At 40.1% G+C, this 144,179-nt stretch overlaps 2 protein-coding genes across 4 annotated transcripts; both read left to right on the top strand.

Moving 5' to 3' along the window:
- Positions 1 to 1,874: 1,874 nt before the first annotated feature.
- On the top strand, positions 1,875 to 4,215 carry TACSTD2 (tumor associated calcium signal transducer 2). Its single transcript, XM_010365740.2, has one exon. It carries the CDS (start codon positions 2,481 to 2,483, stop codon positions 3,453 to 3,455), a length of 975 nt encoding a protein of 324 aa, XP_010364042.1. The 5' UTR covers positions 1,875 to 2,480; the 3' UTR covers positions 3,456 to 4,215.
- A 28,717-nt stretch (positions 4,216 to 32,932) lies between these two features.
- OMA1 (OMA1 zinc metallopeptidase) lies at positions 32,933 to 101,518 on the top strand. Of its 3 annotated transcripts, none has more exons than XM_010365739.2 (9): positions 32,933 to 33,022; positions 40,721 to 41,237; positions 43,290 to 43,518; positions 46,595 to 46,768; positions 46,866 to 46,973; positions 50,180 to 50,308; positions 53,268 to 53,342; positions 81,933 to 82,082; positions 101,064 to 101,518. In XM_010365739.2, the coding sequence occupies exons 2-9, from the start codon at positions 40,738 to 40,740 to the stop codon at positions 101,271 to 101,273; spliced, it is 1,575 nt and encodes a 524-aa protein (XP_010364041.2). In that variant the 5' UTR covers positions 32,933 to 33,022; positions 40,721 to 40,737; the 3' UTR covers positions 101,274 to 101,518. The 3 variants fall into 3 exon arrangements, with proteins under 3 accessions (XP_010364041.2, XP_010364039.2, XP_030769173.1); XM_010365737.2 differs by having other exon boundaries at positions 32,980 to 33,061; XM_030913313.1 differs by having other exon boundaries at positions 32,980 to 33,061; positions 40,721 to 41,093.
- Positions 101,519 to 144,179: the final 42,661 nt, after the last annotated feature.

Consider the following 144,179-nt stretch of genomic DNA (forward strand, 5'->3'; position numbering starts at 1 on the left):
AATACCTGGAAAAGCGAGAAGAGGGTATATATATTTTAGAAATAAAAGTGAAATCTAACATTTTTTACAGAGTCTGAGATTTTACAAAGCTTTGGCATCTACCATCTCATCTCTTTGTATTTGATTCTCAGCATAATCTATGAAACAGGCTGTATTTTGCCCATTTGACAGATGGGAGGACAAAAGCCCAGAAAAGTTAATGTTGCCATCTCAGTATGTCTGAGATTAGGAAACAATAGAGGAGAGGCACATCCCTGAGTTTAACAAGGAGGGCCTTATTAGGGAAGGTGTCTTGGAGGTGACTCAAGAGCTGAGTAGAAAAACACAATTATGCACTAAATAAAGAAAGGGAGACTCCAGGTAGCTGACTTTGCAAAGGCTTGAAAACATATGGAGAGCTAGAGAGGTTGGCAGGAGCACGATGATGATGATAAATGACAGCAGCTAACATCTATCTGTTGCTAACTATGTGCAGATACTGTTAGAACAGATACTCTTCAAAGCAGTTTATTTACATTAATTATAACACCTACCTTTTAAGGTAGGTACTTTTATTATCCCCATTTTACAGATGACAAAATTAAGGCACAGAGATGTAGCTTGCCCATAACATCATATAGGAATGACCTTAAGGGCTAGTATAAGAAGGATGAATTTTATCTGGAGAGCCCAGAGCACCCCCTCACTCTGAACTTAGCAGAGAGGAGGTGGGCACAGACTTGTGATTTAGGAAGTCTTGGATGCAGGGTGGACCGAGGTCAGAGAGGGGAAGAGAAACTGGAGCCTGACTCAGATATTTGTCCAAGGAAGACCTGAAGAGACAGTGGGGATAGACAGCAGAGGACTATCGCACAATTCCTCATGTTTGTGGGTAAGAAATTGTTCCTCATGCAGATCACGAGGTCAGGTGATCGAGACCATCCTGGCTAACACAGTGAAACCCCATCTCTACCAAAAATACAAAAAAATTAGCCGGGCATGGTGGCGGGTGCCTGTAGTCCCAGCAACTCAGAAGGCTGAGGCAGGAGAATGGCGTGAACCCGGGAGAAAAAAAAAGAAAAAGAAATTGTCCCTCACACATCTCTGCTTCCTCTGTCAAGGCAGAATATATTTTAATCTTCCTGCCTCAGGAATTGCGTGAAAATTAATGGGACAGAGGTCCAGCTGGCTTTCATCTGCTAAACGACACCCTCGCACGACTAGTGGTGCACATTAAATGCTGAACAAATAAAATGTGCTTTGATGGAGGACCTGGGAATAATTACAGCTTGCTAATTATTATTAATTTTACCACAGCTTTGAAACTCGGGACTTTCTCAATGACTCAAAAAGAGATTGCAACCTCTTTATGCCATGAAAGTAGCCACACAGTGGCAGACAAGCAATTTCTCACAGGCTCCATTCTTTCATTATTTACATGGTTCAGCTACTTACGTGGGATACAGGAAAAGAAAAGCAATGATTTGCTGTGTTAGAATCAAATTGTACAAAAAACTCTTTACAGTCTTGCTGGCTCTTTAAGAATTTGTTCCTGTTTGTCTCTTTATAGCTAGCGCACACATAAATATTATGTGCGTGTGCGCCTGTGTGTGCGCGCTTCTGTGAAGGACAGAAAATTAGTGTTTAACAGAACTTTTAACCCTTTGGACGCCAGGATACCTGTGTTTAGCCCTTGATATGGTGAGTAATAGAACTGCTTCCCTAACTTCAACATCTGACCTTCGGAGTCTGCATCACTTCGTGTCCACAAACATTTTATTTAAGGTCTCATCACTCTTACGGTGACAAAGACCCCTCTCAGGAATATGAGGAAGTTGATAGCAGTGTGACTTCAGGTCTTTAACCCCCATCAGCATCACCTATAAAATGGGTCTGATAGTCCCTACCTGTCAGGACTGGTGTGAGGATGAGATAATGCTTGTGAACTGTAAACTATGTAAATGTGTGCTACTGTGAGAACCGGACAGAGAAGAGAGGGAGTGAGACAAATTAAGGGCGGGCTAGGAGCCGGGAAAGAACGAAAAGGGAGTCGGGGATAGGGGAGAGTGCGACAGTCGCGAGCCACACTTTGCAATGAAACTCTTTACACTTTCTGCCGGGAGAGCGGCCCGGACGCGCCAGGAGCAGGAGGCCGCGCCGAGGGCGGGTCCCCAGAAGCCTGCAGGTGAGTATCGGTTCTCCCCTTCCCGGCTTTCGGTCCGGAGGAGGCGGGAGCAGCTTCCCTGCTCTGATCCTATCGCGGGCGGCGCAGGGCCGGCTGGGCCTTCCGTGGGACGGGGAGGGGGGCGGGATGTGTCACCCAAATACCAGTAGGGACCGTCGGTGGCGGAACCAGCCGGGCAGGTCGGGCAGAGTATAAGAGCCGGAGGGAGCGGCCGGGCGGCAGACGTCCGCAGACCATCCCAGACGCCGGAGCCCGAGCCCCGCCGAGTCCCCGCGCCTCATCAGCCCGTGTCCGGTCCGCCCTCCTCCGCCCCACCATGGCTTGGGGCCCCAGCCTCGCGCCGCCACCGCTGCGGCTCCCGCTGCTGCTGCTGCTGCTGCTGGCGGCGGTGACTGGCCACACTGCCGCGCAGGACAACTGCACGTGTCCCACCAACAAGATGACCGTGTGCAGCCCCGACGGCCCCGGTGGCCGCTGCCAGTGCCGCGCGCTGGGCTCAGGCGTAGCGGTCGACTGCTCCACACTGACCTCCAAGTGTCTGCTGCTCAAGGCGCGCATGAGCGCCCCCAAGAACGCCCGCACGCTGGTGCGGCCGAATGAGCACGCGCTCGTGGACAATGATGGCCTCTACGACCCCGACTGCGACCCAGAGGGCCGCTTCAAGGCGCGCCAGTGCAACCAGACGTCGGTATGCTGGTGCGTGAACTCGGTGGGCGTGCGGCGCACCGACAAGGGCGACCTGAGCCTGCGCTGCGATGAGCTGGTGCGCACCCACCACATCCTCATTGACTTGCGTCACCGCCCCACCGCCGGCGCCTTCAACCACTCCGACCTGGACGCCGAGCTGAGGCGGCTCTTCCGCGAGCGCTATCGGCTGCACCCCAAGTTTGTGGCTGCCGTGCACTACGAGCAGCCCACCATCCAGATTGAGCTGCGGCAGAACACGTCGCAGAAGGCCGCAGGTGACGTGGACATCGGTGATGCAGCCTACTACTTCGAGAGGGACGTCAAGGGCGAGTCTCTATTCCAGGGCCGCGGCGGCCTGGACTTGCGCGTGCGCGGAGAGCCCCTGCAGGTGGAGCGCACGCTCATCTATTACCTGGACGAGATTCCCCCGAAGTTCTCCATGAAGCGCCTCACCGCCGGCCTCATCGCCGTCATCGTGGTGGTGGTGGTGGCCTTCGTCGCCGGCATGGCCGTCCTGGTGATCACTAACCGGAAAAAGTCGGGGAAGTACAAGAAGGTGGAGATCAAGGAACTGGGGGAGTTGAGAAAGGAACCGAGTTTGTAGGTACCCGGCGGGGCAGGGGATTGGGTGGGGTACCGGATTTCGGTATCTTCACAGACCCAAGTGAGTCACGCTTCCTGATTCTCGGCGCAAAGGAGCCGTTTATCCTTTCAAATTCCTGCCTTCCCCCTCCCTTTTGCGCACACACCAGGTCTGATATATCCTGGCCTCAGGGTCGCCTTTCTTTCTCACTTCTGTCTTGAAGGAAGCATTTCTAAAATGTATCCCCTTTCGGTCCAACAACAAGAAACCTGACTGGGGCAGTGAAGGAAGGGATGGCGCTGCGTTATGTGTAAAAAACGAGTATCTGTATGACAACCCGGGATCGTTTGCAGGTAACTGAATCCATTGTGACATTGTGAAGGCTTAAATGAGTTTAGATGGGAAATAGCGTTGTTATCGCCTTGAGTTTAAATTATTTGATGAGTTCCACTTGTATCATGGCCTACTCGAAGAGAAGAGGAGTTTGTTAATTGGTCCTACGTAGTAGTCTCATTAACCATCGTTTGTATTACTGACCACATATGCCTGTCACCGGGAAAGAAGCCTGTTTCGGCTGCCTGAACGCAGTTTAGATGTCTTTGAGGACAGACACTGCCCGGAAACTCAGTCTATTTATTCTTCAGCTTGCCCTTACTACCACTGATATTGGTAATGTTCTTTTTTGTAAAATGTTTGTACATATGTTGTCTTTGATAATGTTGCTGTGATTTTTTTTTAAAAAAAACATGAATTTAATAAAATGTGGGAAAGGCACAAACCAAAAGTTGGCATTTGTGAAAAGTCCCTCCAGAATTCTATCACTCTGGTCTCCTCTAATTTCCCAAGACTTGTATTTTTTTTTATTTCAAATTATAACACTTTTTTTTCCCCTCAAAAATGGGTGTTTCATGTTGCTACTCTAATGTGTCCTAAGATATCCTAACTGGTCAGTGTAAATGCTATTCTTTCTAAATAAGATTATTGGGAAACTTCCTTCAAACTTCAGGAGGGTGAGCATGAGGGAGGAAGCTAAAACTAGCTGGTTTTATGAGAAAGAGTGCCAGTCTTTGGTCATCTCTAAACAAGGCTTATCACCAATGGAGACGGAAAACTCTAGTTCAAGAGTGGTATCTCCTTTGAATCCCAACCCTACTTTGAAATAGGTGGTACTATTTCCATTCAGCGTTTGAGCAAATTACTTAATCTCAAAGTGTTGTGGCTCTAAGATTAAATGACTTTCCCACATAATTGGAACCAGCCTGCAGTGGGCCCTATGCTTTTGCTGGGTGTGCACAGGTTGTTTTCCTAAGACTTTTGCTTATTTATTTATTTATTTTGAGATGGGGTCTTGCTCTGTTGTCCAGGCTGCAGGGCAGTGGAGTGAGCTTAGGTCACTGCAACCTCCACCTCCTGGGTTCAAGTGATTCTCCTACCTCAGCCTCCTGAGTAGCTGGGATTACAGGTGCCCACCACTACACCCTAGTAATTTTTGTATTTTTAGTAGAGATGGGGTTTTACCATGTTGTCCAGGCTGGTCTCGAACTCCTGACCGCAGGTGATCCCCCTGCCTCGGCCTCCCAAAGTGCTGGTATCACAGGTGTGAGCCACCGCACCCAGCGATTTTTACTATTAATGTGCTTTAAAGATGTGTTTTACCTATTAGCTGTAAAAACTAGCCACTTGTCCCTCTTACATTTATCTCTTCCTTTTCACTCATTCTCAGTCATTTATGTGTGTGGTTGTGGTGTACCCCACAAGTAAACAAGTTACTGCAATAACTGAGAAACTGATACACTACTGGGTGTGTACAAAGGAGGGAGTGGTTGGTATATCGCATATTCAGCAACAGCTAACCTAGATCCAGGACTGCAGTTTCTTCCCCTGGAATCCATCTCATGCCCCTCCTCCCATGCTGTTTCTACAGTCTGTGATGACCTCTCAAGACTGAAACACCAGTAAGAACTAGGGGAGAGAGAGCTCTTAGCCACTGGCTTCTCAGCTTAGGGCTGTGGCTGCTATGTGCTGGTGGAGTGGATACTGTAGGATTGCCAGAGATCTCAAAGTCTGTGGCCACTCACCAAGGGAGAAACTCCGTTCAGGCTCCAGACTTCCTTCCAGGATCAAATGAGACTTCCCAAGGGGAGAGGGTGGATGTAAGCAGGCTCTCCCACAATAGGAAGGATGGCCAAAGTACCTGATGTTAGAACTGGCTCTCTAACAATGAGAGTGAGACAGCCCACTCCAGGTCTCGCTGGGTGCTTTCCACTTCTGAGTCACTGAATGCTTTGACGGAATTGACCTTGGTGATCACCTGTGACCTAACCCCACATTTCATACATGAGAAGAGCAAGTGACTTCTCAAGATAAATGTTTCTGTAGCACAGCTGGAACTAGAGAATCTCATTGTTTCAAGAGTCACTTTTGAAAACTAACTTGTCTGCCTGGAAAATAAATAAAGGATCCAGTGGGCAACTGAACAAAGAAGGCTCCCTGAAAAAGCCCCTTCCTCCATCAGAATGTTGATTCTGGATGATATTTAGGTTTCTGCATTAATTCAGGACTACAACTTCTTATACTTTATAGCATTTATAATTTGCAAAGCATTTTCACACATATAATCTTCTTTGAGCCATTGACTTACTGGAAGTAACCCAAATGTTGACAAACCTGAGGTCAAATCTTACTCCTCTGGGCCAAGAAGTCACTTACCTCCCCTGTTTCCTCATTAGTTAAATGAAACTTTAAATCCCTCTCTCACAATTGTGAAGATTAAATGAAGTAATTGATATGAGTGTCTGAAACAATCTGGTACTTAGTGAAAGTTTCATATATTTTAGATTTTCTCTTGTTTAGATTACATCCATGTCACATGTCAGCAAACTGAGATTTGAAAGACATTGAGTAAACTCATGAACACACACCAGGCATATACCAAATCTGGGACTTGGGACTTTTGCCTTGTGTAGCTAAGATTTTTACTATTAATGTGCTTTAAAGACGTGTTTTACCTGTTAGCTGTAAAAACTAGGCACATGTCTCCATTACACTTATTTCTTCATTTTCCTGCTGGGTTCCCAGCAGGTTAAGATGCCCTTTTTGCTCACTTCTTCCAAGGAAGAGCCCCCTCATGCTTCTGTTTTGAAATTCAGCTTTCCTCTGCTGGGGTCAGGTCTTAAGAACCAGCTATCCTCAGGGACTGAGCAGCTGCCTCCAAGATTCCGCCCACCTCCCCACCAAAACAAACAAACAAACAAACAAAATACCTTACTGGTTCACTGGTTCACTGCCTAGAGCTCAGACCTGGGGCTGCCCTTGGAAGGAATGTGAGGAGCAGGTGTGGCTTGCCCAGCAAGTTGCAGCCTGCCTTCTGAGCCTCCTGAGGACACTCGACTGATTTCCTTGTGTAGGTCACCAGGGCTTTATCCATTCTTGCTGTTTCTTTTATTGAAGCATTTTTTTAAAGATCACCCATTCCTCTCTCTGCTTACATATTTTTTGCTTCATTATTTTTCAAGTGGAATCACAGAATGTAATGTCAGAGCTGGAAAAAGCTTAGAGGGTCATTTAGTTCAACATTCTGATTCTATAGATGAAGACACTGAAGCTCACAGAGAATGGATTTACCCAAGTAAGAGAGGGGCGGAGACACTCTAGAGCTCTAACACCCTGGCTTTATCCTATCTAATGTTCCACTTGCCTCCCTGGTTAGTCTCCTGATGATGTATTTAGTAAATAGTCACTCTTGTTAGAACTAGGGGAAGGTCCCCCAAGAACTTGGGGGAAAAATACTAGTAATGGGTGAGTTCTTTCTAATGTAATGTGAACAGAACTTCCACTCCACTTTCTGAAACAGACATCTCTCCATAGACTTCTGCTATTAGAGGGGGCTAGAGCAACCTTGGAAGCCTCCTGTTTATATTAAACAAAGGACCCTTTGAGAACTGAGTAGATTTCCTTTACAATTACTAGCAGGTCCTGGTGGATATCTTCCAGTTGTAATTTCCCTCTTGGAACCATTCCCTGTCATTGCTAAATATCATTAGAGGTTGCATTATAGCCTTTTCTAGTGAGCTCAAAGGAGGAATTGTTGGGAGGGGTGGGGATGGATAGAGGGGCTGGGCCCATTCACTGTTAGAGAATTATACTGTAAACAGGGGGTTGTGTCCCCGGGCACTGCAGCAAGCCATATGTCATCAATTTCAGTGGAAATTCTCAGGTTCATGATGTACAAGGAGGCCAAATCAATCTGGGTAAGAAGGGAAAGATAAATGATCCAGAGTGATAGCCTGAACATGTTAACCAGTAGTTTATCAGCAGGCAGCTCAGCTTACCAAAGCATCTTGTCTCCTTACAAGGAAAGGGATCTGGACTAGATAAGCATTAACTCCTTGGAATCCTTGTGCCCACCCTTCTCCCATGCTGGATGTAGCTGAGTCTCTTCGGTGGCCTCAGCACTCTCAACTCCCTTGTTATCTGATACTGTTGGAGGAAATGTCCTGGCCACCCAAATATTTTTATGTGAAGCACATTGTCATATGCAATTGAAACAACATAATAGAGAAGGTGGGAAAAGGTACTAAACTATGCCAGCAGATGAGGCTTCAAGTCCTTGTTCTTGCTTTCCAGCTGTATTAACTTGAATATGGCACTTCACCTCCCTGAACCTCACATTTGCATTATAAAATGGGTCTAGTGATATCCACTCACTCTAGCTCATAGAGCTCCTGGCTCCTCATCTGATCTCAATGGGACTGGGGTGAACTCGACTAAGCAGCCAGTTTGACCAGTGTTGGCTCTAGCTGGAGTACAAAGGCCCCAGTGATTGTCAGCGGTTACCCTAAAGCAGGCACAAGTTGGACAGTCTGTGCCCTCAGAGATGCCCAGCATTGGTCATTTATTTGTTCCCTCAAATTTTTTTTGTCTTATTTGATGTCAGATATCATACTAGTTTGGGGAACCTATAACGAACTGAACAGATGTGGTTTCTCTGGTGCTCTTATTTTTTTTCTTACCTGGCATCCCCACAATGTTTTCAATGGGGGAAACGCCCACATTGTGTGAAACTTGATGGGAAGCCTGATGGTCCTGTTCCCTGGCAGGTGGGATATGGGCATGTAACATGGCTCAGCCAATTGAACTCTCCTGCCTGGGCAGAGATCTAGAGGATATGAAACCATAAATCAGGACAATTGAGAAATTTTCTCAGAACAGTACTGGCTTTGTCAAGAGCACAGCTGTTCCATGAGTGCCAGTGTCCAGTGGCAGCAGCGTTGGTAGAATATCCCAATTGGATTGCCCCACAGCTTGATGTTGGCCACATCCCCTGCTGCCTAGGCAACCTTAGGTCCTGGTCATCTTCTGTATCTGATTCACCAGCCTTCCCACTGATTCTGTGAACTTAATCCAAATCCTCCAATAAATTCCTTTTATACTTAAGTTTAGCCAGAATCCTTTTCTGTTGCTTACAGCCAAGAATCCTGACTGGTAGAGTCTCTGCCTTTAATGAACTTAAAGGCTACAGCATAGACAGTCATTAACAACACCATCATGTAAATAAGGGTGCAATTTAAAAATGAGATACGTGCTCTAAAGAAAAAAAGTAAATACGAATGTTCTGACCTAGTCTTGGGGGAAGTCGTATCCTTAAGGAACTGATGCTTGATTTGAGATGTAAGGCATGAGCAGATGTTATTTATGCATAAAGAGAAGCATTTCAGTAAGGGAGAACAGCATGTGCAAAGGTCCTGAAGCAGGAGCAAGTGTGGATTATCTGAGGACCTGAGAGTAGACCAGCATGGGTGGATTGTGGGTACAAGAAGACTGGTGCTGCATGTGACTGAGGAAGTGGGCTGGGAATAGACAATGGAAGGCCTTTCAAGCCTACTAAGTATTTTGACCTTGTGCAAATGACAAAGGGCATACCCCTTGTGCAGACAAATTAGAAGAAGGCTTCCTATCTAGTTGGACTTAACCCTGAAGTGCCAAATTTGGCAAATGGGCTGGTAGGTGCCTTTGTGTGAAGAAATAAGGGTCCCCTACTTTCCTATTGACATAGTTTCACCCCCTCCCCTGTCAAGAGCATAAAGAAATCCTTGAAAAAAAAATATTTGTTTTAAGGCAGGGGTGACATAATCAGATTCATGTTCTGAAAAGATCACTCTGGCTGGAGTATGGAGAATAGACTGAAAAGGAACAAGAATAGAGGCAAGGAAACTATAAAAGATCAGTAATAGGAGTATTTCAGGTGAAAGATAAAGGTAGCTTGGGAATGCCAAGCGCAGTGGCTCACACCTGTAATCCCAGCACTTTGGGAGGCCAGGACAGGTGGATCACCTGAGGTTGGGAGTTCAAGACCAGCCTGACCAACATGGTGAAACCCTGTTGCTACTAAAATTACAAAATTAGCCAGGTGTGGTGGCGCATGCTTGCAATCTCAGCTACTCGGGAGGCTGAGGCAAGAGAATTGCTTGAACCTGGGAGGCAGGAGGTTGCAGTGAGCTGAGATCCTGCCATTGTACTCCAGCCTGGGCAACAAGAGAGAAACCCCGACTAAAAAAAATAAAAATAAAAATAAAATGTAACTTGGATGAGGGTCAGTAATAGAAAATAGTGATGATGATGGGGAGAAGTGGATGTACTAGAGGAATATTTCAGATATAAAATAGTACTCGGGAATAGATTTTACATGGGGGTGGTGAGGACAAGGGAAGTGTTAAGAATAGTTGTAGTGTTTCGCTTTCATAACTGGTTGGTGGCACTATTTTCTGAGAAAGGGAACACAGGGATGGGAACATGTTTGGTATGACGGAAATGATGAGGATGGTTTTGGACAGTTGAGTTCAGACTTGCATCCAGAAGCTGACTACAGCAGTCTGGTGTTTTATGGACTGGAGATGGGAATTTGGGAGGCACTGGTTCATAGGTAGTACTTAAAAGCCAGGGTTAGAAATTCAATTGTCTAGGGAAAGGTGATAGACTGAAAAGGGAAGAAAACTAGCACCATGCTTTAAAAGACTGTAGCACATCAGGACCAGAAAGATGAGAATGAGTTGGCAAAGGAAACCAAGAAAGGTCAAAACCAGGGGTGGAGACTAAAAGACAAGCCCAGACTGCTACTAGGGGATAAAGGCCAAGTCAGAAGTCACGGGTGGCAGAGCAGTTTCTTCATGGGGCATGGAAGCATTGGTGGAAGGAAAGCCCCAGACCAAGAGGAAGAAAGAGAGGATTGAAGTAGACAGTTAAAGTGACAAATCTGTGACAGTGACATGGGAAATGGAAGTGATGAAGATTTGCTAGGTACAACTTTACGAGTAACCAAGCTATTTGCCTGTCTGTGATCTTGGATCAAGTTACTTAACCTCCTGTGCATTTTCCTCACTTGTAAAATGGGAACAATAATATACCTACTTCCTCATAGGGTTGCTAAAAGAAGTAAATACATTAATGTAGGTAAAGCACTTAGACTGGTGCCTGCACACAGTAAGCACTCCTAAATGTTAGCTATTGTTATGGTTATATGAAACTTGAACACATGGTGTCCATTGCAAGCTCCATAAAGGAAGGAATTCCGGTTTCTGTTATGCACGTCTGTATCCCCAATGTCTCACACAGTGCCCGGAGCATACTGGATGCTCAATAATTAGTGCTGGTTGAATGGATGGATAGGTGATATGGGTGTAGATGTCTTGCAGAATGACTATCTCCGGTCTGGGCATTTAAACAGGGCCAAGTAGGTCCCTTTGACAGCTGGGATTAACTGTTCAAGGATTAGATTTCATACGTTTCTACCCATATTGCACCACTTAAAATAATATTCAGAAGCAAAAGGAAGAAAAACAAAGCTACTTAGAGCTCCACAAACATTTCTTAAGAAAAAGCAAAATGGAAGACGTTTAGATAACTTATGAGTCAAACAAATACAAAGCAATAAGCAAGAAAAACACAGTCGCATAATAAAACACTCAAAAATTTAATATAATAGCTTTACTATATAAAGAACCTTTTTTGTGTTTTTTGAAACCAGGTCTCACTCTGCCCCCAGGCTGGAATGCAGTGGCATGATCACTGCTCACTGCAGCCTCCGCCTCCTGGGTTCCAGCGATTCTCCTGCCTCAGCCTCCTGAGTAGTCGGGACTACAGGCATGCACCACCATGCCTGGGTAATTTTTGTATTTTTCTGTGGAGATGGGTTTCACCGTGTTGCCCAGACTGGTCTCAAACTCTTCTGCTCAAGTGATTCACCTGCCTCAGCCTCCCAAAGTGCTGGGTTTATAGGTGTGAACCACCACACCCAGCCTATATAAATAATTTAAACTCAAATTAATTAGAAACACAATTCATCTAGTTAAGATCTCAGCTTGTACAAATTAGAAAGGGCATCCTGCTTGCTCTGGGCAGACAAATTAGAAAAAGACAGTCCATCTAGTTGGACTCACCCTTGCAGTGCAGGGCTTGACAAGTGTACCAGGTGGGGAGACACCTTTCAAAGAAGAAAAAGTGATCCTTTCTCTGTGGAGGGTACACAGGTAGGTGATCAGAGTCAGGCTTGATTTTGGCCCCCACCCCCTTGGCCTTTGTGCAGCACATACACAAAGCAAGCTTATGAGATGAACTTCAGTAGAAAAGGAACAAAGGTCATAAATAGACAATTCCAGGAGAGGAATTCAAAATACGAATAAACCTCTTTTTAAAAATATATCTAACATCACCGGTAACCAAATGAGTTAAAAGCACAATGGTATGACAATTTTCCTTTGTGAAATTAATAAAACTGATGTTTTCCAGTGCTGGTGAGGGGTATGTTAATTGGTATAACCTTTCTGGAAAACAAGTAGACAATATCTACCAAGAAAGTGTTCAGTTTTTCTGACTTTCTATTTCTATATCAAGCAATTTATTTTGAGGACATGAATAGTGATGCAAACAAGATTCACATGTATAACATGTTGCATGCAGCACTTCTTATAATAGTAAAAAGGTGAAAGTAAATATCTAACTACAGGGGGATAATTATATAGGTTCACAACTCCTTGAGACCCAGTGTGTTTCAGAATTCAAAAGTGTTCAGATGTTAGAAGGATAATTTGGTGCATGTTTTTTAATCCCTTCAGCAGGGTCTGTGACAGCATCTCTAATCAATATGTTTAGATTTCTGTCATGAAACATTAACAGTCACACTAAGTGGTATAAATAGACCATAAGTAGGCTTAGGTCACTTCAGGTCAGTTTTGCTGCCAAACTTTTAAAACAACTCTTGGGTTTTCAGTTTTTGGGATTTGTGGTGTCGGGGCTCAGAAATCGATATCCCAAAATGTAGTGCTTCGTACGTGCTAAACTGAAAAAGGAGCCTCAAGGTCTCTCGGACTTCTCTCTCCAGATCTGCCCCCACCTCCATCTCTCTCAAAGCACGCGACAAAGTTGCTCTCCAAAGCTTCCTTATCTGCCTAAAGTCCAGACCTACAAAAGAAGAAAACAATGACCTCCAATCCCTTCCTTAAGTTTTCATTAACTGAACCCATATTACAGGAAGGAAGACCGAAGTCTGACACCAAACCTGGACAGATTTTGTCACAAATCATTGTTCACTCTGTGGGCCCAACAGACATTATATGTTCTTCAAGCCCATTGACTTCTCCTCCCATAACTGTTTTGCCAGGATCCAAGCCCCAAATTCTTTCTGTAACCTAAAGATGGTATACAGACTTCTGCACCCCACTAGGGATTTGGGTCCTCATTCTGAAGGTTTCCATTGTATACATGTTAAATACATTTGTATGCCTTTTGTCCAACTAATCAGCCTTTGTAAGCTGATTTTCCAGGGAAACTTCAGAGAGTGAAAAGGAGCTTCCTTTGTCCCGAACAGTGGACAAGGGACTGTGGATCTGTGTACATTATGGTATAATCCTTGAGGACTTTCTAATATGGGAAAACGCTCACAATATACTGTTGAGTTAAGTGAGGGGGGAAAAGTAACAAAATTATAAAATGACTCCATTTTTAAAAAACGGGAACAAACTTATTTTAAATGCAAAATTTGTTGTTTTAAATCCAAATCAATTGTAACTGCTTTCATTTTCTCTTTTATTTTTGTCTTTCTTTTTTTTAAACTTCAAGGAAGTGGTATAATTTTAACCAGTGGAGAAATCAATTGTTCTACTACACTCCCGTTTTACTGAACTCTTCACCCTTTGAAGAGCCTGCTAGGGTGGAGGAAAGGAAAACCTGCTTCATCTAGGTGCCTCCCATTTGGTGAGGCAGAGTCTGAGCCTTCCTATATGCAAAGGGAAGGCCTTTGCTTGGGTGAGGGGCTAAAGATCCTGAACTGCTTTGCATAAAGACTTGGGCTTGGTGGCTGGAGCCTGGAGTCCCAGTTCTTGGGGAGGCTGAGGCAGGAGGGTCACTTGAGCTCAGGAGTTCTGGGTTGCTGTGTGCTATGTTGATTGGATGACCGTACCAAATTCGACATCAATCTGGGGACCTCCTGGGATCAGGGAACCATTAGGTTGCCTAAGGAGGGGTGAACTGGCCCAGGTCAGAAACGGTGCAAATCAAAACTCTTGTGCTGATCAGTAGAGGGATCGAGCGTTTGAACAGACACTACATTCCAGCCTAGGCAACATGGCAAAACCCAACTCCTTTAAAAGGAAACAACAAAAAGACATGAGAGAAAATGTTTTGGAATTGGATGGAGGCTGGGTGGGGGGGGGGGGGGGGGGGGGCGGAGGAAGGGTCACTTAGCAGAAGATTGGACCAAGAATTAGTACCCTGGGGCTTCCATAGCAAACTACTACAAACTCGGAGGCTTAAAATAACAGAAATTAATTTCTTCCAGTCCTGGAGGCTAGAAGTTTGAAATTAAGGCTCTAGGGAAGAATCCTTCCTCGCATCCTCTAGCTTCTGCGGTTGTGGGCAGTCCCCGGCCTCTGGCAGCATAACTCCAATCTCTGCTTTCTTCATATCGCTGTCTTCCCTCTGTGTGTATCTCTGTGTCCAAATTTTCGGCTTCTCATAAGGACACTACTTGCCGGATGAGGGCCCACCCTAATCCAGTATGAACTGATCTTAACTTGATTATAGCTGCAAAGACCCTATTTCCAATAAGATCACATATACAAGTTCCAGGTGAACATGAATTAGGGGAGGATACTATTCAACTGAGATCATGAAGTGGCTACATTACCTGGGGCATATTCCCCTGGGGTTCATTGTTGCGTGCCAGAAAAATTTAGGACATGGACACACATGAGGCATTTAGGAGTAAAGGTTTAACAGGTAGAAAAGAAGAGAAAGAGAAACAGCTTCCTGTATGGAGGAAGGGGTCTCCCAGAGGAAAGGACCAGTTGGTGGTGAATCCCCCAAGTTTTATAGTCCAGTTTGAAGAGGCGGTGTCTGATTTACATAGGGCTCATAGATTGGTTCGATCAGGTATGAGGTTTACACAGTGCATGGGGAAGGCTGGTCACCCCACCCTAATCTTCTTATGCAAAGGAGATTTCCACTTAACCAGAACCATCTTTTCTCCTCCTTTATAGTACATGTGGCTGGCAGACAAGGGAAGATAGAGCTGCCATCTTAAAAATGTCTAGTTCTTAGTTCCTGCCAGCATTCATCCATGCAAGTTCCCGGCTTGCTCTTTGTTAGAAAACGATTTGGGACTGCTTTTCATTAAAAAGAAAAGCCTCGCCGTGGACTCCCATGCCCTTACTATCTGACTAAGTGATTTCTTCTTAACTCCCGTATCAATCAGACCCCTAGTTTGTGACTTGACTAAGAAAAAGGAATTCTAATACTCCATTTATTTTAAAGATTATGACTGCTGAATGAATAAATGAATGAGTGATGTATATGGAACTGTGATATAAACACCTCCTTGGTTTTTCCCCTAAATTTTCAGTTTAAGCTGGCTAAGCAAATGTACCATATGGGTATTGTTTACACCAAAATTAAACAAAAGGAATATTTTTGTGTGAGTGTGGTTTTTATTTTATTTGATATACTTTAAGTTCTGGGATACATGTGCAGAACGTTACATAGGTATACACGTGCCATGGTGGTTTGCTGCATCCATCGACCCGTCATCTACATTAGGTATTTCTCCTAATGCTATCCCTCCCCTAGTCTCCCAACCCCTGAGAGACCCCAATGTGTGATGTTCCCTTCCCTGTGTCCATGTGTTCTCATTGTTCAACTCCCACTTATGAGTGAGAACATGCAGTGTTTGGTTTTCTGTTCCTGTGTTAGTTTGCTGAGAATGATGGTCTCCAACTTCATCCATGTCCCTGCAAAGGACATAAACTCATCCTTTTTTATGGCTGCATAGTATTTTGTGGCATATATGTGCTACATTCTCTTTATCTAGTCTATCACTGATGAGCATTTGGGTTGGTTTCAAGTCTTTGCTATTGTGAATAGTGCTGCAATAAACATACATGTGCATATGTCTTTATAGTGGAATGATTTATAATCCTTTTTGTAATTACCCAATAATGGGATTGCTGGGTCAAATAGTATTTCTGGTTCTAGATCCTTGAGGAATTGCCACATTGTGTTTCACAATGGTTGAACTAATTTACACTCCCACCAACAATGTAAAAGCATTCCTATTTCTCCATATCCTCTCCAGCATCTGTTCTTTCCTACTTTTTAATGATTGCCATTCTAACTGGCATGAGATGGTATCTCATTGTGGTTTGGATTTGCATTTCTCTAATGACCAGTGATGATGAGCTTTTTTCCATATGTCTGTTGGCCACATAATTGTCTTCTTTTGAGAAGTGTCTGTTCATATCCTTTGCCCACTTTTTGATGGGGTTGTTTTTCATCTTTTAAATTTGTTTAAGTTCCTTGTAGATTCTGTATATTAGCCCTTTGTCAGATGGATAGATTGCAAAATTTTTCTCCCATCTGTCAGTTGCCTGTTCACTCTGATGATAGTTTACTTTGCTGTGCAGAAGCTCTTTAGTTTAATTAGACCCCATTTGTCAATTTTGGCTTTTGTTGCCATTGCTTTTGGTGTTTTAGTCATGAAGTCTTTGCCCATGCCTATTGGGTATTGCCTAGGTTTTCTTCTACGGTTTTTAGGGTTTTAGGTCTTACATTTAAGTCTTTAATCCATAATGAGTTAATTTTTGTACAAGGTATAAGAAAGGGGTCTAGTTTCAGTTTTCCACATATGGCTAGCCAGTTTTCCCAACACCATTTATTAAATAGGGAATCCTTTCCCCATTGCTTGTTTTTGTCAGGTTTGTCAAAGATCAGATGGTTGTAGACGTGTAGCATTATTTCTGAGGCCTCTGCTCTGTTCCATTGGTCTATATCTCTGTTTTGGTACCAGTACCATGCTGTTTTGGTTACTGTAGCTTTCTAGTATAGTTTGAAGTCAGGGAGTGTGATGCCTCCAGCTTTGTTCTTTTTGCTTAGTGGGCTATGCGGGCTCTTTTTTGGTTCCATATGAAATTTAAAGTATGTTTTTCTAACTTTGTGAAGAAAGTCAATGGTAGCTTGATGGGGATGGCATTGAATCTATAAATTACTTTGAGCAGTATGGCTATTTTTCACAATATTGATTCTTCCTATCCATAAGCATGTAATGTTCGTCCATTTGTTTGTGTCCTCTCTTATTTCCTTGAGCAGTGGTTTGTAGTTCTCATCGAAGAGGTCCTTCACATTCCTTGTAAGTTGAATTCCTAGGTATTTTATTTTCTTTGTAACAATTGTGAATGGTAGTTCACTCATGATTTGTCTATTATTGGTGTATGGAAATGCTTGTGATTTTTATGCATGGATTGGGAATCTCTTTAGATTTCAATCCAGATCTTCAGAAAATGCTCAAAGAACTGGCAGACTGGGTTCTCTCTTTCTTTAATCAGACTGTTAAATACTATTGAAGTAATAATCTTCATCCTCCATGTGCATAATTATCTTCTTCAAATTTTTTCCCTTTGATCAGCCTGGGGAGTTTTTAAAAAAATTATTACAGTTTCCTTTAGAACTCCCTAAGTAAAAGCAATTACTAGCTTTTATGCTAAAAATTAATCAGAACATATTACAATTGTCTAGTAACTATACAAAAGCACTTATACTCGCTCATAATTTATTTTACTATAATTTTGAAAATCAAATGAAGATTTAACTCTATGAATGAACAGACACTGGCTACCCACTTCATTCCATCACAATAGAAATGGGAATATAGCAATGAACAGAATATTTTGTTTCTGCTCTCAAAGATCTTAATAGTTCAGTGTGGTAGTGGTGGTGGAACAGGGAGAATAAATGGAACAAGTAATTACAATAGTCTGGGATGAGTGTTATGAGGAAATACAGGGCCTTAATGAGAACATCCACCAAGGAGAACTGATGTAAGCTGGAGTGGAAATAGGAATCAGTTTAGGGAAGATGTGCTAGAGAAAGTTCTGCTTAAGCTGAGACCTGAGGACAAACAGGAGCTTGTCATGTATAAGAAGAGGAAAGGAAAATGTATTGCAGAGGAAACTAGATGTGCAATAACTGACTATATTAGCAAGGACTATTCAGCTATGAATGTTAGCAATTCAACTCAAGTAAGTTTACACAAAAAGAAAATATAGTGATCTGTGTAACTGAAAAGTGAAGGGGCGGTGTTAGCTTTAGTCATGGCTGGATCCAAGGGTTCAATTAACGTTGTCAGGACTGTCTTTCCTTCTTAATATCTTTATATTTTTTAAACAGATGTATTAGTTAGGCTTCTTCAGAGAAACAGAAGCAATAGGATAGTGAGTGAGTAAGTGAGAGAAAGAGAGAGAGAGAGAAGAGAGAGAGAGAGAGAGAGAGAGAGAGAGAGAGAGAGAGAGAGAGAGAAATTTATTCTGAGGGATTGGCTCACGTGATTATGAAGGCTAAGAAGTCCCACCACCTGTCATCTGCAAGTTGGAGGCCCAGGAAAGCCAACGGTGAGTTTTAGATCAAGCCTGAGAACCGGAAGAACCAGGGGTGTAAATCCTAGTCCAAGTCTGAAGGCCCAAGAAGCAGGAGTGCCAATGAGTGAGGGCAGGAGAAGATGGATGTCACAGCTGAAATAGGGAGAGTGAATTCATCCTTCTTCCACTTTCTTGTTTATTGGGTCCCTCGACAGACTGAATAAGGCTCACCCACACTGGTGAGGATTATTTCTTTACTGTCTACCAATTCAAATGCTAATCTCTTCCAGACACACCCCAGAGGCACACTCAGAAACAATGTTTTACCAGCTATCTGGACATCCCTTAGCCCAGTCAAATCAACCATCATATTAACCATAAAATTAACCATCACAATAAACTATATTTTAGAGCAGTTATAGGTTCGCAACAAAGTTTCGCAAAAGGTACAGAGATTTCCCATATATCCTCTGCCCCTCCACGCACAGCCTCCCCTGTTATCAACAGCCTTCACCAGAGTGGTAGACTTTTTATAATTGATAAACCTAAAATGACACATTATTATCATCTAGAGTACATAGTTTACATTAGGGCTCAATCTTGGTGGTGTACATTTAATGGGTTTGGACAATGTATGACATGTATCTACCACTGCAGTATCATACAGAGTGGTTTCCCAGCCCTAAAATAATTCCTCTGGGCTCTGCCTATTCATTCCTCACTTTCCCCTAACTTGTGGCAATAATTGATCTTTTTATTATCTCTATAATTTTGCCTTTTCTGGAATGTTATATAGTTGGAATTATACAGTATATCACCTTTTCAGATTGGCTCCTTGATTTTAGTAATATGCATTTATGTTTCTCCCATGCCTTTTTCTTTCAAAACTTTATTTCTTTATTATTTTATTTAGTGATGAGGTCTCATTATGTTTCCCAGGCTGGACTTGAACTCATGGGCTCAAGTCATCCTCCCACCTCAGCCTCTGAAGCAGCTGGGACTACAGGCATGTGCCACCACATCCAGCCTTTCACATCTTTTCATGGCTTAATAGCTTATTTCTTTTTATTGCTGCATAATATTCCATTGTCTTGATGTAGTGCAGCTCTTTTTATCCACTTACCTACTGAAGGACATCTTTATTGCTTCCAAATTTTGGCATTATGAATAAAACTGCTATAAACACCTGTGTGTAGGTTTTTGTGTGGGCATAAGTTTTGAACTTCTTTGGGTAACTATCAGGGAGTGCAATTGCTGGATCATTGATAAAAGTAGTATGTTTAGTTTGGTAAGAAGCTGTTCTTTCAAAGTGGCTATACCATGTTTACATTCTTACCAGCAGTGAATGAGAATTCCAGTTGCTTCACAGCCTCACCAGCATTTGATGTTATCAGTGTGCTGCATTTTGGCCATTCTAATAGGTGTGTAGTGGTATTTCTTCTTTGGTGAGATATTTTTTAAGGTCTTTGATCCATTTTTAATCATTTTTGTGTGTGTTTATATTGTTGAGTTTTAAGAATTCTTTGTATATTTTGAATGACATTTTAAAAATAGGTATATCTTTTGCAAATACTTTCCCCAGTCTGTCACTTTTCTTTTAACTCTCCTGACAGTATCTTTTTCAGGGCAGAAAATTTTAATTTCAATAAGGTCCATTTTATTAATTGTTTTTTACATGGATCATGCCTTTGGTGTTGCACTTAAAAAGTCATTGCCTGCTGGGTGCAGTGGCTCAGGCCTATAATCCCAGCACTTTGGGAGGCTGAGGCAGGTGGATCATGAGGTCAGGAGATTGAGACCATCCTAGCTAACATGGTGAAACCCCATCTCTACTAAAAATACAAAAAATTAGCCGGGCGTGGTGGCGGGTGACTGTAGTCCCAGTTACTCGGGAGGCTGAGGCAGGAGAATGGTGTGAACCCGGGAGGCGGAGTTTGCAGTGAGCTGAGATCGTGCCACTGCACTCCAGCCTGGGTGACAGAGTGAGACTCCGTCTAAAAAAAAAAAAAAAAAATCATTGCCAAATGCAAGATCATCTAGATTTTCTCCGAGGCTGGAGCAACACAGTGAGAAAATCTATTTTTATACTTTTGCATTTTACAATGCAAAATGGAGTTTTATGGTTTTGCATTTTACATTCACATCTGTAATCCATTTTTAGTTATTTTTTGTGAAGAGTGCAAGGTCTGTGTCTAGATTCATTTTTTAAAAAAATTTTACTTTAAGTTCTAGGGTACTTGTGCACAATGTGCAGGTTTGTTACATACGTATACATGTGCCATGTTGGTGTGCTGCACCCATTAACTCGTCATTTAAATAGCTATATCTCCTAATGCTATCCCTTTTTTTTTTTGGTATGTGGATATCTAGTTGTTCCAGTATGTAGATATCTAGTTGTTCCAACAGCATTTTTTGAAAAGACTATCTTTTCTCCATTGTATTACCTTTGCTTCTTTGTCGAAGATCAGTTGACTATATGTGGGTCTAATTCTGGACTCCCTTTTCTTTCCCTTTGGTCTATTTGTCTATTCTTTTGCCAATACACGACTGTCTTGATTACTATAGTTTCATAGTAAGTCTGGAAGTCTGGTAGTGTCAGTTCTCTAATTTTGTTCACTTTTAATATTGTCTTGGCTACTCTGGCATTTTGCCTTTAGAATCAGTTTGGCAATATCTACAGAAGAACTTGATGGAGTTTCATTGAAATTACATTGAATCTGTAGGTCAAGTTGGGAAGAACTGACTGACAATATTAAGTCTTCCCATCCATGAATACGGAATCTCTCTTATTTAGTTCTCCTTGATTTCTTTCATTAAAATTGTGTACTTTTTCTCATATAAATCTTATACTTAAAAAGAAAAATTTGGCCGGGCGCGGTGGCTCAAGCCTGTAATCCCAGCACTTTGGGAGGCCGAGACGGGCGGATCACGAGGTCAGGAGATCAAGACCATCCTGGCTAACACGGTGAAACCCCGTCTCTACTAAAAAATACAAAAATCTAGCCGGGCGAGGTGGCGGGCGCCTGTAGTCCCAGCTACTCCGGAGGCTGAGGCAGGAGAATGGCGTAATGGCGTAAACCCGGGAGGTGGAGCTTGCAGTGAGCTGAGATCCGGCCACTGCACTCCAGCCCGGGCGACAGAGCAAGACTCCGTCTCAAAAAAAAAAAAAAAAAAAAGAAAAATTTATACGTAAGTATTTCATTTTGAGTGGTGCTAATGTAAATGGCATTGTGTTTTTAATTTCGAATTTCACTTGTTTATTGCTGGCACGTAGGAAAGTAGTTGACTTGCATATTAATCTCGTATCCTGCAACCTTGCTTTAATTGCTTATTAGTTTTGGGAGGGTTGTTTCTTTGTTTTTCTTTTTTTGGTTAATTCTTTTGGATTCTGTCTTTAGATGAACATGTCATCCACAACAAAGACAGTTTTATTTCTTCCTTCCCAATCTATATACCTTACCTCTCTTGTTCTCATTGTATTGCATTAGTTTTGTCTTCGAGTACAATGTTGAAAAGCAGTGGTGATAGGGGACATCCTTGTCTTGTTCCTGATTTTAGTGGGAAAGCATCTAGTTTTTCACCATTAAGTATGATGTTAGCTGTAGACTTTTTGTAGAGATTCTTTGTCAAGTTCAGGAGTTTCCCTCTGCTCCTGGTTTACTGAGAGGTTTTTATTTTAATGAATAGATATAGGATTTAGTCAAATGCTTTTTCTGCATGTATTAATATGATCATGTGACTTTCCTTCTTTAGCCTGCTGATGTGATAAATTACATTAATTGATTTTTACGTGTTGACCCATTAATATCTAGAATAATTCCTATTTGATTGTGCTATAAGATTCCTTTTATACATTGTTGTATTAAATGTGGTGGCATTTTATTGAGGAATTTTGCATTCATATCTTTTATTTTCTTATGTCTTTGTCTGGTTTTGGTATTAAGGTAATGCTGGCTTTATAGAATGAGTTTGGAAGTATTCCTTTGTTTCTATCTTCTGAAGTAGATTGTAGAGAATTAGTATAATTTCTTTCTTAAATGTTTGGTAGAAGTCACCATTAAATTCACCTGGGCCTGGGGTTTTCTGTTATGGAAGATTATTAATTATTGGATCAGTTTCCTTAATAGATATAAGCTTATTCTGATTATCTGTTTCTTAATATCTTCATCTGCTCTTGGCTTCATTTTATTTTCTAAGCCAGCTTTTTCCTCATCCCGGCCAAAATGCACATCAGTAGTACTAGTATCATATTCGCCTAATTTAAGAGTCACACAGTAGAATTTTTATCTCCTTCAATGATAAAAATATGATATTAGTCTAATCGGTCTGTTTTGTCCATGTGGTGGTTTGAAGAGAGTCCCAAAATTTATGTGCATCTGGAAAATCAGAATGGTGATCTTACTTATTGGGAGGCAGAGGCAGAAGAATCGCTTGACCGCGGGAGGCGGAGGCTGCAGTGGGCTGAGATTGTGCCATTGCATTCCAGCCTAAGAGATAAAGAGAGACTTCGTCTCAATAACAATAATAATAATAAAAAAATGGTGATCTTATTTGGAAATAGAGTCTTTGCAGATGTTAATTAAGTTAATGATCTTGTGGGCCAAAATCCAATGACTACTGTCTTTATAAGAGGAAGAGAGTAAGAAACACAGAGAATAGGGCAATGTGAAGATGGAGGCAGAGATCAGAGTAATGCATCTATGGGCTAAGGGGGCTCACTTATATTGTTTTAGCGGTTTCAGCTTGGGATGTGGAGTCAGGCCAACCTGGACTCAGCGCAACCACTTACAACTTTTTAGTAGGAGTGACATAAGCACAAAGTGCCCCAGGTATACAGAAGTAGGATAGCTCCCCAGGCCTGGTGCAGATACATGCAAGACTTGCCAGAGTGGACGATCTTGCCCTGTGTTTTGAAGAGTGAATTAGCCAGGTGTTGATAGAAAAAGGCATTTGTAGCAGATGCCACCAGTGTCCACTCACATTTCCCTTTATGTTGGTGCCTGGCCTATACTTCTGCACATACTGGTTCAATTTGCCACTGTCAGAACCTGAAGCTCCTTGCTTGAGTCTTTCTCTGGCCTGTAGGAGCCCACTCTGTGTGCACATGCAGGCCAGAAATGTCACAGAATTAATTATTACTAGGACAGTCCTCAACAAATGCTACTGGCAGGAATGGTGGGTAAATAGCCCAGCTTCCTCATCCTCACTTGGTAAAACTCTGTGGCCTGTTTTACACGTTCTCCTAGCATTCCTCAGAGGGAAGACACTTCATTGGCCCCTTTTGTAACTAGTTTGTTAATGTATTCTTTATTAGCTTCCTTTCCTTCCCTGTCTCACTTCTCTACTCACCAATGGGTGCTTCCTAGGATCACCTCCCAAATAAGTTACTCGTATTGGAACCTTTGTGCTTGTCACATTTGTATCCATGTCTTATACATGCTTCTCTTTTTGTATGGGATGCTGTCTAATAGGGAGGTCTCCTTGGGAGACACACAGAAAGAGTAGCATGTACAAGAACATGGAAATTTAAGCATGGACAAATTCCAGAGGTTATCCAAATTATTTGGAAATCTGCTACCTGATCTAGTGATCTGACAGATGAAGAGTTACCTGTGCTTATAAATAAATAGATACCATGATGTGATGATCCATGTTTCATTTTGGGAATTGTTTAGGTTGAGAGGAGGAGTAGGGGATTGCCTATTCTCCCTGGAGCACTAGGTTCTGTAGAGTATCTGGCATATAGTATAGCCTCCATAGTATTATTGAACTTATGGATTTGTTTATTGTATCAAAATTAGGGAGTTCAAAATGCCTATAATATAAACTATGGACTTAGGGTGATAATGTTGTGTTAATTTTAACAAATGTACCTCTCTTCGTGGTGGGGGAGGCTGTGCCCACGTAGGGACAGGGAGTAGATGAAAACCCTCTTTCTGCTCAATTTTGCTGTGATCCTAAAATTTCCCTAAAAAATAAATCTTAGTGATTTTGAAACAAAAAGCCCAGTACTTACTAAATAATTCATGCTCAATAGACGTTTGTTGAACAGAATTGAGACTCCATGGAAAGGTAAAGGAATGCCTTTCTTTAACAGGCATTGAGTCACCTGATAGTGCTATATGAGGAGGGGGACTGTGCCCCAGTGGTGTGTGCTTTAGGAATTTGGAGACTTACTTTAGTTAGAGCTCAAGGTTGTGAGCTGAGTTGTTTGTGAGAGCAAAACGATAGAAATGGTTTAAATGTCCATCAACAGTAATAAATGATGCAAAATCTTTTCCAGAGGACATCTTGTGGTGCCTAAAATGGATTAAATTGATCTACAAGTATTGATAAAGACATTTCTCCAAGGCATGTTGTGCAAGTGATAACCTGGAAGTTACAGAAAATATTCATAGTGTGATACCATTATGTTAAAAAAAAAAAGCACTAAAAATACGCTGCATATCTTTCGCTGAGATGAGGACTCAGCAGTAGATGGGGTGAGGTGATTTTTGTTTGTTTGTTTGTTTGTTTGTTTGAGACGGAGTCTCGCTCTGTCGCCCAGACTCCTGAAGTGCAGTGGCGTGATCTCGGCTCACTGCAAGCTCTGCCTCCCAGGTTCACGCCATTCTCCTGCCTCAGCCTCCCAAGTAGCTGGGGCTACAGGCACCCGCCACCATGCCTGGCTACATGTTTTGTATTTTTAGTAGAGACAGGGTTTCACCATGTTAGGCAGGATGGTCTTGATCTCCTGACCTCATGATCCGCCCGCCTCAGCCTCCCAAAGTGCTGGGATTACAGGCGTGAGCCATTGCACCCGGCTGGTAGGGTGATTTTTAAGTCCTTTCCAGCTCTGAGATTCCGTAATCCTAAGAAGTAAAGTTTATAGTTCCATTTAAAAATATACTGCTTTGACCCATATAAGAAAACTGTAAGACTTTATGAAGAGACATAAAAGAAGACCTGGATAAATGGTGATGCACATATTTCCTTGATTGATAGTCAACATTGCAAAGATATACATCTCACACAAATTAATCCAAGATTAAAAACAACAACAATAACAGAATTAAAAATCCCAATTCCTTTTCTTTTTTAGGAAGGGAGCCAAAAAAAATTGTTCAAAAATTCATCTTGGAGGTCAAATGTGTAAGAGCCAGACAATATTCGAAAATAAAAATGTATATTACAAAGTTACAATAAATAGAAAGAATCATGCACTAGCTCCAGAACAGTCAGACCAAGGGAAAAAAAGGAAACTGCAGAAACATATGTAGATATTTACAGGAATTTAGCATATTGTAACAGTGATGCTTTAAGTCAGTCAGGACACATTAAATTAATGGTTGGGATAGCAGTTACTTTGGTGGTCCTATCCATGGGGAGGGCACATGCATGCATCCTTTGTAAAAGCTCCACTGGCCTAATTATTCCAAAAATATTTTAGGTTATTTTTTTTTCCTCCTATTTTATGCTGAAATAAATTCCTGGTAGATTAAATATTTTAAAAGATTTAAGAAAGAACAAAGTCATTAAAGTACTAGAAGAAAATAATGATAAATATTTAATCTTAATTTTGAGACAGACAGTAGATACGATCTTGAAGGCAGAAGCCATGATGAAAAGATGAATATTTTTGACTGTATCAAAATTTTAGCAATTAAGTATATTTTTCCCCTGAATCAATAAAGTTGAAAGACAAACTTCAAATGGGGAAAATGTTTGCTACATAAACGACAGACAATTCTTAAATGTATAAAAAAAATTTTAAGTTTATATAATACAAATGAATATATAACAGAAAAATGGGTTAAGGGCATGAACAGGCATTTGCTAAAGAAGAAATCCAAACAGCATATAAGCATGAAAAGGCATTTACATTATTATAAATCAAAGGAATGCACATCAAAACAACAAGGAAGCTTTGATCTCATCAATGTTTTAAATATTTAAAGTAATTTAAATCTTGCTTTTCAAGTGGGTTACATATCCAAATGTCAACAGTGGTTATTTTGGGATAGTGAGATAAAGGGTGATTTTTCTCTTTTTTGTTTTGCTTTTCTATGGTATTAGTATTTCACTTGTGCAATAAAGAAATAATAGTTTGCACTGACACTAAGGAAAGTGCTCACCTGGCATCTTTGAATAATTGATCTCTGGGGAGTGAGCAAGGGCGTGTCCATGGTGAGACCTTCCCCCATGGCCCTGCATGGAGCTTACTGAGCCATATTGAATTGTCCCACACCCAATTTCAGGAGCTGGGTCCTGGTGGCTGCAGTATAGACAAGAGGGATGAGGCTGGAGACAGGGAGACCAGTCAGGATACTAGATGATAATTTGTAAAAATAACACACTGGAACTTGGTGTGACCATTCTCTTCAAGCAAAAATTAACTTTAAAATAGCAGATTTATTCATGTTACGTGGGAAGAAGGGCTGGGATGACAAGAAGAAAAAGAAGTGCGGTTGAAGAAAGCGCTGAGCTGATTTTCGTTGGAGTAGAACGTTTCAATGAAGATGCTGAAATTCTCTGTGTTGGAGTGATTTCAAATTCACAGTCGGTCATTTCAACCCTTTTGGACAGTCATGCCTGGCACATATTCAAGAAAAATGAAGGGCCACTTCAGTCAAGGTGCCACCCATAAATTGCAGCCTTCCAAGTACGTGACCCTCATCAAATCCTGTGGCTCTTTCACCAGGTTCTCATCCTGAATCTAGATCATCAGAGGCCTGATTGTTGTCTGTTGAACTTCTGTTTAAACCTGTTGTAAGACAAGCTATGCTTCATAATTCTTCAGAGTCATTCTCTTCTTTAACTCGGTATTCGGCATCCAGCACTTTCTATAGGAGGTGTGAATGAATGTCTTTCTGTGTCACGGCATTTAATATAGTTTTCCACTGGAGAAGACTGAATTGTTTTAGGCTGGGTTCCCTGGAAACAGATTCTGAGATAAATCTTTGTGTGCAGGCTTATAGGGGAGAGATCTCAGGAACAATACTTATTTATTTATTTATTTAGAGACAGAGTCTTGCTCTGTCACCCAGGCTGGAGTGCAGTGGTGTGATCTCGGCTCACTGCAACCTTAGCCTCTCAGCTTCAAACAATTTTCCTGCTTCAGCTTCCTGAGTAGCTGGGACTATAGGCACAAGCCAGCACACCCATCTAATTGTGTGTGTGTGTGTGTGTGTGTATGTGTGTGTATTTTTAGTAGAGAAGGGGGCTTCACCATGTTGGCCAGGCTGATCTCGAACTCCTGACCTCAAGTGATCTGCATGCTTCGGCGTCCCAGGTTGCTGGGATTACAGGTGTGAGCCACTGTGCCTGGCCAAGGAACAATACTTAAAGCGAGTGAGGGAAAGAGGACTGGGTAGAGGGAGAAGCGGAGCTTCCAGTCCCATGGAGGTCTCTGCAGCTTGGATGGCCTTGCCGTGTTATCCTCAATCGAAGCATAGGAGTCAGGACTGTATCCTCCCAAAGTTTGTGGGGTAAGTGCTGTCGCTGGGCAGAGGGCCAATCCTTGGATGAAGCAGGTGTCTCCAGCCAAGGGAAATCTCTAGGGAGGCAGGCAGCTTCCAGAATGAGAACCTCAGTGAATGGCGATCTGCTGGTGCGGCACAGCACCTACTTTCAGTGTTCTATCCAAAGTCGAACTTCAGTGATGCTGTCACAGGACACAGTCTTCAGTGTAACACTTCAAGCAACCCTCTTACCATGAATGCTCAGTAAAGAACACCTTCAAAAGCTTCTCACACCTCATTAAGCTGTGCTTAAAATGAAGCCCTTTTCCCAAGGGCATATCCAAAGGAAATTATTCATGTCAATTATTTATCTCAATTATTCATCTCAATTCAGATGGGGTAAATAGCTTGGGAAATTTGACAAAAGCAAAACTTTAAAGCATAGCAAATCAATATTGCTTGGTTGGAAGTTTGGTTCTGAGAATGCAATCTGATCATGTGTCTCAGTCAGTCAGGTTGCTACAACAAAGTACTATAGACTGACTGGCTTCAGCAACAAACTATTTTTTCTTACAGTTTGGGAGGCTGGAAGTCTGAAATGAAGATGCCAGCATGGTTGGATTTGGTGAGGACCCTCTTCCTGGTGTATGGACAGCTGTCTTGTTATATCCTCACGTAGCAGAGACGGAGCTCTCTGATCTCTTTATCTCCTTATAGACTCTAATCTCATTCATGAGAGCTCCACCCCCATGACCTAATTACCTCCTAAAGGCCCCCATTTCCAAATACCGTAATACTGGGAATTTAGGGGTCAACATAAGAATTTCAGAGGGATACAAACATTCAGTCCATAACATGTTGATTAAAAAATTGCTTAAAGGGCAGCAGTAAGAAGACTTACAGCCAGATCAGAAGACTTATTCAAACTCTAAATCCTCCAGCAGCCGTGATTGTGAAAATGTGCTGCTCAGATCTGCTCTGAGGAGCATGGTTGACTGCCAGGCCCTGCCCCTGACCTTCTGGCTCCCCAACTCCATTTGTAACAAGCGCAAGCTCCCCCTATACTGCTCTTAGCCAATGATCACGCACGGTGTGAACACTAGTGGATGCCCATCTCTGTGAAATATGGAACTCCTCTAGCAGGCAATTTTGGCCCAAGGATTCCTCATTTTCAAAACCTTCTTAGAACTGTGCTACAACCTGAGGTGCTTCTTATCCAATCTTTCTTTCCCTTTCTCCTTTAACCAGTGTCATGATCTGAGGGCCCTTCATGTCTATTCCTGCTCCTGCTCCATTATCCTTCCCAGGATTTTCCACCCAGTAAATAAGTCTTGCACATCTGATTCCACCTTGGCATCTGCTTTTTAGAGGGCCCGTTGATACAGGTGGACTGGAAGTGGGGTGATGTGAGAAGATGGTAAGATTGGCTTTGAGAGTAGCTCACTAATTGTCCAACTGGCTACAAGAACTCCATCTTGCGTGGACTGTGGGGTCATGGATAGTGTCTGGCACGAGATAGTGGCCCACATGTGGATTTCAGTGATGGCGACTTGGAAAACTGACCTAGTGGAAGGCAATGCCATTTACGTGGGATAGTTAAGGCACTTGAAAGATGGAGGGAGCAATGTCTGAAAGAACAGTGCAGTGGGCTTGTTATTGCTATGTTGTGTTGATGGCCTGCATGAGATAATGAGAAAGAGAGGGTCATTAGTAAACATGAGTGGGAGTCAGAGGTCTCCTTGGTAGGTAACAGACAGGCTCTTATCTCCTGCAGTGGAGGAGTGTGGACAGCAGAGAAACAAAAGAGATTTTCATGATAAGAGTTGCAGAGCCCCAGAGATGTTTCAATGCTTAGCCAAGGCAGGTCTGGGCCCTGGTTGGGAAAATCTGGAACCTTGAAGCACAAAATGGGACATCCTGACAGAATCCCTGAGGATACTGACTCTGCAGACCCTGACAGCTTGCAGAGGTGGCTGATCCTTCCCTAGTCAAAGCTAACACTTTCCTCATGTGTGAAGGCAGTGTTGGAGCCTCTAGCATAAGGAATAAACAGGTGCCCACTCAGGAGCTGCCCCATCTCCTCTTAGATATCTGCCAGGGTGATAACTCAGGTTAAATTCCAGCATCACCCAGCTGGGGATGTGTTGGGCCTGGTAAGGTGGGAGGAGGAAGATCGCATAATGTAGGAGCCAAAAGAACTACTTAGCATGTACCAGCAGGAGCCAGGAGAGGACCCCTGGAATTGGATTTCTGAAGGTGCTTGATCAAAGTGGGCAGGAACTGTGGTGGGATTGATAAGGAATCAGAGAGACCGAGGGGTTGAGGAGGATTTATTATTTAGGTGCACTGGCCCAGTTGAATTAACATCCAAAGAACTGAGCCCTGAACAAAGAGTCAAGTTACCTTTTAAGCATTTCATGGGGCTAGGGGAGATCTGTGTGGGGAGAAGCATGTTACAGAAGCGAGAAACAAAGACAGTTATTTAATTAATTGAGACATGCATTTCATCATTTCTAACTTTTCAAGGAAAAACATGTTTTACGGCTTGAGTTTATCTGTCTAGTGACCTTGCAGCTGCACAGCTAGAGAAACAGGGTCTTCACAATGCCTGGGAAAGGGAGAGATAAGGCTCACTAGCCACGGAAAAACAGGCAGTTAATTTTTAAAGGACTCCAGCTCTTTTTCTTTCTCAGGGTGAACTGGGTTTTCTTACACAGAACTGAGTTTCTGCTTACACATTCTTTAATTTCTTTTAATTCCTGTTCCACAACAAGCCTGGCTAAATACAAATTCATTGTCTTGGGGGCACTTTCTCGGGACTTGGGACTCTAGAAGATGGTGTAAACTCACTGCTAGGTGACTATTAGAAGCTGAGAGAAAGCCATGGTCCATGCAGAGTAAAGCAGGAATGCCCGAATTGCCCTTGGAAATGGTAGAGGAAGGACAGAGGAGCTGAGGGAAGTGGACCTGCCTGAATGAATTTTTTTTGTGTAGAGCCCGAAGGCAGACAGAGGGGAATGCTTCATGGGAGGCCCAGAGGACGCATCATCTACTATGGCCATGGGGAATGCACTGGCGTGAGGGGCACTAGAATCACTAAGAAGTTCAGAGAGGCTCTCCTCTGAAGGGAAGGGATGACAGTAGGAGAGGCAATCACAAGGCTGGGCTTGATAATATCCACTGGGATAACAGGATCTTGAAGTAGTAGAAGCCAGGTGGTGGTTTTAACCATGAGGACCCCAGAGGATGAGATTACTGCAACAACTGGCAAGGGCAGAGGTGCAGCCAAGAGGGCTTGATCCACAGGAGGTTGTGGAGGGCTTTAATAGCATAAGGTCTCCCTAGGGGAAAAACAGATGGGCAGCCAACAATAGTGTTGCTTAACATCTACAACTGGAGGAAGACAAGAAGCTATGTACCCTATGAAGGGAGCAGTTGTTTAATAAAAAGCACTGCTCATTGCTCAAGTCTCAGACCTGAGCCTATCTTCACACTGAGACCCCAGAATCTGTTGACTTAAGAGGTTGTTGGGTCCCTAAAAAGAAGAATCCTGCAATACTGAAACAAATATTTACTGTAATTAATGATTACTCTTTGGTCTGTGTCCCATGGCCATTTTCTTGACTGAATATATGTTGAAGAAAGAGGAATACCCAGACATTTCACAGGTGTTACCCAGACACCCAAAGTGTATATCACACATGGCTCCTCTCTAAGTGTGGGGGCTTATGGGGATCAGGTAATAAGCAGAGTCCTGGATAATGTCCAGCTTACAGTGGGTCCAGAGATACATGGACCCATCCAGTAGTCATTTCCTTAGTTCCTGAGTGCATAATTGGGAGTACATATTGGGCAGCTGGAGCAATCTCCACACTGATAAGAAGCTCAAGGTCCTTAGTCTTGAGTTATCATGGTGCGGAAAGCCAATGGGAAGTCTCTGAAGCTGACCTTCTTTCCAAGTCAAGATAACAAATCAAAACCGATATTTCATCAGAGGGGATAGTGAGATGATGGTGGAGATTAATGCCATAATTAAAGACCTAAAGTATACAAGGGTGGTTAGTCATTCCTGCCATATCTCTATTTAACTTGCCAGTCTCGCCCCTTTGGAAATCAGGTGGATCCAGGAGAATGACATAATGGCTCTGCACAGTCCAAAAGGAGCTGGATTACCTGGAAATTCCACAGCACATCACATCCATCTATTTCACCAATGACGTTATGCGAATCAGGCAGGATGAGCAAGAGGTGGCTAGCACGCTGGAAACTTTGGTAAGACACATGCACTCCAGAGGTTGGGAGATAAACTGTACGAAGACTGAAGAACCTCCTACTTCGGTTTTTAGGGATCCAGTGGTCAGGGGTTTTCCAGGATATCCCTTTCAAAGTAAAAAGGCAAATCATAAAGTACACATAAGATAAAAGAAACAGTAACTTACAAAATTTCCAAAAGAGATACCTAGAATTGTTCACAGTGTTTATGTCCTTTGAGATGTTTTCATTGTGCACAGAGTATAAACATAATAAACTAATATGGGATCTCACTACTCATCCATCACAATCCAGTATTTTGCTTGTTTATTTGTACACTTCTTAAAAATAGCCTGTCTTTCCTCACTGTGATATAAACTTCACGAAAGACAGGTCTGTCTTGTTCACTGCTACATCCCTGGCACTTAAAATGTTGTTGATGCTCAATAAATATGTCTTGGTGAAATGAATGAAACATACTATACACATAATTTTGGAGCCAGCTACTTTAACTTCCAGACATTTAAGATTATATTTCATCATTCTTAAAATGCGTCCCTCCAAAAATCATATGAAAGCACTGTTCCCACACTCCAAAGACTATTTCCATGAAGGCAGATTCAGAACCAGGAAGCCTTCGTCTTTTGGCAGCCTTCGAGTCTCTTCCCTTCTGGCAGGTACTGCCGTAGAGACTACAACGGACACATTCTTGGGTGGATCATTCTTTAGAGGACCCAACTCACCAAGGACAGGAGAAAGTTGTCCCCAGGCAAGCAGCCCAGCCCAGGGCCATGTCCCTCCTTAGGCCACACGGGGACGCCAGAGCGCCACAGTCCGCGCGGGGCCCGGCGCCGCTGGGAGAAAGACGCTGGGCTGCTGTATTGACTGCTCGGTGTGGGCGGAGCGAAGGGCGCCCAGGCCGGTGTGGCGGGCAGGAAATGCGGGTGCGCGCCTGCGCATAGCTCGGGTCGGAGGAGTCACAGCTTTCGTTTCTGCTTGAGTCAGTCCTCACGGTGACGCCTTTCCCCAGCTTTTCCGAGTAGGCTCGTGTCCAGGGCAGGAGGCAGAGTGCGGGAGTGGGGAGGGGGCGGAGCGCAGAGCGCCTGCGGGGGCGCCAGGGCAAGGAGTGGGGATCCGTGGGGAAGGGGATACGGGAGGAGGCGTGGGTGGGCGACAAGGCTGCGTGGAGGGGAGGGGCGCGGGGACGGGAGACGGAGGGGATCTGTCCTGGGAGAGCCTGGTTTTCCCTTCGCCTGCCCCGGGGCACGCCGGCGACCGCGTGTGTCTGCCCCGTGGCAGTACTTTCGGGGGCCGCCTGCTCTCCCCCTCAGCCTGCCCTCATTGGCGGCCCCGCTTTCAGAGCGGCGTTTCTCACCCGCGTGGCTTCGGGCGCCTCTCACCCGGCGCCTCCGCCAGAGGTGACCGCCTCCCGCCGCGTCGGGCATCCGTCTCTTTCACCCCTTAACTCTCCAAGGAGAAACTGAACACGTTTTCCAGCCTAACTCGGCAGAGTAAACCAGAACATTCCCCGTCTAAGCAGTTCCGGGGAGTTTTAACAACTTCCTGGTAAACTCGTCTACAGAACTCACTGTATACTGTGTAAATGGTCGTCTGTGTGTGGAGCAACAGTTTTATTGTGCCGTGCAATCATCAACAAGAGATTGTAGTCCAGGGAGATGAAAATCCCTTATTTGGCATTCAGGCGTTGATCAAGGCCGTGCAACCCTCGCTGAAAGGATTTAGCTTCATCTCCGTCATTCTCAGCCGGGGTGAAGGGGTGTAGTCTGACATTTGGAAGCTTAAGAACCAAGTCTCCTGCCGTCCAATTCTTTTTTAAAGCCTTCCATCATGTGTGTACTTTGCTTGAATGATTATTTTAAAGTACATGTCCTATTTTTGCCAATCTGACAGCTGTTTCCATAGAAACTAGAGAAGAAATAGTCATTTTCAGCAGGAGTTGTTAAAACTGTCTTCCAGGCTTCAGCAATGAGTGCCAGTGAGTGCTGCACTTGCTCATTCTGAGATGGTACTTAAAGAATTAAGGATCTGAAATGTCCTTAGAGGCTAACAATCCAAATTGTTTAATTTTCTCACATCATTAATTTTGTAATCCTAGAAGTCTGCCAGCTATGTTTGTTGACCCGCCACAGCTCTTTGAAGAGAATGTGTCAGCCCTGATTTTTTTTTTCTTATGTGCTCCGTAGTCTAGTGATTGGCTCGTTGAAAATGCATGAATAGATTTCTTCCCTCATTCTTTACCCTTTCTTCAGGATAACCCGGGGATTACAAAATATCAGGCACTGCTTCTATTCAAAATGACACTTGCTTGTCAGTGATAGAAATGATAATGGTTTTAATTATATACGTGTAGTGTTGGGGCTTTTGCTTATACCTTCTGTGTCAGTAGGATTCTTTTTTAAAATTTTTACACAAGTCATGAGAAATGAGAAGGAGTTTGTCATGAGCAGAGCTAAGCAGTGTGAGTAGATGTGCATAGACATAGAGATGAGAGCTTTGTTTTTCTGGGGGGTGTAAGTAAATCAGGGAGGTTGGAATTTAGGAATGGGTGAAGGAGGATTGGGGAAGGTGCCTGGAGAAGTAGTAGGAGGGCCTGGTTCACCATATGAAGGAGTTTATGAAAGCCATGGAAAACCAATGGAAGTCCAGGCTTGGTGGCTCATGACTGTAATCCCAGAACTTCGCAATGCAGTAGGATCAGTTGAGCCCAGGAGTTAAAAATCAGCCTGGGCAACATAGTGACACGCCGTGTCTACCGAAAAAATTTTGAAAATTAACTGGGTTGGCTGAGTGCGGTGGCTCAGGCCTATAATCCCAACACCTTGGGAGACTGAGGTGAGCAGATCACTTGAGGCCAGGAGTTCGAGACCAGCCTGGGCAACTTGGCAAAACCCCATCTCTACTAAAAATACAAAAATTAGCCAGGTGTGGTGGCGCATGCTTGTAATCCTAGCTCCTGAGGAGACTGAGGCACGAGAATTGCTTGAACCCAAGAGGCGAGGTTGCAGTGAGCCGAGGTGGCACTGCTACACTCCAGCCTGGGCGACGACAAAGTGAGACCCTCTCACACAACGGAAAGAAAAGAAAAACAATGGAAATTACAGAAATAGTTGCCTGAGTGGAGCCTTAAAAAAGTAATAATACATTCTGTAGAAATTTGAACTGCACAGAAATATATAAGGTGAAAATACTAATAGTTCCTCTTCACCACCATCCTGCCATTCAAAGTAATTGTGAATAGTTTGGTGTATCTTTTTTCAGATTTATTTTTGCATATACTAGCATATATTCTCATTACTATTTTTGCAAACTGGGGAGGGATTTTTAAATCTATTTTGTTCTCTGCAGTGTCTCTAGCATTCATAATGGTGCCTAGCATTTAGTGGGCACTCATTAAACATTTTCAGAATGAATAATAATACAGTTCAGAGGTCAAAAATACAAAATCTGAATGTTTGGTTAAGGTCATTAAAATTTTTTAAGTTCATTGCCAACATTTAAAAATTGATAAATTTCACATAAAATCTGAAATTCTGGCTTTACTTGAAAGTTTTGAATCATTTGGCCACAGCAAGTTCAAATTCCATCATACTGTTTGCACTTCCTTTAGATGGGCATGACTCTGCATTCACATCAATATTGCTTTACTGATACTCACTTGCCTCGACCCTCCAAACCTGTGCTGTGCGATACAGTAGACACTAGCCACGTATGGCCATTTAACTTAGTTAAAAATTTCATTCCTCAGGTGCACCAGTCACATTTCAAATGCTCAGTAGCCACATGTAGGGGCTACCTTATTGGACAGTGCAGACATGAACATTTTTATCATTGCAGAAAGGTCTGTTTTATGGTGCTTCTTTAAACGTTTGAGTTTGCCACCTCTGCTATACAGAAGTTTTTAGGTAGCATTTATTATTGTTTTGAAACTTGTGTAACCCTTTGCCAGAGATTGCTATCTTTTAAATATTTACAGATCACCATGTTATCTTTTAAATGATTACATGGTATTTACCAGGATAGGACTGTATGTAAATTGTGGGGGTAGGATTCTGTTGCCGGGGTTTGCATTTTAGAAATAGTACTTTAGCTGCAGTTTGGGGTCAAACTGGAGTGGGAGGGGTTGGTGGTGAAATAAGGCAGGGAGATTAGGTGTGTAGTGATCAACACCGTAAGACCACAGAGCCCAGGAAAGGCTAGAATGAGATAAGAAGGAGGTGGAATTGACATGGCTGATTTAATGTGGGCTGAGATATTTTGGATGCTAAAGTTGCTGTAGAGATAATCCAGTATTTCTGGAACTGATTAAATGTTGAAAATTGGTAAATTTGGCTTTGCAAAGTGTAGGAGGAACCCTCAGCTAGTTCCAGTAAACAACATGTATAATATTAAAATGCTGTCGATTTACAAAAACAAATGTGCAACTGTTTTATACCATGTAAATGTCTTAGAGATCATTTATTTATAGAATACAGGAACTCATTGAAGAAAGGGAATTATTTTGGGGATAAAGTAAAAGCTCACGAAGCTCAATTAAGTGTAGGAAGTACAATGGTTTCATGGGAAACAGGGAGGTCTTATTCTCTCGTGTTCACTCTGACTTCGTGGTCTCTCACTTATCTTCTGTCTGCACTTGTATTCCATTGTCTCTTCTGTGGATCCATTTTTTTTTCTTTTTTAAAGCGTTTTGTTTGTAGTTCTTGCTTACATACTGCTTTTGGCCATAGCACCTGCTGTAGACCCAACTTACACATGCCCTTATATTCCTGTGCGGGATACTGTTTTATGTAAAATCTTTTTTTTTTTTTTTTTTTTTTTTTTTTTTTTTTTTTTTTTTTGAGACAGAGTCTCGCTCTGTCGCCCAGGCTGGAGTGCAGTGGCCGGATCTCAGCTCACTGCAAGCTCCGCCTCCCGGGTTCACGCCATTCTCCTGCCTCAGCCTCCCGAGTAGCTGGGACTACAGGCGCCCGCCAGGTCGCCCGGCTAGTTTTTTTTTGTATTTTTAGTAGAGACGGGGTTTCACCGTGTTAGCCAGGATGGTCTTGATCTCCTGACCTCGTGATCCGCCCGTCTCGGCCTCCCAAAGTGCTGGGATTACAGGCTTGAGCCACCGCGCCCGGCCGCTATGTAAAATCTTTTTAGTGTCAAATGCCTACTCCGAGTTCTGTAGCTAATGGTAGGGGTTGCTAGGGATGAATGTGGCCAACTAGGCCCATCCCCTAAACTGAGGCTGTGAGAGCACATTTGGAAAAGAAGTTGTGCTTGGGCAAGTGTCTGAAGCTTATCTACTACAGTAAATCATCAGATTTGAGGTCAAGGAAAGAAAGTGGGCTTGTGTTGTTTTTGCAGTTTGACTTCTAGAAGACTTTACATTTAAACCTTAATACACTTTCCCATTGAAAACAGTTCTTTCCATTGTTTTTTCTCTTTCTGATCTGTCTAAATGGCGTGGAAAATAATTGCTGCCTTCCCGAGCTCTTCAGCTACTCATGGATGTCTTTTTAAAAATGCATACAGTATGTATTTTTAATAACTGAATTTTATTATCCCCTAATAGTCTTACTTAGGTTCAATTTTGTCTCCTCAACTAGATTATAACCTCCGTGAGAGCAGGACTATATTCTGTGCTGCATAACTCACATGCCCCCTAGCCACTGAAAACCTTACTAGCTACTCCAATATGAATTTTGAAACGATTTCTAGGCTTAAATTATTTTACCACTTTTCAGCTTGGTTCAAAAAAGAACAACAAAGTATCTTGTTAATAATGTCAAACTATTATATATCAGCCTAGACTTTACTAATTTAAAATTGGTAGTATTTCAAAAAGGGTTAACTCAAAGTTAATGTTTTACTTAGCATGCCCTTTATTAACATTATACATTAACAGTGCAAGGGCAGGGTGTATGAATTACATAAAAAATAAATTTGAGTAATTTTCAAATAGTTTGATATAGATATAATACTATTTATTAAAACTGGTAGTCCTGAAGCATCTTTCTAGATAGTATCGTATTAGCTTAGGTTGAGTTTTACGTTTTTTCCCCCCAACTTTTATATGAAGGTGTTGAAACATGGAGAAAAATTGAGGAAAAATTTAAGGAACACGTATGTAACTATCACTGAGATACAATGATTGCTGATATTTTATGTATTGACTTTATGTCCTTTGTGTGTGTACATTTGCTGTACAATGTGAAAGTGAGTTTTATTTATCATGAACAGATCCTTCCGCAAGTATCTCAGGAATAAAATAGCCACATAACCACAATATTATCACCTAAGAAAATAATAATTACCTAAAACAACTTGAAATTCAATTCATATTTAGATTCCCTCAATCTGGGTTTTTTGTTTGTTTTTGGTTGTTGATTTTTTGTTTTAAAGACAGGTTCTCACTGTGTTGCCCAGGCTGGAGTGTAGTGGCACAATTTTGGCTCACGGCAGTCTCCACCTCCCAGGTTCAAGTGATTCTCCTTCTTCAGCCTCCCAATTATAGCTGGGTTTACAGGCAAGCGCTACTCTTTGTAATCCCTTCCCCTGGCCCTTTTTCCTACCACTCTTCAATTGGTCACTGATCTCTCTGTCACTATGGATTAGTTTGCATTTTTTGCAGTTTATGTTGTAGAGATGGAATCAGAGTATGTACTTTTTTGTGTGTTTTTCATTTTTTTTTTTTTTTTTTTGAGACAGAGTCTCTCACTCTGTTGCCCAGGCTGGAGTGCAGTGGCGACATCTCAGCTCACTGCAACCTCCGCCTTCCAGGTTCAAGCAGTTCTCCTGCTTCAGCCTCCCAAGTAGCTGGGATTATAGGCAAGTGCCACTACACCTGGCTAATTTTTGTATTTTTATTAGATAGGGGTTTCACATTTTTGGCCACGCAGGTCTCGAACTCCTGACCTCAAGTGATCCGCCTGCCTCGGCCTCCCTAAGTGCCGGGATTACACGTCGTGAGCCACCATGCCCGGCCTTTTTTGTGTTTTTTAATGAATTTATACAGTTCATCTAAGATGTCCAGTTTAAGATTTTATCTTTCATTGATTTTAAGAAGTTGTGTGCCTTGCAGTTTTTTTCCTTTGTGTAGGGTTTGTTAAACTTTTTGAATTTGTGGTTTTATAGTTTTCATCAAGTTTGGAAAACTTTTGGCCATTATTTCAAGTATTCTTTTTTCTGTCTGCACCTCCCCCGCCACTTTCTGGGGACTTCAGTTAGATGAATATTAGGTCGTTTGAAGTTATTACATACCTCATTGATGCCCTTTCCTTTTTTTTATTATTGTATTTTCTCTCTGCGTTTCATTTTAGATGGTTTCTATTGATACATCTTCAAAGTCACAAATCTTTATTTCTATAATGTTAATCTGCTATTGTCTCATTTAGTATGTTTTTCATCTTTTATAGTTTTCCTATCTAAAAATTTAGTGTAAGTCTTTTAAAGAAATATATATCTCTATGTAACATGCTCATATTTTCCTTTAGCTTCTTAAACTTGTGCATTATAGTTACAATAACTAATATCCTTGTTTATTAATGCTGTTATTTGTTTATTTAGGAGTTAGTTTCCACTGATTGATATTTCTTCTAATTATGGATCACATGTCTTGCTTCTTGCATGCTTGGTGATTTTTAATTGTAAATTGCACCTTGTTAAGTGCTAAATAGTTTTGTGTCCTAATACCTGTTCTTGAGATTTTTGTTTTGTTTTTTGTTTTTGCTGGGATGCAGTTGTTGCTTGGAAGCATTTAATCTTTTTGGGTGTTGCTTTTAATATTTGTTAGGTGGGGTCACAGCGGCTTTCAGCCTAGGACTAATCTTTCTCTAATGTTGAGGCAAAACCCTTCTGAGTGCTTGACGAATGATAAGATTTTCCACTTTGGTCGGGGGGTGGGGACAGGCACTTTACCATGCCATGTATGAGCCCAGTATATTGTTCTCTCCAGTCTTTTCAGGTGGTCCTTTCCCAGCTCCAGAGGATTTTCTTACACATATGCCCAGGCAGGACTCAGCTGAATATGGGAGGGGGATTCTCTGCAGAACTCTAGAGTTCTCTGTGCAGCTCTTTTCTTCTCTTGTCCTCTGTCCTGTGAGCTCTAGCAACCTTGGTTTGCTTGACCTCGCAGCCTTATCTCTTTGATTTAGGGGAACCACTGGGCTCCACCTAGGTTTACCCTGTCTGCATTGTGACCTGGAAGCACTCTCCAGACAATAAGCTAGGACAGTTGCAGGGCTCTGTTTCCCATTTCTCAGGGATCACTGTTCTTCATTGCCTAATATCCAGTGCATTTTATATAAGTTAGATTTTACTCTTCCGTATTACATGCTTCCTTCCAGTTATTGCAAACTGATAAAAGTTTTACTATTGTTTTTATCTAATTCACTTTATTGCCCAAATAATTTGCCATTAAAATAAAAATGGCTCTCCCCTAACTAAAAATTAAAAATGAAATGAAAAAAATTCAAACTTCTAAAGTACACATTGCATAGTAAATGTCATGTTATGTATACTCTGGTTTATCTTGCTGAAAGGCCTTGCTGTAGGGGTGATGAGTTGAAACCCAAGGTAATTTAGCCTGAGATGTGTTAGAAGAACAGCTGACACACCTATTTAATAAGTGTTATATTCCCACTTTGGTAAGTAAATATTTTCCACAGATATTTATAGTTTATTTTTTATGTTTCAGGTAATCAAGTGAAAAAGATGAGCTTCATCTGTGGATTGCAGTCTGCTGCTAGAAACCATGTTTTCTTCCGATTTAATTCACTGTCTAACTGGAGAAAATGTAACACATTAGCATCAACCACACAGGGCTGTCATCAAGTACAAGTTAACCATATAGTAAATAAGTATCAGGGACTGGGAGTAGATCAGTGTGATAGGTGGACTTTTCTACCTGGAAACTTTCATTTTTATAGGACTTTTAACAACAAAAGAACAGGATGCCTCTCAAGTACCAAAAATAAGGAAATTTGGATGATTACCAGCAAATGTACTGCAAGGAATGACTCTTTTTCAAGACGGCTACTAATAAAAGAAGTTACAGCAGTTCCTAATCTGTCAGTATTGCATTCTCTAAGCCCTTCTCCTGTAAGAGCTATTAGGAATTTCCACACTTCTCCACGGTTTCAAGCTGCTCCGGTTCCTCTCTTGTTGATGATTCTTAAACCAGTGCAGAAGTTATTTGCAATCATTGTAGGCAGGTAAAATGCTTTTTTAGAAAAACAAACTTTTGTATTAACTTTTTGCATTAGTATTTTGTGTTAACTTTTAGAAATTAATTTTTGTAATTTATAAAACTGTACTTTTAAAGAAACCTTGTTAGATCCCGTCTCCCCTCATTTAGCTCAAAGTGAGGTTTCTGAACAGTAGGTCCTGCCCAATTTTGTTATGTATGGTTTAATAATCCTGAAACAATTTCCTGCATATTAATTTATGGTATAGAAATATGGTCTCTTTAAAAAGTTATTCTTACATTTTGTATAGGCATTTTTTAAAAAGTCTTATGATTACAAGATCTTAGGATATACGGATCAGAAGTGTTGGTTATCGCTCACACATGAGAAGAGTACTTACAAACATTTCTTTTCAATTTGTGGAATTTAAAGGCAGCAAATCATAAAACTGAGGAACTTTACTTATATAAGGGTGGGCCCACTCCTAGTTAACTCTTAAATCATTAATGCTGCTTTTTTTTCTCTTCTGTTCCCAACAAATCTTTGTTTTTTTTCTTGGAGATCCTTTATAATAGACTTTCACAGCTTGATAGTACTTTAACTCTTTTTCTCTTACTTGTTTTATGAAGATTGAAGAAAGCTAATCGCTGTTTCTTCATAAAGTTTTCTTGTGTTTTATGACTGTGAAGTCCCTTCCAGCCTTCTTACTTCCACATGAACCAAACCAGTTTGCTTTTGATAAAAAACCAAGAACTTCTATTTGAAATTTATTATGTTCTTCATGATTTGGTGTTGGCACCCAGAGGAGATACAGCTGTACTGACTCTTGCTTGAAGTAATACGCTCATCCTAGGTTCTTGGGATGCTCTTTCTGATTTCTAATGTGTTCTCATCCTTTTAAATTATTTATTTTTAACTTTCTTGTTTTCGTTACTATTGTTGATCACCTAAAACTTTTCATTTAGAATATGTCTTTCATACATTTTAAATAAATGACAATGTCATGTAAATTCTAAATAGGAAATAGGTGTACTCGATAGTTTGGTTTATGTCCCTTTAAATTGAGACACTTTGTGTAAAGGCATTGGGGTGTGTCACTTCACAAAGAGAACTTTAAGAAGTTATTTTGTAAAATAAATTTTTGTCAAGGGAATCATGTATATATGGTAAATTTTTGTTGTGGTTTTACAGATCAACTCACAAGGAAAATGTTCGTCCCAGTATTGAAAACATTGCCCTGTTGTCAGAAAAGTTTCTGAACACTGCTAAGCAGCAGACAGTATTGTTGCCTGGTAGAAATTGGACCTTCTCAGATGTTATCTACAAAATCTCCCACTTTGTTATGAGTACCGATGATATTATTATCTCTCCTTTTTCATGTTCTAAAGAGGATAGTGGAGTTTCTGCTACTGAGCACTATTTATTTCCAAAATGAATGCTGAGGCAGTTTTCCTTGTACCTTCTTGAATCACTGGCACATTGTGTTGGAGGTCTGAGGAGCAGTGGGAAGAATAGTAGTTCCAGGTATAGATATATTGTACTGTAGCCTCTTACATAATTAATTAGACAGTTATCCCTATTAAGTGGCTAAGTGGTCAGACTCTGGAATGTCATTGACTTCATTGCTTGGTTTTACTCTTATTACCTCGGTGGCCATGGACAAGTTACCTAACAATTTTCTCTTTTGTGACAGGGTTATTATGAAGATTAAATGAGATGGCATATATATATATATATATAGAGAGAGAGAGAGAGAGAGAGAGAGAATTTTGCATATACTAGATAGTAATAAATGTTAACCAGTGGTAGTTATAGTAAACTAGCATCTCATTTAGTGTTTATCCTTAAAATAGCTGAAGAAGAAAATTTCGATGAGTATTAGAATTTTTTAGCTGTAACTTTACATCGTTGATGATTTCTTCATCATTTAGCTAAGAATTTTATTAATTGGAAACGTGATGTATTCAGCAAAATATACAAATTCAGGTATTTGAGGACATAAAATTCTAGTGTATGCATTTGAGCTTTAGTGATATGTGCTGTAATGATCAGAACTTTGAATTTTTCTTTTTGCTTTAGGGGCATAAGGAAATGGTGGCAGGCACTTCCTCCTAACAAGAAGGAACTATTTAAACAAAGTATAAGGAAGAATAAATGGAAGCTATTCCTTGGTTTGAGTAGTTGTGGATTGCTCTTTGTGGTGTTTTATTTTACTCACCTGGAAGTAAGTCCAGTCACAGGAAGGAGCAAGCTACTATTACTGGGAAAAGAGCAGTTCAGACTTTTATCAGAACTGGAATATGAAGCAGTAAGTAGTAAGAATTGTTTTTAATTAGACTGCTTAGTATAACACTTGAAGTAGGAAAGTATCTTAAATATGAAAGATATGTTGTTTTTAAATTTTAGTCTTTGATATGAAATTAGCATTTTTTTTTCCAGAAGGCTTCTGACCTTTCACACTTAGTATTCCTACTGCCTACATTGCTTTTCCTAGCATTCACCCAGCCAACTCCCGCTCAGCACATTTCTCCTTAAATGCCACTTTTCTCCGGAAATCCTTCTGTGATAACCAGACTGGGTTACGCAGGTGACTGGATGAGGCCCTAGGAGGTATCCTTCATACCGACTGAATTATGAACCAGCTCATTTGTGCTTGTGCCCATTGCTTGGCTTTACTGGGGTTAGGTCTCCTAGGCTTTTTTTCTCTGCATACTGTACTTTTCCTTCAAAGCACTCATGAGAGTAACACAATTATTTGCATAATTATTTATTCGATAGTCCGTGTCCCTTGTTAGACTAAGCTTCATGGGGGCAGGGATCTTGCCTGTTTTTGTTTATGGTTTTATTTTAAATACACAGTGTGTAAGAGTAGTGCTTAGTATATATCTATTGGATAAATAGATTTATTGTCAGAATTTTTATACTTTGAAAGTCAAGTAATATGAGATCATTTTTCTCCAAACATCAGTTTTAGCAATTTATTATATTTTTTGAATCCAAACTGAAGTTGTAATTTAGAAGTCTTACCTCTCTGGAAAGTATAATAACTCAGGTAGTTAAACATTTTATACCCTAGTGAGTTTCTTCGGGACAGAGGTCATCATTTTCTTTCCAGTTCATAGCACATATACATGTTATGTGCCCTGTGGCTCAATTAATATTTGTTGAATTCATGTCCAGTGGCCTCACTCGACAGCTTTGGCATGGCTAAATCTTTTTTTTTTTTGAGACGGAGACACTCTGTAGCCCAGACTGGACTGCAGTGGCGCAATCTCGGCTCACTGCAACCTCCGCCTTCCAGGTTCAAGTTATTCTCAGGCCTCAGCCTCCGGAGTAGCTGGGACTACAGATGTGCACCACCATGCCTGGCTAATTTTTTTGTATTTTTAGTAGAGATGGGGTTTCATCGTGTTGGCCAGGATGGTCTCGAACTCCTGACCTCAGGTGATCCACCTGTCTCAGCCTCCCACAATGCTGAGTTTACAGGTGTGAGCCACTGCACCTGGCATGGTCAAATCTTTTTATTCCAAATGAACTTCTGAGTTTGTCAATAGAAAGTTACTATGAAAAAAAGAAATAATGTTTTCTTAGTTATAAAAATTTTTCTTAATCCAGGCAAGACCAGTCTCTTAGTAGAGTATATACAGAGATTTGAGATGTTTCTTAGGCTTTAGTCAGAGGCAGGTTTAAGGAAAGTGTTCTGGAAAGATTGAGACAGGCCTAGTATTAGTGCATCTTTTACCATTCACACTGCTAAGAAATTTTTTAAAATTTATGTATATCTGTGTACATGTATATACATATAGACATAGATGCATTTTTCTTCTTTTCTTATTTTAGCTACAAATGTAATATCTGTGTGATAGGAAAATTTAAACACATGTTCTTATAGGGATATTATAAAGTGCTATAATTACGTTTATTCTTGTTTTATCTACTTCAGAAGAGTTAATAAATAGTGGGGGTTTTTGTCTGCTTTAGGCAGTTCACATTGGTGAATTATGCTTTTTAGAAGTCTTTAAAATAAAAACTACTTGTAAGTTCATATTCTATAAAATAATGTCTTTGTAATGCATCTCAAGGAGAAAAGTTACTAACTTGTTGATTCTTTTTGTTGTTGTTGTTGTTTTGAGAGTCTCACCTCTGTCACCCAGGCTGGAGTGCATGGAGTACGGTGGGGCTATCTCGGCTCACTACAGCCTCCACCTCACGGGTTCCAGTGATTCTCCTGCCTCAGCCTCCTGAATAGCTGGGACTACAGGGCCTGCCACCACGCCCGGCTAATTTTTGTATTTTTAGTAGAGATAGAGTTTCACCATGTTGGCCAGGATAGTCTCAATATCCTGACCTTGTGATCTGCCCACCTCGGCCTCCCAAAGTGCTGGGATTACAGGCATGAGCCACCACGCCCAGCTACTTTATGAAGTTAAAGTAATATTTCAGAACATTTTTAATTTTCTCAGTACACTTGAAAGAGCTCTCATGAATATAACTTCAGAAAAAGTATCGTCTATGATGGCTAGTCTTAATCAGCATCATGTAGAGACAGTGATATGCTCATTAGTTCTGAGATTTCAGTAATTTCCTTTCAATTTATAAATAAAACACCTTAAAATTAATGAAATATCTATTTTGGTAGTTTAACTTTCTTATTAAGTATAGGGTGTTTTTCTGTTCAATGCTTTGTGAATGTAATTTTCTTTTGTATTTTACTTAGATGAAATCTTAAGTTCTCTAGGCTTTCTTTCCTTCTTTTCCTTTCTTTTCTTTTTGAGATGGAGTCTCATTCTTTTACCCAGGTTGGAGTTGGAGTGTAGTGGTGAGATCTCAGCTCACTGCTCACCGCCTCCCAGGCTCAAGCGATCCTCCCATTTCAGCCTCCCATGTAGCTGGGAACACAGGTGCATGCCACCACCCCTGGCTAATTTTTTGTGTTTTTGGTAGAGATGGGGCTTCACCATGTTGCCCAGGCTGGTCTTGAACTTCTGAGCTCAGGTGATCCTCCTGCCTTGGCCTCCCCTAGTTCTGGGGTTACAGGTGTGAGCCATCTTGCCTGTCCTAGGCAGTGTTTTCTAAAATGCTTAGGAAAGTAGAAATAATACTTAAGTATTCGTTTGTAGTTTAATCAAAAAGAGTGAAATTTTGATGTCAATCTATTCAATCCATAAAAAATCTTAGTATTAGAATTTATTCCTTTGCGAGAAACCACATTGTCTTTGCATGAATAATTCAGATTTGAGAAATTTGAGTGCTTAATATATGCAGATTTTTATATAATTAAAACTTAAAATGTTTAGCAATAAATAGCCATATAACTTTCCATGAAGCAGAGTAAGCATTTCGTAGTGCTTTTTTAAAATAAGAAGTAATTTTTAATCTTTCAGTACATGGAAGAATTTAAAAATGATATGCTAACTGAGAAAGATGCCCGATACCTGGCTGTTAAAGAAGTGCTTTGTCGTCTAATTGAATGCAATAAAGATGTTCCAGGGATTTCTCAGATCAATTGGATTATTCATGTGGTTGATTCCCCAATTATTAATGCCTTTGTGCTTCCAGTAAGTAAATGTTCTCAAATGCATTATAGTTGTTAAATTTATTGTTCTTGTTTTTTATGATGTTCTAATTGCTTATATTACTTTCTTTGTGGTGCAGAATGGACAAATGTTTGTTTTCAGTGGATTGTTAAATAGTGTAACCGATATTGATCAACTTTCTTTCCTTCTGGGCCATGAAATAGCACATGCCGTACTTGGACATGCTGTAAGTACCTAAAATGAATGTTCAGGTTTGGAAAAACTGCTTTGAAGTTAACAAGTTAAATCTTTTAAAGAACTGATTTTCTTCAGCTTTTTTTTAAAATGATGGACTTTTAGTTTTGAGTAATTGCCTTAATCTGCTACCTGAAAAAATGTGATTGGCTAATTTTGAGAATTTTTAATGGTCTTTAGTATTTGATACTGAATAAGATTTTGCTTAAATACTATTTTTATCACCTGTCTCTTTTGCTAAAAAGTAATTATTCTTAACCCCTAATTATTTCAAATTAAATTTTAAACTTTAATTATTAATATACTTGTAATCTAGTCAGAAAAGTAATTGTAGGAAAGTAATATTACTATTTAAGTGGGTAAATCATCTTTCTTTTTTATTCATTCTCAGAAGATAGCTTGGAGCATCTTTGAAAATTTCTAGAATGATGTGTCATGTATAATTAATGCAGAGAAATAATGATACCTTGCCATTTTACAGTTTACTGAGCTTTTTAGTATATGTAGCTTCTCATTCATAATTTTAATACCTAATGAGGTATGTATTTATTATTATTATTTTATATAAGAGAAAACTAATGTTTAGAAAAACAGTAACATGACTAACCTGACAAAGTAACCGAATTGGGACTTTAACCTGGGTCTTCTGTATGTTAGTCCAGTGTTTCTTCCTTTCACCATAGTTACCTGGTTTTTAGCAGCACTTTTCTTATAGGTCATAGAATTAAAGTTGATGTATGCTCCTGTAAATACCTGTCTGTTCATCTTGATATGAGTCCAGGAAAATAACACATCTGTTTCACAGATTTTTTAAAATTGTTATTCATTTAAAAATATGAATGGCTGTTTTGTGTACATTAGAGATAAGTATTTTTTTAATTGTAAACACAAAGGTACATAGTGAAGTGACTGAAATGCTAAATCAGAAATACAAGTTACATTAACTTCAAATGGAAATGATAATGATTCTAATCCTTGTAAGAGTCATCTCAAATTCTACCTATTCCTTAGAGTATTAATAAAATAAGATGGGCCAAAGTGTTTTTCTGAAGCAGCAAAAGTAATTATCTCCTTGATTTCTTCTGAGTTACAGGAAGATTTTAAAAACACTTTTCTTGATGGGTGCAGTGGCTTACACCTGTAATCCCAGCACTTTGGGAGGCTGAGGCAGGAGGATTGCTTGAGCCCAGGAGTTTGAGACTGGCCTGGGCAACATAGACTCTGTTTGTACAGAAAAATTTAAAAAATTAGCTGAGCATGGTGGTTCACACTTGTAGTTCCAGCTGCTCTGGAGCCTGAGGCAGGAGGATTGCTTGAGCCTGGGAGATCAAGGCTACAGTGAGTCATGATCGCACCACTGCACTCCAGCATGGGTGGCAGAGTGAGACACTGTCTCAAAGAAAAAATCTTTTTTTCTTAAATATACACAAGAGTACATCTAAGCAGTGTTACTATATGCACTCTAATATCTTTCAAGTAATGACTTCATAACTTGAAATCATAAAATCATAAAATCAGTTTTGGCCATTTTAGCATTTGAAAGATGTTACTATTCAGTACATTTGTTTTTCAGGCATCTAGTTCAGTGCCTCATATTCAGTGTATTGTCATCTCTATCAGTGCAAGAACAGTAGTAGGTGAGATGTAAAAAGCAAACAGCAGCCTTAAAAATAGAGCATAGTTATTAGTATGTTTTTGCAGATATCTTAAATATTGTCAGCACAATATTTTCTTTTTGGGGAGTCTCAATTTTGATTTTATCTAGGTTTTTATGTTTTCTTTATTTTACAAATACAGGCGTTTGTGTGTGTATTTCCAGTTTTCTAAGACTGTATAATAGCAATTATATTCTTTAATAACAAGGGCTTTCTCTTCTAGAACGACTTCCTTATTTTGAGTTTCACATTTTCATGTTAAAATAATTCCATAACTGGGCTGGATGTGGTGGCTCATGCCTGTAATCCCAGCACTTTGGGAGGCCGAGGTGGGCTGATCACGGGGTCAGGAGTTCAAGACCAGCCTGGTCAACATGGTGAAACTCCGTCTCTACTAAAAATACAAAAAAATAGCTGAGCATGGTGGTGGGCCCCTGTAATCCCAGCTACTCGGGAGACTGAGGCAGGAGAATCATTTGAACCCAGAGGCGGAAGGTTGCAATGAGCCGAGACCTCGCCACTGCACTCCAGCTTGGGCGACAGGACAAGACTCTGTCTCAAAAAAAAAAAAAAAAATCCGTAATTGTTTTTCAAAATACACAGTTGTTTTGAGGCAAAGTAATGAGGCAAATATAAGGAGGTAAAGTATGTGTTATGAGGGTACAATATTTGTTAAGGGATAGTATTCTAAGTCATTGTTTTTAGTTTTCAGTCATTTTTCATACATTCAAGTAATGACTGCTATTTTTTCAGTTTCAGCATTATGACATTGACATTTACTAATCAATTTTACTGGCAAATCATGAACAATCTAGTTCATTAAACTTATATTTAGATAATACTACTGAAAACAACTATTTTATGAAAAATCTTTTTTGGTAACTGATATAAGTAAATACAAAAATTCATAGAACCCGATTCTCTCATGATAAATACTAGACTTACAAATTTACAAACTTGTATAAAGGAATAATGTTTCATATATTAGGTCTTGAAGACCAGAATACATTTATTTAAAATAAACTTCCAGTCTTTTTCTGAGTTTTTTCTTGTTTTAAGTGCTTCATATGTTAGTGTTTAGTCCTCATCCAAAAATATTAGTAAAATGAAACATTTATTTGATTTTTAAAAATGATGCAACTGTATTAAAAACGAAAACTGACCAGGTTTGATTTCTGGTCCTTTTAGTAATAGCTGTGCAAATTTGGGCAACTGTTTTAACCTCTATCTCAGTTTCATTATCTATAAATGTAGGGCTAATTGTACCTATTTCACAAGATTATTATGCTTGTTAATGCAAGAAACTGTAGATTAATACCCTGTAATAATAAGTGACTCAATAGATACTAGTTAAACGAATGAATAGGTATATAAGTAGATAAACAAAGGAAGGGAAAAGCAGACCAGGAAAGAAAAAGCAAAAGAAGAAAAAGAGAACTCTCAGTCTTAGGTGGAGAAGGTCGGGTAATTGTAACACCTGATGAACTAGAAAATGTAAGCATATACTGTCTCGATGTATGAAATGTAATTTTTATTATTACAGGCAGAAAAGGCTGGCATGGTTCATTTTTTGGATTTCCTAGGTATGATTTTCCTCACAATGATTTGGGCCATTTGTCCTCGAGATAGTTTGGCACTTTTGGGCCAGTGGATACAGTCTAAATTACAGGAGGTAAGTCTGAGACAATAACTTGAATTGATCATAGCCTGTGGTGAGGATATTTTAATACTACTGTAAAGCAGCAAATCCAGAGATGTTTTTACATTTTACTATGAAATATGGGTACAAATTTTTAGCGTCTTATGTTTTCTCATTTTTAGGGGATATTCTTATATATGAATATTTAAGTTAAGGAATACTACATCTCTCAAATGATGGGTATGGATAGGTTAGAAGGGCTTGGCAACTTTTGGCTAATATGATTTTTAAAAATATATTTATTGGTTTTACAGAGAGAAAACCCAGCCACTGACCCTTCTTTTCATAGTAACTAAATGACTCCCCCATTCCCCAGTTTCAGCCGTCCCTTGGTATACAGGACTTCTCATGGATACCAAAATCTGAGTATGCTCCAATCCTTGATAAAAAATGGCATGGTATTTGCATGTCACTATGCACATCATCTCATATACTTTAAATCATCTCTAGATTATGTGTAATTCAATGTAAATGCTATGTAAATTGTTATTTTACTATATATTTTTAATTTTGTTGTAGTTTTTTTTTAAATTGTTTTTCATAAATATTTTCTGTCCAAATTGGTTGAATCCACCAGATGCATAATCCACAGATACAGAGAGCCAACTGTATTTGCATTTTAATGGGGCGGTATTAAAACCTGTGAACTTTAATGGGCACAGAATTGGCTAAAGCTGCTTTACTGCCCTTCCTTCCTTCTCTCTCTGTTAAAACTATCATTGCTTTGAAATTATTGAAAGGAAAGTCTTACTAGGTCTTTGTTAACTTTTTATTTTAGTGCTTACGTATAATAATCTCAAAAATGTATTGAGTGCCTCGTTTTGTTCAAAATACTGTACTACTGAAAGTAGGTCTTGCAATCTTTATAACTACTTTGTTAACCATGATTATTTTATTTGACATCTTTCTTTGAATATTTCCTCTTGTCCCGGGAGGTTTGGTTATTTAGGAACAATCTGTTATTTGTTTATTTAATGATTTGTGGAATACCCATCAGAGTGCCATCTGGGTGCTGTTTAAATCTAATGTGCAAAATTCTATGAGACAAATTGTTTTTGAGATTGGATAACTAAGTCTGTTATTCAGTATTACCATATCATTTGGCTTCGTTTATATTGAAGTAAAGGTTCTTAAAGAGAGAACAAAAGAATGGTTATTCCTTAGGTTATAGGATCTCATATTTTGAATTTTGTTTCTGTCACTGACCTGCCAGGAAATTAAAAGAATTAATTTAGTTATTTTCTCTATCTATCTGTAGATTGCTTTTTTTGTAATGGAATCAGCAGGGTTGGTCATAAGAAAGATAACATGTAGCTCTTTCTTTCTTTAAATATTTGATAAATTCTTTCACTTCACTGTAATTCTTCAATGAAAATAAAGTAGGAACGATTCTATTTGAATTCTTTTTCCCTAAATCAAGGCCCCTCAATAATTCTGGTGACAAGATGTTTTTCTCTAGAAAGTTGCTCACTGTGATTGGAGAACAGAGAGGAATGTTGATAGTGAAGTCATAAGGGTGTGGGAATTGCTGACGTTCATTTGTTGTGAGGACGGAATGATAACATTTAAAGCAGGATTTCTCAATCACAGCACTACTGATGCTTTGGACTGGATAATTCTTTGTTGTGGGGGAGTTGTCCTGGGCACTGTAGGATGTTTAGTAACATTTCTCACCCCCATCCCCTAGATGTCAGTAGCTCTTCCTTCTCTCAGTTATGACAGTCATAAATATTTCCAAACATTTGTAAATGTCCCTGGAGGACAAAATCACACTAGGTTTAGAATCATTAATTTAAAACACCTAGCACAATACCTGGCACAAATAAGGACTCAATAAATATGAGCTATTATTTTTGTTCATTTAATCCCCTCTGCAGCTCTGTGAGCTTGGCACTGTTACTCATTTCGTTTTACATATGATACTCCTGGGTTTAGTGGGGTTAAACAATTAGCTCAGGGTTAACAATAAGTTAATAGTATTTGGACTTGGACTTAAGTTTCTGTCTTTTTAAAGCCAACATTTTAAATCCCTATGCTATCAAGTAGACTTGATGGAGGCACATGCAGCCTGCTCATGGAGAGTGAAGGCACTACATGATATACATCTCGACCTAAAACTGACTGATTGAAAAGGAAGGAAGTCATTTCTAATGGTCACATACTGTATATCAGATTTATTGTATTATTTCAGGCCATCACAGACATGTGGCTACCTTTGAAAGATTGCTTCCCCAATTAATAGCTCTTTTCTCTAAAGTCCTGCCTATTGATTGATCTCCTACAAAGTTTTAGTACTTACTGAAAATTAGAATTTAACTGGAAAGCATTCACATAAATACAAGTAATTAGGAAAATTAAAGTTACTATATCTATGTGTGTTTTTATTGAAGTCAGAAGAAAATTTCATTTTCCCAACTAATCAATACTTAGAAAAGAAAAAGGAAATTAAGATAATTTATCAAAGAAAGAACATTCTGCTATATGGTTAATTTTCTTACTGAAATAAATTGTCTGGTAGTGTCATTGGATATTATATACCTACGTTTTCTTGATTTTCTTTTAAAACTCAAGGTCATAATGTTCCTTGGCCATATTAAAAGCCTTCATCAATAAGCTTTCTTAGTGAATCCTGTACTCAGTAGGTGGAGACTATAATTGGAAAAATAGAATTAAATTCCTCATACTACAGAGTGTCAAGAAATTTATAGGCATGACTTCTATTTTTACCATGTTTTTAAAGTATTAATTTCTAATCAGGGAAATAAAGGCTGTGTTTATATTTTATATCATGGAATTATTTTAATGTTAGTAGGCAGTATAGGAATTTTATCCTAGATACTCCATGAAACTTTAAAAAAAACCTCTCTTTGTTACTCCTTTTGTCATGAAATAAATTGTCTTAATGGAGTTTTTGTGTCCTGTTTCTTCTTAGTATATGTTTCATAGACCATACAGCAGAAAATTGGAGGCTGAAGCTGACAAAATTGGACTACTGCTTGCTGCAAAGGTAAAGCGTTTAGTAGTTGAGAATACGTAATGCCCTTCCCAGACTGAAAGATGAATGTGTGTTATTTTAATGAGGCTTGGCATAAGCAGAGAATGAGAGTTGGACTGTATTAGCCCTTTACGCAATTTCTGTTAATCTAGAAATTTGAAGATTATGGACCTTGAAAGAATGTATAACTGAAGATACTCAATTCCCTTCTATATTTAAAGCTGTATTTTGCCTTAGACAGAATCCATAAGATTATAGTAATTATCAGGTTCTATTAAAAGAAAGTCAGTTCTTGATTAGAAATAATTTTTTGCATGTGTAAATTTTTTTATTATAGACATGAAACATATAAATTGAAATTTTAAAACATTTGGGTATGTAATGTGTCATCCCCTCTGGCCTTTTAACATTTGTCACCTCTGGAAAGCTAATGCTATCTTTATTTTACTCCAGTACTTCAATATTTTACCCCTTGCTTCTCTGATCTAAGGAGGCTTTTTGAGTAAACAGGATGATAGGTAGTTGTTTCCTCCACTTGAAGACAGGTTAATCCTGTTGTAGCTATGCTCTTGGCTAAGCAAACTGATTTTCCACCATTTAAATAAACAGTAGACGAACAGACATTTAGGTTATTTTTGTTGCAGCAGATGGCTTTTTTTTTTTTTTTTTTTTTTTTTTTTTTTTTTTTTTTTTGCTAGCCATAGAGAGCAGCTCTGGGCCTTTACTTTTATTTAAGTTGACTTTGTTTCTGTCTACTTAACAGGGCACCTGGCAACTATTTTCAATCACTTGTGATAACTGAGTGTTATTAGTAGCATTTAAGATTAGAAGTAAAACTGCATTTTAAAAAATGAGTGAAAACAATGCCACTTCACATATTAAATTCAAATTGTATTTGATCCTTTGTTATGTTTCTGGTAGTTATTAAAACTATTAATCATTTTATTTGAACCTCATAAGTTTTATGGATTTAATTTTGTAAATCAAAGTATTACTCCTTCACAAAAGCAAAATCAGTTCTTTGAATGTTAAATAAATATGGTTAAGTGAATTATCAGACTGCATACACTAATAAGTTCCCAAAAAAGGGGGCTACAGATTGGCTGTATCAAGAATTTCCTAATTTTAATGTACTACAGTCTGTCAAATTTTCCCTGTATGTTAAGTGTGTTCTGTGTTCTGGTTAGGAAATCTTTGTTTATCTCAGTAAGTTATTCCTGCTTTATTTCTAAGGAACTTTACTATTTTTTAAATATATATTATGCGGAGGAGGGCAACATCTTTTCTTTTTCCCATATGGATAACTAATAGACTCAGCACTGTTTATTGAAAAAAGTCATCTTTTTTTCACCAGACTTCTGTGTCTCTTTGTCATAAAGGTGGGTGTATATATGAGGTCTCTTTCTAGACACACTATTCTGTTCCATTGGCCTGTTTATGTTTCAGCCAATACCATGTTATCACTATTACTTTGTAGTAAGTGTTGATACCTGAAGCTTCTGTCCTCCACTGTTTTTCTGCAGAATTGATTTGACTATCCTTGGACCTTTGCATTTCTATATACATTTTAGAAAAAGCTTATTAAACTATACATACATAGAAAAACACATGGGGTTTTGACTGGAATTACATTGCATTTCTACTTAATTTGGGGACACTTGACTAGTGTCTATAGTATTGATTCTTCACATCTATGAATATGATATATTTTCCCATTTGTTTTGATGTTTAATTTTTCTTGATGCTTTGAAGTTTTTTTAATGTAGGAATTACACATCTTTTGTTAGATTTATTGCTAAGTGTTTGATGTCATGATAAATAGTGTCATTGTTAAAGTAAATAGCTTGTATATAAAAATACAATTGATTTTTATAATTGGCCTTGTACCCAAGAACCTTTATTTCTTCCCTTCCAATCTGTATACAGTTGACTCTTGAACAGCATGTTTTTGAACTGTGTAGATCCACTTATACACAGGATTTTTTTCGATAGATATATTGGAAAATTTTTTGGAAATGTGCAGCAATTTGAAAAAACTCCAATGAACCACGTAGCCTAGAAATACTGAAGAAAATTAAGAAAAAGATATGTCATGAATGCATAAAATACATGTAGATATTAGTCTGTGTTATAATTTGCTACCATAAAATACAAATTGTTTATGAAAATTTATCAAAACGTGTGCCTACACAGACCATACATGGTGCCATTTGCAGTTGAGAGAAATGTAAACAAATGTAAAAATGCAGCATTAAATCATAACTGCATAGAATTAACTGTGATACCTATTATACTACTCTTATAGTTTGTATTCACTTCCTGTTGCTATTGCAGTGATCTCAAATGTTGTGAATATCTGTTTAAAACACCATTAGACACTAATCATCTCCATGTGAGCAGCTTTCTCTCCAGTAAATTGAGTATCTTAATAAATGGTCTCTTGCAGTTCTTGCATATTTTTCATTGTGTTTCGTACAATACTATAAACACCTTGAATAATACCATGAAACCCATATGAGTTGCTGCTGGTGATACTGGAAATGTTCCCAAGAAGTAAACTCATGATATTACAAGAAAAAGTTGAGTTGCTTGATAAATACTGCAGATTGAGGTCTGTAGCTGTGGTTGCCTGCCATTTCAAAATAAATGAATCCAGAATAAGGACCATTGAAAAAAGGAAAAGAAAGTTTGTGAAGCCATAGCTGCAACTATACCAGCAAGCATGAAAACCTTGCACTTTTTGCAAAAGACTTTTATCTTGTATAGAAGATGCACCCTTTATGTGGGTACAGGATTGCCATAAGAAAGGCATATTTATAGACTCTAATATGATTCAAGAAAAAGCACAAAGTCATTATATTACAACTTAAAAGGAAGATGAAAGATCTAAAGCTGGAGAATTTAATGCCAGCAAAGGACGGTTTGATAGTTTTAGAGATTTGGCTTAAAAATGTCAAGATAACAGGAGAAGCAGCTTCTGCTGACCAAGAGGCAGCAGATGCATTCCCAGATGCTTAAGAAAATCATTGAGGAGAAAGAACAACTGTTGGGACAGGTTTTTAATGCAGGTGAAACTATGCTATTCTGGAAAAAAGATAATGCCGTAAAGGACATTTATTAGTAAGGAAGAGAAGTGAACATCAAGATTTAAGGCAGAAGGGATATGCTAACTCTACTATTTTGTGGAAATGGAGTTGGATTTCTGAGTACTTTCCTTATCTATAAAGCTGGTAACCCCTGAGCCTCTAAGGAAAAAGATAATACCAACTGCCACTCTTTTGGTCGTATAGCAAAAAGACCTGCTACACAATGAGAATGCTTTTTCTGGATTGGTTCCATCCATGTTTTGTTCCTAAAGTTAAGAAGTATCTTGCCAGTAAGGACTGCCAGTTCTTTTTGCATTCTCAATTCCTCTGGCCACCTAGAACCCCATGAGTTCGACACTGAAGGCATCCAGGTGGTCTACTTGCCCCCAGACACAGCATTTCTAGTTGAGTCTCAGATCAGAGGGCCATAAGGACCTTTAAGCCTCATTACAGCAGGGTACTTTAGGGAAAGGTTGTTGCTGCTATGGAAGAGAACCCCCATAGAACATCATGAAAGTCTGTAAGGATTACATCACTGAAGATTCCATCATTGTTATAGAAAAAGCCATCAAGCCTGAAATAGTAAGTTGTTGATGAAGCAGACTGTCCAGATGTTGTGGGTGACCACACAGAGTCAGTCAAGGAAATGATGAAAAGATTGGTGGATATGGCAAAAAAGGTGGGGAGTGAAGGGTTTCAAGATACGGATCTTAGAGAAATTCCAAGAGCTAAAAGAAACACCTTATCAGAGGAATTAACAGAGGATGACTTGATGGAAATGAGTGCTTCCAAAATGGTGCCAGGTAGAAAAGACATAGTAGTGCCAGAACACAAATTGACATTAGACAATCTAGCAGGAGGATTCTGATTATTCAAGACTACTTTTGACTTATTTTATGACAGAAATTACAAAGTATTTACATTAAGTTACACTGATTGTGCCTGCCTCTCCTGTCTCCTGTTCTGCCGCTGCCACCCCTGGAACTGCAAGACTAACTCTCCTCTTCTCAGTCTACTCAGTGTGACGACAAGGATGGAGACATTTATGATGATCCACTTCCACTTAATTAATAGTAAATATATTTTCTCTTCCTTATGGTTTTCTTAATAACATTTTCCTTTCTCTAGCTTACTTTATTCTAAGAATACAGTGTATAATACATACAACATACAAAACATGTTAATTTACTGTGTTACTGGCAAGGTCAACAGTAGGCTATTAGTAGTTAGGTTTTGGGGGAGTCAAATGTTATATGTGGATATTTGACTGCACAGAGGGGTCAGTGCCCTTAACCTCCGTGGTGTTCAAGGGTCAAATGTACTTTTAAATTTTTGCTTTATTGCAATAGCCAGAAACTTTAGTACAAAGTTGGTGATGGGCAACTTTGTATCTTCCTGATCTTGGGGGCAAGAAAGCATTCAGTATTTCACCATTATGATATTTGTAGTAAGCTTTTTATCAAATGAAAGAATTTCTCTTCCATTTCTAATATCCTAAGATTTTAAAAAATTAAGTATGTATATTAAATTTTATCAAATGCATTTTCTGCATTTTTTCTTCAACTTTTAAGTTCCGGGATACATGTGCAGATGTGCAGGTTTGTAGCATTGATAAACATGTATCACAGTGGTTTGCTGCACAGATCAACTCATCACATAGGTGTTAAGCCCAGGATCCATTAGCTGTTCTTCCTGATGCTCTTCCTCCCCTTGCATTTTCTGCCTGTGTTGAGATGATTATATGATTTTTCTCCTTTAATCTGTTAATGTGGCAAATTACATTAATTTTTTAAAAAGTTAAGCTGCATTTTGGGGGAAATAAACCCCATTTTGTCAATTATCCCATAATATATTGCTAGAATTGGTTTAACGCTTAGTTTAGAATGTTTATCTCTATGTTCAAAGGAGATAGTCTCCTAGAATTTTCTTTTCTTGTAATGTCCTATCAGGTTTTAGAATCAAAGTTGTGCTGGCCTGATAAAATTGGTCAGAGAAGTGTTCTTCATTTTCTCTTCTCCAGAAGAGTTTTTGTAAGATTAGCTGTATTTAGTTTTTAAACGTTTGGAGAATTCCTGGGTAAAGCCATATAGGCCTAAAGATTTATTTGTGAGTTTGTCTTTAATTATGGATTCGGTCTCTTTAATAGATACAGAACTATTCAGATTTTTCTGTTGTTTCAGTTTTTGTAGTTTTTCTAGGAATTTTTGCTTAAATTTTCAAAATGATTGGCATAAAGTTGTTTTAATATACTCTTATTATATTTTAATGTCTGAAGGATATCAACTTTCATCAATCTTTTCAAAACCATCTTTTGGGTTTGCTTATTTTCTCTATTATATTTGTTTTCTGTTATGTAGGTTACCATGTTTTTTTTTTTTTTTTTTTTCATTATTTTATTCTGCATTCATTTTTTGGGTTTCATATGTGGTTCTTTCCCTAACTTAAGATGAATACTACCATCATTTATTTTAAACTCTTTTTTTTTTCCTATTACATACATTTAAGGCCATACATTTTCCTCAGAGCATCTTTACTTGTTATGTTGCAAGGGTTGATATGTTATTTTTTCTTCAGTTTAAAATGTATTCTTGTTTTCACTATGGTTTCTTCTTTGACTCGTGGGTTAATTAGAAGTATATTGCTTAGTTTTTGAACATTTGATGATTTTAACGTTACCTTTTGTGTTCAATTTCTAGCTTAGTTACACTCTGAATAATATACTGAATGATTGGAATCCTTTGAAAATTGTTGGGTCTTGCTTTGTGGCTCAGGGTGTGATCAATTTTGTTAAAATGATGTGCACTTAAAAGTGGATCCTGCCATTGTGGGTGCAGTGTTCTGTGAATGTCAGTTTTGTCAAGTTTGTTAATTTTGTTGTTTCAGATCTTTTATATTCTTGCTGATTTTTCTTCCTTTTTGTAGTTATCAAGAGACATTTGGTAATATTTCATTATGATTGTAGATTTTTCTTTTTTTCCTTTTAGTGCTATTAATTTTTGCCTTGTACATCTTAAAAATATCTTTAGTATACATACTTGTTAGATTGTTAGATTTTCCTAGTGGATTGATCCTTTTCTCACAATAAAATCACTCTGTCTCTAGTAATACTTCTTGCCTGATATCCACTTTTTCCTTTTACTATTGTTATTTCACCTTTCTTTCAGTTAGTGCTTGCATGGTAAACCTTTAATATTCTCTTATTTTCAAACTTCCTATGTTCTTACATGTGTAGCTCTTGTAAACAGAACATTGCTGTTGGTTTTATCTTTGCCCTTTTTGGGGAAAAGTTAGTCTATTTGTTTAATTTGCATTTCTTATAATTATTTATATAATGTGGAACATTTTTATGTGTCTATTGGCGCTTCATTTATATTTCTTTGTGAATTATCTTCTCAGATATTTTTTCCCATTTTCAAATTGGACAAAGAAGTTTATGTTCTTACTCTTGAGTTGTAGGAGTTTTTCATATATGAGCTAGGTACAAGTTCTTTGTCAGATATGTGTCTTGCAAATATTTTCTTTCATTCTGTGGCTTGCTCTTTTTTTATTTTTTTCAACTTTTAGGTTCCAGGGTACATGTGCAGGTCTGTTACTTGGGTAAATTGCACGTTGCTAAGGTTTGGTGTACAAATGATCCTGTCCCTGAGGTAGTGAGCATAGTACCCAAAAGGTGGTTTTTCAACCCTTGCTCCCCTCCTACCCTCCTCCCTCTAGTAGTACCCAGTATCTGTTGTTTCCATTTTTGTGTCCATGTGTAGTCAATGTTTAGTTCCCACTTATGAGTGAGAACATGCAATAGGCTAATCACTTAACCTCTGACTGTCCATATATCAGAATGTATGTTTTCCACTACCTATCTTGAAGTTCATTAATCTTGTTTTTAGCTGTATTTGTTCTGCATTAAACTCGTATCGAGTTTTAAATTTCAGTTACTTTGTCTTTTCATTCTAGAATATCCCTTTAATTCTCTTTTATACATTTCAATTCTCTGGTGAAATTCTCCATTTTGTCATATGTTTCTTTGTTTATATTTTCTTGAATATGTTAATCATATTTTTTTAAAAAATTCATGTTAACTCTAATATCTGTATTATCTCTGGGTCCATTTCTGTTGTCTGTTTTTGCCTTTGGTCTTGTTTCTTGGCATGGTTGCTTATTTTTGATTGAATGCTGGGTATTTCATATAAACAGTTCTCTTGGCTTTGAATGATATGTTTTTTTTCCATCAGAGGGATTCTCTGTGCTAAGTGGTCACTTAGAGCACAGCAGATCTCTTCACTCATTCAGAGCCTGAGCTGAGTTTGCATAGGCTAGGATGATGAGCTCTACTGTAAGATGATAGTATAGCGATCTAGCTCTTTCTTTGGGGAACCTTCCCACAGAATATATATCGGCCTTTTCTCTGTGGTCATTCAAGTGTCTGCAGATGAATCCTGTAAAAACTGGCTGTTGGATATACCCCATTTACCCTGATGTGATTACTATACATTTCATGCCTGTATCAGAATATCTCATGTAACCCATAAATATATAACCTACCAAGTGCCCACAAAAATAAAAAATAAAAAACAAGCAAAAAAACTAGTTTGTCATTGTTTGAGGATTGGCAGTGGAAAAGGGAGTAGGGTTTTCCCATTAATCGTGGAGACTTTTAAAAATTCTCTGTTATGACCCTTATACCTTAACCTTTCTTTCTTGGATGTCAAATACTAAATCTGGGATCTCTGTAGTGTGGGGTAATCAACCAATTGCCAAAGAAGCGAGCAATAAGTGTAGAGATAATGTATGAACTCTGAAACTATACTGCCTAAGTTTGAGAATCTGCTTTGCCAGAGAGAGTACTAGCTGTGTGATTATGATCAAGTTATTTATTATTTTTGTGCCTCAACTTTTCTCATTGTAGGATAGGAACAGTACTTGGACCTATCTCATACACTTAATACAATTAAAATTCTTAGAGCTTCTGTCTTTTAATCATTCATCTTTTTAAAAAATTTTTCTTATTTTTTAAAATTATTTTTATACTTTTAAGTTCTAGGGTACATGTGCACAATGTGCATGTTTGTTACATATGTATACATGTGCCATGTTGGTGCCCTGCACCCATTAACTCATTATTTACATTAGGTGTATCTCCTAATGCTATCCCTCCCCCCCCGGCACCCCACAACAGGCCCCGGTGTGTGACGTTCCCCTTCCTGTGTCCATGTGTTCTCATTGTTCAATTCCCACCTATGAGTGAGAACATGTGGTGTTTGGTTTTCTGTCCTTGTGATAGTTTGCTGAGAATGATAGTTTCCAGCTTCATCCGTGTCCCTACAAAGGACATTAACTCATCCGTTTTTATGGCTGCATAGTATTCCATGGTGTGTATGTGCCACATTTTCTTAATCCAGTCTATCATTGATGGACATTTGGGTTGGTTCCAAGTCTTTGCTATTGTGAATAGTGCCACTATAAACATAAGTGTGCATGTGTTTATAATCCTGTTTATAGCAGCAAGATTTATAATCCTTTGGGTATATACCCAGTAATGGGATGGCTGGGTCAAATGGTATTTCTAGTTATAGATCCTTGAGGAATTGCCACACTGTCTTCCACATGGTTGAACTAGTTTACAGTCCCACCAAAAGTGTAAAAGCGTTCCTATACACCAATAACAGACAAATAGGGCCAAATCATGAGTGAACTCCCATTCACAATCGCTACAAGGAGAATAAAATACCTAGGAATCCAGCTTACAAGGGATGCGAAGTACCTCTTCAAGGAGAACTACAAACCACTGCTCAATGAAATAAAAGAGGCAACCTACAGAATGGGAGAAAATTTTTATAATCTACCCATCCCATAAAGGGCTAATATCCAGAATCTACAAAGAACTTAAATTTACAAGAAAAAAATCAAACAACCCCATCAAAAAGTGGGCAAAGGATATGAACAGACTCTTCTCAAAAGAAGACATTTATGCAGCCAACAGACACATGAAAAAATGCTCATCATCACTGGCCTTCAGAGAAATGCAAATCAAAACCACAATGAGATACCATCTCACACCAGTTAGAATGGCGACCATTAAAAAGTCAGGACGGCTGGGCGTGGTGGCTCAAGCCTGTAATACCAGCACTTTGGGAGGCCGAGACGGGCGGATCACGAGGTCAAGAGATCGAGACCATCCTGGCTAACACTGTGAAACCCCGTCTCTACTAAAAAATACAAAAAACTAGCCGGGCGAGGTGGCGGGCGCCTGTAGTCCCAGCTACTTGGGAGGCTGAGGCAGGAGAATGGCCTAAACCCGGGAGGTGGAGCTTGCAGTGAGCTGAGATCCGGCCACTGCACTCCAGCCTGGGCGACTGAGCAAGACTCTCTCTAAAAAAAAAAAAAAAAAAAAAAAGAAAAAGTCAGGAAACAACAGGTGCTGGAGAGGATGTGGATAAATCATTTATCTTAAAATGACTGTCTGCTATCTCCTCTTTATTTCACAAATACATTGTCTCAAACCCGGTATGTTCAATATGAAATTCTTAATTTCTCCCTACACGTGTTTTTCTTCTGGTCTCCCTTTTCCCAATAAATATATATATTTGCATTTCTTATTTATAATTATTTATATAATGTGGAACATTTTTATGTGTCTATTGGTGCTTCATTTATATTCCTTTGTGAATTATCTTCTCAGATATTTTTCCCATTTTCAAATTGGGCAAAGAAGTTTGTGTTCTTATTCTTGAGTTATAAGAGTTTTTCATATATGTGCTAGTGCAAGTTCTTTGTCAGATGGGTGTTGCAAATATTTTCTTTCATTCTGTGGCTGCGTCAGCCTCCTGAGTACCTGGGATTACAGGCATGCGCCACCACGCCTGGCTAATTTTGTATTTTTAGTTGAGATGGGGTTTCTCCATGTTTGTCAGGCTGGTCTCGAACTCCTGACCTCAGATGATCCACCCGCTTTGGCCTCCCAAAGTGCTGGGATTACAGGCATGAGCCACTGCGCCTGTCCTGATACTCGCTTTCTTCAGATAAGACTTTAAGAAGACATTGACCAGAATTTTCCTCCAGACTTTTCCCTTTCTCACCTGACCAATCCCCCACTTCGGATTGACATTTAACGTTAATACAATCAAAAGACAGTTTGATCATACAGACCTACGTGCTAGCTCTTCTCTGATCCATTATGATGATTTTCATTTATTAATTGAATGTAATTAATTTCCAGATTATGGGGACACATAATATCTTCATGGACATTAGAATTCAGAGACAGTAATTTAATAATTTTAACAAAGTTTGAAGTATTATGAATTGGAGATACAGGAAACATTCATTCTGTGGGAGAATATAGCAGAGATGTAACTTGAGGGATCAGGAAAACTTAGTCTTGGGATTAGACTGAGAAGGAAATAGTTAAAATGGAGATCCAAAAGATAAATAGTAATTATCCTGAAGATATTGATAGGTGTAGTGTTTGGCGTGGTGTGTTCAAAGGCAAGAGAAACAATGGCTTATTCCAGGAATTGAAAATTTATTATGGTTAAAATGTCAGCAGAGTTCAGGAGCACCAATGGCAACAGATAAAACTGAAGGGTAGTCAGAAACTTCTTTATTAGCAATTTTAAGAATTTTACACCTTGTGTAGCATAGGGGTCAGGACTTTGGGTTCAGTAGTCCAGATGTGTGTTTGAGCTCTTGTCTCCTCCACATGACTGTAGCAAATCACTTAACCTATTCAAATCTGTTTTATAGTCTGAATAGTGAGAATAATAATAGTACTTCCATCAAAGGGTTATTTTGGGTATCCTGGACTTGATTCTTTTTTTTTTTTTTTTTTTTAATACTGTTATACTTTAAGTTCTAGGGTACATGTGCACAACGTGCAGGTTTCTTACATATGTATACATGTGCCATGTTGGTGTGCTGCACCCATTAACTCATCATTTACATTAGGTGTATCTCCTAATGCTATCCCTCCCCCCTCCCCCAGCCCCACGACAGGCCCGGTTTTGTGATGTTCCCCTTCCTGTATCCAAGTATTCTCACTGTTTAATTCCCACCTATGAGAGAGAACATGCGGTGTTTGGTTTTTTGTCATTGCGATAGTTTGCTGACAATGATGGTTTCCAGCTTTATCCATGTCCCTACAAAGGACATAAACTCATCCTTTTTAATGGCTGTGTAGTATTCCATGGTGTATATGTGCCACATTTTCTTAATCTAGTCTATCATTGATGGACTTTTGGGTTGGTTCCAAGTCTTTACTGTTGTGAATAGTGCCACTATAAACATAAGTGTGCTTGTGTTTATAATCCTGTTTATAGCAGCATGATTTATAATCCTTTGGGTATTATAATGGGAGTAATGGGATGGCTGGGTCAAATGGTATTTCTAGTTCTAGATCCTTGAGGAATTGCCACACTGTCTTCCACAGTGATTGAACTACTTTACAGTCCCACCAACAGTGTAAAAGTGTTCCTATTTCTCCACATCCTCTCCAGCACCTGTTATTTCCTGACTTTTTAATGATCGCCATTCTAACTGGTGTGAGATGGTATCTCATTGTGGTTTTGATTTGCATTTCTCTGATGGCCAGTGATGATGAACATTTTTTCATGTGTCTGTTGGCTGCATAAATGTCTTCTTTTGAGAAGTGTCTGTTCATATCCTTCATCTGCTTTTTGATGGGGTTGTTCTTTTCATGTAAATTTGTTTAAGTTCTTTGTAGAGTCTGGATATTAACCCTTTGTCAGATGAGTAGATTGCAAAATTTTTTCCCCATTCTGTAGGTTGCCTGTTCACTCTGATGGTAGTTTCTTTTGCTGTGCAGAAGCTCTTTAGTTTAATTAGATCCCATTTGTCAATTTTGGCTTTTGTTGCCATTGCTTTTGGTGTTTTAGACATGAAGTCCTTGCCCATGCCTATGTCCTGAATGGTATTGCCTAGGTTTTCTTCTAGGGTTTTTATGGCTTTAGGTCTAACATTTAAGTGTTTAATCCCTCTTGAATTAATTTTTGTATAAGGTGTAAGGAAGGGATCCAGTTTCAGCTTTCTACTTATGGCTAGCCAGTTTTCCCAGCACCATTTATTAAATAGGGAATCCTTTCCCCATTTCTTGTTTTTGTCAGGTTTGTCAAAGATCAGGTGGTTGTAGATGTGTGGTATTATTTCTGAGGACTCTGTTCTGTTCCATTGGTCTATATCTCTGTTTTGGTACCAGTACCATGCTGTTTTGGTTACTGTAGCCTTGTAGTACAGTTTGAAGTCAGGTAGCGTGATGCCTCCAGTTTTGTTCTTTTGGCTTGGGATTAACTTGGCAATGCGGGCTCTTTTTTGGTTCCATGTAAACTTTAAAATACTTTTTTCCAATTCTGTGAAGAAAGTTATTGGTAGCTTAATGGGGATGGCATTGAATCTATAAATTACCTTGGGCAGTATGGCCATTGTCACAATATTGATTCTTCCTATCCATGAGCATGGAGTGTTCTTCCATTTGTTCGTGTCCTCTTTTATTTCGTTGAACAGTGGTTTGTAGTTCTCCTTGAAGAGGTCCTTCACATCCCTTGTAAGTTGAATTTCCAGGTATTTTATTCTCTTTGAAGCAATTGTGAATGGGAGTTCACTCATGATTTGGCCCTCTGCTTGTCTGTTATTGGTGTATAAGAATGCTTGTGATTTTTGCACATTGATTTTATATCCTGAGACTTTGCTGAAGTTGTTTATCAGCTTAAGGAGATTTGGGGTTGAGACAATGGGGTTTTCTAGATATACAGTCGTGTCATCTGCAAACAGGGACAATTTCACATCCTCTTTTCCTAATTGAATACCCTTTATTTCTTTCTCCTGCCTGATTGCCCTGGCCAGAAATTCCAACACTGTGTTGAATAGGAGTGGTGAGAGAGGGCATCCCTGTCTTGTGCCAGTTTTCAAAGAGAATGCTTCTAGTTTTTGCCCATTCAGTATGATTTTATCTGTGAGTTTGTCATAAATAGCTCTTATTATTTTGAGATATGTCCCATCAATACCTAATTTATTGTGAGTTTTTAGCTTGAAGGGCTGTTGAATTTTGTCAAAGGCCTTTTCTGCGTCTATTGAGATAATCATGTGGTTTTTGTCTTTGGTTCTGTTTATATGCTGGATTATGTTTATTGATTTGCGTATGTTGAACCATCCCAGGGATGAAACCCACTTGATCATGGTGGATAAGCTTTTTGATGTGCTGCCGGATTTGGTTTGCCCGTATTTTATTGAGGATTTTTGCATTGATGTTCATCAGGGATATTGGTCTAAAATTCTCTTTTTTTGTTGTGTCTCTGCCAGGCTTTGGTATCAGGATGATGTTGGCCTCGTAAAATGAGTTAGGGAAGATTCCATCTTTTTCTATTGATTGGAATAGTTTCAGAAGGAATGGTACCAGCTCCTCCTTGTACCTCTGAATTTGGCTGTGAATCCATCTGGTCCTGGACTTTTTTTGGTTGGTGAGCTATTAATTGTTGCCTCAATTTCAGAGCCTGCTATTGGTCTATTCAGAGATTCAGCTTCTTCCTGGTTTAGTCTTGGGAGGGTGTATGTGTCCAGGAATTTATCCATTTTTTCTAGATTTTCTAGTTTATTTGTGTAGAGGTGTTTATAGTATTATCTGATGGTAGTTTGTATTTCTGTGGGATCGGTGGTGATATCCCCTTTATCATTTTTTTTTATTACATCTATTTGATTCTTCTCTCTTTTCTTCTTTATTAGTCTTGCTAGTGGTCTATCAGTTTTGTTGATGTTTTCAAAAAACCAGCTCCTGGATTCATTGATTTTTTTTGAAGGGTTTTTTGTGTCTCTATCTCCTTCAGTTCTGCTCTGATCTTAGTTATTTCTTGCCTTCTGTTAGCTTTTGAATGTGTTTGCTCTTGCTTCTCCAGTGCTTTCAATTGTGATGTTAGGGTGTCAATTTTAGATCTTTCCTCCTTTCTCTTGTGGGTATTTAATGCTATAAATTTCCCTCTACATACTGCCTTAAATGTGTCCCAGAGATTCTGGTATGTTGTATCTTTGTTCTCATTGGTTTCAAAGAACATCTTTATTTCTGCCTTCATTTCATTATATACCCATTAGTCATTCAGGAGCAGGTTGTTCAGTTTCCATGTAGTTGAGTGGTTTTGATTGAGTTTCTTAATCCTGAGTTCTACTTTGATTGCACTGTGGTCTGAGAGACAGTTTGTTATAATTTCTGTTCTTTTCCATTTGCTGAGGAGTGCTTTACTTCCAACTATGTGGTCAATTTTGGAATAAGTGTGATGTGGTGCTGAGAAGAATGTATATTCTGTTGATTTGGGGTGGAGAGTTCCGTAGATGTCTGTTAGGTCTGCTTGGTGCAGAGCTGAGTTCAATTCCTGGATATCCTTGTTAACTTTCTGTCTCATTGATCTCTATCTAATGTTGAGAGTGTGGTGTTAAAGTCTCCCGTTATTATTGTGTGGGAGTCTGAGTCTCTTTGTAGGTCTCTAAGGATTTGCTTCAGGAATCTGGGTGTTCCTGTATTGGGTGCATATATATTTAGGATAGTTAGCTCTTCTTGTTGAAATGATCCCTTTATCATTATGTAATGGCCTTCTTTGTGTCTTTTGATCTTTGTTGGTTTAAAGTCTGTTTTATCAGAGACTAGGATTGCAACCCCTGCCTTTTTTTTTGTTTTCCATTTGCTTGGTAGATCTTCCTCCATCCCTTTATTTGAGCCTATGTGTGTCTCTGCACATGAGATGGGTCTCCTGAATACAGCAAACTGATGGGTCTTGACTCTTTATCCAATTTCCCAGTCTGTGTCTTTTAATTGGAGCATTTAGCCCATTTATATTTAAGGTTAATATTGTTACGTGTGAATCTGATCCTGTCATTATGATGTTAGCTGGTTATTTTGCTTGTTAGTTCATGCAGTTTCTTCCTAGCATCAATGGTCTTTACAGTTTGGCATGTTTTTGCAGTGACTGGTACCAGTTGTTCCTTTCCATGTTTAGTGCTTCCTTCAGGAGCTCTTACAGGGCAGGCCTTATGGTGACAGAAATCTCTCAGCATTTGCTTGTCTGTAAAGGATTTTATTTCTTCTTCACTTATGAAGCTTAGTTTGGCTGGACATGAAATTCTGCGTTGAAATTCTTTTCTTTAAGAGTGTTGAATATTGGCCCCCACTCTCTTCTGGCTGATAGAGTTTCTGCCGAGAGATCTGCTGTTAGTCTGCTGGGCTTCCCTTTGTGGGTAATCCGACCTTTCTCTCTGGCTGCCCTTAACATTTTTTCCTTCATTTCAACTTTGGTGAATCTACAATTATGTGTCTTGGAATTGCTCTTCTCGAGGAGTATCTTTGTGGTGTTCTCTGTATTTCCCGAATTTGAATGTTGGCCTGCCTTGCTAGCTTGGGGAAGTTCTCCTGGATAATATCCTGCAGAGTGTTTTCCAACTTGGTTCCATTCTCCCCGTCACTTTCAGGTACACCAATCAGACGTAGATTTGGTCTTTTCACGTAGTCCCATATTTCTTGGAGGCTTTGTTCGTTTCTTTTTACTCTTTTTTCTCTACACTTCTCTTCTCACTTCATTTCATTCATTTCATCTTCAATCACTGATACCCTTTCTTCCCATTGATCAAATCGGCTACTGAAGCTTGTGCATTCGTCACGTAGTTCTCGTGCCATGGTTTTCAGCTCCATCAGGTCATTTAAGGACTTCTCTACATTGGTTATTCTAGTTAGCCATTCATCTAGTCTTTTTCCAAGGTTTTTAGCTTCTTTGCAATGGGTTTGAACTTCATCCTTTAGTTTGAAGAAGTTTGATCGTCTGAAGCCTTCTTCTCTCAACTTGTCAAAGTCATTCTCCGTTCAGCTTTGTTCTGTTGCTGGCGAGGAGCTGCGTTCCTTTGGAGCGGGAGAGGCGCTCTGATTTTTAGAATTTTCAGCTTTTCTGCTCTGTTTTTTCCCCATCTTTGCGGTTTTATCTACCTTTGGTCTTTGATGATGGTGACATACGGATGGGGTTTTGGTGTGGATGTCCTTTTTGTTTGTTAGATTTCCTTTGAACAGTCAGGACCCTCAGCTGCAGGTCTGTTGGAGTTTGTTGGAGGTCCACTCCAGACACTGTTTGCCTGGGTAGCAGCAGCAGAGGCTGCAGAACAGCCAACATTGCTGAACAGCAAATGTTGCTGCCTGATTATTCCTCTGGAAGTTTCATCTCAGAGGGGTACCTGCCCGTGTGAGGTGTCAGTCTGCCCCTACTGGTGGGTACCTCCCAGTTAGGCTACTTGGGGATCAGGGACCCACTTGAGGAGGCAGTGTGTCCATTCTCAGATCTCAAACTCTGTTCTGGGAGAACCACTACTCTCTTGAAAGCTGTCAGACAGAGACATTTAAGTCTGCAGAGGTTTCTGCTGTCTTTTGTTTGGCTATGCCCTGCCCCCAGAGGTGGATTCTACAGAGGCAGGCAGGCCTCCTTGAGCTGTGGTGGGTTCCACCAGGTTGGAGCTTCCCAGCCGCTTTGTTTACCTACTCAAGCCTCAGCAATGGCGGGCCCCCCTCCCCCAGCCTGGCTGCTGCCTTGCAGTTTGATGTCAGACTGCTGTGCTAGCAATGAGCCAGGCTCTGTGGGTGTGGGACCCTCTGAGCCAGACGCAGGATATAATCTCCTGGTATGCCCTTTGCTAAGACCCTTGCAAAAACTCAGTATTAGGGTGGGAATGATCCGAGTTTCCAGGTGCAGTCAGTCACAGTTTCGCTTGGCTAGGAAAGGGAATTCCCTGACCTCTTGCACTTCCTGGGTGAGGCGATGCCTCGCCTGCTTTGGCTCATGCTCAGTGCGCTGCACCCACTGTCCTGCACCCACTGTCCAACAAACCCCAGTGAGATGAACTTGGTACCTCAGTTGGAAATGCAGAAATCACCTCTCTTCTGCGTAGCTTGCCCTGGGAGCTGTAGACTGGAGCTGTTCCTATTCAGCCATCTTGGAACCGCCTCCTGGACTTGATTCTTATTTGTGGCTTGTATCCTTTTTTTGGACCCTGATGCATCAGGCTCCCTTGACTTCTTGCCATTGTAGCATTCAAATCATGTCAACATAATCCTCCTTTTCCTCATTTTCTCCTTCCTAGGCAACCTTTTGATTATAGCCTGGCTTCCTGTGTAGCATGCCTAAAAGGGAGAGAAAATTTTGCTAACCCAAGGACAGAGATGCTTGTGCTCTTGCTGGTTTGGGCAGCTGTAGTTATCTCTGTAAATTAAGAAGTTTGCATTCTGATTTTATGTCAATCTTGTGAGCTTGGTTAATGGGAACTATTTCTGAGAGATGGTTTTATTGATCATGTGCAGTCCCATTGGATTTATGAGATTTCAATATGCAAAATTCACAAAAATGATGTTACTCATGAAGCCTCTTTCAAAGTAGGCAGCCTACTTTCCCTGGGGTTCTCTGCTGCTCCTCTGCTATTGGCTATGAGTGATTTTATTGTGCATATTTACGTTTTTATAGGAGTTCTTTTAATTTTTCACTTGGAAGGCATTTAATTTATCATTATATAAATTATCAGAATGATTAATATAGAATTAGTAATGACTGGTAGGACCAACATGTGAATTAAGCATAGAACAGCAAGCTGTTCAGTCATCAGCTGACAAAAGATGTCCTGTTAAGTATTTGATTTTTTGGGATATGAATATTCATTTGTCACTGTAAAGAACTTTTGACACTTTACAGTCATTATGGAAATGACTTTTTAAAACTTTCACAAGCAACTAAACTGTCAGTTTTAATTTTTTCATAACAATTTCTTAAGTTTGGACAACTGAGTTTCTTTTGGTGGTTCTGAACTGGGATGGGGTAGCTTTCTTGGATGACATTGTGTATGATTGTTTTTGATTGTCACAGTTATTGGGGAAGTGGGGGGAATTATTGATGTTTAATGGGAGGGGAGTGGGGATAATAAATATGCTATGGTGGCTTGGAAAGCAGTCACTGGGAGTAATCCCCAAAGCCTGTTAAGTGGACCGTTTGGGAAACAGGGCCTATTAGTTTCTTCAAGTAACCTGAGATAACTGTGCCAATAGCACCATCTAGTGAGGGCATTAGGTAATGAGCAAAATCTATTTTTCTTCACAGAAATGAGAAAATTTCAAATTCTAAACTTTATTTAAAATAGTACCTTGTAGAATCATAGACTTTTAGAGCAGGAAGGAAAATTGGAGCTAATTTAATCTACCTTCTCATTTTACAGATAAGAAAGCCAGAGTCCAAAGATGTGAAGTGATTTATCTAATAACCTATACCTAGTTAGTAGGAAGACCCTTAGTTCTTGTTTTTCAGGTTAGTATTCTGAGCTTTCATCACAGCAGACTATCTTTGTGTTTTATTTGGGTTACTGTTTTAGGTTCTTTGCTTAATGATTCTTTTAAGAAAGAAAAGAATCAGTAAGTAACGAGACCATCTTATTTACACTTGATCTTAGCCAAAAGGCCGAGAAGCGATAGGAGACCATCTTATTTAATAGGTATGTTGTAAAGTAAGTTTCATAATGCATACATTATTTTGAACTTAATTTTATCACCCAGATAAATGAGATAGGCTTGTGTGTATTCATCGGATTTTTCATTGCTATGATTTGAGCCGTTAAGTCTTATGATAAAACTTTACCTAAGATAGAGGGGAAAAAAGTAACATGAAAATTTATTAAAATTTAATTTATTGATTGGTGAACTGACATGCTGGCAATCAAAAGATGCAGAAACTTGGGCAAAAAATCAAGATTAAATGACCAACATATGTCTTTCATTTCTATGTTGGAGTACATGAAGTATTTTTGATAAATTTTCTCTTAGTGTGAGGGATTGGCAAATACTGCGAATGGCTTAGCTGAAATTACCGCAAGATTATGTTGCATTTAGTTGGAAAAGAGTAATTTTAAATTATTGACTAGAAAAATGTTGTTTAGAGAATAAGTGGGTTACAAAATAAAATGAGCTTTAAGAAGTGCTGCCATCAGCAATATTGGAAAATGATGAACCTATGGAAGTATGTGAGACTGAAATGAACTAGTTTCTGGTAGATGATGACAATAATGATGGTAGTGTATAATAATCAATAACATTTTATTTTATTTTATTTTATTCTATTTTATTTTATTTATTATTTTGAGACAGAGTCTCACTGTGTAGCCCAGGCTGGAGTGCTGTGTAGCCCAGGCTGGAGTGCAGTGGCGTGATGTGCAGTGGCGCGATCTGGGCTCACTGCAAGCTCCGCCTCCCGGGTTTAGGCTATTCTCCTGCCTCAGCCTCCCGAGTAGCTGAGACTACAGGCGCCCGCCACCATGCGTGGCTAATTTTTTGTGTTTTTAGTAGAGACAGCGTTTCACCATGTTAGCCAGGATGGTTTCGATTTTCTGACCTCGTGATCCGCCCGCCTCGGCCTCCCAAAGTGCTGGGATTACAGGCGTGAGGCACCACGCCCGGCTTCAATAACATTCTTAATGTGTTGGGCACTGTCCTGAGTGTATTACATGTGTTCATTCTTTTGATCTTCATAACAACCCTGTGAGGTATGGGTAAACCTGAGGGATGGAGGAGTTAAGTAACTTGGCAAAGCTCTCACAGACAGTAAGGTTTCCGCCTCCCAAAGTGGAGATAGATTAGTTTCTGAAAGGGAGCTTTCCATCTTATATTTGCCTGCTGGAAACAGTTTTGGTTTTCTGCAGTATTGCCTCTAAAATAATGATCATTTTTATATCTGTTTTGGTCCCTTTAAATCTTATAACAGCCTCAGTGTATTTTGCTAGCTGTAGGAGCCCAACTCCCCCGGCCACAATTCTTTGTAGTATTGTCTCAGATGATTATTTTACCTATCACACGTCTATGTGGAATACAGGAGAGGATGCTACAATGACTGGGACAAGCGTAAGGTGTCAATGACTGGGACAAGTGTAGGGTGTTAATGGTTTCCTAAAAAAAGGTTCAGATTCATTCAGTGTCAGGATTTACCTTTGGAAGGGGGTGATGGCTAAGAGGAGCTTTGTTGGAGCGTTTAGTGAATACAGACAGCAAAATTCAGAGATACTTTTCATCTTTGCATTTCTAGTGAAAACGTTGGCTACAGGTAACGGTACAGTTAGGCTTTTACTTGGTCTAGATCTATTTATACATATTTCTCTAGTATTGTTTTGGCATTGGGAAATGGTGAAATTATAAGAACAATTTTTATACTATTGTATTCTTTATGAATATATCCCACTGAGTTTATAATTTAATAGTAGCAAATTCTTTTTCAAGATGTTCATTAATGCATATTCATATACATTTATATTCTCTGGATTGTACTAGAACCTTCTTGTAAATTCATGACATCATCACTTAGGACCAAACGTAGCATCTTGCAATTACCATAGGCCTCTGGTTGCTCACCAGGGGAAAGGAAGGGTAGAAATAGTGTCCACTATGTTCTGAGCCCTAGACTGGCTGCTTTGTAAGAATTATCACATTTTAACTTGATAATTCACTGCTTTAATTTAGTTTTACAGATGAATCTGAGACTCCTAGAGACTAAATTATTGACCTGGGGCAAAAACTCTGTCACCAGACTACTTGGTTTCAAATTATGACTCTGTCACTTGTACTAGCTGTTTGAGCTTTGTCAAATTATGTAGTCACCATGGATCTTGGTTTCTTCATCTAATGTGTAAAGTGAGGGTCCTACCAGTATTTACCTCATGAGGTTATTATGAGGATTAAATGAGTTAATATAATGTGTTAATATTTGTAATACACTTAAAACAGTGCCTGGTATGAGGTGTCATATAAATGACTGTTAATAAATAAAATAATTAGTATTTTGAACCCAGATATTTCTGGTTCTAAAACCTGTAGTCTTCCCATTATCATAGTTTACTGTCTCAAAAAATGTTCTAGGACCAAAGTATTTCGCTGAGACATATTTTCTTACATTTCTCTGGCCAGTGGTAGCCATTATTAGTTGTGTTTTAAGAGGGAAAGGTTACCTAGAGTCTAATTCTTTGTGTACTTCCAGTTGCTTAATAAGTTATTTAGTTCAGTTCAATAATTTTATTGAAGCGATGAGTTAGACCGAATTAGTTGCTGTATTAGTCCATTTTCACAGTGCTGTAAAGAAATATCCAAAACTGGGTAATTTATAAAGGAAGGAGGTTTAATGACTCACAGTTCTGCATGGCTGGGGAGGCCTCAGAAAACTTACAATCATAGTGGAAGGGGAAGCAGGTACGTCTTACATGGTGGCAGGAGAGAGAGAGTATGTAAGAGCAGGGAAAACTGCCTTATAAAATCATCAGATCCCATGAGAACTCACTCAGTATCACGAGAACAGCACGGGGAAACTGCTCTCATGATCCAGTCACCTCCTACCAGGTACCTCCCTCGACACATGGGAATTAAAATTTGGATTACAGTTGTTGATGAGATTTGGGTGGGGACACAGCCAAACCATATCAGTTGCTTAAGAAGTTGTTAGTTTTCTTCAATAATTTTCTTGAAGCAGATGAGTTAGAGTTGTGATAAACTATTTATTATTAAAATGTCTTTATTTTGGTCTATCCTTGTTACATTTTTTCTCTTTTTTAATAAGTACATTTAACATGAGACCTACCCTCTTAACTTTTTAATTGTACAATACATACTTAACTATAGGCACATGTTGTATATCAGATCTCTAGATCTTATTCATTTTGCATAACTGAGACTTTATATCCATTGAATAGCAACTCCTCATTTCCTCCTACTTCCAGTCCCTGACAAACACTATTCTTTTCTCTACTTCTACAAGCTTGCTACTTTAGATACATACCACATCTAAGTGGAATCATGTAGTATTTGTCCATTTGTAACTGGCTTATTTCACTTAGCTTAATGTCCTCAAGGTTTATCCATATTGTTGCATATGACAGGATTTCCTTTTTTTTTTTTTTTTTTTTTTTTTTTTTGAGACGGAGTCTCGCTCTGTCACCCAGGCTGGAGTGCAGTGGCCAGATCTCAGCTCACTGCAAGCTCCGCCTCCCGGGTTTACACCATTCTCCTGCCTCAGCCTCCCAAGTAGCTGGGACTACAGGCGCCGCCACCTCGCCCGGCTAGTTTTTTGTATTTTTTAGTAGAGACGGGGTTTCACCGTGTTAGCCAGGATAGTCTCGATCTGCTGACCTCGTGATCCGCCCGTCTCGGCCTCCCAAAGTGCTGGGATTACAGGCTTGAGCCACCGCGCCCGGCCCAAAATTTCTTTTTTTAAGGCCACATAATATTTTGATGTATGTTTATACCACATTTTCTTAATCTGTTCATTTGTTGAGGAACATTCAGGTTGTTTCCACTTCTTGGCTATTGCAAATAATGCTGCAATGAATGTGGAGTGCAAATCCCTTTGAGATCCTTATTTCAACTCTTGGATAAATATCCAGAAGTGGGATTGCTGAATCATAATGTTAGTTCTTTTTAAAAATTTTTTGAGTAATCTTCATACTGTTTTTCATAAAGGCCACACCATTTTATATTCTCACTGACAGTGTACGAGAGTTCCAGTTTCTTCACATCCTTGCCAACACTTATCTCTCTTGTTTTTTTAATAATAGATATCCTAACAGGTGTAAGGTGATATTTCATTGTGATTTCGTTTTGCATTTCCCTGGTGATTAGTGATATTGAACATTTTTTCTAATACCTGTTACCTACTTTTGAATGTCTTTTTTGAAGAAATGTCTATTGAGGTCCTTTGCCCATTTTTTTGAATTGTTTTTTTTTTTTTTTGATATTGAGTTGTACAAATTCCTTATATATTTTAGAAATTAACTGTTTATCAGATATTTGGTATACAAATGGTTTTTCCCATTCCATAGATTGCCTTTCACTGCGTTTCCTTTGCTGTGCAGAGCTTTTTGGTAGTTCCACTTGTCTATTTTTGCCTTTCATTTCCTGTGCTTTTGGTATCATATTCACAAAATCATTGCCAACATCAAAGTCATGAAACTTTTCCCTTATATTTTCTTCTAGGAGTTTTATAGTTTTAGGTCTTATGTTTAAATCTTTAATCCAGTTTCAGTTGGATTTTGTGTGTAGTGTAAGATAAGGGTCCAGTTTCATTCTTTTGCATGTGGATATTCAGTTTTTCTAGCACCATTTGTTGAAGAGATTGCTCTTTCCTCATTGTGGGGTGTGTGTGTGTGTGTGTGTGTGTGTGTGTGTGTGTTTGCTTTTGAGACAGGGTCTTGCTCTGTCACCCAGGCTATAGTGCAGTGACGTGATCACAGCTTACTCTAGCCTCGACTCCCCAGGCTCAGGTGATCCTCCCATCTAAGCCTCTTGGTCCACAGGCGTGTACCATCACACCTGCCTAATTTTTTGTAGAGATGGTTTCACCATGTTGCCCAGGTTGGTCTTGGACTCCTGGTCTCAAGCAATCCATGTGCCTCAGCCTCCCAAACTGCTGGGATCACAGATATGAGCCACCATGCCTGGCCTCCCATTGTATATTTTTGGTACCCTCATCAAAGATCTGTATTTGTGTGGGCTTAATTTTGGGCTCTCTATTCTGTTCCATTCATTGAATGATTATCTTCATGCTAATACTATACTGTTTTAATTACTGTAGCTTTGTAATATATTTTGAAATCAGGAAGCATGATGCCTCCCTCTAGTCTTACTCTTTTTCAAGATTGCTTTGGTGATTTGGGGTTAGTTGTGGTTCCATGTGAATTTTAGGATTTTTTTTCCTGTTTCTATAAGAAAGTGCCAATGGGATTTCCATAGAGATCTCATTGAATCTGTAGACCACCTTGGGTGGTATGGATATTTTAACAATATTAAGTCTTACAATCCATGAACATGGGATGTCTTTCCATTTGTTTGAGTTGTCTTTAATTTCTTTCATCGGTTTTTTAAAAATACTTTTTAGTGTACAAGGCCTTCACCTCCTTAGTTTGGTTTAATAAGTATTTTATTCTTTTTAATGTTCCTGTAAGTGGAATTGTTTCTTAATTTCCTGTTTGGATAGTTTGTTGTTAGTGCGTAGAACATAACTGATTTTTGTATACTGATTTTTCTATCCTAATTTTACTGAATTTATTTATTAGTTCTAACGAGTTTGTGTGTGTGTGTGTGTGTGTGTGTGTGGAGTCTTTAGTTTTCTACTTATAAGATCATATTATCCAGAAATCATTTTACTTCTTTCTTTCTGATTTAAATGCCTTTTATTTCTTTCTCTTGCCTAATTGCCCTGGCTAGGACTTCCAGTGCTATATTGAACAGAAGTGGCAAGATTGGGCATTCTTGCCTTGTTCCTGGACTTAGAGGAAAAAAATTTTGTTTTTCACTATGAACTGTGATGCTAGCTGTGGACTTTTCATATATAGCTATAATTATGTTGAGATAATTTTTTTCGATCTCTAGTGTTTGAGAGTTTTTATCATGAAAGGATGTTTAATTTTGTCAAGTGCTTTTTCTGCATCTGTTGAGATGATCACGTGTTTTTTTATTCTGTTAATGTGGTATATCACATTAATTGATTTTTGTGTGTTGAACCATTCTTGATTACCAGGAGTAAATCCTCCTTGGTCATGAGGTGTGATCCTTTTAATATGCTTTTGAATTTGGTTTGCTAGTATTTTGTTCAGAATTTTTGCATTTATGTTCATCAGGGATATTGGCCTGTAATTTTTTTTTTTTTTTGTAGTGTCTTTGGCATAAGTATCAGGGTAATGCTGGCCTCATAAAATGAGTTTGGAAGTGTTCCCTCCTCAATTTTTTGGAAGACTTTGAGAGTTATTGACATTAATTCTTTAAATGTTTTTGGTAGCATTCACCAGTGAGGTCATCTGGTTCTGGTTCTGGGCTTTTCTTTGTTGGGAAGTTTTTTATTATTGATTCAATCTCATTAGTTATAGATTTGTTCATATTTCCTATTTCTTTATTATTCAGTCTTAGTGGGTTATATATTTCTTGGAGTTTATCCATTTCTTCTAGCTTATCCAATTTGTGGGCATATAATTGTTCAGAGTAGTCTCTTATGATCCTTTGTATAGTATAAGTTATAATGGTATGTTGTAATGTGTCCTCTTTCATTTCTGATTTTGTTCATTTAAGTCTTTTTTTTCTTAATTACTCTAAAGACTTGTCAGTTTTGTAAATCTTTCCCCCAAAAGCTCTTAGTTTTAGTTTTTTTCTATTTTTATATTTTTTTAATTCTCTGCTTTCTTTATTTATGCTCTAATCTTTATTATTTCCTTCCTTCTGCAAACTTTGGGCTGTGTTCTTTTTTTTTTTTTTTTTTTAGATCTACAGGTATAAAGTTAGTTTATTTGCTTGCTTTCATCTTTTTTTTAAATGTAGGTGTTTATCACTATAAACTATACTCTTAGAACTGCTTTTGCTGTATCCCATCAGGTTTGTTATATTGTATTTTCATTTTCATTTGTCTCAAAATCATTTTCTTTTTATTTTTTTTCCTTGACCCATAGGCTGTTCAGGAGTGCGTAGTTTGGGAGTGTGCTTCAGAATTTCTGTTTAGTACTTTTTTACATTTTCTGAGTCTTTGTTGAAATTCTCACTTTGTTCATGCATTGTTCTGACCTCATTGAGTGTCTTTATGATGGTTATTTTGAATTCTCTTGTTAGATAAATAATGTATTTCCCTTTCATTAGGGTCGATTTCTGAAGATTTATCTTGATCCTTTGGTACATATTTCTCTGTTTATTTTGTTCACTCTTATTGTTGATATCTACACATTAGGAAAAAGCAGCAACCTCTTAGCCTTTACTGGCTGTCGTTGTACAGGAGAAGATCTTCATCAGTCAGCACAGCAGAGATTCCGAGAACCTCTCAAACCTTCATGCTAGTCCAAACTGCTGTCTTTGTTCTTAGTGGTGCCTAGGTGTCTAGGGTCCTATCTGGTTCATCTGGTCCATATGCTGGGTTCTAGCAGTGCTACAAGACAGATGAGACAGAAGTCAGTTCCTTGGACAGCCCTCAGAAATGTTAGAATGTTGGACACATGATCTACCTCTTCCCCCAAGCCCTGCCCCAGGAGAAACTGGGCTCTGGAGTTTTTCTTCAACTCATTTCATGCTGAGCTTCAGGGAGTGGTCATGGCAACTGCCTATATGCTTGCTCAAACTTCTGTTGCATTATCACTGGCCCCTAGACATCTAGAGTGTTCTAGATTCCATCAGTGCTACAAGGCTGGCAAGTTCCTAGGGCAGCTCTTAAAAAAGTTGGAATGTTAGATACACAAGCCAACTTTTTCCTTCCCCAAGGAGTGGTGGGGAGCTGCAGGTGTTTTTATGATCATATGGTGCGCTGTATTGGGGGTACGTAATTGCTCTTGCAGATTATGGCAAGAAGGTGTCTCCAATTTTCTGCCAGGTTTGATATGGTTCATTTCGTATTTGTGCAGGTGCAGAAGCATTGCACCTTTAGTTTCAGGATTTCTCACAAAGGCAATTTGTATGTTATTGTTGAATCCGTGTGTTCATGTGGGGAAGGAGGGTTCAGGGCATCCTATTCTTCCGTCTTGCTGATGTCACCCTGTTACTTATTTTTCCTAAATTGGAAAAATGTGAATAAAATACTCATTTTGGAAACAAAATTATCTGACTTTAGTGGGTCTTTGAACTGGGTTTGAGAAGTACAGACAAACTCAACACTCTTATCTTAACATTAAAGTAGATATCTCAAGTCCCTTTTTAATACTTTTAGTTTGGAATACTTTCTAGTCTGTTGGGATAATTAATTTCTTTTTCTATTTCTGCATATCAAATATTGCTTTAAAGATTCCCTTCAGCTATGTTACTTAGAGATTGAATAGGGAAATATTTTGTCTTTTGATTAACAGTTTTAGGCTAAAAATATTAGATAAGTTTGCTTTTGGTTTGTATACCAGACAAACTTCATGTTAGATAATCCACGAATTTGTAGTCCATTCAAATGTTTATCTTCCAGTTTTCAGAGCGGTTTTTTGTTTGTTAGAATTCTTTCAAGTCATTTTATATTTTTATGAATTATTTTAGAAGAATACTTGTTAATCTCAGCTTTTATTTTTATTGTGAATGTGATTACCTATTGAGGGGCATATTCCTGTGGGTGTTTCTAATTCAGCATCAAATAATTATTTCTGCAGAGATATATATGTTACACATGTATTTTACACATAAGCACACACACATCTTGCATATATAGATAAGTATATGTGTATAAACATGAATCATGTTTATGTTTGTTATATACATTTATCTTGTATATTCCTGTTTATATACATATAAACATGTATATCCATATCTGTGCAGTAGTGTGTAAAGTACCTTGAATTCTTTTCAACTTAAAATACTCAGAGATCTTAAGGAATTATATTTCTTTAAATATTAAGATTTACTTGAATTTAAAATTTTTTATTTTGCTAACATTTGGAAATGTTTTAATGGTATTTGTTAAGAAATGATGTAGCATGGGTATTGACTAGCATGCCGTGTTCTATTAATATATTTGCCTTTTGGGGTTTCACAATTACACTATTATAAACCTTTTTGAAAGTACATTTTAGTCAGTATAGTATATATCTTTTTTCTTAGTTTTAATCAAAAGTAAAATGGTTGGGAAATATAATCACTTTTTTTCCAGTTACTTATTATAGAAAGAATGAGTTAAGAAATGTGAATAAATTGAACAAGTTAATAAAATATTTATTAATAATCCACCTTATGGAGGATTTAAAATAATTTTAATTATAAAGTAATGTATTTTAATATAGTTCAGAAATAAAAGTCCTGCTCCCTCTCCTCTATCAGATACCTCAGATACATTCTTAGGGTAGCTACTGTTAACAATTTCTTAAATAGCTTTTCAGATATGTTCTGTGCATATACAAGTATATATGTATGAGTATGTATATGAGTGTATGATGGAATTGTGCATACACATACACAATATCTACATATATTCTTTTAAAAAGCACTAATGTACTTTTATATTATACTTTTATAAGGTACTGTGTTTTATAAGGTATAATATGAATTAAATATATCCTCCATATACATTGAGAAAAGTGGGTAAATTGATGTGCACAATAAAAATGTCTTCTCTTTATGTTTATTTGAAGTTTTTTTTTGATTGTTCTAGTGGCATAGAAGTAAAGTTCCTTTAATGCAGTTTAATAACACATTATATTTTAAAACTTTATTTTTATGAAAACAAAATTTTTAATTTGTGTAAAAGATTTTACCCTTAATACATGTTCTTAATATTCATCATACTGAAAATAGTGAGCTATCTTTGGTTAGCAGGGTTATTGTGAATGTTGTATATGGGAAGGGCAGGCATTCTGTTACTTCAGTACTGTGATACCATGTTGTTTGAGGTGGGTCTTTTTCTAAGCAGTGGGCATGTTCTACTTTTATTAAAACGATCATAGAAAATGACTTTAAAGCATGTAGTGACATAAAGTTGTATTTTTTAAAAAAATCCTCAAAACTGAGCTCATTGTGTGGTTTTACTAATTTTGGTTTTAGGCTTGTGTAGACATAAGAGCCAGTTCAGTGTTTTGGCAGCAAATGGAGTTTGTCGATAGCCTGCACGGCCTACCCAAGATGCCAGAATGGTCATCTACACACCCTTCTCATGGCAATCGAGTTGAACATCTGGATAGACTTATACCTCAGGTGAGCTGACACTGTAGCAGGCGGGACATTGTTTTTACTGTATCATTTATTTTTAATGCTGTCACTTCTGCCTGGTAAAAGAGAGTTCTAGCCTATTAACTATTTTGATTACTATAATTATGGATTATCAGTTGTCAAAGAATTTGACTGAAAAGCAAAATTCTACTTGTCCACAAGTCTTGGAGAATAAATTGCTGTGTATGGTTCACTTTTCTTAATAATGAAGGTTTAACTCCTTTAGTGTGAGACTTGAATTTTAACTGAGTTGATGAAAGTTTAAAACTCAAGGCATATTAAGTTTTTTAAACATGTTGATGATAATTTAATCTTTCCTTGGTGATTTAAGCTTTTTGTTAAAAATATCCAGTTAATGAGCTGTACAAAAGTTTTGGGTCAAATGGATATTAATTGTAGTAGTGATGCTGGAATTTGTTTTTTTAGGAAAAAAAATCTTCATGTTAGTTTGTTTCTGGTTATTTATTTCTTTAAGCATTTGCTCTCTGGCTTTTCTTTTTGTAGAATTCATAAGTGGGTCAAGCTGAGGTGGCTTTCTGCCAAGTAGTTTTCAGTATCCTCTGAAAATCTTTTGATTTGTTGACATCATTCAAAATGTTTTTATGGTTTCCATATCAGGACAAAATGGATGTTAGGCATCTCTGAGGCAGGTTACACGCTCTCTTCTGTCTCACTTGTGTTAAATTTGGTAGCTTGTTATGAAAGCAGAACATTTTTTAGCAATTTAAGAATTGGTACTGGGCCACGCACTAAAGCATAGCACAACAGATCCAGGTGTATTATAGAAGTATCTTTCTCATGCCTGTAATCCCAGCACTTTGGGAGGCTGAGGTGGGTGGATCACCTGAGGTCAGGAGTTCGAGACCAGCCTGGCCAACAGGGTGAAACTCCATCTCTACTAAAAATACAAAAATTAGCCCGGTGTGGTGGCATGTGCTTGTAGTCCCAGCTACTTGGGAGACTGAGGCAGGAGAATCGCTTGAACCCCGGAGGCGGAGGTTGCAGTGAGCCAAGATTGTTCCACTGTGCCCCAGTCTGGGCGATAGAGTGAGATTCTGTCTCAAAAAAAAAAGTTACCTTTCAGTATTTTTTCAAATTCAGCCCAACAAATACTGAGTACCTCTTAAAAGAAAGAAATGATGCTAGATGTGGGGGATACAAAGAGGAATAAGACATGGTTCTTGATATTTACAGGATGCTAAGATACATAAAGAATGATTATTAATACAAGGATATGATTTATCATAAGAAAAATAAACATATAGTGGTATGCAGTTTGAAGGAAGATGAATCTGCATCTGGTTTGGGATAAGAAACTAATGCAAGATTTATTCATTCATTTATTTGATCAATATTTATTGATACTTATTGATAATCTATTCTGTATTCTATTGTTGGGGAATGAGCAAGGAACAAAACAGTCTGTTCTCTTGGAGTTAACATTCTAGTTAGGTAATGCAAATAAGAAACAAACATGTAGTATACCTAGCAATAATAAGCACTTTGGTAAAAAATAAAGCAGGTTAAAGGTATTAGAGAGGGGCAGGCAGCAGAGAAGGGGTACTAGTCTATGTTCTGTTGTCAAGGAAGGCCTCACTAATCAGAATCTGGAAGGAAGCATGGGAGCAAGTCCTCTAGCTGTCTGGAGGGAGAGAGAGCCTTTCAGGCTGAGGAAGCAGCTGATGCAGAGAACCTAAAGTGAATGTATGTTTGATGTGTTCAGGGAATAGCAAGGAAGACATTGGGGCTGAATGGAGTAAGGGAGGGGAAGAACAGTTCAAGATGAGGTGAAGGGGGACCAGACCATGAAGGATCTTCTAAGCCATTTTAAGGACTTGTCTTTCACTTTAAGTGATAGGGGAAGCTAGTTGAGGATATTGAGCAGAGGAATGACTTGATTTGACTCATGTTTTATTGTGATCACTGGCATTATTATGTAGAGAGTAGACTAGTAGGCAGGGAGATTATTTAGGAGACTTGTAATCCTGGTAGGAGATGATGGTGGCTTGGACCAAGGTATCTGGTAGCAGAAAATGGGGGAGAGAATCAGTCAGATTCTAGATATATTTTGAAAGGAGTAATGACAGGATTTGTTGGTAGTTTAGGCATACTTTGTACCTTTTGTGAGCATTGAGGACAGCCAAGCATGACTTCTTAACACCTATTTTAGTTTGTTCAGATTGCTATAACAAAATATCATAGATTGGGTGGCTTATAAACAATAGAAACTTACTTCTCACAGTTTGGAAGGCTGTGAAGTCTTAGATCCAATTTCCAACAGATTTGGTGTCTGGTGAGGGCCCACTTCCCAGCTCATAAACAGCCATCTTCTTGTAACCTCACATGGTAGAAGGGGCAAGGGAGTTCTCAATAGCTTCTTTTATTAGGGCGCTAACCCATTCATGAGGGCTCCACCCTTATGACAATCACCTCCCAAAGGCCCTTATCTCCTGATACCGTTACACTGGGAGTTGGAATTCCAACGTACAAATTTTGGCAGGACACAAACATTCAGTTTATATCAGCACCTATCTTAACTAGATGTCATTTATATCCTTAATTTGAATAAAAAATATTTGAGAAAGAAGTAGCAGTGAAATTTACCTGATATAATATGTAGTAATTATTCCTCTTAAAAAGGCACTATAGGCATGGGACATTATGTATTTCATCAGTAACTGACTTGTACTGAGGATCACTGACTATAAGGTCCTTCATGCTATCCAAGGCCCCCGGGACTTTATTGCACCTGGGAGGCCTGGGCCTGTCTCTAAAGCAATAATAACAGTATGATTTTCTCTTGGATTTTTTCTTTGTATTTTTGCTCAATGAAATTCTAAAAATATGTGGTTTGTTTAATTAGATAATAAATTCTGTTAGCCAACTTTTCATGTGAAGACTTTCCTAAATTTTGAGTTGTCATTTCATCATCAAATTACTGAGCATCTTCAGAGAGGTAAAAACTGTGCTTTAGAGAAGTCTTTAAAATAATAATGAATTGATTAGTGAGTAGGAAGAAAAATGGCTAGAGAAACAAATGTTGTTTGGGAGCCAATGATGAAGACAAAGACATGACACACTTTTCTTCTAAAAATAAACTATCCTAGTTCAGAAACTTAATTTGAAAACCTCATATAATTTCTTATATTCCCCACCCCAAGTGATTAAATTCAATTTGAAAGTAATAAAACTCTATTGCAATATTGGGAATAACTCAGTGGTGGAAGTGAAACTGATAGTACAAGGGTATATTGTTAATTAGAATACACAGTCATAACTCAAAGATTGGAATTCCCTATTATCATAGTCTAATTTCTGTAATGAAAGAAGGCAGTTTCTCAGGCAGTGTATAGAATTATGTGAGTCGATATACTACTACTACATTTTATTTATTTATTTATTTTATTTATTTATTTATTTTTGAGACGGAGTCTTGCTCTATCGCCCAGGCTGGAGTGTGGTGGCACGATCTCAGCTCACTGCAAGCTCCGCTTCCCACGTTCACACGTTCACGCCATTCTCCTGCCTCAGCCTCCGGAGTAGCTGGGACTACAGGCGCCTGCCACCTCGCCCGGCTAGTTTTTTGTATTTTTTTAGTAGAGACGGGGTTTCACTGTGTTAGCCAGGATGGTCTCGATCTCCTGACCTCGTGATCCGCCCGCCTCGGCCTCCCAAAGTGCTGGGATTACAGGCTTGAGCCACCGCGCCCGGCCTTACTAATACTACATTTTAAAATTATATTTTATGTAGCATGCTCTAGTGAGTATGTTATGTTCTACCTAAGGCTCCTGTCCTTTGACATCTCTAGCAGTATGGTGAAGTGATGATCCCCTCAAAGGCAGTTGAGAATACAGCACTAGAGAGCACAGACAAGTCCAGGCCAGAGATGAAGATTTCAGAGTTTCAGAGTCATCTAAACAGAAGCGATAGTTGAAGCAATGAGAATGGATGAGTTCATGTAGGAAGTGATTAGAGAAAAAGATCAAAGTAACAGTATTACATATTTTCCACATTTAATGGATGGGAGGAAGACAGAGCCTGTGTTGGATCAGATTCATAGGAGGAGAACCAAGAAAGCAAGATTCTGTGGTTCTGTGATTAGAACACAAATTTTGGCCATTGTGATTTTTAAACTTTAGCTTATTTAAGATTGCATATTTTTATTTCTTATTGGATCCCTTGCATATCGTCACAAAAATGTATTGTTTCTTACTATAAATGTATTGTTTCTTCTTAAAAAACTACTAATCCTATTGGATCAGGGCCCCACCCTTCAGACCTCTTTAAACCTTAGTTACCTCCTTTTAGGCCTTATTTCCAAATATAGTTACACTGGAGGTTGGGACTTCAAAATATGAATTTTAGAGGAACACATGGGTCCTTAGCAGACAGTTATGTTTGAGCAGAGATGGGAGGGGTGCAGGAATAGCAGTGTAAAATGGGGTCATTCAGCAATCAAAGAAGGTTTCATTGAGAAGCTGATACTTGAACACAGACTTGAAATAAGTGAAGGAGCCAGGCTTGTGGCTGTCTTGGGGAAGGGTACAAGGCCATGGGGCAGGAGCAACAACAAGAAAACCAGTGTGGGTGGAATGGGGTGAGCAAGAGAAGGAGGAGGGCGTGGGCCTTTGGCTTTTGTTCACAGAGATGGGACACTAGTGGAGGGATTTGAGCAGAGGACTGGAGGAGTGACAAGGTCACTTATGTTTGAAAACAATGTGATCTACAACTCCTGCAAAGCAGTACCGTAATATAATTTTGGATCATTTTACCATAGTATATTGTTCAGAAAATAGATTAGTTCCTTTCTTGCTTTGTTTTTAAGTCAAGATAACACATCACATTAGAAAAAAAAGCAAATCATTGCTTTTTTAAATGTGAATTTCAAGATAAATCATGTATAAATTGCCTAGTTAAATATGATCTTGTGATCCATTAGCATTTAAAAAGGATAAATACAGGTTTGTAGCAATTATTACTTGTAGTTAATAAGCTGATATGTTATAATTTTATTTACTTGAAATAATCAGTTAAACACATATTACACATATTTTGGTTATCATAACAACTTGGGTGAAAAAATGAAGAGAGATGTATCAATTTGTTGATGTTTAATAGTATGACAGTTTTAAAATTATAGTTAGACTGTTCAGACTTTATGTATATTATAATTTGTCCTTGAAAGAGACACCTTATTTAACTTTTTTCTATAAAGATTGTTATAAAATATGAATAGATGTGAATATGAGAAATCTGCTTCAAAGATTTATTTTAAAACTGAAAATATTTAGACTGAATTTCTTATCTCCACTTCACTTATGAACCCTGTTTCTCTCCGCCATCCCCTCTTTGTTGGGTGAAGGGTATAGAGAATGATAGAACGTATAGGAAAAATATTTAATTTGAACTTACTCATTGTTTATGGTTATGTTTATAATCATAATTTGAATAGGATATATATTTGAATGTTTTTAGAGCTTTCAATTCTGGCTTTATTCAGAAACTTTAAAAAATCTTTATCAAATTCACTTCATTCAATTTTTAGATACCAGAATCACTTGATGGCTGCATTCATATTAATCTCCTTTTATTCTGAATCCTTTACACTTTCAGGAAGCCAGGGATTTGAACTCATGTAAATCATTCTTATACATTTATAATTGGACAAAGTAAATGAATAAATCATTAATACTATACATCTCATGAGCAGAAAATATGAGAGTGTTTAACATTGAAGTGAAATGTCGTTGGCCAGTGTGCACAAACATACACTGTTCACCTTACAGAATTTCATTTTGTCTGACATAAAGAATGTTGAGGAAAAGGCAAATATCATAGCAGCTACTGTAATTGAATTGGCCTGTGAATCATATAAAGCCAGGAAGCCTGACAGTAACATTGTCTAAACCCTTAAAAAAAACATTATGGTGCATGCGATGTGTATCTACTTGAGGCTGAAATGAATGGGCTATTAGAAAAAATTGCTTTTGAGGGGAAAGGGGAAAGGATTGATATTTTTAGAAAAACATGCTAAAAAATAAAGATGATTTTTTTCCCCCTTGAAATGTCTTGCTTTCTGTTTTCAAAGGAAGCTTTTAATCCAGTCATAAAGACTTTCTGGTATTAATTTTTTTCCATTTTTTTCTTTTTTTTTTAAACTTTTATTTTTTGTGAATAAGTATTTGATGTTTTACTTGATATGTAATACCTGTCAGAATACTGATGTGTATTAGCAGTTGTTTCGTAAATACTTTAGTTGTTACTGGGAATAAGTATAGCCAGTTTTTTTTTTTTAATATGAGTGTTTATTTTTTATTTACTTTAATTTTTTAAATTGTATATGTTTATGGAGTCCAGTGTGATGTTTCAATATCTGTATACATTGTGTAATGGTTAAATTAAACCAACTAACATATTCATCACCTCACATATTTATTTTTTGTGGCAAGAATGTTTAAAATCTATTCTCTTAGCAATTTTCAAATATAGAGTACATTTTTATTAACTGTAGTAACAGTGCTGTATAGCAGATCTCCAGAAGCTACTTCTCCTAACTGAAACTGTACTTTTTAGTATCTATCTATCTTATCTATCTATCTAGCTATCTAGCTAGCTAGCTAGCTATCTGGAGTCTGGCTTTGTTCCCCGGGCTGGAGTGCAGTGGTGCGATCGTAGCTCACTGCAGCTTTGAACTCTTGGGCTAAAGCAGTTCTCCCACTTCAACTCTCCAGAGTAGCTAGGACTATAGTAATGTGCCACAATGCCTGGCCTTTTTTTTTTTTTTTTTTTGTAGAGATGTGGCCTTGCTGTGTTGCCCAGGCTGGCAAAGCTTCATACTTTTTGACCAACACCTCCCCATTCCTACTCTCCAATCCCCAGCCTGTGGTAATCATTATTCTACTCACAATTTCTCTGAGTTGGACTTTTTTTAGATTCCACATGTAATTGAGACCATATAGTATTTTTCTTTCTGTACCTGGCTCATTTCACTTAGCATAATGTCCTCCAGATTTATCCATACTGTTGCAAATGATAGGATTTTAATCATGTTCATATTTAGGAGTAGTTGATTATCAAATGTTTTTATAGGTTTGTTTGAAAACCTTTCCTAATTTATCATTCCAGAGGTAATTGCCCTATGTCAAGGTGGTCTTAATTTTTAATTTTTTATGTTTATTTACTTTAAATTATTTACTTCAGTTATTTATACCTATTTACTTTAGAACACTTCAAAAACTAGTCAGACTCCAATTTCCATTGCAGTGTTTGTGAAAGGAAATTAAATGAATTAAACAATAATTTTTTTAAAAGGTGAAATCATGAATCATTCAAATATAAAATGAACACATCTCTGAGATTTTATTTAACTCATTAATGAGGGAAACTGTAATATGTTACAACTAGTTCAAAAGAGAATTCAAGAAACATACATATATAGACAGTAAGGAATGCCGAAATGACTTAGAGATTTCCTTTGTAGAGTTTTTGTTCTGTTAATAAGTAGCCATGTAGGCATTATCCTTGTTGTATTTCTTTTCTGTCTTTTAAAGTAGTTACCTATTATTCTCACTATTTTCTGTTAAATCTATTGCATAATGAGTCTTTGGATTAGAGTCATTGACACCTAACTCCTTAGGCCTTCTGAAAAGTATATGTTTGCTTTTAGAAATTAAGGGAGAGAGTTGGAAATAGAGGTGGTAATAAAGTGACGAGTTTCATTTTCCAGGAGAAATATTTAAGATTTAAACCTCTCATGAGCCATTTAGAACTAAAACATAGTTGTAAAATCAAGAGTGAAGTTATAGGAATGCAAAAATGGTAGAGAAGAATGGAAGACAATGGAAAAGATTTTTTTTTTAAGTTTTAGTTTTACTATTATTATAAATGTTTAAAACACATGTCAAGATAGAGAATAATTTGAATAGCTTAATGAGTCCCTATTTTTCACTCACTGATATTGAACAGTATAATCCTTTTGTACACTTGCTTCATCTGTCCCATCTCTCTGTTTTTCCCAGAAGTATTTTGATATAAAGCCCAGATATCAGGGCTTTATAGGGGAGGAAAAAAATCATTTTCTGTCTATGCTTCATAGTTCTTAGTGGAGATGAACCCCTGTATTAAAAGACAGATTAACAAGAGGTAAATGGGAGTTTATTAACAGGTATACTTCCTGTATACCTGGGAGATACCCACGGCATGAATAATTCTCCAAGAGGTGGCTTTGAGTTCAGGCATAAATACCATCGTCAGCTGAAACAAAGACAGAAGGGTGTAGGGAAAGCCAGGTTGTAGAGAGGTGGTCAGGAAAAGCACAGTGAGCAAGGGTAAGGTTTGTTATGTAGATTGTACCTTCTTTGTTGATAAGAGTTTCCAGTGATTTAGAGTCATCCTTCTCTTCCTGGTACAGAGAGGGAGACACACTTAGAGATTTCCTGTATAGATACATTTTTCTGAGAAAAGGGTAACTTCTTCCTGTTTTCAGAACTTCCCCTATGTCTGCTGTTTCCCAAAATAATTAGTAGAAAATAACTCTTACGCTCAAGAGGCATATTTGGGGTGGCATAGTCTGGTCTCCTGGAGTCATACTTGGGAATGATATGTCCTGCACTCCATCAACTTCAGTATGCATTTCAGAAAGTAGTATCATTTTCTTCCACAATCATAACATTATCATGCCTGAGGAAACTCATAGTGATTTCTTAAAATTAAATATTCTGTCTACATCAGAGTTCTGTATCTCAACGGTTTTACAGTTGACCTGTTCAAATTAGGATACTTCATGATCCACACATTGCATTTGGTCCTTATGTCCCTAAAGTCCTTTTGACTTTAGAACAGTGCCCCCCTCCCTTTTGTTTTGTTTGTTTTAAAACTTGTCATTGAATTGTTGAGTATATATAATACCACATTGTAGATTCTGGGTTTACTTGATTGCTTCTTCATGGTATTTCTAACTTGTTTCTATGTATACCTGTAAATAGAAGTTAAATTTTGGGAATGGTATTTTATAGGTGATGCAGCTATGCTTCAAAGTGCTTTGTGTTGGAAGTCTCTTAATACCTGGCTGCCCCACATTTGGTGATGCTGAAGGCCATCGGGGAGTTGGATGGTGATGGCCTGGTTCTTTGTTTGTAAAGGTGGTTTTCTTCCTTGTGGCCAGCAAGTGATTGTGGGGTGATAATTTAGCACCCCCCTGCAAATAATCAGTTTTCAAACAACCTGAGAAGTGTGCCTTCAGGAGAAATCTATGTAGAATCTATTTAGAACTCAGACCAGCCAAATTATGAATAAAAGATGTTGCAGACACTTTTCTCTTATTTAAGAGTAGATTTAAGAGGTAGGTAAGAGAGACTTTTAAAAAATCAGAACGGTAAGTGTACAAGAGTTGGAAGAACAGAGTTGAAAGGAAAAATGAGGGTAATCTTATTTAAAAGAGTATTGGATATCTAAGTATCTTTAATAACTCTACAAGGACCCTCATGTAAACTAAATTCAGCAATAGCAACACAAAACAAAGCCTCTGAAATATTCATTGTTCCCCAGTGAGATAAGTTTTAAAGAGCAGAAATATGAAAAACAAAATCAAATCTCAGGTCAAACTTAAAAATGTTACTTTATGGGAGAGGACGGGCAAGGTGGCAAGAACATAGAAGCAATGCCACTTGAAGCTGGCATGATAAGGTTGATTTAGCTGCACTGAAAGTGACAGAAGCTGAAAGAACATCTTTACAAATGTAAGATAAATCCATTTCAGAAAATTGTTAAACTTGTGAATTCAGCAGAGAAGCTGTAAAACTTTCGGTGGAGGCTGTAACGAGCAGAATTGATACCCCAGAGCAAAGACTCATCGATGCGGAAGATAGAGGAACATAGCACAACCAAATTAAAAAGCCCAAAGCAAAAAAAAACAAAAAAAAGTCTAAAAAAATGAAAGAATATTGAAAAGGCACCAGGAAATCCAAGCTGCATTTAACAGTGGGAAAGATTCATTCGTTCGTTTGTACATGTCTTCATTTCTTTGATTGTGGTTTCTATATCACATTTTTTAATTTAGGTAACATTTCTTAAGATGGATTTTTAGGAGATTCCCAGAGTGTCATCCATGAGAAGCCCTGAAATGACAATGCTTAGATATTTAAACTTATGAAGTGTTTAATCTTCATTGCAAAGACAGGCTCTTATAAGCTACTTAGGTAAAAAGACAAAACTTAAAGACATAGAAGAGTAAGAATGACTTTGGACCTTGCTTTTCGTAAGTATAAGGAAGATGTTTCTTTCCTTCTAAGTTCTTATACTTCTTGCTGTTGGAGGAAGTGTAAGAGTTTAGGAGAAAAGAAACAAAACAAACAAAAAACAGTGGAACTAATACACTTTGGTGTGATATCTAGAAAAACTAACTTTTTTTTATGATAGAAGATCCTTAGTAAATGAAACACATAGAACAATATGTCAGTGAAGTGCTCGGTTGCAACAGTGCTGTTTCCAGAGTCTACTAACCATCAGGAGTTAGATAAAATATACAGTTTTGTTTGTTTAAATATAATTGTAACTAGCTTGCACCCTGCCATTCTTAGAAAACCAGGGATCAAGTAAGGAACTACCAAATGATTCAGCTGAATAGTATGAAAAATAAATTTTAAGTGGCATAAGAATTTTAAATCCTAAAAAAAGGAATGTATTTTCAAATACACATCTTTCATGAAAATATTGATTATAAAACTTGGACAAAAATATCTGTACATAATATAAAAATGTTATGTTCCACTCATAAGTGGGATCTAAGCTATGAGAATGCAAAGGCATAAGAATTATACAGTGGACTTTGGGGACTCAGGGGAAACAGTGAGAAGGGGGTGAGGGATAAAAGACTACACACTGGTGCTGGGCATGGTGGTTCACGCCTGTAATCCCAGCACTTTGGGAGGCCGAGGCAGGAGATCACCTGAGGTCTGGAGTTCAAGACCAGCCTGACCAACATGGAGAAACCCTGTCTCTACTAAAAATACAAAAATTAGCCAGGTGTGGTGGCGCATGACTGTAATCTCAGCTACTTGGGAGGCTGACGCGGGAGAATTGCTTGAACCCGGGAGGCAGAGGTTGCAGTGAGCTGATGTCGCGCCATTGCACTCTAGCGTGGGCTACAAGAGCGAAACTCTGTCTCAAAAAAAAAAAGACTACACATTGGGTACAATGTACACTGCTTGAGTGATGGGTGTACCAGAATCTCAGAAGTTCCTATTGGAATGATAAATAAATAAATAAATAAAAAGTTATGGTTCCAATCATCAGAACATAGTATAGTAAAATTAATACAACAAAAATTAAAAGATGGATAACCACATGAAAATTAAAATTCTGCACATGTAAAGCAAGAGAGAAATCTATGATGATAAGAGGATGCCTTAAAATCAATGAACTTTATAATGTAGTTATATTTTCACGAGTGTTTACTAAATTTGTATTTAAAGAAAATTTTATCAGTTTAAATATCTATATTAGAAAAAGAGAAAAGAAATATAGAACAATAAGTGTCTCAAATAGGGTAAATATAGTTAATAAAATTAAGCAGAAGTAAGCAAAATGACAGTTCTTTGGGAAATTTAGTCAAAGTCACAATCATTAGATTAGTTAGACGAAGAGTAAAATGTAAATAGGATCAGGAGAAGAGGTATGGTAACATGCAAGAAAACCAAAATATTTGAGAGAATGTTATTTTTAGTTAGATGATGTTAATTATTAGCTTGGATCAAAATCAGAAGTAATTAAAGTGTATGTGTGTTGAGGGGGGAGGGGAATTGCCAGAGTGGTTGCAGCTAGGAGTAGAAATTATAGCTAGAATGAAGCTTCTCAAATTAATTTTAGAAAGAAGTAAGGTATAAATAAATCAAATTTTAAAAACTATATTAGAACCCATAGAGTCATAATAAATTAGCAAAGAAAAGGACGCCAAGCCCTGATGGGATTTAATCTGGAGAATTTTTTCAAAAATTCAGAGAACAATTGCCTAGTTACTAATTAGTTCTACCTTCAAAGTATAGAAAGGTATGTTATTAAGTTTCTGATTCATTTACGAGCATAAATGATTTTGTTTTGACAATATGATAAAAACAATAACTTTAAAAGAATTTATGGGCTGGGGTCATTAAATGACAATATGATATTACATTATAGTAATTATTTACTATGAGCAAGTTAATTATCCTCAGATGCATGAGCAGCATCATAAAAGAAAAGCTATTAAAACAGAAGAGGAAATTTAAGACTCATCTTCAATTCCTCTTTCCTTCACTTCCGTATCCTGTTCATGAAAAAATCTTCTTGACTGCCTCAACAAGTACATTAAGAATCCATGCCCTTCTCAACTTCACCACTGCTCCTTTCCCAGTAAAAGTCAACATCATCTCCTCCCACGTTACCCAGTCATTTCCTGTTGCCACTTTTCACCTCATGATGTCACGTTTCACCTCAACTCCTAACAACCTATTTTCAGTATGTAGCCAGAGTGATCACTGTAATGTCCTTTCCTTGGTTAAAACCCTCTAGTGACCTCTCATCTTATTCCATAACTTAGAATAAAAATCCAGACTCTTCCTAGGTCTTCTAGTCACATAATTTGGCCACTGCCTACCTCACCAACTTCACCACATGCCCCTTTTCTTAGGCTTTCCTTGGTCAAGGAAACATACAAGACCAATGTATGTTCCCCATCAAGCTAGTGTCCTCCTTACAGCTCCTCTACTTGCTGATTTCTCTGTCTGAAACATTCTTCCCTCAGTTCTTTAGGCAAATGTCACTGTCCTGGGGAGGCTTTCTCTGATCTCACAATCTCAAATTGCCTCCCTTCCAGGTACTCATTGTCCGTCCAACACACCTCACTCTTTAGTTTCTTCATGTACTTAACTAAAATTACCTTATTTGTTTATTGTCTTTTACCCTAGAGTGTAAGGCCTGTGTACACTGCTATATCCATAGTACCTATGACAAGTTGAGATGCTTAGTGAATATTTGTTGTGTTTTTTTTTTTTTTTTTTTTTTGAGACGGAGTCTTGCTCTGTCGCCCAGGCTGGAGTGCAGTGGCGCGATCTCCACTCACTGCAAGCTCCGCCTCCCGGGTTCATGCCATTCTCCCGCCTCAGCCTCCCAAGTAGCTGGGACTACAGGCGCCCACCACCACACCCAGTTAATTTTTTGTATTTTTAGTAGAGACGGGGTTTCACCGTGTTAGCCAGGATGGTCTCGATCTCCTGACCTCGTGATCCACCCACCTCGGCCTCCCAAAGTGCTGGAATTACAGGCGTGAGCCACCGCGCCCGGCCGTGAATATTTGTTAAATTATTGCATGATGTGTGATAATAGGCAAGATAAGCAATGTAATAGTGGGTGAAAAATAGAAAAATTGGCAGTAGAATTGAACAGTACTTCCACTCCCTTATAGACATTTAACATGTAGGAAATTAATAGGTGGTAACGGGAGAAAGATGGTCACAGGAAATAGTCATATAAAGATAACAGTGGTCTTAGGGGTCTTGGGTTTTAATTCTGACTCAGCCATATAACTTGGAGAAAGTTACCTAATCCAACCTTTAGTTTTCTTCATATGTGAAATCAGGATAGCAATATCTCCTGGATGTTGGATATACATACTTGTGCATTTCTGTAGGTAAGGTCCTGCTGCCTTCTCTCCCTTGTCCCTCTTTCTTTGGCATAGACACTTTAATGGTAAGTGTTTTATGCCAGGCCCAAGATTTCAAAAGTGGTTCAAATTCCAATGTCAATTTAGATGTGTAAAATACCTCACACAGTGAAAGGTACATAGAAAGTGGACAGTAGATGTTAGTTTCTTTCACTTGTAGTCTTTAGGCTGGCTAATTCTGTATTTAACTTCAAATCTTCCTCAGGAGTCTCAGAACCATATATTCTTGCTATTAGAATACATTCCTGCTTTTTCTTAAACCATAAACTCCTAAGAGTATTTTCTCTATGACATTTATCATAATGATGTATTCATAGCTGGTGTTCTATAAATGTTTGTTTAAAATTTAGCATGCGTTTGTTAAGTGCCTATTATGTTCAATGCATGGAGTTAAACACAGAAAACAAAGTAAAGGAAGTGGAAAGACATATTCTAGCTATATGGTAGGAAAATTTTGCTCATTTTTGAAGAGAGGAAGGTATATTTAATAAGATAGATTAGAATTTATAAAAATAAAAAGACATTGGCACCCTGAAATGTATAAAATGAATGTGGAAAGGAAAGGAAAAAAGAAAAAATAAGTTACCAAGACATCCGATAAAATCTTACTGTGCAAAATAGATGAAGATTTGATAGAAATATGTATGGTCATAACACGATTCTGCTTGATAGATAGTTGGAGAGGAGAAGCAGTTCACACATGAAGGAGTGGTGATAGAAAACCTGTATGAAGAATATATAGTATTTCTAGCAATTAAAGAAACCTAGCTCAGACATCTCCAAAGTACGTTTATTCAGTAAAAATTTACTCAAAAAACATCATGTGGTGCAAAAAAGCATGAGCACAAAAAGCATGTAGGGCAAAAGCAGTAAAAACAAATCAGGTTTTAAACCCAGCTTTTTTACTTCCAGGCCAACTTTTTTTTTTTTTTTAAATAATAGACTCTGTTTTATTTTTAGACTCTAAAGCCTCAACTTTTAGGTTGAGTAGAAGGTATAGAGATTTCCCTTATATATCTGCCCCCCGCATACTCACAGCCTCCCATACCATCAAAATCCCATGCCAGATTGATAATATTAGTTACAATTGATGAACCTATGTTGACCCATCATTATCACCCAAAGTCCATTAGGATTCACTCTTGGTGCTGTACATTCAGTGCATTTTGATAAATGTATAATGACATGTATCCACCATTATAGCATCATGCAGAGTAGTTTCACTCTCATAAAAATACACTCTGTGCCTACTCATTCCTCCCTCCCTCTAGCCCCTGGCAACCACTAATCTTTTTACTGTCTCTATAGTTGTGCCTTTTCCAGAATATCATATAGTTGGAATCATGTAGCCTTTTCAGATTAGCTTTTTTTCTCTCAGCAATATGCATTTAAGGTTCTTCATCTTTTCATGGCTTGATAGCTCATTTCGTCTTCGATCTGAATAATATTCTTTTGTCTGGATATCTCACAGTTTATCCATTCACCTGTCGAAGGACATCTTGGTTATTTCGAAGTTTTAGCAAATATAGCTCTTTTTTTTTTTTTTTTTTTTTTTTTTTTTTTTGAGGCAGAGTCTCGCTCTGTCGCCCGGACTGGAGTGCAGTGGCCGGATCTCAGCTCACTGCAAGCTCCACCTCCCGGGTTTACGCCATTCTGCCTCAGCCTTCCGAGTAGGGACTACAAGCGCCCGCCACTTCGCCCGGCTAGTTTTTGTATTTTTAGTAGAGATGGGGTTTCACCGTGTTAGCCAGGATGGTCTCGATCTCCTGACCTCGTGATCCGCCCGTCTCGGCCTCCCAAAGTGCTGGGATTACAGGCTTGAGCCACCGCGCCCGGCCGCAAATATAGCTCTTAAAAACATTGATCAAGCCAGCTTTTTGTTCCTTGCCTGGCATTTAACTTCTCTGAGACTCAGTTTCCTCATCTGTAAAATTGAACTGATATTTTCTAAAGATTCTGAGGTTTGAAATTCTGTCGTTATCTACATAAAAGTCATGAAATCTTATGTGAATAACTGTGAATAACTCAAGTATGCCTGTATTGCTGGTGACATTAAAGGTTGATAAAGCCTTTCTGGTAGAACACAGTTTGGTCCTATATAACAAAAATTATAATCTACCTGCACTTACTCTTTGATCAGATCATTCTGTTTTGGTTGTTAGACTTCACATAACTCCAAATGGAGGTGAGAAAATAAGATTTTTTTAAACAAAGATTTTTATAGCAGGGTAATTTATAAAAGCCAAATAGACACAACCATGGGGACAATTCTAATGCCCAGTAATGGAGAAATACAAAGTAACTTACATCAGGGCAGGGACCATTACTATTCTGACTGATGTGTACCTAGCACTTTACTCACTGTGGTGTTCTAAATATTTATTGTATTAAAAAGACTGAATAAGAGAATTTAAGAAAAATAGAAGAGTTTTTACTGAATACACAGAGATCATAGGGGATGGCATCCTATTCCTCTCTTTGTTGCTTTGCATCTCTCATTGCCACACTCAGCTGTGCCAGCTGTTACCTGCTGGAGTCTGTACTCTCCCCCTTTACTGATCCCAGTGCAGTGCTTAGACATAGGCACCACACTGATATAGCAGCCATGACAGGTAAACTCACTCGGGAAAGAAAATTAACGTGATTGTAAAGGAGCTAATGCAAGAGTGACCGTACGTCCCAGTTTTGCGGAGACAGTCTTGGCTCATGCCTGATGTCTCAGTGCAAATCTCACTAGCATCTCCTTTCATTCTCAAAGGTATCCCCGTTTGGACAGTAGGTCACCATTTAGCTGAGGGTCTGATTTTCTGTTTACTTAAGTGCTGTACGTGCTATAGTTGGGAAACATTTTCTTTTTATGTCAATTCAGTTTACTTAAACATTTCCTTAACACTCAGTAGATATAAGGAACATCTTAAATCTGCTGTGAAATACAAAGAAAAATAAGACAAGGCCAATGCCACTGAAGAATTTCATATTAAGTAATGCTTTTTCAAACTCTCTAGCTTACCTTAATGGTAACTCATAGCCTCATGAGAGCTAGAAGTGCTCCTAGACCCAAGCTTCTGCCCTGACCCCATTCACTTAGAGGACGTCTATCTGGCTCGTCTCTCACTACAAGTCCCCCTCTCCTGTGGGACTCAATGAAATGTTTGCATAGAAGAACCTGTGCCCCTACCACACCCAACTCAGGGTATCTGGGATAATGGAATTCCTTGCCCAAACATGTTTGAGCTTGCTGTCAGGGCCCATGTGGACCTTTTCCTTGAACACATGCACACAAGGCCCTTTACAGTGCCAGATAAGCTAGGACTGGGAGAGGGGCAGGCTAGTGTCAACAGCTACACAGTAAGCTCCCTACAGTCTTACGTGTTCTGAAATTCAAGAATTCTAATTTTGTACCTGGACTTCCAGGTAATTTCGAATGTGTGTTTCTCAAAGTAGAAGAATAGAACAGATTTTATGTAGTAATGTATTAGCTTGACTTACTGCTTTTAGGTGTTTAGAAACATGGTATCTGGGCCTCCATTTTCATTCTTGCCATGGATATTAGAGGCAGGCTGTTTAGAGTAAAACTTAAAATCCTTAGCATGACCTTAGCGTGAGGTCCTACATAATCTGCTCCTTTCCTCCACCCTGCTCCACTTAGCTGTACCTGCTTCTTCACTGTTCCAAAACACCCCAGGCACACTCCCATCTCCATTGTACTCGCAGCTCCCTCTTGGAATGGTTTTTCCCTAGGTTGCCACATGGTCTCAGGACATGCCTCATGTCCTTCAGGTCTGTCCCCCTCTTGACCCCCCAAATCATTATCTTACCAGTGAGGCCTTGCCTGGATAGTCTTTCTAAGATTTTACCAGTCCCCCAAACATTGTCTCCTTTACTGCCTTATTTACTTCCCTTAAGACACATCAGTATCAGAAAGCCAGAAGTAGTAAAAAACTAAATTAACTTTTTCTCCTAAATGTCTTTCTTTTAAAACTCCTTAAATATTGAGACTATTTTTCCTTAAAAATTATTTTACTTCTTATATCTTAAAATTATCCATATACCCACTTTGAAGGGTTAAATAGTTCTAAGGCTAGTTACTTAAATCGGCAGCCAGTCCTCCGACTCTGCCATCCGTTTCAGGGATAACTATGTCCAGTTCTATTGGATGATTTGTTTAGTATTTCCCATTGTGTCTAAATAACATGCTTATGTTGCTACGTTCTAACTTCAATTTTGGGCCTTACTTATTTTCCACTGTACAGGATGAGACGTAAACCCTCTCTTTCCAGTGTCACACCCTGTGCATGCACACACCCATGCAGCTCTCCCCTTCTCAGTATGATGAAATTGTACTTTTTGGTTTCATCAAGATTTGGTATTTTCAACTGTAAGCACTAGTCCTAGCTGAGCCCCATAGTACACCGTGATTACTTTTCCTTCCTTTGCAATGTTTTATTCTCATGCTGCTACTAAAACATACCTGAGACTGGGGAATTTATAAAGGAAAGAGGTTTAATTGATTCCCAGTTCCACATGGCCGGGGGTGGGGGAGGGGGGGTTGCTTACAATCATGGTGGAAGGCAAATGAGGAGAAGAGTCATATCTTATATGGCAGCAGGCAGGAAGGCGTGTGCAGGAGAACTGCCCTTTATAAAACCATCAGATCTTGTGAGACTTAATCACTATCATGAAAACAGCATGGAAAAGACCTGCTCCCGTGATTCAGTTACCTCCCGTGACATGTGGGAATTATGGGAACTGCAATTCAAGATGAGATTTGGGTGGAGATATATCCAAACTGTATCACTAGGTTATTATCATCAGTTTTACCCAACACTGTATCAGTTATATATATCTTTTTTCAGTATATTCAGTCATCTATATTCTGCAGTTTTCTTTTTCTTGGAAAAAACCTCTCATAGAGTCTTTTAAAATCTGAATGATTGTTCTCAGGTCGGCTAGAGTTTAACTGAAACCATAGAGGTATCTCTAAGATTTGTTTACCCTCAAAACAGCATTTGGGCAGTGGTTACAGATTATTAATACTATCGTTGTTGTTGTTTTTAAAATAATACTATTTGACCAAATCATGAAAACAACTGTTCACTGTGGATTTATCAGTTGTTCCCTTTTATGTGTCATAATCAAGATACCTTTTATTAAAAAAATACAGAATGCATTCTTTATTTGTCTTACATGGAACATATTACGGATTACTGAAACAATCTGAATACACTGATGTATATATAGTATTTTTTTATCTTATTATGTCTTTATAGGCTCTCAAAATTAGAGAGATGTGTAATTGCCCACCACTGTCTAAACCAGACCCTCGATTACTATTCAAACTCAGCATGGAGCATTTTCTTGAAGAATCAGAGAAAGAAGACCTAAATATCACAAAGAAACAGAAAATGGATACTCTTCCTGTTCAAAAACAGGAGCAAATACCATTAACATACGTAGTTGAGAAAAGAACTGGCAGTTGAATTAAAATTTATGAGACACAAGATATATGAAGAATGTTGCAGTCCTTATCATTTTATGTTACTTTTTAAAAAATGATGTTTGAAGTGAAAAAAAAAGGATAGTCAGGGTCAAATCATGTATATTACAGATATTATCTAAATTCTTCTAGAATTTATTTTTCATGAAATATTGATATATTTTAATCTATGTTAAAATATCTTGAATGAGGAAAATGTCACAGAATAAATTTATATTACACATTTTACTCTGTCTTCTCCTTGCTTTTGATTTAGAAGGCAGACCCCTAGTGGATGAGAAATGAGCACATACAGTAGTTTTTATTGTAGAGAAGGTTTCAACTGAGCCTAAACTGGATTTCTAAGTCTGGGTGGTTATGATGAAGTAGGAAACAGTCTGAAGCTATCTTTTTGCAGGAAATAGTTTGCACTGGGGTGGGATTATGTGGAAAAGGGGGCCTCAGGATAGAGAATGTCCTTGTCTTCACCTGTGGATGACTGGAGAAAATGCTACTGGCAGAAGCCATTTTCATAGGGAGACAAAAGAAGTACAGTTTGCGGTTCAGATGACAAAGCAAGAAACAGAACTGGGAAGAAGGCATTTCCACAGAGACACAGCATGTTCCTGGTGCACTGAAGTCTTAACAAGGTTGTGTCATTTGATTGCTCCATGAGATTACCATTTGGGAATCTCTGGGGTTCCCAGAGAAGAAAAAGAGGCAAAGGCAAGGCACTGTCCCATCAAAAGAGGCTGAGGCAAAGCGCCGTCCCCAAGTTGACCTTTCTGAGCCGCGGATATCAACAAGGGGACTGGAGGAAAACGACAAGAGAAGCAGCACAAGACACACCCCCAGTGGCGCCCAGAAATTGCTGCATTATATAAATGTGGAAATATGAGTTATTTAATATTTGTATTCCCAAACTAGTGAAGTCTAGTTATGCTTAGGTTGTATTTCTAAGAAGGACATTTTTCTTGAAATACATTATATTAAATAAATATTTTCTTAGAGAATTAAAGAGGAAAGGGTCTACTTTGTATTGTGTACCTACTATGAACGGGGCCCTGTATTTATCTTTGTTCCATAACCCTACTAGTTTTTATTATTCTCACTTTACAATGACAAATAGGCTTGGAGAAGTTACATAATATACCCAATGTCTCTCACCTAGATAGAACAAAGCTGAATCTATCTGACTACAAATCTGTCCATTTTTTCACAACTCTCAGATATCTAAGACTAAGCTATCTTTTTTTCTTTTTTTTTTTTTTTTGAGACAGAGTCTCGCTCTGTCGCCCAGGCTGGAGTGCAGTGGCGGGATCTCAGCTCACTGCAAGCTCCGCCTCCCGGGTTTACGCCATTCTCCTGCCTCAGCCTCCCTAAGACTAAGCTATCAAGAGAAGAAACAAACTATTCTCAGTTGTTCATTAGCTTCCCCACATATGGCTTCAATATAAGTAAAAATCTCATAATTATGAAATCAGGGACCACTTGTGTTTTCTGCAGGTTGATTTTATGGGTTCTCCTCTCAGACCCTTCTATCAAAATTGACATGAAAAGCTGAAGATGAGGCAGTGTAGGAGAGTAGAACCTCTCCCCCTGCCTGTGAAAGCCTGTGAAATCTCATTTGGGATGTGTCCTGACACTATTAAATCTTCTTAGACAAAATATCTAGTTGTTAAGAAGACAAGTTCAGTGGCTGCTTATGTTTCTTAGGGCTTATTATACATTACTTGTAAGGAATTTCCTGATCTGCTAAGACAACATTGGTCATGAAGAGATTCACATTAACTATTCTACATATAATCATTTTTTACACGCCTTGTGATTGGAGTATTGTAAAAGGCACTCGGTAACATATAAAGACACTTGGAGAATGTCACCTAAAGGTAAACAGTAAAACACAGCATTAGATTTTCCTGCAGATTTCCTAAGAAAACAATGTAGCAAAGACCTATGCTTTCTTCCATCCCATTGTCACTTCTAATAGTGTTGTTCAGACTTGCTAGAAACATATATAAGTTGACACCATGTCAGAAAGAGCAGAGATAATATCTTTATAGTATATGAAAAAGACTTTTAACCAGTGGAATCAAATGTAAAAGGAATGTTACAGTTCAGCTCAATGTTTTAGAAGAAATTAAATAGCAGTTGAAATACAAGATGTGTGTGTGTGTGTGTGTGTGTGTATATATATATATATATAATTTTATATGGAAATAAGCTCTATGTTCTACACTTAGTTGCAGAACTACTTTGTTCCTGTCAATACTTTTCATGTGCCTATAGGATTTAGATGATAGGCTGGTTAACTTAGTTGTTAGGAGCATGATGCTAATAAATCCAAGATACAAACTCAACCTGATCTTTTCTATAATTCAGATAGTGTGAGACTATCCTCTAAAACTGAAGGACAGCATATATATTTACTGCTATATACTTATAATGCTTTGCACATTATAGGCATTCAACTAACATTTTATTGACACTGTACAATAATCATCTTCAAAGGATTGAAAAAAAGGAGAAACAATCATACTCTGTAACATCTCTGCTTTTGTAGTTGTGGAACCCTGTACAAGTCACATAAACTCTCCAACCTTCATTTCTTAATTGTAAAATGGGGACAAAAAAAGTCCTCCTAGCTTGACCAATGACCAAGTGAAATGATATACTTAAAGCATTTAACACAAAGTTAAGAGCTGCAAATGTAATATAAATTGTTACCATATACTGAATGCATACTTTGTACTATTAATCCATTTTCACACTGCTATAAAGACATACCGGAGACTGGGTAATTTATAAAGAAAAGGGATTTAATTGACTCACAGTTCCACATGGCTGGGGAGGCCTCAGGAATCTCACAATCATGGCGGAAGGGGAAAAGGCATGTCTCACATGGTGGCAGGCAAGAAAGAGCAAGCAAGAGCAAGGAAAATTGCCCCATAAAACCATCAGATATGGTGAGAACTCACTATCAGGAGAACAGCATGGAGGAAACTGCCCCCATGATTCAATCACTTACCTTTCTTGACACATGGGGATTACCATTTGAAATGACATTTGGGTGGGGACACAGAGTCAAACCATATCAACTATGCATGGTGCTAAGCATTTTTCAAGCACTGTCGAACCCCACAGCGACCCTATTTATGGTAGGCATTCTATTCTACTATGCCCTGTTATCATGAAACTGAAGTTTAGAGGGGTAAGGGAAGTTGCTCAAGGTTACATGGTGTATTTCTTAGGTTTTTTACTTGCAAGAACAGAGAAACCAACACAAACCCAACCAAGAAAATTTGTTGCCTCAACCTAACAGAAAAGCCCAGAAGTATGCTGCTTCAGGCACAGTTTAATCCAGGGGATCATGATAATTGTCAGAGCAAGGGCTCCTTTTCTTTGCAATCTTTCTCAGCTGTTCCCTGGTAATATCAAGATGGCTGCCAGCAGCTCCCAGGGTTGCATGCTTTCACATCCAGCTGGATGTGTGACTGACTCACACCCCAACTATTGAAGCAAAGCCTTTAACACTCTAACTGCACCCCTGAAGCAATCACCTGGCAGGGGATGGCATTATCTTGATTGGCTTGGACTTATCAGGATCCACCGTTGGAGCTGAGGATGGGTACGAGTCAACACCACTCAAACAGAATGGCTACTGCATGGTGGGAGAGATACAACCACAGGGCTTACGAAGTAAGTGCCAGAACTAGAATTAAAACCTAATGTTTATCCTTTCAGTAGGCAAAGAAACACGATAGATCCCTTGACAATTTTATCTGAAATGACATTTAATCTGATAAAAAAAGTAGCTTAAATTTTATATTGATATGATAGCAGATTTTCATTAGCATATTTGCTTTACTATTTACAAGGTTTTTTTGTTTGTTTTGTCTTGTTTTGTACTGAATTATATCCTCAAAACCAGCCTATGAGATTGAAAGGAGAAATGGCATTATTTACTCATGGGGAGAAAACTAAAGCTTGGAGGAATTAGGAAAGTGATCCAAGTATGCATTCAAGTAAATGGCTGAAATGGGGTTGGAACTAAGGAATTCACTGATTTGTAATCCAGTGTTCTTTCTGCAATACTGCATTCTTTGGAAAGGGAGCTGTTACCTCCACTTACCTGGAAACTGAAGCTCAAAAATATTAGTCAATGTGTGTCCAGCACTACTCACTTCTCAATGGCAGAACTGGTTCAAACCCTCTCATCTTCTGACTCCAAAGTCCGTCCTCTTCCTCCATGTACTGCCACTTCCATGAACAAATCTCATAGGAAGTGAGGATGAAAAATGTGCATTTCCTTCCACCCTTCACTTGTGAACAGCAGGGCCAACACTTCTTTTCCGTTATTTAAAAGCACCCATTTTAATAGTCTATGACAGATGGTAAAAATATCCATTTTAAGCATATGTATACATATGAAGGATGAAATTCCTGTTAATCACCTCGTAACATGGCATGTTTTGTTTTAGTTTGATTGTGTGTGTGTGTGGTGTGTGTGTGTGTGTGTGTGTGTGTGTATGTGTGTGTTTAACCTAACTCAACCAAGCACAGTGGCTCATGCCTGTTATCCCAACACTTTGGGAGGCCGATCACTTGAGGTCAGGAGTTTGAGACCAGCCTGGCCAACATGGTGAAACCTTGTCTCTATTAAAAATACAAAAATTAGCCAGGTGTGGTTGTGATGGCAGGTGCCTATAATCCCAGTTACTCGGGAGGCTGAGATAGGAGAATCACTTGAGCCCAGGAGAGGCAGAGGTTACAGTGAGCCGAGATCACGCCACTACACTCTAGCCTGAGTGACAGAGCAAGACTCAGTCTCAATACTACTACTACTAATAATAATTAACCTAACTCTATTAATCCATTACGGCTCCTGTCTGGAGATTGTTCCTGATTTCCATCAATTTCTACATTCTAATGTTTAAATCTGGTGAAATAAGGCCAGTCTTTTCCTGGAATCTCCAATCTATTTGCCAGATGATGGACTGGGAAAATGGGAATTAGTATTTGTTGAGCCCTACTGGGGCAAGATTCTACAACTTTTCCCTCCTTTTAATCTTCACAGCAACCCTGTGAGGCATGTTTTATTCTCCTAATTTACAGATAAGAGAATGGGGGTTCACAGGACTGTGTAACTTTACCGAGGTCACACAGTAGTCCAGGACTTTAGCTAGGTCTATGAGACTCAAAGGCTTTCACTGTCTTTAATACGCCTCCCTTCACACACAAGAAATGAGAGCAATTGGCAGGGCAATGTGGGAAACATTTATTTGGGATCTTTGCTTTGTTCGTATGCCTAGAGCATTTATCCTGCTCCATAGTCCCTGAAACTTTCCATGATCTCATCTCTCAACACCAGCCCCCTTTGCAATGAGCCAACCAACTAACTAAAAGGTATTCATGAAAAAGGCCCAGCAGCCTCAGGAACATACAGTTGACCCTTGGCGACACAGGGGTTAGGACACTTTTTGAACCCTAATAGCTACCTAAAGTCACATGGGCCACCAGCTTTGACTTGAGCTCATCACAATGAACCAACTCCTTCTCCCAGGGGGAACTATTAGGTAGGTGTGAAAGTAATTGCTTTTTTTTTTTTTTTTTGTCATTGCCTTTAAATGGCACTTTTTAAAAGGCAATTACTTTTGCATGAACCTATAGTTTAGGAAACCACTGACGATTCAAGGTCAGAAGATCTGAGTTCACATCCTGCCTTCCTTACCAGCTGTGAGATCCACCAAGTCACTAAGCCTCTTGAAAGCTCAGTTTATCGTCACCTGTATGTTGTGGCAATGGAAAGAGCTGTATTACTGCAGCTACCCCATTGTGCTGCAAGCTGGCTCTTGTCCTGAAAGCTCCTTGAGGGCAGGAGCTCTTTCATCCTCATCTTTTTCATCCACACTCCACAGGAAAGCTTGATACTTTATTGGTGATTCCTAGGCTCTGGATTGGGAATGACCCTAAAAGCCACCATGAAGTAGAAGTTTGACTCAGAAATCAAAGTCCAGGCATAAAGTGATATTTACATGCGTGTGACAGCTTGTCCAGGAAGAGAAGTTTATTGAACAGCCAGAACAGATTGCAGAGTTAGCGCTCAACAGCTTCATCCAGAACACAGAAATCTGTTGGAGCTGAAATGTGAAGGAAACGCAGGCTGGGAAGACACACCAGTCTCAGGAAGCATGCTTGGTGGTGCTCAGACTTTCTCTGCAGAGCGTCCTTGGGTCAGACTGTTCTGGAGATGGGGTCATTAGGGCTTGGTAAGATCAAGTCCCTAACAATAAGAGCAGTAACAAAAGCAATAATAATGGCCACCATTCATTACTGAGACCTCTTACAAACCAAGCTCTGAAAGCACTTGACATGTAGTAGCTCACTTGACTCCTGCAACAATTCTATGAGGCAGATAAAATTGTCCCATGTTATTTATGAATGAGGAAATCGAGCCCAGAGAGTCTGAGTGACTTGACTCAGACCTCCCAGGTAAGACTTACCTTGGCCTCGCAAGCTCTTGGGTCCCAGATGAAATGCCATTTGGAAGCGTTAAGCATTGGGAGGTTGGCTCTGGCTGGTTGGATGGTTTGTAAAGCATAGCAATACAGTACAGTGCGGGAAATGTCATTTAAATTACTTTGTTTTCCTAGGACTACTTCCTCTCTTAACAAATCTTCGATAGCACCTGCCCATAGAGCACCCTGAGAAGGCAGTGGGTTTATGCCTGTAGGGGCCTGGCACATGGTGAGTGGCCACTGCTAGCTGTTCCTCTTTGCTTCTTGCTTTGTGGTATATGCTCCACCTACTTCCACACGTGATTTACAAAGGAAATTTTTGGGGCCAAAGCCTGAGAGCATATTCACTTCTTGCCAGGACTGCATTTATTTAAGAGATTCTTTTGTAAGGCAGAGAACTTCAAGAGACAAGTATAAGAAAGAGTTTTCATCAGTCTTTTGTTTTCTACTCAAGATAGCTTTAAGTAATAACCAGCCATTACCCACCTTGGATTTTCTGTCCTCTACTGGTGAGGTCTCTTTCTTTTAACTATTTCAAATGTCCCAGCAGAGCTGGGGAGGCCCCCTCCCCACATCACCACTGACCTAAGAAGGACAGATAGCGCACCCATGGTCAAGCTCAGGGGCCACAATTGGTCACTGACTCACTTGAAGGGAACGGTCTCTCCCTCTTTTACCCATGATGTTGAAAAGAGGTTGATTCAGGCTAAGTTTCTAAGCAAGACTTATGAAAAGTGCCAATGACAAAAATATAACAAAATAAAAACTGTAAAGTTATATCAGGACCAAATATATCAAGGACAAGGGGAGGCCACATCTCAGGTAAGATGAAATAGTGAAGACAGATGAGGAAGAACTATTTTACTCCTATTCAGGATTGAGGCTAGCAGTCACACCTCCAGAGGGTACATTCTCCTGGAGTAACATGTGAGTAACACTCCATGGGATTAGGCAGTAAGATAGCCCTACCCAGGGTGTCTTTTTCTTCCAAGGAGCATGACTATCAAGGTAGGGCATAATTGAAGGTGAACAGAAGTCTTAGGTGGAGAAGAGATGATCAGAGGGACCCTGGTTACTTTTTATGAAAGTTTATGATAATAGTTGGCAATAGTAATAGTCAACATGTATGAAGCAGAAGGTGTTGGGAACTCTACTAAACACATTTTGCATATATTATCCAATAATGCTGTTGTTGCCCAGCTGTATTAGTCTGTTTTTGAATTGCTAAAAGAAATACCTGGACTAATTTCTGAAGAAACTATATTTAATTGGCTCATGGTTCCCCAGGCTGTACAGGAAGCATGGTGGCATCAGCTTCTGGGAAGGCCTCGGGGAACTTAAAATCATGGCACAAGTGCAAAGGGGAGCAAGGCACCTCAGATGACAGGAGCAGGGCGGGGGGGAGGTGCTACACACTTTTAAAACAGCCAGATCTTGTGACAACTCACTCACTATCACGTGAACAGCACAGAGGGGATAGTGCTAAACCACTCATCAGAACTTGCCCCATGATCCAGTCACCTCCCACTGGGCCCCACCTCCAAAAAGGGGATTGGGGATTACATACAATTCTACATGAGATTTGGATGGGGACACAGATCCAAACCATATCACCAACCAACAGCCACTCTTCCTCTTCTTTTTCTGCAAACCGTCATTTTGTTTAGGTGGCAGTATGCCCTGCCCGAGACATCATGAATGTCTAAGTCAATTATGTAATGCTATTCACCTAAGCCAGGACCGGGTCTAGGAACAGGTGTGTAGCTATATCTGGTGAATAAGAAAGAAAGCAAAGTCAAGTACTTTCCAAGAATAGCGGATATTTTCCTCCCTGAGAAGAGAGAGGTCACAGAAAAGTCTGTTTTGCTTGTTTGTTTTTACCTATGTCTTTTATCCTTGCCTTCTAAGTGTTGTGTGAAGATATGATGGCCTAGGAAATCCCAGGGATACCAACCTAGAACCTCAGAACCCCAGTGGCACTGGGTTGCTGGGGTAGTGCTGGCACTGCCTGCCTCAAAACTTCTTGTCAAGTGAGATATTAAATGTCTTTATTATTTATACCACTATTAATTTGGTATTCTCTTACTTGCACCTACAAGTTTTCCTACTGATAAAATAGTATTGGTTCCGTGTTATAATTGAGAAAACTAGGACTTAAAAAAATGAAATCCCTTCCCCTCTGTCACACAGCTCATAAGTGGGAAGGCCTAATAAGCTTTTGCTGCTACGATTCTGCCTGTATCCAAGTCTATACAGTCCAGGGGAATTACATTCCAGGGGCAATAGGTTTGTTCAATCAAGTAAGAAGAGCTCTTGACATTGGACAGCCAAGTAGGGAGCTCTCAGTCATAGGAGAAGCTCAAGCAAAGATAAGACAGCCATTCATGAAGGTCACTGGAAGGAGAGCCAGGCTCTAAGTAGACAGGAGTCAGGAAGACGGACCACGTGTGAGATGCAAATGTATCATAAATGTGTTCTGGAATAGAACCACATGGGCACAAAGAATAGGCAAAAAAGAAACTGCAGTCTTGGCTAACCAGACTTCCAGTTTGGTGATGAGACAGTGCTTCAGACATCTGTGCTCCAGGAATGGGTTTGACAGTGCTGCTCCTGGACCATTGAGGGTGATGGCATGGTGAAGGGTAAGGATCAGGCCTGGATCTGCATGAAAGTCCCAGCTCTGGCCAGGTGCATTGGCTCATGCCTATAATTTCAGCACTTTGGGAGGCCAAGGCAGGTGGATCACTTGAGGTCAGGAGTTCAAGACCAGCTTGGGCAACATGGCAAAACCCTAGCTGGGTGTGGTGCTGCACGCCTGTAATCCCACCTGCTCGGGAGGCTGAGGCACAAGAATCACTTGAACCGGGGAGGCAGAGGTTGCAGTGAGCCAACATTGCACCACTGCACTCCAACCTGGGTGACAGAGTGAGACTCCATCTCAAAAATAAATAAATACATACAATTAAAAATAATAATAAATAAATAAAGAGCAAGTCCCAGCTTTGCTATTTCGCACCTGCCAACCTCAAATTCCCTCTTTGTCAAATGGGAATAATGGCCTCAGTGTGCTTCCTGGGGCTGCTGTGAAGGGTAAATGAGATGATTGTACACTTCTGCAAACGTTTATGGAAGGCCTACTATATGCCCAGCCTTCTATCAAGTCCTGATGTCTGTGTAAGCCGAAAGAATTTCACAAATTTAAAATATTAAGTATTCTAATTTATTTTTTAAAATTGTCTAAGTCCTCTCTTCCTCCTACCTCACCAAGGAGCTCCATCCATCTATTTGGAAATAAATTGAGCTCTTACCCAGGAAAATAGAAGAAATGGCTCCAACAGAGAGAGTTTCCAGCAAGACAAATCCCCAGTGGCTTCTCCCTGCCACCGCTCAATAATGGTGTTTGCTATAAATCAGAGAGCTTCTTTATCAAGTGCCTTGGAAGCGCTTGGGACTGATTTAGCCCTAGAGTGAGATTAATCACAAATTGCTGCTTTAGAAAGAGTGATGGGTGTGAATTAGAAGGTTCAGTGGAGATCATTCTGATTCACCCCGATTGCTATAGATAACTGGAGTTTACAGAACTAAGGCCCTAAGTTTTTTAACATTTCTCAGTTTGAAAAAAGTTACTATATATAAGAATAGATCTCTTTTCCCCTAATAATGTCATAGTGGGATGGGGAAGGAACTAACTTTTTTTAAAAGCACCTACTGTGGGTGCCAGACTCTATGCTTACATCATGATTTTTAATCCCCATAACAACTGCATGAGATAGGTCTGGCCATCCTCATTTTTCAGATAACAAAAGTGAGACCTACATCAGTGAAAAGACTTATACAATGTTATGCAATGCCCAAATGGCTGAGATGAGAATAAAATTCAGGTCTGTGTGATTCCAAAGCCTTACCATGGAGCCTCTTGGATCATTGATGGCAGATTCCTGGCAGCAGAGCTCAACATAGATACAAAAAATAAATGAAAATGTCTTGCTGTGACTGCTGGCCAGCAATGATGCCTGCGACAGTCCCTTAAGACCCAACTTTAATGACACTGTCCTGTGATAACCTTCTCTAACATCTCACTTTTCTTTTCATAAGATAGAGGATAAATATAGAGTGTAGTGGCCACGGAGGGGTACCACTCAGATCACTCTTCAAGTGAGTCCTCTATGGAGTGCATGATTGACAAATGCTCCAGCTGCCACACCTTCAGACCCATAGTAACTGAATATAGCAGGGGCACTAGAGCTGGTGCACATGAGATGGTGTCATGGATGAATGTTGCTTGAGGACTCCCTGTTGACCTGGCCAAAACTTTCTTACAACTGCACTGTAGTCACAGCTCTTTCTACTTCCTTCTCCTTTCCCACTCTCCTTTCTTGCATGTCAGACCCACATCATGGTCTGAAGGCTCTCCCTGCCTGCTCCTGATCCTCTCCTTTGTCGTGCACAAGAGCTTCTCCATTACATCTCATGCACAGCTAATCCCATCTTGTGTCTACTTCCTGAAGAATGCTAATGGAAAGACACAGTGACTCTGTTTCTTTAACCCACATGTCTGTCACATGGGAAACAGATCAATTCTATGATATCATCATGCAGTGGAATACTATATGGCAGTCAAAAATGAATGAATTAGAGTTATAGACATCAACATACATACATCTCAAAAACATAATGTTGAGCAAAAACAAAAATGTTGCAGAGTGATACATACAGTATGTAACATTTATACAAAGTTTTAAAACTTGTGAAATAATGTCATATATAATTTGTAGATGAACGCATATGTGACAAAAGCATAAAAACACACTAAGGGCCGGGTGCGGTGGCTCATGCCTGTAATCCCAGCACTTTGGGAGGCCGAGGAGGGCAGATTTCGAGGTCAGGAGATTGAGACCATCCTGGCCAACATGGTGAAACCCCATCTCTACTAAAAATACAAAAATCAGCTGGATGTGGTGGCACACGCCTGCAGTACCAACTACTTGGCTAAGGCAGGAGAATCACTTGAACCCGGGAGGTGGAGGTTGCAGTGAGCCGAGATTGCACCACTGCACTCCAGCCTGGGCACAGAGAGAAACTCCATTTCAAAACAAACAAACAAACAAAAACAAAACAAAACAAAACAAAAACCCAAAAACACACTAATGAAAGATAAACCCAAATTCAGGAGAGAGGTTACCACTGAGGAGAAAAAGAAAAATGCAAACAGATTTTGTATTTTAAGCTGCGTGGTTGGTACACAGTTGTTCATAATACCTCTGCTTTTTATATGCCTGAAGTATTTCATAATAAAAATTTAAAACATATTAAATCATACCCAACAAATTGCCTCGAGTGAAAAATAATAAAATAATTTGAAATTGGCTATGTTCTGGGAAATTTCGGATATATGTTGTCACATGCCAGCAGTTGAGTCTTAGTCTATTGTGGCTTTTACTGCACCGAATAGCAATTATTTATTTTTATGTTTGTTTCTATTCTCTTTCTCTCCCCTACCCTCACTGGACCACAAGCTCTAAGAAAAAAGACTCTCATCTCCTTATTTCTTAATCCCCAGTGGCTATGACAGTAGCCAGGGAGCAATATGTGTTTATTATGTTTTTAATAATCAGGAGAAGAGAAAACGGGGACTGGGGAGAGAGATGGCAGGTAGTGCAGACGGCAAAGCCTAAGTAATTATTTTTTCAATCTAATCAAAAAAGCAGACATTGTGCTTTCGTTTGAGCGCTGCTATGTATGGGCAATAGGTCTGCAGTGGGGCAGCTGGGGGCCAGGCCAGAGGGCCTGACGTGTTTGAGTTCCTGTTACAGTGGCAGCCACTTTGTTATATGTTTCAGGCAAAAAGTTTGGCATTATCCTCACAACTTGGAGAGTTCAGCATTATCACTGCTTTTCACAGATAAGGAAACTAATGCTCAGTGAATTTGAGAATGGCCAGAGCCACCCACCTGCTCATTAGCAGGGTCAGGTTCATATCAGACTCTCTGGTCCCACTTGTCCCCTGGGAGGCAATGCGTCCATGCACTGTATCTGCGTCACACAAGGCAAGCCGCGGATCTGCTGTGGGGCCACTCACTCACATATTCATGTATTCATTCATTCAACAACACCTGCATTCCAGGCACTACTGCGCCAGGCACTAGGATACAGTGATGAATGGCTCAGACTGACACCCACCACAAGGAGCCCCCCAACTAGTGGGGGCTTAGATGCACAAACACGGCCTCCCCTGCAGTCACAGACCAGTTATGGGACAGGCGCTGGTCAACCGGACTGTGATGGTAAAAGGAGGCGAAACATCACCCGTGTAGAATGTCAAGGCTTCCTGGAAGAATGACCTCCAGATGAGACCCAGGTGAGGGCAGGTGGAGGGAAGACAGGAGGGTGTTTGGCAGGGGAGGAGGATTGTTCCTTTCAAGAAAGAGCAGCCTCTCTGAGGCCTGAAGATGAAAGAGCAGAGTGTCAGGGTTTCCCGTGACAGCCGCTTGTACATTCTTCCCAAGTATCCCATTCATCTGCCTTCCAGGCTCTGAGTCCTGGGCTTCAGGGACCTTCCCTGGGCCCCCACATTGCTTTCACACAGACCTACCCACCCACATCTGTGTTAATCCAGGCCCTCCGAGAAGGCAGAAACTGAGACAGGATTAAACACGCAAGAAATCTGTTAGAGGAAATGCCTGTGGGGGAAAATGTGGAGACCAGGGGAGGCTGGAAAAGCCACAAGTCCACGATGCAGACCTGACTCCCGGCGAAGGAGCAAGGGAGGGGAGGGAGGGATGGGGGAAGTGTTTTAGACAATCCTACGGAAACTTTGGCAGGGCTCTCTGGGAGTCCTGGAGCCAAGGTTGCCCACGAGAGGGGTCCCAAGTCTCTAGGAAGGCCCCTTCCTCATTATCCCTGCCCTGCTCCTCCATCGGCTGGGGGTGGCCAGGGGCAGTCAGGACAGTGTTTGTGCTGGATTTTGGAAAGCAGTTGTGGGAACCGCTGGGCAGTCATGCTCCCTGAAGCTGGGTATCTGAGAGGAATATTCTCCGTGCCCACCACATTCCCCTAGGTTTGGTATCCCTCCACATCTGGCTTCTGCTTCAACCCCTGTTCCTGGGCTCTGCCAAGGGAAACAGTCCTGAGAAAAGGTGGCATCGGGTAGTGGTGAGGGGCACAGCTTCGCAGCAGCCCCCATTTCTGCCACTGACCATGGGTACCACGGGCAAGGCACTGAACCCCCCAGTTTCCTCATGGGAAAGTATGGATAATAACGGTTCCTGTCTCCTAAGGTTGTGACAGAAGTACATGAATTAAAACACGTGGTAAGCGCCCAATAAATGGTACCTATTATTATTTTAATGGATCCGTTTTTTATTTAGGGGGCATTTCAATGCATTGGTTTGATGAGGCTGCATCAAAATGTAAAAGCCCTGTACTCCCACCGCTGCTGCGTGCCAAATATACCTACACCTCACTCTGTCCTGAATCCTTCACCATCTTCCCATGAAGCTGCTCCTGACCCTGAGGCTTGGTTTGGGGTCCTCCTCTGAGCCTGTAGCCTCCCTTTCCACGGAACTTTTTACAATGATTGGTTGCACGTTTTGTTGTTGTTTTCATTTCTTGCAATAAACTGAGAATCCCTGTGGGGGTGAGGACAATGTCCTGTTTCCTGCCGCATCATCAGTCCCTACATGTTGGCTGACCTGTGCCCCAGCCAGGCTCAAACCCAGGGAGGGCCACTCTCTAGGGTCATGCAGGGCACTTGCCTGAGAGGAGAGGAGGACTGCAGTCCACCTTGTGACTGGGTGACCAGTGGTGGGCTCAGGTGCTGTGCTTGCCTGAAGGAGGCACAGTGTTCCAGTTTGCATTCACACGACATTGCTTACAGCTTGTAATGCGAGTTTCTGATGGACTGCACCTGTCCAGAGGCGGGTACTTTTCTTATTTGATAAAGATACCATATTGGTTAACAACAGCTCAGCCAATAAGCCAGGCTGAGAATGTGAGGCACCAGCACAGTGCCTCACACTGTGTCAGCTACTGCTGCAAACTTCTGGAAAGGCTTTGATGAGCTCTTCTGAGGCTGTTTCTGCCTTAGCAACATGATGGGTTAGATTCAAGTTTCTAAGGTCCTCTGCTGCCCCGATATGCGGTGATTAGAGGAAGCATGGTGTTTGGATACTGCTGAGGTGTGAGGGCAAGGGCTGCCAGATATGGAGTTTAGAATGGTCGCATCCTCTCCTGGGCTCGGGTTAGCCTTGCCCATCACCCTGGTCAGTTCTCACCTCCTCCTCCAAGGAGCCTGCCTGAGCAAGCCCACATCCATCGTATTTGCTTTGTACTTTACATTTTATTAGGTGCCTTTGATATATTACTTCCTTTAATTCTCACAGCAACCTAGTGCTATATCTTGGTGTTATATTGATGCTATGTCTGATAGATGAGAGAAAAGGAACTCAGAGAAGTTAAATAACATTCACAAGGCCACACAGCTAGTACAAGGCCAAGTTCAGGCTCAAACACAAGTCTAGGCAGAATTCCTACGCATCTTATTTATGCTACTTATAATTTTTCTCTGCATTGCATATTTCTCTGTTTCTGGCCCCATTTTGAATATAAAAACCTCAAGGACAGGTGACATGATCCCACTTCATTCCATTGTCTGCCAAACACATCATGCACACAGTAAGTGCTGTCTAAATGCTGTCCGAGTAAGAGTGGAAATCCTTGACATGCAATCACATCATATGTCAAGCCCCGGGAAGGACCTGTACAAACACAGACCTCAATGTATACATGACAATACACACACTGATGTCTTCCATGCATACACACGGTACAGCTGGTATGATACCTTTAAGGAAGCATCTCTAAGTAAACGACGAAAATGCTGTTCTGCCTGTGCCTGCTTGGCAGTTGTGGATTGGTGGCCGGAGCACTTTGCTTCCACATTTCTGCAGTGTATTCTTCCCTGCCCTTCAACTCTCCTCTTGACAGCCCAGGCTCTGCACCTCCTGTCCTTTAGTATCTGGTCTTCCTTGACCCCTATGGCTGGATACAGGATCCATTTGCTTGGAGCTGTGAGCTCAGCTTCTCTCATGCAAACCTTCCTATCTCTTCCTAGCTTTGGGGCATTCACCCACAATCTTGGAGACCCAGCTCCACAGATGGTCCCAGTGGACAACCCCACAGCCTGTCTCAGATTCTCAAACTCTACTGAAACACATGGCAAGGACATGTACAGAATTCATACATCTGTGATGCCATGGACTCACACAGGTGGGTCCACATGGCCATCCACATCTGTACATGTCCACCAGGCCAAGTGCAGAGACACAGATGCACATTTTTGCCCATGGAGACAGAAGCAGCATTCGCATGCAAACCCATTTATGCATGCAGGATGTGCCCAGGCCATAGATACATGTACACACAGACTCTCAAGCATGCATATGACCTTATGCATATGAGACTCAGTATGTGGGTGCGCATACCCCTTAGAATGTGGATACCAGTGTATGCAAACACCGTATGCCTTGAACATAAAGATTTACACACAGCCATGCAAGGGCCAGGAAGGCAGCCTTAGCCTCATTCTCCCCGGGTGCCACACTCGAACAGATTTCATCACAGATCATGGCCTTTCAAAGACACAGGTTCACACCTTCTCCTTGGAGCCAGCTCTTCCCTTGTCAAGTTGTCTGGCCCTAGGAAGGTGACGGAGCTTATGTCTAGGAGTCCCCAGGCACTCATACGATGACCTGTCACCTCCGCACTCAGCTGCTCCTCTCACCAGGAACTCTCTGCTCTCGGTGGGGAAGGCACTAAGGCTCAAGGTAATTAAATCTCTCTCTTTTCACTTCAGCAACATTGATCTGTGCAGGGACACACTCTGACTCCAAAGGAACAAAGCTTTTAATTTCTTGGCTGGAATACACTGTTCTTAGACTTGTTTCATATGTGAGACATAGGAGTGAAAATTACAGCATACTTTCTCATCTGCAGAGCATGATATTGCTTATGAAGCACTTTTTCACCATTTCATTTGAGTCTTACAATCATCCTATGAGGTAGATAGTATATAAACCACCCCCATTTTACAGACAAGGAAGCTGAGGTTACAGCAATAAGAACAACAGTTGTCCCTGACTTCCTACTATGTGTCAGGCACTGTTTTAAGTTCCGTACATGTTTCAGTTCTTTCAGTCCTTACAATAACACTCGGGTATGTCTGTCTTCATCCCTATTTTACAGAGGAGGAAACTGAAGCACATAGGTCAAATGAACAGCCTGAGGTTACCTACTTAGTAAGCAGTCTGGCCAAGTTGTATGCTATTAAAGTTAAAGGGATTTAATGTGGGCTCTTTGTCTTCTGGGTGAAAATCTAAAGAATGGCTCCCCATGTTCTGACCACCGCTGATCACATATCTGATTTTCTTGCATCACTAACTCCACCTTTGAAAGACTTCATCCAATACAAACACTATTCATTAAAAAAAAAAAAAAAAAACAACCTGTATTGTGCCATTTTAATGAGACTTTTGAAGTTTTGAGAACAACTTGGGGATACCCTGAACCTCTAAAAATTGCTACTGGTTGAGATGCCTTGGGATTGAGGGTATCCAGACTAACACCTAGAATACAGAAAAGAATTTAGTTAAGGTACCTTCTCAGATCGACGTGGATCCCAATCCTTTCTCTGCCAATTACCCCCCTGGGTCCTTGGGTAAGTAACATCACCCCTCTCAGCCTCAGTTTGTTTGCCTGCAGCGTCAGATGGAAGTAATAGCACCCAGACTGCAGCATACAAGGGATAGCAGCATGATTGTGGATGCCTCACAATCCCTTAGAGTGAGGAGAGAAACATTTGTAATTGTCAGAAACATGATACAACTGGCAGAAGTATGTGAAATCAGTTACATAAATTGTGAACTACATGTCAGAGTTCTATTTGTCCTGAGACAGGGTGAAAATCTGCGCATTTCTCATCAGGATAGAAAATAAAAACAGAAAAAAATCAGGAGCAGTTGGGAATAATTCAGCCACAGAGAGAGTTCAGTGCCTTCATCAGTACCCTTTGGGGTGCTCACAGAACCACTGTTGTTCATATCCACACTTGCTGGCTCCGCATCCTTTGATGTGTACCTTTCTGACCCTTTTTTAGCTGCTTAGTAGGCTAGCTGGGGTTGACTGTGGTTTTGTCCTTGGTTACTGTGATTATGTGAAAACAGCTTCAGACAGATTTTTCTCTTGCTTTCTCCTGGGCCGGCCCTGAGTAGTGCTGGCCCTCCAAAGCCTTCATCTCTTCTGTGTCTCCATTTTTGCTTTCTCCCTTCTAACTACCCCTGCCTTTTCCTTACCTTTAATTGCTTCAAAAGAATGAGAGCAAGTTTCAATCACCGAAAAGAAAGAACTAGACTCTAAGGCAGTGGTTTTCACTCTTTTTTGATCATATTCCTCTACTGGCAATAAAAAATTTGAGCTTCTAGTACCGATGTATATATATTTCTATATTAACACAGTACACAGTTAGCTTCTGTACTAGTATTTTCTTTCTAAAACATACATCAGTGGACATTTTTAAGATGGAGTTTTAAAAAGCGTGAGATAAAAATAAATAGTAATTAAAAATAATTTATTAATGGAAGAAAAATGCTTGCTTACACTGAAGACTCTTTTAAGTACCCAGCCCACTGGGATAACCAGTGAACCTCTAGCTGATACAGAAGGTTTTCATAATCTTTTCTCAGCCGTAGTATTTTAAATAATATAATCTGTAATTCTACTTGACTAGGCACAAGTAATCCCTAATCAACCATAAAATGTTGAAAGCCAGACATGGAGTGAGAGTGTTATGGGTGGCTCTTCTGCACCATGGGGCACTTACACTTTCTCCAGGATCTCTGACAAACAGTAGGTGACAAATACTGAACATCAGTTTTCATCTGTAAATTGCATCTTAGTAAACCTTCATAGTCTTTACATTTAAATATCTACATTGAAAGGCCAATATGTTTTTTCCCTGTAGCTCCCATGAATCATTACACGGTCTGGGTGGAGCCCAGTCAGAGAACAATAAGATTCAGGACTACGGACAGCTACATACATGCGTGGGAAGAGACCCTCTTTCTAATAATCTGCTTGTGACACCTAACTGATAAGATAGTTATGAGAAATAAATAAAATGGCATAGTAAGTGTTCAGTAACTATTCATTTCTTCCTTCTCCTTCTCACTATTCAACCTGATGCCAAGTGAAGAAAGGGAGACAGGAATTCAGTTCTGGCCAGAAATTTAAAAAAATGCAATTTTGGAAATGTTTCTCAGTAGAAGTATTTCTGGTCCCCACCTCTCCAAACACAACACCCCAATTAGAAGAAAGTTGTATTGGTACTGAGTGTCATATCCTATTGAAATACAGATAATGCACCCTCCTTCCCTGCCCAGTCCCACGTATGTGCATCTCTACCACAGATATGTCCCACTGGTGCCAATTTCCTCCTCTGACAGGATCAGGCATCTTAATACCCTCTAGGTCTGACCCAGAGCTCCTGGAGAGTAAAATGGTATATATATGCCTAGCCTTTGTGCTTCAACTCTGGTGGACTCATCCATGCTCTCTGCTCAAAGGGAGCTCTGGGCACTCAGCCCAGTTCATGTTTGTGGTAGTTTCAACATATGTCCACAAATTCTTCCATACTCTTCCTTTCAAGATGTGGAGTATAAATCCTCTCTTAGTCCAGGTTGGACTGGACTTTGTGATTTTCTTCTTTTTCTTTTTTCTTTTTTTTTTTTTTTGAGACAGAGTCACACTCTACCACCCAGGCTGGAGTGCAGTGGCATGATCTCAGCTCACTGCTAACTCTGGATCCTGCATTCAGGTGATCCTTATGCCTCAGTCTCCTGAGTAGCTGGGATTACAGGCATGCACCATCAAGCCTGGCTAAATTTTGTGTTTTTAGTAGAGAACACAAAAATTGGCCTGACCATGTTGGTCAGGCTGGTTTTGAACTCTTGGCCTCAAGTGATCTATCCACCTTGACTTCCCAAAGTGCTGGGATTATAGGTGTGAGTCACCATACCCGGCCCTGTGACTTGTTTCTAATAAATAGAATATGGCATTAATGATTGTATGTGATTTTGAAATTACATTATATAAAGACTGGATGTTCCTTCTCTCTCTGCACTCTTATTTTTGTTCCCTCTCTTTTTATTTCTTTCTCCTTTGGGCGTCTTGCCCTTGGAAAGGCCAGCTGCCATTCTTAAGAGTACTTGGGGAGCCTTGTGTAGAGGCCCATGTGGCAAAGATCCAGGATGATCACCAATAGCCCAAGAGAAACCAAGGTCTCCTGCCAATAGCCTGATCACTAAATCCTCTTGCAAGTTGATTCTCCTGCCCCAGTCAAGCTTTCAGATAATACAGCCCCAGCCAACAGTTATTTTGCAACCTTGCAAGAGATCCTGAGCCAGGGCTACCTAGCTAAGCTGTTCCCCAATTTCTGAACCTCAGAAACAGTGAGGTAATTAATGTTTATTGTGTTAAGATCCTGGGTTTTGGTGATTTTATAACATTGTAGTAGATACTGCAATGCTCAACATCCTGAGCCCACTCTCTATGTTCTTCAGTGGTTTTAATTTTTGTCTTCTCAAGTTTTCCAAAGAAATGATTTCTGGACTAATCTTGTTCTGGTCCTAAACTGCTGTTGTTAATTCTCCTATCTTGAGCTCAACTTTCTCATCAAAAACAACAGCTACCATGTATTGAGGACTTTCTCCATTTCAGGCATCATGCACACATATATTATCTCACCACTCATTTCTACCTTAATATGAAGTGACCATATGACTGTCCTTATATAGTGAGGAAACTGAGGCTTAGAGAGGTTAACAAAACCTGAGCCATATTAATATTTAGACTTTGGTAAGTAGACTGCAAACCGTGTTTTTTTGTTTTTTTGTTTTTTTTGGTTTTTTTTTTTTTTTTTGAGACAGAATCTTTGTCACCCAGGCTGGAGTACAGTGGCATGATCTCAGCTCAATCTCAGCTCACCGCAACCTCCACCTCCTGGGTTCAAGCGATTCTCCTGACTTAGCCTCTCAAGTAGCTGGGATAACAGGCATGCACCACCATGTCCAGCTAATTTTTGTATTTTTAGTAGAGAAGGGGTCTTGCCATGTTGGCCAGGTGGATCTCGAACTCCTGAGCACAAGTGATCCACCCACTTTGGCCTCCCAAAGTGCTGGAATTACAGGCATGAGCCACTGTACCCAGCCTGCAAAACATATTCTTTTAACCACTTTGCTACCTGTAGCTTTGATGCTGGTACCTTTCAGTTACTTACAGATTTTGGAGTAGAACAAACCTGGATTCAAATCCTGGCTCCAAATAGACTAACTGATCACTGTTTCCTCCTCTCTAAAATGGGGAAACAACACCTATCTCCAAAGGATCTATGAGGGGTAGAAGCAAGAATATATAGAAAGTGTCTGCCTGTTCCACTAGACCAGTGCTGTCTGATAGAACTTTCTGTGACAATGGAACTGTTTCCTGTCTATCCGATATGGCAGCCAGTAGTCACATGTGGCTATTGAGCACTTGAAATGTGGCTAGTACAAATGAGAAACTGAATTTTTAATTATATATAATTTAAATCAATTTGAATTTAAGAAGCCACCTGAATCTTGTGACCACTGTGTTGGGCAGCACTAGACTCTATGCTCCAGGAAGACAGGGGACATGCCTGTTTGGATCAAACAGCATGTTCATCACTTAGTACAGTGCCTGACACAAATGAGTTACTTGTAATTAATTGTTGAATGAATTAATGTATGAATGAGTGAGTGGTCCATCGTGGGCTTTCAATAAATAGCATCTATCAGCCAGGCAGAGCATTGATATGTAGTGGACCCTTCTTGCCTTTTCTCCCCACCTTTCCCCGTCAACAACAGCCAATTATGCTCTCCTGAAGAAATGTCATGTGAGCACCAGGAATTGGACAGACTAGATTTCAGGTGACTGGGGGGACAGAGGGAAATAAAAGAAGACCCCTACATCTTTAATGGGCCACAGAGGACAGGAAGCCCCCACCCCCACTCCAAGACTGACTAGGAAGTTTGTCTGTAACAGAGACGGTTAAATTAATGATGAGACTCCATGACAGGGAGGCCAGAGCAGCCCTAAATGTCACCTTCGTTATTTTTCAAGCCAACACAACGAACTGCCTTCCCCGTTGGCTTCCATGTTGTTATTGCTCTGCCTCGGGGTTGAGGAATTTTTTTCCCCTCATCTCTACAACATGAGCTGTGTAAGTTCAGCAAGGGCAGGAGATGAGATGGCACAGGCTGCTTAATAAGGGGTTTGGCTGTCACTGAGCTGGAGCTATTGTGCAGACATGAGGAGGTGGCCAGCTGGGACTCCTTTTCTCACTGGATCCCTGAAATACGGTGCCTGTCTTTCCAGCCTTGGGAGGGAGGGAGCACTGTCTGACTCTCAGGTGGTTTTCCTCACTACTTCTTGGATCAACATTCTAGTCTAAAACAGAATGCAGCCTGACTGGGAAGAATGAATTCTGCGCTGAGGGCTAGGAGAGGCAGGTTGGAGTCTGGACTCTGACATGACTGGTATGGGTGACCTCTGACAATTCACTTCCAATCCTGGGACCTCGATTTTCTACTGTGCAAAATGGGAGGTGATGGAACAGGACAACCTTTAAGACTCCCTTAAGCTCTAAGCTTGCATTGTGGCAGAAAGGATGGATTTTGCGGGCACGTAGACTAAAGTTTAAACCCTGGCTCTGCTCCTTCTGAGCGGTTTCTTAGCCTCTCTGAGATAATAATGATAGAACCTTACAGGGATGCTGTAAGAATTAAATGAGATAATGAATTCCAGGGGTCTCAACTCTGAATGCATATTAAAATCACCTGGAATGTTTTTTAAAATACCAATGCCCATAGCTTCACCTCCAGAGATATTGACTTAACTGTCTATAGTAAGGTCTGAGTGCTAGGATTTTAACAGCGAGCTCCTTAGGGATTTCTGAGCCATACTTAACGCCTAATTGGAGGTGGTAGAGCTTATATGTAGCTGGAGTTTCTTAAGTATTTGGTGACTTAATGGATATTTTAAAGATTTGTGTCATCATCTTTCTGCAAACACTTGCTCTCTGGCCCTAAGTTATACATGCCAAAAACCAGCCACAGGCTTGCTAAATACAAATCCCCACTGATCCTTTCTTCCTTCTCCCCTTCTCCCTCAGCTTTCCCCAGTCCTCACACTCCTCCATTGCCACATCCCTCCTGTCCATGCCTCCATTCCACTCCTACCCCTGCCTGCTCTGCTTTGGACCATAGTTAATGCATTTCTGAGTTCTTGCCTTACAAAGAACCTATTTCATCACCTTCCCACTTCTAGTATTCAACTCACACCCTGCCCTCAGACAAATCAGTAAAGCATAGTGTTTATGAGTGTAGACTCTGTAGCCAGACAATCTGGGTTCTAATCCCAGCTGAGCTGTGTCATCTGGGATGATTTTCTTGACCTCCTTGTGCTTCAATTCCCTCCTGTGTGTATGGGGATCCCCACGATCCCAGTCTTTGAAATCAGTTGCTCTCCCCGCTTTTGACCCTCCCTTACAGTGTTACCCTGAATTTAGGGAAGAAAAGAAAATTGAGAGATTCCAAGTATTGAGCATAGTACTGAATGCTTTCCATACCTTATGTAATTTCATTTCCACAAAATAGATGTCTGTTTTGTAGATGATGCAAGTGAGGCACAGACAAGTGATGTAATCTGCCCACTGTCTTACACTGAGTGGAGGTAGAGCCAGGGCCCTGCTCTGGGCTGACTCGGAGTCCCTGCTGCATGTGTGCCCCTGACTGATGAAGAGCTATCCCTTTGGGGACATTTTTTCTGCTCTGATTGACCTCACAGCTCTGCGAGAGATGCTTATAGAGGGGAGGAAGGAGAGAAGGAGACACCCACCCGCTCACTCAACCACAGAGTCAGAATCAACCATCCAATGGGTGACAGATACCCAATTAGAGGATACATTTGTGTATATGATTTTTAAAGGAAAGGCAGTTGGGAGGGAACAGTACACCAAAGTAACCAGCCTAAGATTCTCTGAAAATTTGTAATTAAGTAGAATAACATTCATTTTTTTTGTGTATTCCTTTGTAGTGATAGAAAAGAAAAACAGTCAATTCCCAAAGACCTCTGAAGTTCATTGAGCATAATTCAGTAGGTGTTTACTAAACTGCACCACCTTACCCTTCTCCCTGCCTCCTGACCACTTCATTTCCAATTCTGCCAAGTTCCAATGGCCAGTGCCTGCATGTCTCTGCTGAGGACCATCTCTGACTGCTGCAGTGCGCTGTGCCTGCCTGTGGGGTGGGCCTGCAATCCTAGGGTATTAAGGCCACCTAGAAGCACCCCTCCCAGATGGCTGACAGGTATGAGTAACCACCCCAGCTCCCTTGCCCTGTGGAGGGGCAACTCTGCAGTGTGTATCCTGTACTCCCAGGGCTTTCCCAGTGGGGCTAAACTCCAGTTGCCCAAAAATCATAGCTGGATTTTAAATGCATCAGCCCTTGGCTGCCTTTCTTTCCCCCTCCCATGCTCCTGTTCCGCTGCAGGTGTTTCCTGGGATCCTCTCCCAATTGAATTACTTGCCCTCGTGCAGAGTGGCTTCTGGAAGAACTCAAATGTAGACACTTCCTCAGAACTGTGCAAGGTGATAGGGAAACAGATGGAAAAGACATTCTCTTTAAAGAGCTCATGAGCCGGAGAGAAAATGTGCAAATGCAGTTTCAGACGGTGCAAGTCACCGCTGAGTGACCTGAAGGCGGCACGAGGGCAGGTCAGGCTAGATCTGCTCTTGAGATGGTAGGAGAAGGGAGGGATTTCAGTTTTACAGAACAAATAAATATTCAAATGTAGGAAGAGGGTATGACCACGTATTTTCTTTCCTGAGAAAGGAGAAGAGCAGTTTATTGTCACAAACTGGGTCTGGAGAATTGTTTTGTCTGTGAGCAGGCGGAACTGATGAAATCTCAGAAAGGCCTAGAGCTGGGGGGACAAGGCAGCCGCCTCTCAATCAAGCCCTGCGTGAGGAGGGAGGATCCCCAGGTGGTGGGGAGCAGGAGCAGGCTACTTAGAAAGCAAGGAGGTGTGGCCCTCGGACGTGGGTTCCTTTCCTTGCCTCCTTGAGTACCCTTCACAGACACACCCCTGCACCCGCCCCTGGCCTGCCCCAGCATCTGTCAACAAAGCCTTTCTGTGTTGCTGTGGCGTCTCTTGCTCAAGGTGAACTCTGAGTTTGGGTCAACGACTCCTGCAAACCTCTGGCTCTAGCAGGCCTCCTGACCTCACCCCCCCAGGGCCTCCTCTTGCCCTGGCCCATCTGAATGGGTCCGAAGCTGAGGCTTCATTGGCTGCCCCCAAACTGCAGTTGCTCCTGCAGCTGGATGTGTGGTTTTGACTTTGCATCCCAGAGAGAGCTGTGTGTTTGTAGCCTGCCATTTCTGTGAGTTAATTCCAGAGGCAATTATTGTATTGCCTGCTCTTGCCACAGCCCCTCGATGGAGCAGCTCATAGGCCATTTGATCCCGTTCTTTATCCAATTGCTAATTGGGCCAGAAGTGAATGCCCAATACAAGCCCATAATTGTGTAGCAGATTTAAAAAGTTGGGCTGAGCCAATTGATTTTTCTCTCCAAGATTTGGAATTGAAAAAGAGACTGGAATTAACTCACAGAAATGGCAGGCTACACACCTCACTGCTGGTGTGTAGCATGGGGGTGATGTGGAGCTGGAAGACTTGGGGGCCTTGTACAAGCTGATGTGCAAGCAGGAGAAAGCAGGTGTGAGGGAGAGCCAGGGCTTGGGCTTGGAGCAGGGGAAAAGGAGAGGCTGGGCAGGCCTGGGAGCTAGAGGTCAGGTCTCCATTCCTGAGTCCTGACTCTCCTTAGTTTTCTGTCACAGGTTCTGTGAGATCTTTGTGAAGTCCTACAATCAATAAATGCCTTCTACTGGAGCTAGCACTAGGTGGGGGAGGTTCTCCTCCATACAGCCAAGAATCCTGGTGGAAACAGAACCCGAGGTAGCTGCAGCCCTTGGAGAGCACCTGAGGGCAGTGAGCAGTGTTTCTGCAGAGGTGAGGATGGCATCCCCAGCGCACCAAGGAGGCTGACTCCAGAGGGGCTTATTTCACAAAGACTTTGCAGTACGCCTTGGGTCACGGGCCACCTGGGACAGCGAGATTCAAAAGGAGAGGAATTTCCAGAGGCAGGATTCCAGGAATTAGTCAAGATTGCTATAGATACAGATAGGCTGACAGGAGTGAAGGAGATCGTTTCAGGTTGGGACAGTGTGAGCCACAACTCGCCAGTAGGAATACAACCATTCACCATTGTTATTATGCTATTCTCGATTGTAATTATTATATGAGCTTACATACAGTCAAGTCGACTTCCTTTCCCTGAGTAAACATGTATAGATTAGTGACACTACCATCACCTTCAGGACACAGAGGAGCCTGTCACCTCCAAAACTCCTTGTGCCCCTTTGCTTTGAGTGCTTCACACTCCCCCACCTCTACCCGCTGGTGATCACTGGTTCTCTCTCACTGTGTTTTACCTTTTTCAGAAGGTCATATAAATGGAATCATGCATAGTATCATCTTTTGAGATGGTCTTTTCACTCAGCACGATACCTTTGAGATTCATCTATGTTATCTGGTATTCTTTTTAATTGCTAAGTAGTATCCCATTGTATGGATAAACTGCAATTTGTTTATCCACGCCGCATTGTTTCCAGTGTTTGGTAATTATGAAAAGAGAAGTTATACCATTTATGTGCAGGATTTTGTGTGAACACACTTTTTCATTTTTTCGCATTAAATATCTAGGAATGGGACTGCTGAGCTATATGGCAAGTGTAGGTTTAGCTTTGTGTGAAACTGCAGACTTCTTTGCAGAGCGGCTCTGTGATTTTGCATTTTCACCAGCAGTGAGTGAAAGTTTCAGTTGACCCACATCATCGTGAACACTTGGCTTTGTCTTCTTTTTTCTTAGCCATTTTCACAGGTTATAGTGGTGTCTCTATCTCATTGTGGTTTTTAATTTGCATTTTCTTAGAGGCTGATAATGTTTAACATCTTTTTATGTGCATATTTACCATATGAATACTTTCTTTGGTGAAGTGTCTCATTTTTTTGCCCTTTAAAAAAATGGATACAGGCTGGGTGCAGTGGCTCATGCCTGTAATCCTAGCACTTTGGAAGGCCGGGGTGGGTGGATCATCTGAGGTCAGGAGTTCAAGACCAGCCTGGCAAACATGGTGAAACCCCATCTCAATTAAAAACACAAAAATTAGCCTGACGTGTTAGCATGCACCTGTAATCCCAGCCACTCAGGAGGCTAAGGCAGGAGAATCGCTTGAACCCGGTGGGGCGGAGGTTGCAGTGAGCGGAGATCGCACCATTGCACTCCAGTCTGGGCAACAAGAATGAAACTCCATCTAAAGAAAAAGAAAAAAAAATGATGCTTTGCTTCTTACTGTTGAGATTTGAGACTTCTTTATGTTTTTCTGAATATAAGTCTTACGTTGAATATGTGAGCCGGACATATTTTCTTCCAGTCTTAACTTGTCGTTTGTTTTCTATTGCTGCGTTTATCATTAACTGTCTCTCTGTCTGTTTATCTTTGCTATTTTTTTCTATCCTGATGTTTACTAAAGCCCGTCTAGCTTTCTTATGATCAGTATTTGTATCGTATGTCTTTTCTTATCCTTTACCTTTTAAAATATACTTTTTATTTTGGAATAACTTTATGTATTCAGGGAGTTCTCATGTATCCTTCACCCATTTTCCCCTGATGTTAACATCTTACATTATCATGATATGTTGTCAACACTAAGAAATTAACACTGGCACAATACTATTAACCAAATTATAGACTTTAATGTGGATTCATGCATTTCTTAGTAAAGACTTTTTTTCTCCTCTAGGATCCAATTCAGGATTTGTTATTACATTTAGTTATCATGTGTCAGGTATGGGCTCAGTGGCTCATGCCTGTAACCCCAGCACTTTGGGAGACAAAGGTGGGAGGGTCACTTCAGCCCAGGAGGTCGAGATCAGCCTGGGCAAACAGTGAGAACTTGCCTCTACAAAAAATCAAAATAAAAAAAAAATTAGCTGGGTGTATGGCATGTGCCTGCCATCCCTGCTACTTGGGAGGCTAAGACGGGAGGATTGCTTGAGTCTAGGGGGCTGAGGCTGCAGTGAGTCATGATTGCGTCATGGCATTCCACCCTGAGTGACGGAGCAAAATCACATCACTAAAATCAATCAATTAATTAATTAAAAAGTTATTGTGTCTCCTTCGTCTCCTCTGATTTGTAACACTTTCTTGGGCTTTTCTTGGATTTCCTGACCTTGGCAATTTTGGTGAGTACTGGTCAGGTATTTTGTAAAATTTCCCTCAATTTGGGTTGTCTGACACTTTCTTATGATAGAATAGGCTTGCACAGGTGAAGTGCCTGTCTCACTGTATCATCTCAGGAGATACCTGATACCAACATAACCGCTGACCTTAACCTTGATCACTTGGTTACAGACTTGTCTGCCACATTTCTCTCTGTCAAGTTACTGTTTTAGTTTTCCTTTCCGTATTCTGTTTTTTGGAAATGAGTCACTAAATCCAGCCCACATGCGGGGGGAAAGAAATTGAGCTCCACCTCCTGGAGTGGGAAGCTGCTCCATGGACCAGGATTAGAAGACTTTTCGTAGGGCTTCTGTTTTCACCCAGTGAATGGTTCTAGATTTCAGGCCACCTTTGAATCAAGGGCACAATGGGGGACTCCTGGAGGAAAAAATCAACAGGAAACTCACCAACAGTTTGCTGTTGCTTGAAGTTGTTTCCTTTGCAGATTCACCTGCTATCATCTGCTTTTCAGAGTCCTTAGATAGCTGCTCTATGATTTATTTGCAGGGTTTTCAGTTGCTTTTAGTAGGAGCAAGACAGAGTGAAGGGTGAATATACCATCTTGATTGGAACAAGAAACCCCTCATTTATTTTTTATTCTCTGGTTATGTCACTCCCATTCACTCATTCACATATCCCTCATTCTTTTATGCGTTATTATATACCTGCTCATAAAATCATATATATGTCAATCAATACCCCTGATTTGACCACATAATCAGGTGTTATGCTAGTCGCTGCAGATACAGACATGAAATATAGTTCCTACCTCAAAAAAATTATTGGGCTAGAAGGCAAACAGACGAATTATCATATGTAAAGACAGTGGAATGACTGCTATGATATATGGAAGCCCCAGCTGCCTTAAATGAGGGGATCTGTAAGAAAACATCCTGGCTTCAGGGAGTTGTCTCCTTTGGGACAAATCAATGTGGGGTAGGCAAGCATTTCACTTTGAAAGGACAGCATGCACTGAGACACTGGATTAGGAAATCAAAGGGACACATTTGAAGAAGCGGTGTCTTACCTCCAACCTAGGCCTTCCTGAGATTTCAGGACAGGGGTGTGACTGAACACAATCCTAGAGTGGAGCATGAGGACTCTTCCAAGGTCATCCCTGAGTTTAGAAAATTTACATTTGGTGGTTGGTCTCTCCTATCCTATTCTCACCCATCCTGGGAGGTTCCATCTGCTTGGTTTTCTATTATTTGCAGTAGTGTAGGCTTTGTTTCCAGGACCCTGGCCAGTTTGTCAGAGGACATGCACATCATCTATGAAGGGCAGAAAGGCAGCAGAGCCTGACTTTGCAGCTGCATCTGAAAAAGAGTGGGGGTAACCTGGCTCCCACCCATGTTCACGTCCAAGAGGACCCAAGTCCTGAGATTGACCAGTTATCCTCAAGAGCATTCCATCTGTCTCTTTTCTCATCGATTCCAACCCCTGGGAGCTAAGATTAATTCCCATTGTATATGCAGGTACTACAGCCTCTCTGGCCCTTCCTCTGTGCTTGGCCAATTCATTCAACCATTTATTCATTCATGCATGCATGGATGTATCCAAGTGTATTCCACTCATATTCTATGCCAGACCTTGGTTTGACCATCCCTTTGCTGTGAAAATTTTGTTCTGCCTTCTACACTATTTCCATTTTTCCTACCTCAATGATTATTTCTTCCACTTTCTTTTGATTGATTCTATTTTTTTCTCTACTCTATAAATGTGAATGGACTACCTTTGAACTGTTCTCATAATCTGCCCTACACTCACATTCTTTAGCCCTGCTGTCCTCACAGCTGAGGCAGCTGTGCAGTTCATTGGTGAGACAGGGAAGGAATGCAAGCATTTTACTCATTCACTTAGTCTGCCTGCCAGAGCCTCAATTCCAGTAGCTGGGATTTTCCCCGTATTTATGAGACATTAATGGGATCCCTAGTTATAGTTTCTTGTGCTTGTGTCCCCTGTCCCCAAATTTCTCCCTTGAAAATGTATTGGGCTCTTGCTGCTCCTAGCCTTTTGTTTCCTCCTGTAATTGGAGCTCCTTCACCTGCAAGCTCAACACCAGGGCCAGCCCCCCATCTTGGAGCACAGAATCAGTTCCCTGTGGATCTGATCCTCATTGCATGCTTCAGTATAAAGAAAAAAGCACAAACTGGGGTCAGATTCATCTGTGCTCCAATTCAAAATTGTTTGAGGCAAGTTGTGCAACTCTTTGATCTCAGTTTTCTAATTGTAAAATTGATCACGGGCAAAATTTCTGTTATCTACCTTCTGTTATCTACCTCTCTATGTGTCTACCTAACAAAACTCTATTTTTATATAGATATCAAGCAATCACACACTTCTGGGGAGGAGGTTGAAGCCCCCAGTGGGTTAATCTTGATTAAGCCAATCATAGTAATTCCTTTATTTTGCCAACAAGTGCTTTAGGAATGTGCATGTGTTGAAATTCCGGCCAGTGAGGCATGAGGGGATGTTTGCTGGAAGACATAGGGAAAGTATTTCTGCAAAAGAAAAAGGAGCCTCAGGGAAAGAAACACATACTTTTCTGCCCCAGAATGTTGTCATCTTATGTGATGCCTGGAGCTGTGGTAGCCATTGCATGAGGCTGCATGTGGCAGACCAAAAGGACATGCCATACCCTCAGGGGAACGGCAGGGTAGATTAATGAGAAAACTAGTTCTCGATAACATTGTTAAGCCACTTAACCCTAAAACTCTGCCTCGTCCAGTCTTCTTATTGCATATGACCTTTTTTTTTTTTTTTTTTGGTTTAAGTCATTTTTAGTTGAGTTAATGCTATTCATAGGCAAAACTATTCTGATATATGGTATTAGAACACCTATCTTGCCATGTTCAAATAAGAGACTTTCTGCTCATCTTTTAGATCTCAGTCCAAATGTCACCTCCTCAAGAACGTCTTCCCTGATTCTTCATCCGAGCTTACATTGTTCTGTCATACATTTGCCATTAGCACAATGTATCGTTTCTTCTTTTCTTTCATAGCACTTACGAGCATTTGTTTATCTGGTTGTTCACACTCTCCCTCACTAATCTATTAGCTCTGAGAGGGCTGGCAGTGTTTCTTTTGATGACCACTGTGTCTCTTGTGGCTAGAATAGTGCCCAATATATAATTGATTCTTAAATATTTGTTAAAGAATAAAAATTAATACGTGAATATCAGTAGAAAAGAAAACTGGTACATAGCAGAAAAGTTTATCTTTGTGTCCTTTCTGAGACTGAAAGTTGATCAACTCTCTCCTTTTTTTCATGTTGACAGATGACTTTGTACCCAATCATTGGCTGATGTATTTCAAAACAACTTTAAATGTACTTTGAAATGCACCATTATTTCATCCCCTCAGGAGCCAGTACAATTCCTGCCACCCCTTGCTGCTATTCTTTTAGCATTCATGACAGCTAAGCAAACCCCTTCTTTGATTTTTCTTCCTCTGCAGGCTCTAGGTGACTGATTAGTCATTACTTGTGAATAATGGCCAGGGAGGTTGCTGAGCCATGGAGGAATCTGGCCACCTGGTCACTGAGCACTCAGCTCTCAGCTAGTAAGATAACAGCAATTTTGCCACCAACACCATTCTAATAGGATGTCCAAAGAGTTTCCTTCCACTGTTCAGTAGGGACCATGAGGATCATGAATAGAAGGTGATATGAGGGTTTGGGGAAGGATAAACTGGAACAGCTTGACATCCCTCAGGAGTATTTCGGAAACAAGCCAGCACACCATGGTCATTTATTTTTATGACACATTAGTTTGCCTTGGAGGGAGAAAGTATGGGAGTTTGGAGAGTTAGAGCTTACAGGGAGAGAGGCAGAGCTTATCCTTAGTTCTCTCTTATCCATTGACAAGGAACAACAAGGATGGCATTAATAACAATAATAATAATTACAGGCTCAAGGGAAATGGAGTTGGCAGCAGAGAGTACACATGGTTAGTTATCTAGTTCAGCATTTCTCAGAAGATGTTTGGCAGAGCACAAGTCTCTCAAATGCCCTTTGCTAAAAGGGTTCATGGTGAAATTACTGTTCTTGGAGAACAGCGTGCACTTACTTGTCCGCCACCCCACCTCCAGCCCTTTTGACTATACTTTGCTCAGTAAATATGAAGGTTCCTGCATTATAAATAAATCAATTGACTTTGTCTAAACCAGTGTTCTGGTGTTTATTTCACCAAGGAAACCCTTATTTAAAAAAATTAATATTAACAGCTTCTGGAAGGAAGATATTTTAGGAAATGCTGATGTGAGCAAGGGTGGTTACTAGGTATTGTTATCTAATATTTACTGAGAAATTTATTCATTCATTCATTTAATAGAGAAAGATATATTGAGAGATTCTTTTGTATAACGTAATGGGCTGGGAGCAACGGACACAGATTTGGCCAATGCCTGCATGAAGCTTACAGTCTAGTGGACAAGACAAAATCAATTTCCCAATTAATTTCTTTTTTATTACTGTGGTGAGTCTACAATGAGGAGCATAAGATATATATAAATTTAAATAATGGTATAAAAGAGATGGTTAAGGGTAGCTAGGGAAGCCATACTGGTTGTCCATAACCGAGGATGTCCTGTGATGGGTGACTTTCAAGCTCTAAAATCAAGACAGTCCTGGGCAAATCAGAGTGGTTGCTTGCCCTAATAGACCATGACTTCTGGAGTGCCATCTGAAAATCTTATTATGACAGAGAGACCTCTGCGAGGCCGGAGACTTGTTCTCTGGGTTGCTTCAGCTCCTTGAGCCTGACTTTCTGTCTCTGGGGAATGGAGGTGATGAAGTCTCCTTTCTCTTACGTTTTTTGAGAATAACAAGTGGAGTGATTCCTATGGAAAGCCTTTATCAGATACCACACGCTTCCTAAGTACAAGGGATGAGTATTCCTTTATGGAAACTAGTTTGTCACTCTCTGAAGGAAAGCCCCTATTTCTCTAGAAGAGGTTTTTCAGAGCAGATCTCTCGCCACATATCCAGGTTTCTAAATCCTCCAGCAAGAAGCATTTTTCACGGATGCAAGAACAGGAGTGCCTGCGTAAGTTCACATGGGAAGTGTAAATCACGGAGGGGAGCCACTGGGGTGCTGCAGGACAGCACTTCCTCCCGACCAGAGAAGGCCTCAGCCCAAGAGCAGCTTCCTGCTGCTAGGCAGGGCCCTAGGCGGGGTGCAGCCGGAGGGCAGTGCCTGGCCTCTGCAGAACCAAAGAGCAGGCTTGCAGTGGGCTTGTGTACTCAGGCGAGTCTCATAATCCGCTGGGGTTTTAATGTCTTCCTCTGTAAGGTAGGAATATTGATATTTATTTCATCCAATTATTGGGAACTTTATACTACTGCTACTAATTCATTAAATAGTCAGAATTTAATGAATTTACCATGCACAAGAAATTGTGCCATGTGTTTACATGCACATTTCACCACCAAAAAAGTAGATTTGGTTATCTTCCATCTGACAAATGTAAAAAATGGGGCTTAGAGAGGTTAAGAGGCTTGCCAAGGTAGGTAGGGTGACCAGTTTCATGGTTTGCCCAGGACCAAAAGTCCCACATCGTGGGCAATCCCTTAGCCCCAGGGAACCTGCGATGGTTGGTCAAGCTAGAAAATCACACAATTAGCAAGTAGTGGAGCTGATATATATTTGGGGTAGAAGATTATTTGTTAAAATTGCTAAAAACACAACCAACAATAATTATTATTGCCATTTTATATAATATGTATATATCATATGCTTATATATAATGCATACATAAGATACATCATATTATTAATATAGTAATACTCATTATTTGATGAACTGCCATTTCGATATAAACAAAGTGCTTCTAGCCTTCTAAGAAAACCTCTTTGCATTAATAATGCTCATCTAACATTAGTGCTACTCATCAGTATTTATAGTTTTCTTCTTTCTGTGCCCAGAGCCTTTGATCTCAGCCATGACCAGGTGATTTGTTTCGACCAATGAAATGTGAGTGCAAGAGATGTGCATCACTTCGGGGCAGAAACATGCAAGAACCAGGGTGCAGTTCTTCATCTTCCTTGCAGTAAATGCTGATGGTGCCTCTCCCATATCATTTTTGCTGGCTGGGACACACTCCTCAGCTGCTGTGAGAGTTGGGGTGCCAACAGATCATAGCTGTCTCTGCTCAGGAGGGTTAAGAGCACCAAGTCCGGAGTCAGACCACCTAGTTCAAGTCCAGCTCTGACATGAAAGGCTGTGTGCCCCTAGGCAAGTTGCTTAACATCTCTGAGCCTTCGTAGTCTTATCTCTATAAGGGAGAATTCCTGCCCTGTACTGTTGATGTGAGGATTATATGAGTAATGCTTGTAAGACTCTTGTAACAGTTTGCACACAGTAAGCTCTAAGGTTGGCTATTTTTATTTCTCCTGCTTTACTTGTTCTCTAGCATAGTATGACAGTGAATACCAAGGTTCCTTATATGTTACTCAAGAGACAATTTTGATTCACATGTGAGGAACCAAATTCCAGAGATGCTGAGCAATTTCTTCTACATCACATCGGGCTTAATACTGGAGTTTGAGTAAGAACCAAGACAGGAGAATGAGAGTAATAACAAGTCAGCAGTTACTATTCACTAGAATAGCATTATCTCATTTAATCGTCACAAAAGCATCTGATCTGGACATTATTATAATCTTCATTTTACAGATGTGGAAATAGAGGCAAAAAAGGTGAAGTAAATGTTTACAGTTAGTAGGTAGTGGCAGAGTTAGAAAAAATAGAAATTTGATATTTTAGGATGAACTATTATTGAGCAACAAAAATGGGAACTGTAATTACTATGTTTAAACAATGTGTTGATTATTAGTTTCTTTTTAGAAGAGTAAACATGATTGCTCATTTATTTACACAAGTGTTACATACAACCTACACTATTTTATACTTTGCTCTTTATAAAGTGACCTTTTAATTTTAAGAATACCTAGATTTGCAGAAAGGTTGCAAAGATAGTACAGGGAGTTCCCACCTACCCTTTGCCTGAATTTCCTCAAGGTTAATGTCTTACAACGGTACACTTGTCAAAACCATGGAATTAACATTGGTGCATTACTATTAACTAAAATCCAGACTTTATTTGGATTTTGCCAGTTTTTCCACTAATGCTCTTTGTCTATTCCAGGGTCTAGTCCAAAGACTACCAAATCTTAAGTGAACAAAAAGCCTTGACGATAATGTAAAAGTTTGTTTGCTAATGGAATAGAGATTTGATATGAGGGCAGTGTAATGATAGGTGATTTTTTTCCTATGTTTAAAACTCTAACACTCTTGTCACATTAACTATTTAGGAGATGTTATTATTGGAAGTCTCCTGTACTGTGAGAGGCTGGCATTGTCCAACTCAAACCAAGTTGTGGACTGGAAGGGGTGTAAATTATCTGCTGGACCCATAGTATGAGGGAAAAGCATGCGTGAATATGTGTTGAGGGGTATAGTATGTGATGGGGCAGCTGATCCACCATTTGTCACTAAGGAGGAACAGGAAGAGGCAGGGGCTGGATGTACCTAAATTCTGCCTTGTCAGTCTGTAATCCAGTGATTGGTAAATCTGGAAGTGACTTCAAAGATTTCTTCAAAATTGGCTTCTGCGATTCTTAGAACAAACATTTATTAAGCATCTGCAGTTTTCCAAGCTCTCAGTTGGCTGCCTTACATATACTGTCTCCTAGAATCCTCAACATAAGATATCTGTATTCCATTTTTATTTTATTTTGTTTATTTTTGAGACAGAGTCTCACTCTCTTGCCCAGACTGGAGTGCAATGGTGTGAACACAGCTTACTGCAGCCTCAACCTCCCAGGCTAAAGTGATCCTCCTGCCTCGGCCTCCCAAAGTGCTGGGATTACAGGAGGGAGCCACAATGCCAGGCCCATATTCCCATTTTAAAGTTCAAAAGAGAGGTCAGAGAGGATAAGCGACTTGCCCAAGGACACACAGCTTGTCAGTGGCAGAGCAAGAATTTAAACCCAGGTTTTTCTGAGTTTATTGTTTTTTGATGTTCCAAATTATACTTTTTTGACATCTCCTCAAAAAAAGTCTTTTTGGAATTTGACATCAAGGGGACATCCTAACATTCTAGTGGGCATTTGGCTAAGAGGCCTGAAGGGATACTTGGGGAAAGAAAAAGAAGGTTTCAGGAGGCACAGTGGAGTGTTGCGTGTGGATGTTTGTTTGCAGAATTGATGTAGATTTCAATCTCTTACCGCTCTCTCCTTCAGCTGAGCAATAATAAGAAATCTTGTGTTAGCTCCTGATTAAAACTAGCATTCTGGAGGTTTTGGAGGGGGGCCAGCATGTGCATGAATGAGCAGGGCTCAGTCAGCCTCCAGGTCCATCCAGGGGTTCCCTTGAAACTGGCCAAGTTGTTTCCTGGGTTGGATGCTTGGGAAACCTCCAACTTGGGTTTGAGAGTTCACACGTGCATTCATGCACACATACGTGCACATGCATGCACATTCACACACACGCGTACATGCACACACGCACACACAATAAATAAAGTAGAATGAAAAAGCTGGAGGCACCCCAGTGTGCCCTATTTACAAACCACTTAGTTCTTTCCGGGTGTTATTTGATTTTCTCCTTCACTGAGAAATGGGGAGACATCAGAATGAGTGATGTGCTAGAGAGAGGCCTCCCGACCATCCCTCAGCCTCCCTCGGCCCCTCGGTCTCTTTCGTGTGACAGGATGCCCTCAATTACTCTCTCTGGGGGGGTCCCAGTCAGAAAGAAGATAGAGCCAACCATCTGTTACCGACTCCAGTGAGCAATTTAATTTCCTCTTGTTCCCAATGAGGAGGATTTCGTAAGTACATAAATTACCGTCAGCCCTGCTTAATCAGAAACTGGCGGTCTAAAGGGGCAGAGACGGTCAAGCCAGAGACACCCACTGACCGGGACCTACCTGGAGGACATTTTGCACGCTGGTAGTAAAACCATATGAGAGAAATGTCAGACACAGAAACTTCCTTAGAGATCATCCAATCTGACACCTCTTTTATAACTGGGGAAATCAGAGCCAGAAAGGAAAAATGATCTGTCTAGCTAGACAGGGCAGAGTTAGGACTTGAAGAGCCCAATTCCCAAATTCACTCTTCCCAACACAACACCAGGTAGAAAGAATGACTTGATTACTTGACGTTTGGTTTAATCTCTAGAGGTAGAATAAGAAAACAATAGTCATGGTAACAATGACAAACACAAGAGCTACACTGTATGTAGCCAGCACTGAGAGAGGCAGACAGTGTGGATTTACAGAGTGGGCTCTGGAGCCAGGCTGCCTGGGTTTAAATCCCAGTTTTGTCACTTAATAGCTGTGTGGCCGGAGGGCAAGTTCCTTAACCTCTGGGACTTAGAGCAGACATTATGAGTTCTTGGCATCTATCCCTTCAGATCCCTTCAGTATTTGCATCTGATCCAGCCCCACTTTCTATGGCCAACACCTGCATCTTTGTTGGAGGACTGCGTTTGGGCCTCCAGAACCCACTTTGTCAGTGTGCATTGCAGGCCCAGGCTTCTGGGGGCAGCTTTTAACCAACAACTGACAGATAATGAGGGTATAAATGCCCCAACTCCCTTGCCTCTTGACTGGGATAGTTCCAAGTCATGTGTTTTGCACTATTTTTCACAGTTTCCCCGAAAGATTAAGCACTAGTTACCCACTGTAGTAGCTGACTTAATCATGCAGTTATTGGCTGGCTGCCCTTTTCCTGATGTTACCCATGCTCTTGGCACCTCTCCAGAAATTATTTGCACTTGAGCCCTTGTCTCAGGATCTGCCTCTGGTTGGTTAGTCCAAGATCAGACAGTGCCTCAGCCTTCTCATCTATAAAACGATGATAATAATAGTTCTTATATCACAGAGTTGTTAGGGCTAAATGGCTTAAAATGCAAAGAACCATGCCTGCCATTTAGTGAGAATTCAACAAATATTAGCTATGTGTCTGATAAACACTTATTTCATTAACTACCTTGTTAAGTCCATACTGTACATACTATTACTACCATTATACAAATAAGACCATCTGAGCTCAGAGAGGTTAAATACTTCTCCCGAAGACATGCAGTTGTAAGGAAAATGTCAAGATCCAAACACAAATTTGCTTTCAAAGCTCCTTCCATTTTTGCCTTGGCCAGGAGGTTCTCCTCAATACACCCAGGCTGGGTCAAGGGTCCCTCCTCTTGTGCTCCTGCGACCTCAGCCACAGCATTTGCTTCAGGTTATTAATATGGTCCTCCTGCTTGTTGAACTATTCCTTTAAGCTATGAGCTAGGCATCTCTGTAAGCTCAGCATCTAGCCCAGTGCCCAGCACGTAGTAGGTTCTGGTGAGTGCTGAATAAATGAGAACACAAACCCCAAGCAGTGCGTCAGCTGCGGAGGCAGGCAGAGGGTGAAGCTGGGCGTGAAAGTCTGTCTCGTGGCCTTCAGATTTCAACTGGAAGCATCTTGGAAATCTTCCCAGGAAATTCTCTTCTCCTCCCACACCTGCTGCAGACAGGATTTGTAAATATGGTTGGATGGGTCTCTTGCGGGGGTTCCACAATTTCATCAAGGTGTCTAGTCCTCCCTAAAATCTTGTTAGGAAGACAAGGATCTCCCAGGTGACCACGTAGAGATAAGCAGGAGTCTCACCACAGTAACTGCTCCATTGTGAAGTCATGCTGGACTGGCAGAAGCTTCCAAGGACTGTTACAAAATATGAGAAAAAACAGGCAGGAGATGAAAAGTGGGTTAATGAGGCTGAAAATACAGATCTTCTAATGATAATGATCGTCATAATCACCCCCAGCTCTTTTGGATGCTTTATACACACTGGCCTCAACATATTGTGTAAGAATCAACATTCTGGAATCAACACTGCCTGAGTTTGAATCTTTCTCTGTCACTTACTAGCTGTGTGGTCCTGGACAAATTATTCAGTCCCTCGGTGCCTCATTTGTCTTACTTGTAAAATGGGCATGATACCTACTTTCCTCACAGGATTGCATAGATAAATAGCATATACAATGCTGGGGGCAGTGGCCTCACACAGAGTAAGCGAGTAGGCAATTTCTGGTTTTTACCAGGCACTGAATAACACTTGAAGGAATAAACAGTGGACTAAGACAATCTCTGTTCTCAGGAAGCTTCAGAATCTAGGATTGAGGTCGCTAAACTTTTTTGATTATGTACCTCATCTATAATAAAAAGTTTGAGCATATTCCTCCAATAAATGTTTCTTTATTGAAGGGGGATGGGTGATAAAACTAAAAAGAAGATACTGAGGAGCATAGAGAAGCAGTATCCAGCCCAGCCCTGGGGGTGGTGACCAGTGGAAGTCATGAAAGACTTCCTGGAGGAGGTGATACTTGAAGTGAGTTATGTGGGATACATCAGTTAACTGAGCAGAGAGGTGGGGAGAGAGCTTTCCAGACAAAGGAGATATCCTGGGCCCAAGATGATAATTGGGTAGTGAAAGGACAGTTTGAGAAATGTTGAAAAGCATGGTGAGGCCAGGATGTTGGGTGGGTGGGGAACGGTAACTCTGCTGCTTGGGATATAGAACTGAATCCTATACAGAACCTGTTAGCTCCCAGGCCCTGGTCTCGACCCCCTCGCAGTCCCACCTCATGCCACCCTCCCTACGTCGCGCTGCCTCGCCCACAGTGACTGCCTTAGGTCCAGTTCTTCCAAACTGAACTCGAAGCCACGGATTCAAATGCAAGTAGTTTCTGCTCCAAGTATTCTCAGGAGAAAGCAACAGAAGCAGGAGAAAGAACAGGAAGAAGCCAAGTCAGAGGGTGATTTAGGTAGAGTTTCAGACTCAACTTAATCCAGCAGAAAGCTCTGGTGTAGAACTAACATCCCAGAATTTGTCCTGTGTTTTTTCACACTAGCCAGATACTGGCGCTGGACACCCGAGGAGCATGTGAATGTCCAGGCACTGCTGGCTCTCTGTACACCTGTGGTGTCTCCAGTGTCGGGCAAGCCTCTGAAGGTCACAGGAGTAAGTGAGCTGCTAGCAGCAAACACATAAGCAGGAGGGATCCCAGAGCGTGAGGGCAGGGGTGCAGTCGAGGAAACCAATAGTGCCCAACACCCTGGCCTTCTTTTAGTTCACTGAATGATCCCAGCTGTCTCCTTCCTACCTGAGGCCCTTCGTACCTGCTGCACCACTGCCTGGAACCCTCTCTCGCCCATTTCATCTGGCTAACTCCTCTCATCCTTTCCGTCACAGCTAAATACCATTTCCCCAGAGAAGCAGTCTGACCCTAAAGACTCGATTAGGCCCATCTGTTATTTGTTCTCAATGCAGCCTACATTTTCCTGCCTGTGACTTCATAGCAAATTGTAATTAATAATGTATATAATTGGTCCCCATGTATTAGGCAGAATTCTGTCATATGCAAATGACAGAAAACTCAAACTAGCTGAAGCGAAAAGAGTGAGATGGCTTGGGTGGCTGGAAAGGGTGCGAGTGCGACTCAGAATGGAAGGCGGACTGCAGCCACCAGGGCCTCAGAGAGAGGATGGGGCCTCCACACAGTCAGGTTCTTTCTCTCTCCTCATCTCCGAGGTTTGCTTGGCCTCCTCTGCTAATACTGCACATATGGAGGGAACACAGTCACTGGCATCTCCAGGTCCACACCTCACAGCTGCTGGAAAGGTGTGATCGCCCTGCATGAGTCAAATGCCCACCCACAGAACTGTCCCCACCCAGGACGTGGAGATGGGCTACTGCGAATGGCTGGGCCTTGGCCATGTGCTCACCCTGCTCAGAACTGCCACTGAGAGGGGCCTCAGAGTCACGTGACCTGAAAGGGCAGTGCTACTCCTCAAAGGACGTGTTGGCGTAGGGCTGGGCCCACCTAATGCTATATCCCCCACAAATACTTACAGGTATTTTCTACAAGGTGTCAGCCACTGTTCTAGGTAATAGAGGATATGAAAGTAAAATCTAAGTTCTTGCTTGCGTTAGAACTTAATGGGGGAAGACAGAAAGCAAGCACATTGATAATCACAAATGTCTCAGGTGGTGATATGTGCTGTGGAGAAGAACAAAACCGGATACAGAGGGTGGAGGATGGTGAGGGGACACTATATTCCACAGCATGGTTAGAGATGACGTCTTGAAAATGGCACAGGCAGGTGCCAGATGGTAAGGCTCTTTCGTGCCGTTCTGATGGATTGGAACTGAGTCCTCCTGCCCGGCCTTCTCCCTCCTTTTCTTCTCTCCCTTCTTCTGTTCATTCTTTTGCAGTTTTTCTTAAAATGCGTCTTTAGACTGTATATATCAGAATGCCCAGTGGGGGCAGGGTACTTGTCAAAAATGCAGGTTCCCAGGCCTCTCCCAAGACCCAGAGATTCAGACTCCCTGGGGTGAGGCCTGAGAATCTGAATCATTAACCAGCTCTCCAGGCGACTCTTAGGCACATTTACGTTTTAACAAGTATTCTCTAATGTGGTAATGAGATAAGAGAGGCTCTGAACAGGGAAGAAAACTGATCTCATGTGTGTTTTAGAAAGATAGGTCTGAAATCTACGCAGAGGGTGGCTGCAGGCCCAGAGACTGGGCTGTTGTCAAGCTCCCAGAGACTGAGAGAAAACATGTTGCCGGAGGTGGTGGGACAGAGAGAATGTTCAGGTGACAAATGGAAAGGAACTGATGACTGCTTGAGTGTGGGGATGAAGGAGAAGAAGTGGTTCAAAGGCTTCCTGTGGTCCGACTAGTGTATGTGGGGGTAGCAATACCATTCACCCAAATGGGAACTGTGAACATCACTGACATTGCACTTCCTTATTTAAATACTCTACATCCAAGAAGTCATGTTAGAGTCCCATATTAGAGGAGTAGCATTTGACTACATTGAGCAGATGGATACAAAAATTCTTAATTGTTTATTTTCTTTCTTGTCTTCCTAGTATTTCTTCTTTTTTGAGCTTCTGAACCTTTAATCAAAAGGGGTTGGTGTTAACCACTTGTTTTTGTAATCTTTGACATTAGTGTGATTCATTTGCCAAGGGGAGACCATTAAGAAGAAACCAACTTCATTTCCATGGAATGGAGTGAGAGATGGGGAATGATACTGAAGAGCTAAGAGACTCAATGCACTAAGAATGTGATGACCAGAACTTCTGGTTGTTCCAACTGGGAATCTTGGGTGAAGCTGGCTGCTTTGCTGGAGAAAGCTCCCCATTTCCACATACCTGTATAGAATCCTATAGGATAAGGGATATTTCCTTATCTCTCTTCACTCTCCTCCAAAGCTCCAATGGATATATTCTAGGTACAACTAGCTAATAATAGGGTGTAAGAATTATATTAGATAATGCTTATAAAATTCTTGGCACTCCATGCCACTCCACTTCATTTCCTCAATGAAGGAGGCTGGGCAGATAATATTAGCCTCCTTCTACACATTCAGAGAAATGAAGTGATTTGCCTGCGATCACACAGCCAAGATAAAGATACGACTTCAAATCTTGGCCAGTAGTATTTTAAACTTTCTGTGTTTTTCACCACAGAGTAGGTGAGGCTGGGCAAATTGTGAGGACCTCAGTTAAACAGGCTGGTGCTGGGGATGGTTTCTATGCTAAGAAGAAAGATCATGACTAGTCTGAGAAGCTGAAGCAGCAGCCGTCTGATCCTCTACCCCATGGTGGCCCTTTCCAGACCACAGACTGTGGTTTCTCTGCTCATCAGCAACCAAATCTAAATTCTCTCCAATATTTGTTTAATGACTCAGACGTGCTAAGGCTAGCTATCTTATAAATTATGGAACAGTTTAACTGAGTTAGGCCTGAGGCATAAATAACAGAGACTCTCCACCCAGTGACAGGGCACAAGGCTGGAGGCAGCAAAAACACAGTAATAGTGACAGAAAAAAGGACTATCTTCCTCTTTTAGGAGAATGC

The sequence above is a fragment of the Rhinopithecus roxellana genome, chromosome 12 (genome assembly GCF_007565055.1).
Source record: "Rhinopithecus roxellana isolate Shanxi Qingling chromosome 12, ASM756505v1, whole genome shotgun sequence".
Classification (NCBI taxonomy): domain Eukaryota; kingdom Metazoa; phylum Chordata; class Mammalia; order Primates; family Cercopithecidae; genus Rhinopithecus; species Rhinopithecus roxellana.

Excerpts from the sequence above, each read along its gene's own strand:
- OMA1 (XM_010365739.2), top strand. The coding sequence starts at position 40,738 with ATGAGCTTCATCTGTGGATTGCAGTCTGCTGCTAGAAACCATGTTTTC. Across the intron at positions 43,519-46,594 it reads CAGAACTGGAATATGAAGCA|TACATGGAAGAATTTAAAAA; the intron begins GTAAGTAGTAAG and ends TTAATCTTTCAG. Across the intron at positions 50,309-53,267 it reads TACAGTCTAAATTACAGGAG|TATATGTTTCATAGACCATA; the intron begins GTAAGTCTGAGA and ends GTTTCTTCTTAG.
- TACSTD2 (XM_010365740.2), top strand. The coding sequence starts at position 2,481 with ATGGCTTGGGGCCCCAGCCTCGCGCCGCCACCGCTGCGGCTCCCGCTG.